Source organism: Mustelus asterias, chromosome 1 (genome assembly GCF_964213995.1).
Source record: "Mustelus asterias chromosome 1, sMusAst1.hap1.1, whole genome shotgun sequence".
NCBI lineage: Eukaryota > Metazoa > Chordata > Chondrichthyes > Carcharhiniformes > Triakidae > Mustelus > Mustelus asterias.
Genome location: NC_135801.1, coordinates 38,509,680 through 38,649,693, shown reverse-complemented (window position 1 = coordinate 38,649,693; position 140,014 = coordinate 38,509,680). Strand labels below are relative to the sequence as shown.

General features: G+C 43.9%; 3 protein-coding genes across 4 annotated transcripts; 1 reads left to right on the top strand and 2 right to left on the bottom strand.

Annotated features, from left to right (window-relative positions):
• Window positions 1-10,725: 10,725 nt before the first annotated feature.
• Window positions 10,726-22,856, top strand: LOC144489723 (immunoglobulin J chain-like). The gene is made up of 4 exons (XM_078207872.1): window positions 10,726-10,864; window positions 14,451-14,577; window positions 16,057-16,137; window positions 22,474-22,856. The coding sequence occupies exons 1-4, from the start codon at window positions 10,798-10,800 to the stop codon at window positions 22,706-22,708; spliced, it is 510 nt and encodes a 169-aa protein (XP_078063998.1). The 5' UTR covers window positions 10,726-10,797; the 3' UTR covers window positions 22,709-22,856.
• A 9,124-nt stretch (window positions 22,857-31,980) lies between these two features.
• Window positions 31,981-106,080, bottom strand: LOC144492905 (annexin A5-like). 2 transcript variants are annotated; one of them, XR_013497653.1, is made up of 14 exons: window positions 105,942-106,080; window positions 105,653-105,679; window positions 98,055-98,139; window positions 95,892-95,986; window positions 87,727-87,840; window positions 70,665-70,755; window positions 63,915-63,994; window positions 55,960-56,016; window positions 50,206-50,299; window positions 48,372-48,467; window positions 47,436-47,494; window positions 36,454-36,576; window positions 32,382-33,263; window positions 31,981-32,226 (listed from the first exon to the last, which is right to left on the bottom strand). XR_013497653.1 is itself a non-coding variant. In XM_078211513.1 (13 exons), the coding sequence occupies exons 2-13, from the start codon at window positions 105,668-105,670 to the stop codon at window positions 33,201-33,203; spliced, it is 975 nt and encodes a 324-aa protein (XP_078067639.1). In that variant the 5' UTR covers window positions 105,671-105,679; window positions 105,942-106,080; the 3' UTR covers window positions 31,981-33,200. The 2 variants fall into 2 exon arrangements, 1 of the variants encoding a protein (XP_078067639.1); XM_078211513.1 differs by having other exon boundaries at window positions 31,981-33,263.
• A 27,676-nt stretch (window positions 106,081-133,756) lies between these two features.
• On the bottom strand, window positions 133,757-134,083 carry LOC144506186 (small integral membrane protein 43-like). Its single transcript, XM_078232072.1, has one exon. It carries the CDS (start codon window positions 134,081-134,083, stop codon window positions 133,757-133,759), a length of 327 nt encoding a protein of 108 aa, XP_078088198.1.
• Window positions 134,084-140,014: the final 5,931 nt, after the last annotated feature.

Here is a 140,014-nt window from a genome sequence, read left to right as displayed (position 1 = left end):
CATGCTAGCTGGGCATGTCCCAAGGATTTGTTGCGAGGGTGGTACAATGGCACAGTGGCTAGCATTGCCACCTCACAGCATCAGGAACCCAAGTGGCCTCGGGTCACTGTCTGTGTGGAGCTTGCATGTTCTCCTTATGTCTGTGTGGGTTTCCTCCAGGTGCTCCGGTTTCCTCCCACAATCTGAAAGATGTGCTGGTTAGGTGCATCGGCCACTGGGACACTCACCCTATATTTAAATTAGTTTGTAATACATCTCAATTTCACACAAGTTAACATTTTTCTCCCTCAGTGTACCCAACAGGTGCCGGAGTGACTAGGGGATTTTCACTGTAACTAATGTAAGCCTACTTGTGACACTAATAAATAAACTTGAAAACTTTTAAACTTTATTTTTCTCCAGGGTTGCACATTGCGATATTCTGGAGATTGACCTTCAGTTCCTGGAGACTCCTGGCCAATCCTGGAGGGTTGGCAACCCTAAGCACAGCGCCCTCAGATTGCCCTGGTGAGCAATTGGAGTGAAGAGGGATTGGCTGTCCATGATAAAAAAGAGATGGTTAGGGCCAGGAAATTGGAAACTGTTAAAGTGACAGAAGCCATCACTTGAATTAAGGGCGTAGAGAAAGGGGGAAGAAATAAAGTGGAGATAGGAATAAATCAGTTCAGTGGGGCAGGAACCAGGCTGAAACAATGATGCTGTGTGAATCTTGGGAAGGAGGTGGAAGTGGGATTGGAAAATAATGAGGTTGCAAGTCAGGGAAGGAAGATCACCAGAGGAGAAAGGATTAGTGACAGATCTGGAGATGATGACTTGATGTTCAATGGGGTCATGGTCCAGGTGGAGGTAGGAAGAAGTATTGGAGAGTTTGCATTTGAATCCTGAAAGAATCGAGGTCCGTCCACCAGACAACAGCAGCTTTGATGACAATGTTAGGTTGTGCCTGAAAGAAGTGCATCAAGTTCAGAGGGAGATAGTTCTTTAGTTCTTATGTTCCTAATTTCTTGCTGTACCTACATGCTAACTTTGTGTTCCTTGCACAAATATACCTAAAGACCATCTGAACATCATCAATTACAAATTCCAAACCATTTAAAAATAGAATGGCCGCAATTTTACCAGCCCGCCTGCCACAGAAATCAGAGCGAACAAAGAGGGAACCATGGAAAGGTCCCTTGACCTCAGGCGGGATTTTATGGTTTTGGGACGAGCAAGACCGTGAAATCCCATCCAATATGTCTTTCTGTTCTTACTCATCATTGGTTTCTCTTCATTATCAAAGATGGCCATTTTTTGTGCGCGTAGAATCATCCACTTTGCATTTTAACATGGCTGTGGCACCCACTGGAGATCTGCATTCCACAGAACCATAGACTCATACAGTCATAGAATAGTTACAACATAGAGGAAGGCCATTTGGCCCATTGTGTCTATACTAGCCCTCTGAAGGAGCAATTGCCCTGATGCTACTCCTTGGCCTTTTCCCAATCGCCCTGCAAATTTTCCTTTTCAGATAAGTATTCAAATCCCTTTGGAAAGTCTCAATTGAATCTGCCTCCACCACAATCTATTAGTGCATTCCGGATATTAGCCTCTCGCTGTGTGAAAAGGTATTTCCTCATGTTGCCATCAATTCTTTGGCAATTATCTTCAAGTTGCGCCCTCTGCTTCTCAATTCTTCTACCAATGGGAGCAGTCCAGGTTAATATTAAATTGTGTTTTGACGAGTGGGACTGGTGCCCCCTGACTCCTGCCCCTGTCATTATCCAGTGTTTAAAAGGACAATGATCCAATGAATGGCCTCAGGGCAGATTGACAGTCCGTAAAATCACTGGATTGTCATTCCTCCACCCAATCAGAGATGGAGGGCAAGGTGTCCAGTGGCCAGAAAGCCACGGCCACTAACTTAAAAGGGCACCTGGCATTGGACAGTGTGAGGTGCACTTGTGATTTTCTGGTGTTGGAAGAAAGCAGGAATATTTTTGAATTTTGGAAGATTGACAAGCACCGGGAAGGGAGTTTGGGGAGTGGGAGTGAAGAAGGTGCCGAACCTGCCCACATTTTGATGATGACCCCCTCCGAGCCCTCTTCCAGCCAGTGACCACCAGCGTGAGGTTCTCATGCCAGACAATGGGAAGCGACGACTTCCCACGATGACCCGGGCTGCCTAGACGGAGGTATCTGCAGAGCGTTAATGTGGTGCCTCAAAGCTGGAGGCAATGCTGGAAGAGGCTAAGTGACCTTCTGAGACCCAGCAGGATGAGTAAGTCTGTACTCTGTCTACCAGTGTACATGGAAGGTATAGGGAAGTCTCTATAAGGGTTGTGCCTAGATACTGAGCCAACCCCGGGGATCTCGCAGGAAGATAGGGAGTCCAAGCGATCCTCATGGTGGAGGCCGAGTGGCAGCTGAATGCTCTCTGGAAATGCCACTCTGGGCACTTCTGATGGCAGCAGCCTCTCTTCTGCCCTCCATCATTGGCACAATTCACCTTAGTTGCTGCAGCAACAGAAGGTCCTCCTGCCACTCGACAAGAGACTCCTAATGTGGCAGCACCCTCAAGGCCTCAGCTGCACAGTAATTCTGGGCAAAGAGACAAGCAGATCAGCAGCCTCTCTGCGTTGGAAGGGAGCACTGCGCCACAACACTGAAAATAATCAAGCAAACCCACACGTCATCACAAACTGGGTCAAATGGGTGCATCCTGTTCATGAATCTTGCAGAGGGGCCACTGGCTACTTGTTTATAAACCATTTATTTATTAACCTATATACAGAGTTTGAGTTTATCTAAAATTGATTTATGAAATGACAGGAGGAATGTTTCATGTATTTTCAGTATTGAACATCGGTCAAGATGCAACAATGCCTGAAGTATCAAGACCGAAAATGTTCCCTCTGAAAGAGATCACTGTATAGGTTGGATAACGTTGAGACACAGGGTGTACACGTATCTCAGAGACAACGAATGCCTGACCTACTGAAACCTCTGCCTTATTAAGGCCTCCTGTGTGTCATGGCCATCCATGTGCTCCCGTACAGGGCTTCCACCTCATCCCCCCTTTGACCTCTTCATGAGAGGAATGCCCACCATCCTGCGGTTCCTCTTCCTCCAGGGCATCTCCACTTTGAATGGGAGGTTGTGGAGCGCACAGCACACAATGACTGTCAGTAACACTGGATGGAGCACAGTGCAATGTTCCTCCTGATCTATCCAGGCATCGGCACCTCATCTTTAGCCCAATTATCTCCATCATGGCCCTTGTGGTGCCATGGCTGTCATTCTAGCTGAATTCTAGCTGTTCTAAGGACCCTCACTGGCTTCATGGGCCATCGCCTCAAAGTGTAACTTTTGTCATCTAGAATCTAACCATCCAGGCAGCGGATCCATTAAACACATCTGGCACTTGCTGCCTGGGTATCCAGTACAAACCTGCGATGGTGGTCACATACCAAAGGGACATTTAAGGAGTGATAGTTCTTCCTGTTTCTAAATGTACAGAGCTAGGCTGCTGGAGCCTTTATGCTGATGTAAGTGCAGTCTACTGCTCCCTGAGCCCTTTAGAAAAAGCAGCAATCTCTGTAAAAATCTGACTTGTTCAAATTGATGTGACAGTCCATGGAAAATGCTAAATACTGACCTGCCCTTCAGAACATTGCATCAGTAAAGATCTTAATGCAGTGGTTCAGCAGGCTGTGAGGTGCCACAGAGGTCTCCACAGGCTGCCTGGAAGGACCCAGTAGCAAAGAAATTCAATGCCAAAGCGACCTTGACAGCTACTGGCATTGGGTGACCACCCACACACCTAGAAATTAACTCCCATGCCAGCAACTCCCAGAGAGAGGTCACTGTAACTCCAGAGAGCCTGTCTCATAGAAACCTAAACAGAGAAAATAGGAGCAGGAGGAGGCCATTTGGCCCTTCGAGCTTGCTCCGCCATTCAGTATGATCATGGCTGATCATCCAACTCAATAGGCTGATCCCGCCTTCCCCGCCATGTCCTTTGAACCTCTTCACCTCAAGAGCAATATCTAACTGCTTCTTGAAAACATACAATGTTTTGGTCTCATCTACTTTCTGTGGTAGAGAATTCCACAGGCTGACCACTCTCTGGTGAAGAAATTTCTCCTCATCTCAGTCCTTAAAGATTTACCTTGTATCCTCAGACTGTGACCCCTGGTTCTAGACTCTCCCAGCATCAGGAACATCCTTCCTGCATCTACCCTGTCTGGTCCTGTTAGAATTTTATAGGTTTCTACGAGATTGCCCCTCATTCTTCTGAACTCCAGCAAATACATTCCTAACTGACTCCATCTCTCCTCATACATCAGTCCTGCCATCCCAGCAATCAGTCTGGTAAACCTTTGCTGCACTCCCTCTGGAGCAGGAACATCCTTCTTCAGATAAGGAGACCAAAATTGCAGACAATCTTCCAGGTGTAGTCTCAACAAGGCCCTATATAATTGCAACGAGACATCCCTACTCCTGTACTCGAATCCTCTCACTGCGAAGGCCAACGTACCAGTTGCCTTTTTTTAAACTGCCTGCTGCACCTGCATGCTTACTTTCAGTAAGTGGGTGTAGGAGGACATTCCCCTGTCAATTTATAGCCAATTTATAGTCTCCTCCAGCAATGTGTCTCAGATATTTGAAGGTAACTCATTCTCTGCCTATAAACTCAGTTGGGTGAATTACTCTGTGCTTCCGTGGTTGCCTTCATCAGCTCCTCACTCCGACATGCTTCTGTCACCCTCATGTATCTCCAGTGCATCCTGCCCCTGTTCCACTGGCCTTTTCCCTGGCCAACTCCTCCTCCTCTCTGCAAGATGTATCTCTCACTGAGACCACTCTCCTCATCTTTTTATAACTAAACGGGCTGGGGTGCAGATGTGGCGCTGTGAAGCAGCCGTGCTAACCACTGTGTTGCCCTGTTCCTGATGGTGTGACAAGTCAAGACAACTGGAAATGTGGTTAGCTGCAGTGGATAATCATCAGCACTTTCTTCACCGGTACCAATGAATCTTACAGCTGTCCACACAGCTGTGCTGCAATGCTTTCAGTACCAATGAGGGAATACCATTTTATCTGCTACATCTGTCAAGGCAGCTATTTTGTGCACTTGACAAAGGGTGGTTGGGGGTAAGCGTTCTCTCTCACATGTGGGCATCAGATGCCTGCTACCCTCACCTGAATTGCCCTGCAATCCAACACAGTTACTGGGATGTGGCCACTGCCTTTCAGAAGCAGCAACATGGAGCGCCAGGTGAAAGCTGGGTGTCAAGGATCATTGTGACCAAAAAGTGGATCACTTCACATTTCCCCACATTATGCTCCATCTGCTACTTTGTTACCCATTCACTCCACCTGTCTTTATTTCTTTTCAGCCTCTGTGTTGACCTAGTCATTAATATAGATTGTGACTAGCTGAGGCCCACTGTTGATCTTTGCGGCACTCCACTCTTTACAGCCCACCAACTTGAAAATGCCCGTTGACTGTCTGCTACCTGGTGTTAACCAATCCTCCATCCGTGCTAATACATTACCCCAGAACTGCCCGAGCTCTTATCTTGCGACTTTTGTCTGCCAACTTATCAAATGCCTTTTGGAAACTATCCTACACTTCTACCTCCCCTTTATCTATCCAACTAGTTACATCCTCAAAAAACTCGAATGAGTCGTCAAATATGATCTACCTTCAAGAAAAGGTACGATGGCACAGTGGTTAGCACTGCTGCCTCACAGCGCCAGGGACCTGGGTTCAATTCCGGCCTTGGGTCACGGTCTGTGTGGAGTTTGCACGTTCTCCCCGTGTCTGCATGGGTTTCATCTGGGTGCTCTGGTTTCCTCCCACAGTCCAAAGATGCGCGGGTTAGGTTGATAGGCCATGCTAAATTGACCCTAGTTGTCAGGGGATTAGCAGGGTGAATATGTGGGGTTACGGGAATAGGGCCTGGATGGGATTGTGGTCGATGCAGACTTGATGGGCCGAATGGCCTCCTTCTGCACTGTAGAAATTCAATGGTTCTTAAACCATTTTGCCACTGTCTGATCATGCTATAATTTTCTAAGTGCATTGTTAAGACTTCCTTAACAATAGGTTCTAGCATTTTCCCAATGACTGATGTCAGGCTAACTGGCCTACAGTTCCCTGTTTCTTTCTCCCTTCTTTCTCAAATGGCAGTGTTACATTTGCCTATCTCCAATCTGCTGGGACCTTTCTAGGGAATCTGGGAAATTTGGTAAATCGTAACTAGTGCATCCGTCATTTCCGCGGCTATCTCTTTTCCAATATTGAGTCTTTAAAATCTCAAGTTCTCAGTTCTTTGGGAGCTGTATTAATTTTTTTGAAACTATATTTGCTAATTTTCCAAATTGAAAAGTACAAGTTCTGCATCAACCCTACCCTAACTCACAATTTCACTTCTCACCTCTACCTCTAACATCGTTAGGATAAGTAGGATCAGAGAAAGCCATTCGGCCTCCACCATTCACATTGATCATGGCTGATCATCCAACTGATCCTACCTCCCCGCCATATCTAACTGTATACAGTATGTTCTCAAGCAATAAATAAACAATTTCCTTCTGACAAAGGGTCATCTAGACTCGAAATGTTGGCCCCTTCTCTTCCTGCAGATGCTGCCAGACCTGCTGAGATTTTCCAGTATTTTCTGTTTCTGAAGCAATTTCTTTTCACTGATTTACACCAAGCTTATTTTTAATAAATTTGTAGCCATCAAGATTTTTTGCTCATTGCAATGGTCCAGAAAAAGACTTTGAGGACATATTAAAGAGAAGTATCCAGACAAACTTGGACTAATAAGAGGGATTTAATAGAGGAATTTAACACCTGGAAAACCTATTGAACTTATCTGAGGAGATAATTGACTGAATAACCATATTGCCTGCAGGTTACTCTGGATGTTAGGGGAGTTTCCATCAAGAGATACCTTACTCTGGTGTTTCCATCTATTTATACTAGCTCCTGCCCTCACAGTGGGCTTGTCAATGGAATGATTGCACTAGTTCAGCAACTGAAAGGCAATTCAATGCAATGAGCAGTTTTTAAAACAGTGACTTTCTCACTGTTTGTGCAGAGGAATTGACTTATCCTAACAATTATCCACATTAATAATGCAATTCACACCAGAAGTGCATGAATAAAGGGCTACCTACATGGAATGAAAGGACATCTTCCACAAAAATCACTGGTGCAGAAGTCTGGTGGGAGAGGGCAGCCAGATAGATCACAGAATGATTATAGTCCAATAGGGGGCCATTTGGCCCGCTGTGTCCATTTCCGTTCTCTGCAAGAGCAACTCACCTAGTCCCATTCCCCAACCTGTTTCCCAGACCACTTCAAATTTCTGTTCAGGTAATTGTTAATTCTCTTTTGAAATTAAACTGTCTCCACCAGACTCTCGGGCAGTGCTTTCCAGATCTTAACCACTCGCTGCCTAAAAACATTTTTCCTCATGTTACCATTTCTTCTTTTGCCAATCACCTTGAATCGATGTCGCCTGGTTGTCAATGCTTCCGTCAATGGGGATGTTTTCTCCCTGTCTCCTCTGTCCTGACCCCTCATGATTTTGAACACCTCTATGAAATCTCCTCTTTGTCACATCTCCATGGAGAACAGCTCCTACATTTCCAATCAACCTGCATAACTGAAGTCCTCCTCCCTATGAATGATATCTGCCTCCTCTCTACTGCTTTCACACACCTAAGTTAAATGTTTATCTTTAACAAAAGCCACCACAAGTATTTTTTTGTAACTGTCATATCTGCAGAAGGAGTTTGAGACATGGACCCAAATCAGAAGAAAATGGCAGATTTGAATCAAACTGCCAAGGCACACATTCTTTCAGAACAGACCATTGTTTCCACCTCCAGTAAACTGAACAAAGAACAAAGAACATTACGGCACAGGAACAGGCCCTTCGGCCCTCCAAGCCTGCACTGACCATGCTGCCCGAATTAACTAAAACCCCCTACCCTTCCAGGGACCATATCCCTCTATTCCCATCCTATTCATGTACTTGTCAAGACACCCCTTAAAAGTCACTATCGTATTCGCTTCCACTACCTCCCCCGGCAACGAGTTCCAGGCACCCACTACTCTCTGTGTATAGAATCTGCCTCGTACATCTACTTTGATAGATGAATGCCACGCAGACTTAGTGGCACCCAGTTCAGTTGGAGGCTGGAGGCATAATGTGACAAGGACTGCACTTGACAGTTGAAGGTTCAGAACCATATTCTGCAACCGCCAAAATGGAAAGTAGTCACCTCACTGAATCTTCCTCCCCCTGCCCGATGCTAGTATTGGACACAGGCCACAGAATCTTCCAGATGGGTATGAAGAAGGGAATGAAAGAAGCAACCTGGAGCTCCAGCTCTCTCTGCTTTTTGCACCTTCTTCAACAGCATCTCCAGAGAGCAACTTCGACTGGCAGCCAAGCAGCACAGCATCTCCAGCTCCTTGTACCACATGGCGAGCATCATTAGACTGACCAGACCCAGAAGACCACCCCATGAGATGATCTGAAGTCCAGAACCAGCCCTAGATGAGAGGGGAAGTCCAAATCAATGACTGCAGATCCTGAAACATCAGCCAACGCTCAAAGACTGAGGAACATTCTGTCCCAGCATTGTTGAACGGGTATTACTAGTCTTTTTGGACAAACAGTTCAAATATAGTGATAGGGGCCTGTGGATAGGGTGTAGCGATTTGAGACCGTTTATTTAGATATTTAAGACTGTTCACTGAAGACTCCTGTGAAAAAATTGATAGAGTTTAATTAAAGTACAATAGTAGATTCTGATAAATATTGTTTTTCTTTGATAAAGTGTTCAATACAATTGTGTTGGACCTTCACCTATCTCACCGTGTAAGGCACCCAAGTTAAAAAGGATTACTGCAAACAGGTCAATTTAGTCAGGGTACATCTACCTTTCATTTTACAGCACTAGCCAGTGACACCCGCATCAGGTAAAAGAATTAATAAAACACTGATCTTGCCTTTCTTAGACCTCAATATTGAACTCCTTTTGCCATATTTTTATGCACTTAATTTATCAACATCTGTTTGCAACTTTCTGCTTCTATATGAACTATTAACTATGCTGCATAATTTAGTGACCTTGGCAAACTTTGATATACGAGTCTCTATTCTTTCAACTAAGTCTTTTACAAATAAATTAAAACTAAGACTCTGGGACAGATCTTTGGGGATAGCGTTGGCCACATTCTGACTTAGCATCTTTAATGAACTTTGAATAGTCCAAAGTACCACGCAGCTAATTATGTTCTTTTTGAAGTGTAGTCACTGTTGTAATGTAGGAAACACAGCAGCCATTATACGCACAGTAAGGTCCCACAAATAACATTGTGATATATAATCCAGTGGTTCCCAAAGGGTGCGGCGCGCCACACTGGTGCAGCGAGAGAGGATGGCAAGTGTGGCGGGAAGATTCAAGGACAATCAAAGAAACATTTAAACATGGATAGATATTTTTCCAAAGTGAGAGCAAGAGTCTGCACCGACCAAGCATTGTGGTCGGTGCAGACTCGATGGGCCGAATGGCCTCCTTCTGCACTGTAGAGTTTCTATGATTTTTCTAAGAGCATCAAGTGATGCTGAGGACGATGTCCCATGATCATATTATTAAGTAGTTGTGTTCTATGTTATGAATCAAGCACTGCTAGGAGTTGTTTTTGAATGTATTTCTTATCAATACAAAATTCGGTGTGGCACGAGCAAATTTTTATTCCGTAAGTGCGGCCTAGAGAAAAAAGTTTGGGAACCACTGATATAATCGGTCTCTCGGTTGAGCAATAAATATTGGCCAGGGCAGAGAGAAACCCTACGGCTTTTCTTCAACATAATGATGGATATTTTACATGTACATGAAAGTGCAGACAGGGCCTCAGTTTAACATCTTTCTGAAGGATGGCACCTCCCACAATGCAGCACACCTTTAGTACTGCATTCGAACCGCAGTTGGATTATTTGCTCAAGTCTCTCAATTGAGTTTTGAACCCAGGATTTTCAGACACAGAGATAGGAGTACTACCCATTGAGCCTTGGCTGATATCCTATTGATAGGCTAACCATCAGCTCTGACGAAGAATCATCTAGACTTAAAACATTGGCACTATTCTCTCTCCACAGATTCTGTCAAACCTGCTGAGATTTTCCAGCATTTTTCTGTTTTTGTAACCATTATCGTCTCTGACCCCTAACCTTTAGTTCCCTACCTATATCAATGAGTTGCCTCCACTTCCATGCATTCTCATTTTTGTTAGCAATCCTTTATGCACAGCCTTAATGAATGCCTTCTCAAAGTCCATGGAGTTTCTCTTATCTACCACATTAGTCAGCTCCTCAAAAAGTTCAACAAGAAGTTCGACAAATTTCATTAGGCAAGCTTACCCTTTACAAATCGTCCTGATTATTAAACTTTCAGGGAACCTTGTTTAAATCTCACTCAAATGAGTGCTGTGCACAGTCCTGTTCTCCATATTATACAATAGTCATGGAGAGTGAAGGTACAAAATAGACTTCTAAGGACGATTTCTGTTTTTTTTTAAATGCCCACAATCAAAGACAGGATAACTGGCATCTTCTTTCTACACTGCAGCGACTTCTTAAAATGGAACAGAAACTAACCTGGAGTTATTAAAAGAAACAAACCCATAAGACAGGCAAAACAGTTTGCTGTTTCATTTTGTTTAGGCTACAGTTGTGGCCAAGTGAACAGCTGCCCCACTAAAGGAAGATCGCTGAAGTAGACATGATGAAGATTAAACATATGCTAGGTCCACTAGCAACAGTTCTCCTTTTCACAGCTCTTGTAGCAGGTAATGTTTTAATTATTATGTTTTGCATTATGGCATATGATGAGTAAATACTTCCTATTTTGTTAGCCCAGAGATATAGGAAGACTAGTGTATTGTCCATGATAATTAGATACAGCATTGGTGAACTGAAGTGAGGATAGTGGTATAAGCACTGAAGCTCGTTGCCATAGATTGAATTTTCAATGTTCATTTCTGATAGTTGTTAACTTATCCGTCAGTCCATCCTGCCACATCTGAACAAGCATGTCAAAACATTTTTAGTTTCTTACAGCAAGTTTGCTACAGATTAAGCAAAATGCAAAATGGACCACTTGTTCAAGGACTGTTCTTTTAATGAGCTGAGCTGTTTTAATGATGTTGGTTGAGAGAAAAAAGGTAATCGGAACACTGGAAGAACTCCCCTGCTCGCATTTGATCATTTTCATGAGAATCTTTATGTCTGCTCGTGAGGGCAGATAATGCTTTGGCTCAATGTCATGTTCTGCAGAAAGTGACAGTACCAGTCCCTTTCGACAATCTTATAAGTCACACCAAAAGGCATGTTTTAAAAAATGATACCTGTACATGAGAAACAAAAGTCAGCATGTGGGTGCAACAAGCAATTAGGAAAACAAATGGTACGTTGGCCTTTATTGAAAGGTGATTGAAGTACAAGAATAATGAACTCTTGCTACAATTGTATAGGACTTTGATGAGATCACCTGGGGTACTGTGCACATTTTTTGGTCTCCTTATCTCAGGAAGGATATACTTGGAGGCAGTACAGTGAAGGTTCACTGGATTGGCTCCTGGGATGAGAGGCTTTCTAATGATGAGAGACTGAGTAAACTGAGCCTATTTTCTCTTGGGTTTAGAAGAATGAGAAGGGATCGTGTTGAAGCATACAGGTTTCTGAGGAAGCTTGATTGAGAGGTTGTTTCCCTTGGCTGGGTAATATAGTAAGACGTTTAACAACACCAGGTTAAAGTCCAACAGGTTTATTTGGTAGCAAAAGCCACACAAGCTTTCGGAGCTCCAAGTCCCTTCTTCAGGTCAGTGGGAATTCCCACTCACCTGAAGAAGGGGCTTGGAGCTCCGAAAGCTTGTGTGGCTTTTGCTACCAAATAAACCTGTTGGACTTTAACCTGGTGTTGTTAAACTTCTTACTGTGTTTACCCCAGTCCAACGCCGGCATCTCCACATCATGGGTAATATAGAACAGGGGCACATCCCAGGAAAATGAGTCAATCATTGAGGTCTGAGACGAGGAGAAATGTTTTCACACAGAGGTTTGTGAATCTTAGGAATTCTCTACTCTAAACGGCTGTAAATGCTTCATTATTGTTTATGTTCAAGGCTGGGATAAATGGATTTTTGAACTCTCGGGAATTCTAGTGATATTGTGCTGAGTAAGGCAAAAGCTCAGTTTTATCATGTTAAGCGGCAGAGCAGTCTTGAGGGGCTATATAGGCTACTCAGCCTCTCTTTTTATGGTTATACATTTTTATTAATGCGGCAGCATAATTGAAATATAATTTTTTTTACAATCCGGACAAGGGTTTTAATACTAAGTAAACAGTGTCAGTTGTGAGCCAAGTGCTCATTCTGGACACAGATGCTCAATGAAACATTTTAGTCATAAAATAGAAAACTATTTAGTCATAAAATAGAAAACTATTAGGCTATTCAAATTCAAGATCTGTAACTTGGCACAATTAAAATTATTACAATAAAATGAAAGATTAATACAAACATGGCTAACTCAAGACAATTTTTAAAGAAATAAAGGCTTTCAACAAAACGTCAAAGCTTATCAAAAGTTAAGAAATGATAGCAAAATAATGAAAAAAGAGTTTCAAAGTACAGGAATATAAAAAACAAACCTTTTAGCAAATTGTACAAAACTAAAATATAAAATTGTCAAACCACATACAAAACTATTTAAAAGAAAGCTAAATTCTGCTTCTCAACTTGAAAAACATGCATTTCAATAAGTCCAAAAGATAAGAAAGTATAAGAAAGAGTAACGCTCGACTCGAAACATTAACACTCTTTCTCTCTCCACAGATGTTGCCAGACCTGCTGAGTATTTCCAGCACTTTCAGTTTTTATTTCAGATTCCCAGCATCTGCACAGTATTTTGCTTTAATAAGAAAGTATGCGTTGTTTTATGAAAATAGATGCAAGTCGTGTTGTTCTTTTTTGTTAAGAAAAATTTTACATTGTTTTTTAATTGCTGTGCTCACTGAGGAATAGCTTCCCATTACCAAGTCCCTCGACCAGGCACTGAGTGCCTTTGAACAAGGGACCCCTCTTGGAGTTGGGAGGAAACTCCACGCAGGTTGGTTTTTCATGCTCTCCATATGGTGAGCCCCCCACCCACCACAGTATGAATACCAGTGGTGGTGGGATGCGGCCTGTAAGTCAGCATTAATAGACTTAAAGACCTCCATTGACAGCTAGGTCGTCCATGGGACTTGCCACTATGGATTTAATCAGGATGGAAGTAGGAAGGTAGTGTAGTCTCCCTCTACCATCCTCCTGCCTGATTACACACCCCACACATCACCAAACCCAACACTGGGGCAGGCATTAAATGTTGCCCTATATCAAAGGTAAAGTCATAGTATGGGAGGTTGCATGCATATAATAGTGATAAAATAATTGACTGGCAGGATGTAAGAAATGGTGTTGCCCAAGGATCTGAACTGGATCATAGGTTTTTTTCCACATGTAATCAATGACTTAGATGAAGAAATAGAAGTTACGAAACAGGTTTACCGATGACGCAATGTTAGAAAACACCATAAGTTACGGAGATGGAAGCAGGAAGTCTGAATGAGACGTTGATGGATTAAATGATAGAGAAAAACTAATGCAGCCCAATGTGGGGAAGCATGATAACACCCACTTTAAATCCGAGGAAGACAAATCAAAGCATTTTCTGGATGACATTTGTATTTCCTCATTCCAGGCAATTAATTTACTCTTTCTTCATTCTGAAGCCTCAGAATGCTTCCTATAATGTAGAGCCCAATACCGTACAGTAATCTAACTGAATTCCTATTAAGCTGTTAGCCTCCTTCTGATTAATATCGCTGCAGTTTCCACTGTTGTGAAGGATACAATAAATTGAATAATTAATCGGTTAGTTACAAGTTTATAATTTCACTCTACAATCTAGAATCTCCCTTGGTATGTTACTTTTTTTCCAGACATACGATAATGATGCTCTGAAACCACAGCAATGTCTGTGAAAGCAAAGTTCCTATTAACAGATGCTGTCAAACCCTCGACATTCAGGAGTGGCTCTTATCGCCACTTAGAATACTGGTCAGCAGCTTTTTCTTTAGTTTGTGACCTGACGATGTGATTCCCAGTCCGTCAATGTACTCCTGTTAAATAGCACTGGTCCTTTGCCATTCACTTTGACAACAAGAGGTTCAGTGTGTGCATTTGATAAGCAAGAGCTCAACATTCATACCAGACCATTACTCATACCACTGACTGAAATTACATCTGGGCTTCAATACAGGAAGTATTAGTTCCTCTTTTTCATGATACTGCATCAGATTTAGAGAGCTGGTAACTATGTCTATCTTTACAGTTGACCCCAACAGCCACCTTCTAGTTTCATCAAAATGTAAGCTGTTAGAAGTGAAATCCCGAATGGTTGTAACTGAATACCCGACCGGTGCAAGAGTGGAACATGTTGCAAGAGATATAAAAATTATGTAAGTTGATTTCTGATCATATTCACCGTACAGTAAAATTAAATTAAATGGAGAGGCAGATTACTAGAAACTGATTAGAGACAGTTTTGCACTGTGAACACAAGAAAATATGTGGAAAAGGCATCATGTGGAAATGTCATCTTTCAGACTGAAAGCCAGGTATAACATAGCTCTCCTGTCAGAAACATAGGGATTTGGACACAACCATCCCACCACCACTGTCCAACAAAACAATTTCATTCCCATGAAGAGCACGGAGGCTGGAGAATCTGTCAAATACACTCCTCCATTTCTACATATAAAACTATCAGAATTCTGAGGAATTCTATTACCAGTTTAAAAGGTTTCAGTGGTAGGAAAAGCAATGTGCACAATTTTGATGCTAATTATTCTTGTAGGATTTCTCCTAAAGAAATGACAAACTGTTGCTGCAATGAACCAAAAAGCCAGCGACCCGGGTTCGATTCCAGCCTTGGGTGACTGACTTGTCTGTTTGCACATTCTCCCTGCGTCTGCATGGGTTTCCTTTGGGTGCTCTGGTTCCCTCCCACAGTCCAAAAATGTGCAGGTTAGGTGGATTGGTCATGCTACATTTCCCCTGAGTGTCCAAAGATGTGTAGGTTAGTTGGATTAGCCATGGTAAATGTGCGGGATTACGGGATAGGGCAAGGATAGGCCTGGGTAAGATGCTTTTTTGGAGAGTTTGTGCAGATTCGATGGGCTGAATGGCCTGTTTCTGCACTGTAGAGGTTCTATGATCCTATGAAGAAAAATGGAAAACAGTAGCACCACCAACTAGATTACTGCAGTTGGTTGAACTCCCCTTCACTGGATGAACCTGTCCAGGTTGTTGGGCATGGAGCTACATGAGCAGTTAATGGGAGATGTAGCGACTGGAAGGAAAATCAGACCATGGAAAACAAGCTCATACCAATTGATCACAAGATGAGGAAGACCTTTCATCACATCTCAGTTTTATCCATTCCAAAAAGCCCTACCCCATTGTGCACAGAATCAATTCTTAATTAATTCAAGAGTTCTTTCCCCCAGTATTCTATTCATAGTACAGCTTTACAATATTTCTTCCAATAAGTCATTGAATTACTCAATCGGTTTCAATTACGCAATGAGTTCTTCAGTTGATGTGAAACTACCTTTCACGATCACGTCAGAAAGAAAAACTCAAGTGGACGTAGGTTCAGTTTGAGTCATGTTACACACATTGCCTAATTGTGAAGTTTAAGGTTACTTAAAAGGAGCAATATAACCAACCTTTTATTCTATGGATTATCCAGCTTGTCCTCAGTTTCAGCATTGCTATTCAGCTTTATCATAAAGAACTTTAAATGCTTGATTTTATTTAACAGCATGATAAAATTCCATCCACAATGAAACTTTCCACACACAAAATGATCTAGAAGCATATATTGAGGGTCTCTGATAATCTCGGGATGACTATTAATTGCTCTTTCATTGCAGAGTTCCCCTGAGAACCAGAGAGAACATTTCAGATCCAACCTCCCCGATTCGGACCAAGTTTGTCTACAGGATTTCAGATTTGTATGATCACTATTATTTTTATGACTTTTGCAATGTATAATTGTAAAATCTGAATTGGAATGATGATTGCAATGTATTCTGTGTGTGGTGTATAAACCAGCAGTTCAGTTATCCAGTATTAGTTCCTTGTAAAAATGTTGCCTCTTTCAAATGGATCAGATTATTCAGAAGCAACAGTATGATAGTTTTAATTGAAGATCACCACTTGTCACATCCTGCCAACCAGAAAAAGACCCATCTATGCCTGTTCTTTGCTTCCTGTTAGCTAGCCAATTTTCTATCTATGTCGATATGTTACCCCCTATAATATGAGCTTTTATTTTCTGCAGTAATCTTTGATGTGGCACTTTATCAAATGCCTTCTGGAAACCTAATCACAGTGCATCCACTGGTTCCCCTTTATCCACGGCACGGGCAAGATTCACCGGTAGGAGGTGGCACTTTGTTTGCTAGCAATGGGATTCTCTGGTCCCACCGCTGTCAATGGGAATTCCCATTTACATCATCCCATTCTGGCGGGAAACCCACGGGTGGGGATGCACTACTGGCGGAACAGGAGAATCCCACCGGCATGAACGGCCAGAGAATTCCGGCCCACATGTTACTTTGTCAAAGAGTTCCAATAAATTAGTTAAGAATGATTTCCCTTTCACAAAACCATGTTGACTCTGCCTGAGTGCTTGAATTTTTCCAAGTGTCCTGCTATAATATCTTTAATAACGGCTTCTAACATTTTCCCTATGACAGATTTTAGATTGTAATTTCCTGTTTTCTGTCTCTCTCCCTTCTGAATAATGGAATTACATTTGCTATCTTCCAATCTAATGGGACCTTCCCAAATCTCCAACAATTTACTCAGTACCACTTCTCTGGCGACTGTAATTTTCTTAAGTTCCTCCCTCCTTTCATTTCCTGGTTTATAGCTGCTTTTGAGGTGTTATATGTAGCATACATTTGAGGACAGCGAATGTGGGCTCAAGATCCTGCCCACAGGCCATCAGACACTGTATCACAGTTGGGTCCAGAAGTATGGAATCATAGAATCATAGAAACCCTACAGTGTAGAAGGAGGCCATTCGGCCCATCGAGTCTGCACCGACCACAATCCCACCCAGGCCCTACCCCCACATATTTACCTGCTAATCCCTCTAACCTACGCATTTTAGGATTCTAAGGGGCAATTTTTAACCTGGTCAATCAACCTAACCCGCACATCTTTGGACTGTGGGAGGAAACCGGAGCACCCGGAGGAAACCCACGCAGACACGAGGAGAATGTGCAAACTCCACACAGACAGTGACCCGAGCCGGGAATCGAACCCGGGACCCTGGAGCTGTGAAGCAGCAGTGCTAACCACTGCGCTACCGTACCTCCAGGTTCTGTACAAAGCTCTGGTGTCTCATCTGCCTCTATCTATGCTGTTCTTGAATCCTTTCCCAGCCCAGAGGCACACCAGACAGATGAAGTGCCAACTTATGTTTGTTTCTGCAGTTAGTTTCTGCTGGAACAGATTTCTAACCTGTCATCAGAAGCTACAGCTTGCAAGTCTGTAGTAAGCAATGCTGAACAGGAGACACTCCCCCTCTTATTGTCTGCTTTAGTAACTTTGGAAAGGTTTGCAGGTTGATAATCAATCTGATTGGCCACAGAAGGTACATTCATAATGTGGCCATCGAGACCCAGAGGAGGATTTGAACCCAGAGCTTCTGTCTCAGAGGCTGGGATACTACCCACTGCACCACATGACATCCTTCTGCCTCTGTGCTATGCTTTAACTTATGCACACAGTAGAATGTGAGCTGGTGGCTGCAAGTATGCAGTTGAGTGACAATGTGCTTTCAGCATCTTGTCTTCTCGCGGTTCCTCCACTGTCTGATTAGGTTGCACTTTTTGAGATTGATAGAAAGGCAGAAAGTTAAGGTTATGGTGTGAGGAAAGCAAGAGATACATTCTTCCACCATCTGCAACTTGTAAACCCGAGGAGATTGTGGGATGAGGAGTTGGTGGGATCTGGGAAGGAGGATTAGCTCTGAGGATACTCTCATCTTCAATGGTTTCCATTCCGTCGTTGGCCACAGCCTCAGCAATGAACCAGCCTGTACTATCTCCTCCATGGGAGTAAGGGTTTGTTTCCACCCAGTTAGCTCCTGATGCCTCCAGCTCTGTGCCATCTTGTCTTGCGAGAGAGAGAGAGAAAAGTGTGTCAGTGAGTGTGGTGCAGTGTGTTTGGTTGATGTTTCTGCCATGGTTGAATGACTGTGAGGTGTGTGTGTGAGGCTTGCAGCAATGTAGTGTATAAGGGCAGAGTGGAGAAAATGAATGTGAGGTGTGAGAGTGCAGTGATAAAGATTATTGATAGGTTAGTATTGGGGGTATACTGAATCGAACAGTGTCTGAGGCCAGTGGTGCAGTTGGCAGGATAAGTCATTTGAAGACACATTCATTGGCTTGATCAATGTGAAGTGATCAAATCTTTTGCAGCGCTGATTCCAGATCCTTGGGCATGATTCCTGGCATTGATCTCCATGCCAGGCTACTCCCACTTCTTTCTGAGTTGTCTAGAGGGCATCCTGTGGATTCAGGACAACTTCCTTCCTTTTCATCACATCCATCTAAAGTGTAGTGTGCAGTGTGCAAAATCCCTGGAGCCCATGCTTCTCCTATGTTGTGCCATTCTTCAATGTTTTCTGCATGTCTGGTTACACCTACCCCAGCCAAAATGCATCTGCCTCAGTTACTAATCCAGCTTCCAGACAAGGAAATTCTTTCATTCTTGTGCTAAGAAAATACTTTATAATTTTGATTGCTTTCATTTCATCTTCCCATCTTCCATTAAATTGTACAGGGCAGTAGTGAGACCTCATTTGGAGCACTGTGTACAGTATTGGTGACCTCATCTACGGAAAGATGTGAATGCATTGGAAGCAGTTCAGGGAAGGTTTACCAGACTAATTCCTGGAATGGGTGGATTGTCCTCTGAGGAAAGGTTAGAGAGGCTCGGCTTGTCTCCACTGGAGTTTATAAGAATAAGAGGCAACTTCAAACATATAAGATCTTGAGGAGTCTTGATAAGGTGGATGTTTCCTCCTATAAGAGAATCCAGAACTAGAGGCACTGTTTAAAAGTAAGCAGTCACCTATTTAATAAAGAGATGAGGCTAAACATTTTCACTGAGGGTCGTGAGTCTTTGGAACTCTCTTCCTGAAAAGAGATGAAGCAGAGGCTTTGAATATTTTTAAGGCTGAGGTAAACAAGCAGGTGATAGGTTCTTGAGGGTAGGTGGAGTGCAGATTTGAGGTCACTATCAGATCAGCCATGATCTTATTAAATGGTGGAGCAGGCTCGAGGGGCTGAATGGCCTACTACTGTTCTTTGTTCCTTTGTTCTGTCATTGCACACCACAGTGATCAGCCTGGTGGTCATCGGATCACCCTTAGCCATCCTCTGGATTGTCAAATGCACTAGGCTACCACGGAATGAAGGAATCATAAACTGCACCAGGCCTCATCACCTCCTATCCCCAATAAGTGTAAGAATCGCATGGACTTTTTCAGTAAGATTGAGACTATCCAATCAGCTGTCTTTGAAACATCCCTCCCTCCCTTCCACTGGCCCATCACGCTAAACATCCTCTAAAGGTCCTCCCTACCAATGACTTGAACTCACATCTTTCTCAAGTTTCTATCCAATCTCCACTCATGCCCTCTCCAGGCTCATCTTGCCCATTAGATTTATCTCCTGTTCCTACACTCACTGAAATTTGTCTCTTGGTCTCCGTATTAGCTGATATTATTAACTGTTTCCAGGTACTCTGCCTCCCTCCTTGATAATTGCCATCATCACCACGCTCACCAAAAAAACCAACCCCTTTACTCCTCCGCCATTCAAACTACCTCCCTGTCTCCAACCTCTCTTTCCTCCCCAAAGTCCCTGAGCATGTCTCAAATCCCTTCCCGTCTTTCCTGAAAGCCCATGTTGAATCACTGCAAACAGGTTTCCACCCATCACATTAATGGTTCTAACTAAAGCCACAAATGACACCCTATGAGACTGTGATACTGACAAATATAGATTCATAATTCATAAACGTTACAGCGCAGAAGCAGGCCATTTGACTCATTCGCCGGAACTCCACCTCGCCCGCCACAGAATTCCCTCTGAAAGCTTCTTTCCCCTCTACCAATCTTTCCTGCTTTAAGGTGCGCCTCATGGGTTAAGCTTTTGGCCATCTGCCCTACTTGCCTTAAATGGCTGGTGTCAAATTTTGCTTTATAATGTTTGTGTGAAGCATAAACATTGAAAATTGGAGCAAGAGGAGGCTATTTGGCCCTTCAAGCCCACTCCACCATTCATTATGATCATGGCTGATCATTCAACTCAATAGCCTTATCCAGCCTTCCCCCCCATATCCTTTGATCCACTTCACACCTTGGGGCATTTTAGTATTTTAAAGCCACCGTACAAATATAAGTTGTTTTTATTGTTGATAAGTGTCTCTTTGCTTTTGGTATCGGCTACTCTCCCTTTCTCTGTTATTCTTTCCCTCTCTCTATTTATGCTCTCTGATTGCTCATAGTCCTTTCTCTGTTATTCCATTTGTCATTTCCAGCTGCGTCACTTTTCCCTCTGTGATCTCTTCCAATCCAGTAGCAATCCCAATCCCATTGCAATCCCTTTTATCGGCTATCTCAGCTAATCATTGATCAACTGAAGGGTAACAATGAAAGATTGGGGGGAGGGGGAACCACAATGGCTGGGATTCTCTGGTCCTGCTGCAGTAAGAAGTTTAACAACGCCAGGTTAAAGTCCAACAGGTTTATTTGGTAGCAAAAGCCACACAAGCTTTCGGAGCTCCAAGCCCCTTCTTCAGGTGAGTGTCTCAAATCCTGCTGCTGTAAACAGAGATTTGGCTGAGCGCCAAATTCTCCGTCCTCGCTTGTAGCGGTGCTGGGGCGTGAATGGCCGGAGAATTCTGGCCATTGGGTGGAATTTTCCCACAATTTGTCGGAGCGTCAGACTTTGACTGAAACCAGGCATGCTTCTCTCCAGAAACACAGCTGAGTGTTCACACCAGACATCATGGCACTCTGTGCAGAGAAACTCTGGGGGCGTGGTTTACCCTGTCGCTCTGGTGGGATGGGGGGGCTGATAGATCCAAGGATTTGGAGCGTCAACTGTAAAGGGCATTTAAAATAAGTTTGCCCAAATCCCACCCCACCCCACCCCACCTCACCCGCCCTCCTCCTCCACCTGGACAAAGAGCACCACACCCACAAGCTTTGGGACGACTTCCTCCCAACCACAGAAGTATCTGGGAGCACTCTCCCCCCCCCCCCCCCACGTCATTGGGGATCTCCCCTCTCCCCCCCCACCACATATAAAAGGGAACCCCCCCACCACATATAAAAGGGAACCCCCCCCTCCAAAAGCGGAAGGTTAGCCCCCCCACCCTCCCCACCATTGCCCACATGGCACTGCCAGGGTGCTGGGGGCAATGCCCAGACTTGACCCTCAACCCTCGGGATTTCCAGGCACCTCTAAACCCCTGGCGTGGTCAGCACAACTGATTTACGCTTTTGAAAATCAGTAGTAATTTGCACTGGCGTGACGTCAGACTGCTGGGGAAGGGGGGAGGTTCCAGCATGGGCAGGAACTACAACAGAAAGCTGTTTAAGTATATTTAAATTTATTCAAACTAATGAAAATGAGATTCATGCCAATGGGGAGGGGGTGGGGGGTGGGGACGGTGGGGGGGGGGGGGGGGGGGGGGGGGGGGAGAGAAAGATCTCAAACTGAGACTCCACTGGCACAAATCCTGTTTTGACCCTCTCACAAGATTTAGTGGCCATAATGCACCCATGGCGAACGGAGCCACTAGATCTCACCCAATAACTTTGTCATTCAGAATTTGACTAGGGTCAAAAGTGCTACGAGTAGGATTTTCAGCCAGGCTTTACCCAGCGGTGACCTATATTGTTTTTTAGTTGAAGAACTCCACTTCTTGGGAAAATATTGGTAGATTCTCTGGAACCACCTTCCTGCCAGCAATGTGATTGACTGTCAGTAGGACATAAATATTAATCACCCACTTCCTACCTTGTACCATTAGTTTGACTGTATTGTATATTATCCTATTGAATTCACCACAAATGGGTATTGGTTACATGTAAAAGAGTTTCTAGTCATTTTGAACATGCTAAATGAATTAGGAAATTAATTCTAAAGAGATTTAACTGCATGTGATGTAAATTTGTTTTCTGAATATCTAATGACTTTCAGGAATCAGGGCTATGTATTCAATGACAATTATATCTTTGATAATATATCTTGTTGCAGCTGTAAGAATTGCAGCCCAAAGGCATCTTCACAAGTACCTCAGTGCAACCCCAAACCTCCACCTGTGGATGAATGTTACGCCCACGACAACAAAACGTGCCTGGACTATCAAAACCGTTCACGATCGCTTGTTCTTCAACATCTATCCCATGTACATGGTCAAGTGGACCTAAAACCTACACTGGCACCTGTTAAAACAACAAAAGATTTGTCATCAATATCAGATGCTCCGTAGATTATTCTAAAGATCATACAAATAATTGCCCCTGTTTCTTTACGGCTTTTAAGCTTCACCTGTTAGCCACACTGGCCTTTTACCTTCTTCGATCAGAGAATAAAATGCTTCAAATCTTGTTTCATAATAAACTCTGCTCTCCATATTATGCATCACTTGTAAACGTGTCATGTTTTATGAGAATCAAAATTGAGACAATTAAGGTTTTATTTATTAGCGTCACAAGTAGGCTTACATTAACACTGCAATTAAGTTACCGTGAAAATCCCCTAGTCACCACACTCCGGTGCCTGTTCGGGTACACTGAGGGAGAATTTAGCATGGCCAATGCACTAACCAGCATGTCTTTTGGACTGTGGGAGGAAGCTGGAGCATCCGGAGAAATCCAACGCAGACACGGGGAAAACATGCAGACTCCACACAGACAGTGACCCAAGCTGGGAATTGAACCTGGGTCCCTGGTGCTGTGAGGCAGCAGTGCTAACCACTGTGCCACCGAGAAAAATATTGCCTGGAAAATCTCACCCAACACATCTTTCCTAAGGGATGGTGCTCAGAACTGCCTACAGCAATCTCGATGTGGTTTGTGACTTTGTTGACCTCTACTCTCCCTTGTATCTCAGTCGTCTAGATACAAAGACCGGCAATCCATTAGCTTTTCTGATTTTTTTTCCATGTTCAGGATATTTTAATGATTTTCGTCATCATCGCCAGTCCCTCGAAATGAGGCTGATGTCTGTCAGGCTCGTGTTCTCTCAGGCCACTCAGCAGACCAATCCTGGATCTACACTCCTTTAGTCAGGGAGGATAAGAGTTAGCCTAAGAAAATGGGTATGCATCCGTCACTCACCTGATGGTTTACTGACGTTAGCTCTCGGTCCAACAATGCCTTTATTTTAAAAGACTCATCCTCATTTTCAAAACTCTCAAGACTTTTCCAGTCCCTATGCATGTTGACAAGATCCAATATTACCTTTGTCATGACCCTTGAATGTTGCTGTGTTCTTTGAATGTTTCCCTGCGACAGGGCACATTGTATTATAAGGTTTAGGGTAGCCATGGACAAAGAACAATCTAGAGCAGGGACAATTAATTGGGCAGCACGGTGGTACAGTGGTTAACACTGCTGCCTCACAGTGCCAGGGATCCGGGTTCAATTCCCGGCTTGGGTCACTGTCTGTGTGGAGTTTGCACATTCTCCTCGTGTCTGCATGGGCTTCCTCCGGGTGCTTCGGTTTCCTCCCACAGTCCAAAGATGTGCAGATTAGGCTGATCAGCCGTGTTAAATTGCCCTTTAGTGTCCTGGGGGGATTAACACAGTAAATACATGGGGTTACAGGGATAGGGCCTGGGAGGAATTGTCATCAGTGCAGCGTCGATGAGCTGAATGGGCTCCTTCTGCACTATAGGGATTCTATAAAAATAAAGTTAACTTTGATGGGATGAGAATGCAAGTGGGGGTTCAGTGATGGTACTGCCATTGAAAGTCAAGGGGCGATGGTTAGATCCTCTCTTGATGGAGATGGTCATTTTCTGCCACTTGTGTGGCATGAATGTTCCTTGCCACTTGTCAGCCCAAGCACGGGTATTGTCCAGGTCTTGCTGCATTTGGACATGGGCTGATTGAATATGAGGAGTCACAAATGGTGCTGAACATTGTACAGTAATCTGTGAACATCCACATTCTGACATTATGATGGAAGGCTGGTCATTGATGAAGCAGCTGAAGATGGCTGGGCTGCGAACACTCCCCTGAGGAACTCCTGCAGTGATGTCCTGGAGCTGAGATGATTGACCTCCAATCAACACACCATCTTCCTTGTGCCAGGTATGACTTCAACCAGTGGAGGGATTTCCCCTGATTCCCATTGATTCCAGTTTTCCTTGGGCTCCTTGATGTCATACTTGCTCAAATGCTACCTTTAAGTCAAGGGCTGTCACTCTCACCTCACCTCTAGAATTCAGCTCTTTTGTTCATGTTTGAACCAAAGCTGCAGTGAGGTCAGGAGCTGAGTGACCCTAGTTGAACCCAAATTGAACATCCGTGAGCAGGTTATTGCTGAATGAGTGCTGCTTGATCGCACTGTTGATGACACCTTCCATCATTTTACTGATGATCAAGAGTAGACTGATGGGGCAGTAATTGGCCGGGTTGGATTTGTCCTGTTTCTTATGTACAGGACATCTTGGCAATTTTCCACATTGTCAGGTAGATGCCAGTGTTGTAGCTGTACTGGAACAGCTTGGTTAGGGAAGCAGCAAGTTTTGGGGCACATGTCTTCAGTACTATAGCCAGAATGTTGTCAGGGCCTACAGCCTTTGCAGTACCCAGTGCCTTCAACTGTTTCTTGATATCATGTGGAGTGAAATGAATTGGCTGAAGACTGGCATCTATGATGCTGGGGACCTCATGAGATGGATCATCGATTTGTCGCTTCTGGCTGAAGTTTCTGCGAATGCTTCAGCTTTGTCTTTTGCATAGATATGCTGGGTTCTTCCATCATTGAGGATAGGGATGTTTGTGGAGCTTCCTCCTCCAGTGAGTTGGTTAATTGTCCACAACCATTCACGACTGGATGTGGCAGGACTGCAGAGCTTAGATCTGATCCGTTGGTTCTGGGATTGCTCAGCTCTATCACTTGCTGCTTTTAATCCTGTGCTGTAGCTTCACCAGGCTAACACCTCGTTTTTAGGTGTACCTGGTGTTGCTCCTGGCAGGCCCTCCAGCACTCTCCATTGGATCAGCGTTAATTACTGGATTGACACTGCTGATAGAGTGGAGGATATGCTGGGCCATCAGGTTACAGATTGTAGTTGGGTACAATTCTGCTGCTGCTGATGGCCCACAGCATCTTACGGATGCCTAGTCTTGAGCTGCTAGGTCTGTTCGAAGTCTATCCCATTTCGCATGGTGGGAATACCACACAACACGAGGGAGGGTATCCTCAATGTGAAGGTGGGACTTCATCTCCACAAGGACTGTACGGTGGTCACTCTTATTGATACCATCATGAACAGATGCATCTGCGGCAGGCAGGTTAGTGAGAATGAAGTCAAGTACACTTTCCCCTCTATTGGCTCCCTTACTACCTGCCATAGTCCCAGTCCAGCAGTTATGGCCTTTAGGACCCGGCCAGCTGGGTCTCTGGTGGTACTACAGAGTCAGTGTTTGTGATGGACATTGAAGTCCCCCAGCCAGAATACATTCTCTGCCCTTGCCACCCTCAGTGCTTCCTCCAAGTGGTGTTCAACATGGAGGAATACTGATTCATCAGCAGGTTTCCTTGCCCATGTTTGACCTGATGCCCATAAGACTTCATGGGGTCCTGAGTCGATGTTCAGGACTCCTAGGGAAACTCCCTCCTGACTGTATACCACTGTACCGCCGCCACCTCTGCTGGGTCTATCCTGCTGGTGGCACAGGCAGGAATGGTGATGGTGGTGTGTGGGACATTGTCTGTAAGGTATTATTCCGTGAGTACGACTATATCAGGCTGTTGCTTGGCTGTTCTGTGAGACACCTCTCCCAATTTTTGCACAAGCCCTCAGAAAGGAGGACTTTGCAGGGTCAACAGTGCTGAGTTTGCCATTGTCGTCCCTAGGTCGATGCCAAATGGTCCATCCAGTTTCATTCCTTTTTGTTCCATTTGTAACGGTTGGACACAACTGAATAACTTGCTAGGTCATTTAAGAGTCAACCACATTACTGTGGGTCTGGAGTCATGGTCATTGTTAAACTTTTAATTCCAGATATCTTATTGAGTTTTTAAATTCCACCATGTGCCATGGCACCCAGAACATTACTCTGGGTTTCTGGATTATCAGCCAAGCGGCAATATCACTGTGCCACATTGGTGGAAAAGATGTGGCTGAACAAAAGGCCACCTTTAATGAAAAAATATTGCAGGCAATGTCAAGGTATACTCCTTTGCAGGGGAAAGGTAGGACAAATAAATGCAAAGTGCCCTGGATGATGAGAGAGGTACAGATGAAGATAAAAAAGGAAGAACTGCATGAGTGACAGGTGTAGGTAGAAATTACAATGGAGAATCAGGCTGAATATAGAAGGAGCAGAGGGGAAAGTGAAAAAACTAATAAGAAAAGCAGGGAGAGAGCATGAATAATAAAGGGTGGTGAAAGAAAGAATAGGGCTGATTAAGAATAAAAAGGGACTTGCAAGTGGAAACAGGATTATTAAACAAATACTTTAAAATAGATCAGGTACCAGGATTGGATGAGATGTATCCAAGGGTACGGAGGGAAGTGAGAATGGAAATTGCAGAATCACTCGTGATAATCCTCTATCTAGTCTTCCTTAGACAGGGCTGGTTCCAGAGGACAAGAGAATTGCAAATGTTGCACTCTTGTTCAAACAGGGTGCAAAGATAAAGCTGGCAACTATAGACCAGTCAGTTTGACTTCAGTGATAGGGAAATTTCTAGAAACTATGGCCACAATTTAGCAGGCCCGTCAGCCAGGAGCGTAGATCCCGTAATGGCTGCCAAATCTCGCGAGGGGCCAAAAACAGGATTTGTGCCGACAAGATTTCAGAACACGATCTCCCCGGGCCTCCTTCCGATAACGTGATCAGGTCAACGGCCAGGATGGGAACAAACCTAATTAGCATGAATTTGAATGTATTATGTACTTAGCGAGCTTAACATTGCATCCTCTGCTGCCACTCTCTAGCTGTGACATTGCGCAAGCGCAGATCACTACTGCTCCTTAAAAACGGGAACAGGCACCATGACCGATGGAGGGAGGAGGTGAACATCACTGTCTCCACTGAGAACTCTCAGATCTAGACTATGTTTAACCAGAAACCAGTGCAGCTCAGCCAACATTTCAGGCTGAGAGGGACACCCCCCCCCGCCCCCCCCCCCCCCCCCCCGACTGGGAATGGACCCACCCTGACTGGGAATGGACCCAGCCTTCCCTGCTACACCCCACCCATACTATCATTTTACACATTTCCAGCCACCTCTTGCAGCTGAAAAACTGCAATTTGAAAAATACAGAAAAGATATAACTCAAAAGCAAGATTTATTTTGACAGATTTATCCATTGGGATGGAGGGAAAAATCTAGCAGGGAAAGGTAAAATTTCTCTATAAACAAAGCCATCGCCTCACCCCAGTGAGCTTTGCAGCCTTGCTGAAGGAGCACTCACACAACCCAAGTCTGAGAACCATTTTCCAACCATTTCCCAATAGCTCCATCTAGTGCTGAGTTTGATAAACTCCTCCCTCTAATAGAGCATGCTTGAGAAAGACTGTACAGCACCCACCACTTTTACTGGACCTGCTTAAGTCACACAGCATCATATATCAGACAAATAAAACACTAATCATTTCTTATTACCATGGACATAATTTACAAAGGCTTTCTTAAACAGAATGGCTTTTTCACACAGTGTAAAGACTTTGTCAGGAACACAAAGGGTATTTATTAACAAGGAAAAACTGTAGAGATTGACAGCTTCAACGACTGCTCTAGTACATGTCTTCAGACTGTCTTCTGCCCAGATAGGACTCCACCCCGGGGTGATTACCCACTTAGTCCCAATTGGTCCCTCAGGCCAAGTGATCCTCTTCTGCTATTCTGCCCTTAAAGGGACAGTCACCACACTCAGGTTAGCAGCTGTTGGTCCTCACTAAAGTGCAATTATCTCTCTTCAAACACTATGGTGCTTGTACTGTCACATCTACCTGCTTCAATTTGATCCATTTCCCAAATCTAAAGCATTGCAAGAGAAAACAATTTAACTCTTTATAATTAGGTTGGATAAAGGTCCTGGCACACAAGCCCGGGCTATGGAATTCAGAATGATCTTAATGAAATCAATGTTCTGTAACTCTCTCATGGGGGAAAACTCAGGGATTGATGTGGATCTCATTCAAGCTTTGTCAGTTTCACAATCAACTCTATTTCACCACCCCCTTTTAGCCCGTTCGATGTCTCTGATTGGTCAGACTGTTTGTCCAATATGCAATGCGAAGGGGAGATGATGGCATGGTGGTGTTGTCACTGGATTAGTAATCTAGGGGACTCGGGTTTGAATCCCACCACAGCAAATGATAAAATTTGAATTCAATAAAAATCTCAAAATAAATGTCTAATGATGACCATGAAACCATTGTCGATTGTCATAAAAAGCCCATCTGGTTCACTTTAGGGAAGGAAATCTGCCGTACAACTCACATGTGGTTGACTTTTAAATACCCTCTGAAATGGCCTAGGAAGCCAACTCAGTTCAAGGGCAATTAGGGATGGGCAATAAATGCTGGCCCAGCCAATGATGCCCACATCGCATGAATGAATAAAAAAATTAGATTTAAAAATTTAGTTCAGTAGGGTAAAGACTGAAACATGCCAATTTTTAAACTTATTCAACCAACCCAACCATCAGAGGAAACAGTTTCTTCCTACTTGTTCTATCCTTTTCAATACATTTCATCATTCTCAAAATCTCTGATAAACCTTCAACTATTCCAATGAACTTTTGGCCAGCCTCCCATCTTCTATCATCATTAAACTTGAGCTTATCCAAAACTCTCCAAGTTACATTCAATCCCTGCTTCCCAGTCTTCCTCTCATCCCCAACTCCTGTTCCCTCTGTGTGGCGAAGAAGCAAATCCATGTTTCCCAACAAGAAACCATGGATGAACAGGAATATCCGCTCCTTGGTGAAGTCCAGGTCTCAGGCGACCCTGACCTATACAAGAAATCCAGGTATGATCTACGAAGACCCATCAAAGATGCCAAAAGACAGTGCCGGACCAAGCCAGAATCCCTGGCTGGCCACACACAACCCCACCGACAATGGCAAGGTCTGCAAGAAATAACAGGCTACAAGATGAAAGCAAGGAAAATCGCTGGCTCCAATGCTCACCTGCCCGATGAGCTCAACACATTCCAAGCTCACTTGAGCAAGAGGTGAGTGAGAGCACACCCTCCACCCTGGAAGCCTCGGCCAAACCCGTATCCAAGGTCACCATCGTGGATGTCAAAACAGTCTTCTCAAAAGTCAACCCACAGAAAGCGAGTGGCCTGAATGGAGTACCTGGACCAGCACTCAGATCCTGCGTGGACCAGCTGGCAGGGGTATTCGCAGACATCTTTACATCTCTCTTTACACCAATCTGAGGTCCCTATCTGCTTCAAGACAACGACCATCATCCATGTACCAAAGAAACACCAAGCAGCGTGCCTTAGTGACTATCGCCCGGTGGCTCTGACATCCATCATTATGAAGTCCTTCAAAAGGTTAGTCATGGCACAAGTCAATTCCAGCCTCCCAGATTCATAGAATCCCTACAGTGCAGAAGGAGGCCATTCGGTCCATTGAGTCTGTACCGACCACAATCCCACCCAGGCCCCATCCCCACAACCCCATGCATTTACCCTGCTAATCCCTCTGACACTAGGGTCAATTTAGCATGGCCAATCCACCTAGCCCACACATCTTTGGACTGTGGGAGGAAACCAGAGCACCCAGAGGAAACCCACGGAGACATGGGGAGAATGTGCAAACTCCACACAGACAGTGATCCAAGGCCGGAATTGAACCTGGGACCCTGGCACTGTGAGGCAGCAGTGCTAACCACTGTGCCGCCCCAGATTGCTTGGATCCACTACAGTTCACCTACTGCCGTAACAGGTCCACAGCAGGCGCCATCTCCCTGGCCCTACACTCAACCCTGGAACACCTGGATAACAAAGACTCCTATTTATTGACTACAGCTCAGCTTTCAACACCATTATTCCTATGAAACACATCTCCAAACTCTGTGGCCTGGGGCTCGCCTCCTTCCTCTGTGACTGCATCCTGAACTTCCTAACTCACAGACCACAATCAGTAAGGATGGGCGTGGGTTTCCTGCGGGTGCCTCCCAACTCCAAAGATATGCAGGTTAGGTGGATTGTCTATGCTAAATTGCCCCTTAGTGTCCCAAGATGTGTATGTTAGATGGGATTAGCCTTGGTAAATGTGTGGGATTACAGGGATAGGGTGGGGAAGAGGACGTGGGTAAAATACTCTGTCAGAGTCAGTGCAGACTTGCAGTCATAGAGACTTGATGGGCCAAATAGCCTCTTCTGTACTGTAGGGATTCTATGATTCTACGTTCCACAATCTTCCAGTTTGATGTTTTATGACTATGTTACTATCAATTCCAAGACCTGATTTTATACTGAATAGACTTTCCAGTAATCTAAGCAATTTGAAGTTGTGAGGCCAATATCAAGATTTCTCCAAACTTACTTACACTCCCCGTGTTTTAGGATTTCTTTAAAATTTTGGGCCAGCATTTATGGCCCATCTGTAATTGCCCTCCATTTCAAAGAGCGTTTAAGAGTCAACCATGCAAGGTTGGCAGATTTTCTTCTCCAAAGGACATGAATGAACAAGATGAGCTTTTAAACAACAATTATTAGACTACAAATTCAAATTTCACCATCTGGGATTTGAACCCAGGTACCCAGAATTTGCCCTGGTGTCTGGATTACTAGTCCAGTGACAATACCATTACATCACTGCCTCTCCCTAGGAAAGGGTTAAATGTGGAATGACACTAAAACCGAGAACACAAATTCTCCAGCAAGAATACAAGCAGCTGAATCAATCCAGATTATCAAGTGCTCTCCCATAGTCACATCCTGAGCAAAGCATAACCTAAGTCGGAAAAACTTCAACTTGAAAGCAACTATAAAGACAGTGTCTGAATCCTTGTAAAGTAAATCCACCCATGCCTTTGGTGTTCAATAAACTGCTGATCCAACTCCAGTGTTAGAAAGACTCGAGCATGTTTTAAAAATATCCTAATATTAATTTAATGTACAATTTAAAGTTAATCCTGATTTAGTGCAGTTAAAGGAAGACAACTGTTTTACATTAATCTCAAGACAATAATTGTTGATTCTCATTCTCTCACATGTTCACATTCAATGCACCTTATTAATTGTTTGCAGGATGAAAAAAATGTATCTGAGACATATTGAAAGACACATGGAAGCAAAAAGGATACACACATTTTTCACAGATTTATTTGTAGACTATACATGACGCATCACAAGCAGTTACTGCCACAGAAAATACTTGGTGGACGTTGCCATAAATTGATGGGTAATCATTTACTCTGTTATTTTACATTAACATACAGCAATTCAGACATTTTGAGAAAGGCTTTGAGTCTTTGGGAGCTGTTTTTCGTTGTTACACAAAACTGAGATTTAACAGCAAACACCAGAGAGGCTCAAGGTAATCCGTTTGTGTCAGAATGGAAGCTGAGGAAGAAGCAGTGCTCTAAAAGCTCATGATTCCAAATAAACCTGTTGGACTTTAACCTGGTGTTGCGAGACTTCTTACTGTGCCCACCCCAGTCTACTACAGAATGGAAGCTGGCATATTATTGGTATTATTTTTATGTCAGCTAAAGAACTAAGAGATCTTTGTGGCAAGAACTCATGTTACTTCAAAGTGGATGGGATAGTGCATGGTCTAAAGCAAGGGTCTCCAAACTACGGCCCGCAGCGGGTCACATCCGGCCCGCAGCAACTTGAAATATTCAATCATTTATAAAACGAATCTTTTTCTTTGCCCACGAAAATGTGTAAAATATATGATGTGGCCCTCGTACTGAAAAGTTTGGAGACCGCTGGTCTAAAGGGTAAACAGCTTTCAAATGTAACTTGTAGAGAAACTGTAACGCCAACAATTTGCTCTCATGCTCCCAGATATGGCTAAGATTGGTCTTGTTACTGACGATTTTACAGAGACAGAGCAACTTCCCACAGTCTTCTAAATATCCATCTATGTAGTGATCTCAATCTCCTAATAGAAATATTCTCAAATATCTTGGTACTCAAGGTAAGGGCAGCAAAGCAACAGAAGTCATAACAAAGGGCAATCAGGACTAAGAAAATCATTTCTGAGAACATTTTTAATACTGATTTTAGTTAGTCTCCTTCATTTGATGGATCAGTAAAATTCTTGGCTCCCTCAGGAGTAAGACAAAGACAAATGTTTGGCTTTAGTTATCTCATATTGGTCCAATTTTTCATCTCAGAATATTTTCACAAGTTTATAATTATCCAATAAATTTTCAGACAGACTGTTATGACAATTAAAAAAAGCTTTAAAGCTGGCAGCTGCATTAACTGGATTATGGAAAAAACAAGCTTGTTTAAGTTGCAAAGCTATTAAACTCAACAGAATGGATGCCATTGAGACGAGAGGGGAATTGTTAACTTCTGTGGCAGCCTTCCGTCACATAAGACGATGCTTGTACTGTGGTGGTCAATTGTTAATGACATATATCACAAACAGAGAATGAGGACTTATCACAGTCCTCCTTTAAAAGTGTTAAAAAAAATAATCCTTTCACATGCTTTAGTTCATTAAAAAATCTGCGTTACAATGATATCTGGTTTAAGTAATCATACAGATCAAAGCTTCAGAGCTGTATGTAAAATGGATTTCTTCACAAGGAGCATTATTTATCTTCACCACCGCACATGCTGAGCAGGGCATTTCTGTAATCACCCGAAGTATCACTCTGCAGAAGAAAAGGAATTTGTTAATACAACCCCGCAGCGTAAACATATGCTTATCTCTGTGATATTAAGCTGAATCGTTCAGAAAACATTAGACTTACATCCAGTCCTGATGGAGGATAAACTCTCCCCTTGACAATACCAGAGATCTTGTTATTTATAGCACTTACTCGTAATAGTTTGTAAATAGGAATGAGAGCATTAATGGCTTGATGACAAGCTTAAATAAAGCAAGCTAACAGAGAACTGTACAGGATAAATTTCCACTCAGACCACATGGAAGTTTTCCATACAAACCTTTTGTCAGAAAGATCCATCTCAAGACCTCAAAGCAGTTTCTTCTATAACATTTTAAATGGAAAAATGTGACAGACATCACAAATAGCAAAACGGGTGATCCGTCAATGCAACCCTAAATGCCTTTAATCTTTTGGAGCTGCAATGCAGGCAGATAATCTTCTCGGAGGCTTTGGGAAATGCACAGAAACTCAGGAAAGTGAATGAGTGTCTGGAGAAAGATATTGGCACCTAGGTTAGTTGCAAAATGCCCACTGTAACATAAAAGTGGACTTGGGGTATTCTCAAAGTCTATGCCAATTACCCTATTTAAGAAATTATTCTACATATTTAATGCAGAATACTTTCTAGCAGCACTTGCCTTTATTCAAATTCTGTTGCCTTCTGGCACTTTTCAGTTTAATGTTTAAATATTCCTCCTAAAGTTCACCATCTCCTCTCCCCTACGGCTTTGTATATTTTTTATAATTTCTATTTTAGTTGTCCAGTTCATCATTCTGAGCCTTGTTCGACTAAACTTCACAAACAGTATTCAACATAGAAACCATAGAAACCCTACAGTGCAGAAGGAGGCCATTCGGCCCATCGAGTCTGCACCGACCACAATCCCACCCAGGCCCTACCCCCACATATTTACCCGCTAATCCCTCTAACCTACGCATCTCAGAACTCTAAGGGGCAATTTTTAACCTGGCCAATCAACCTAACCCGCACATCTTTGGACTGTGGGAGGAAACCGGAGCACCCGGAGGAAACCCAACGCAGACACGAGGAGAATGTGCAAACTCCACACAGACAGTGACCCGAGCCGGGAATCGAACCCGGGACCCTGGAGCTGTGAAGCAGCAGTGCTAACCACTGTGCTACCGTGCCGCCCTGACATTATAGTTTAAACTCGTTCCATTTCTCAACTAAGATGACAGTAGAACAGGTCAATCACTCTCTCTTAATTCCCCTCATTCCTTTGTAGTTTGCATTTTCAAAGTCACGGTTTGGCCTTATGACTTTGCTGTGGCAATTGTCTGATTATCTGAAATTGAATCATGTGATTCATAGCATTTAAAGGTTGCGATACTACTTAAAATATGAATGCTGTCCTGATTCTGTGCAAGGATATGGTCACGGTAAGTGTTATCCCTAGTGACGTCTGTAACACTGGGTCAGAGAAAGCAATCTTCTACCACATTGACTAACGCCGAGGCCGTTTTCATTTAAATACACCCACGTTATATGAAGTTGATTGAAGTTCTTATCACACTATTGTCCCTCCACATTCTTCACACATTATTTTTATCCTGTTCCAGCAATTTTGCCCTCCATTTTTACCGCCATCAATGTATGAGGGTCAATTGAAGCCTGACTGTTTCATTATTGTGCTCAAGACATCAGGAAACAAGAACAAACTTAAAATTATTTAGCACCTTCCACATTCTTAGGATGTCCTAAGGTACTTCATAGCCAACTATATGCTTTTAAGGAATAGCCACTGTAATTATGTAGCTGTTTTCATTTCAAATTTATCCTGTGTGGTAAACCACTGTTAGCTTATTGCCTGTGTGTGTGTGTGTGTGTGTGACATGCCTGGGCATGCCCCTGCCAGCCCGGCCTGGGACTCCTCCCCCCCGGTCCAGATATAAAGGTGACTGCTCTCCACCCCCCTGCCTCAGTCTCTGGACCAGTTCATCAGCATGGGTGTGCTCCAAGTCTTTTGCTAATAAAAGCCTATTTGTTCTAGCATACAAACTAGTCTTTGCTTGATTGATAGTGCATCATCCTGTACATGAAACACTCGTCTCCTCCTGACCTGCCATTTGTCTCTTTCTTGAATATCACAAACATCCTAAAACCTCCGATATTGAATCCACTCCTATCTTCTGGGATCAACCATAATTCAGGATTCTTTAAATTACAATTTTACAGACATCAATTACATCTCCACTCAAGTATCTTTCGAATACAGTGCATCTTCCACATGCATGTGTACATACACTAAATCGCGGTTTGCAGCGCCAAAACTTCACTCATCCACAAATTAAATTGTTATATTAAACTCTCACTTTTCCCACATCTTTTTCATGTAGAAAGTACTTACTGTGCATACACCCATCTCTGCACACGCTGAAATTCACCTCATTCTGCACCTTCTCCTTTCTTTCTCCCCTATGTACTTTATGAATGATATGCTTTGTCTGTATAGCTTGCAAGGAATAATACTTTTCACTGTATACCAGTACCTGTTGTTAGACGTCTTACTGTGTTTACCAATACAGAGTCATGAATGAAGCCCAGTCCATCATGCAAACCAGCCTCCCATCCATTGACTCTGTCTACACTTCCCGCTGCCTCGGCAAAGCAGCCAGCATAATTAGGATCCCACACACCCCAGACATACTCTCTTCCACCTTCTTCCTTCTGGAAAAAGATACAAAAGTCTGAGGTCATGTACCAAACGACTCAAGAACAGCTTCTTCCCTGCTGCGATCAGACTTTTGAATGGACCTATCTTGCATTAAGTTGATCTTTCTCTACACCCTATCTATGACTGTAACATTACATTCTGCACGCTCTCCTTTCCTTCCCTATGTACAGTATGCTTTGTCTGTATAGCACGCAAGAAACAATACTTTTCACTGTATGTTAATACATGTGACAATAATAAATCAAATCAAGTTCATTGTTTGTAATTTCACCCTTCGCTATTTCGCAGGAATGAAACTCCCGCTAACAACACGAGTTGGCTTTAATATTCCAATGAGGATACCTTTTTGCATTATTTATTTTTAAGCTGGCATTTAACTACTGATCTATCCTTCATATCAGCAGCTGCAAGTTCTGAGACATAGATCACTGACCAGTTTTCCTCTTTATCACAAATCTTCCATCTCATTGTCATACCTTGATCATACTGGCAAGAGATTTTCCGTAGTTGGCATGGAACTTCTCACGGATATCAAGCAAATCGACTTCACTCCTTGAAATCATAACCCTGATAAGCGTGTCATCATCTGTACCAGCTCCCTAGTTTCAAAAGAGAAAAAAGTGTGAAACAACATTATTGTTAACAGACTCCAATCCACTCATCATATCTGACAATATGATTATGCTGTTGCTGCATGTTTTCATGCAGTACTCTAAATAAAGAATGTCTTTTCTATCACAATCAAAGTAGATGTAGATTTACATACTGCTTGGACATCAATAAATGATGAACAAGTTTCAGCTTGACCAAGTGATTTCTTTAAATATTGGATAGTAAAGAAATATACAGAACCAGAACTCACAAGTATAAACCAGTTTGAATAATTTTCCTTGCCATCTTAAGAAATGCACAATCACTGATGAATTACTATTTATTCTGCTGGAATGTGCCTGCCAACTGTAATGACAAGTAACTTAACAAAAACAAAGACAAACGACATCGCAAATGAGTTTCCCCATCAGCAAGTTCACAATATGATGCGTGCTTGGTAAATAGCTGCTAGGAGTTTCATTCCATTCTAATGCTTTTGTTTATATTAACTTGAGTAATATTGGGACAAATCTTGCTGGGGAAAATAATTGCACATTAACAACACATGCCTTGGTAATGCATAAATCAGCCAACAGGGAGTAAGAGAGATGAATCATCACGAGTCATACATCTCAGAACATGTTAGTTGATTGAAGCCACTCCATTGTTTGCTTCCCAAAAATGGCATCTTGCTCTCTGCCTCCCTGTTACTTTTTGGAGCTTACTGAACTTGCACATTAATTGCCCATTACACTTGGTTCAAAGTTAGGGCTGGTGATTAAATCTTCGAGTACTCTCTTAACATGACAATTGGCAATGTAATACCAATCAACATCTCTGGCCCAGAAAGGGAACTATTTAAGTTATGGACTCTCATTCACAAATGCAGCAAATCCTCCTTTGAGGGCGTTTCAAAATCTCAAATTGTTTCCTTACAGTTCCTTTGACTTTCCTCCCCTCTCTATTTCTTCTCCCGAGCCTGATTTTACTAATTTGTTCATTATAATTCACCGTACTCCATTTTTCTTATTTCTTCACAATCTTTAAATCTCACTGGGTTAGGAAAATAGATTATTGGTCCTGCCACCCAGTAAGGACTAGAGATGCCTCTTTGCCCTTCCCACATCATCATCAGCATTTTCGGCATGTTATGGCACAAAAATGTTGTGAGCTGAAAGGTGCAGGATAAACGTAACTAACGGCTATAAACCTCATGCAGTTAACTTTTACACAGCATTGCAAAGTTCTTTACACATGACTGGATTTGGAGACAGAAAAATCAAACTGCTCTAATTCTTCAAAATGTCATCTTAGCTGCATAAGTTTCAGCAGCAGAGCTATTTTGTCAACTTCATGACAAACTCAGAAACAAAGAGAACAAAATGCAACATTTCCAATCGTCAAAACTGCGTCACAAAAAAAGAGAAATGTTGACCTATTTCTTCCCTTTAGACTCTAGTCCTTTCCTCTCTACAACCTTTGTTCAAACCCCCTGGTACAGGCATAGACAGTGAACCAACTTCCAAAACCATCACATGAACACTGCTAACAACTCCCGATTCAAGACACACTGACCAAAGACCTCTGATGAAAGGGAGTCAACCTGGAACATTAATGATGGGGGGGTAGAATAGAATTCTTAGTATGAGGCCCTTCATTTTATTTTTACTATAATAAGTAGACTAGGTTAAGGTAATTATAAAGTGCCTTATATATAGTGAGAATTTACAATGTGCCTGGAACAAAATATACAAAGGTATTATAAACTGCAAATATATTATAAACTGTATAACCACAAATTAACCAAGTATTATAAGCTTAAACTATATTTTCAATATATATGTACTGTGCACCTTGGCCAACTTTGTTCTGAATGCAGCATGATGGGAAACACAATGTAGACAGACCAAGTTCTTTTAATACAATGGAGCACAGAAAGGCAGCTTCTGTTATCTGTTTTTGGATGTGCGAAAGGCAAGTTTAATAGGCCTGCTATTTAAGGGAGTAAATTCATTCATGGGTAGCGAGGCTGGAGCAGTCTCTCAAGCTGATAAAGGAGGCCCCGGTTCCAGTGAAAGAGTGACTCCTTTCACCAATTAAACTTCACAGGTGTTAGTTTGGCCTTGGTTACTAGTAATGATGTGGGTTAGGTTTCCTAGGTAAAGGGGGAGGAACCTACATGGGCAATAAGCTAATAAACACCTATTTCTATTGACAGGTGGAATGTTATTGGCTAAGGTAATAATGTGTAATATTGTGATTGGGCTCTCCAGTCTGATTGATGAGACTGGGTGGGATATTGAAATGTTCAGAATAATATAATAATTTTACCTTGCAATATTAGCTCAGGAAGGACAGTCAACCCTCACTGTCTCTCTCCTGATGCATGCATCAGCAAATACATTCCTCTTCATTCTTTAACTATATACTGTCTTTCACAGTCTATGTTTTGGTTGAGTGAGGTTCAACAAATACAGAGCACCCCACGGGAAACCTCAGAAAATTCCTCTTACAATTTGGTGCTGTGACAGCAGGGTACTCACCGGTGACCAGCGGCGAGACGTGTTCCCAAGTGGTGTGTGAGTATATTCTTTAAATACCACCCAGCAGTTAGGGGGCTACGCATCTAGCAGCCGGAAGCTGTAACTTGAGTACCTCGGACTGGGGAAGAGGTGCGAAAGGTGTATGTAAAGAGCCCATGCTTAACGTAGAGAGGCCAAGACGGACTCTTGGATCTCCTATGGAGAGGAGCGAAAAGCCATGTGGGTAGAAGGGGCGTTTGCGGAAAAGCTATGCTTAAACATAGCAGGGCCGAGGGCAGACTCTCCGACACTCATGCAGCAGAGTGAAGAGCCACGTTGTTAGAGAAGCGTCAAGAGGCTAGACCGTGTGTACAGACGGTGGCTCGCTCAGGCACAAGGAACTCTCAGGGAGGGGTTCCAGAGGTAGAGAAGGGACAAGGCCATGTGAGAGAATCAGCGGGGAGAGGTCCCAGGAGTAAAGGCCTCCTGTGAGAGAGAGACAGACAGGTTAAATTGGTTGGTCTAAAGCATCATAGACCAAAGAGAGAAGTAAATTGCATTTGGAATACTGCGTCCAGTTCTGGTCGCCACACTACCAGAAGGACGTGGAGGCTTTGGAGAGAGTACAGAGGAGGTTTACCAGGATGTTGCCTGGTATGGAGGGGCTTGGTTATGAGGAGAGATTGGGGAAACTGGGGTTGTTCTCCTTGGAAAGACGGAGGATGAGGGGAGACTTAATAGAGGTGTATAAAATTATGAAAGGCATAGATAGGGTGAACGGTGGGAAGCTTTTCCCCGGGTCGGTGGTGACGTTCACGAGGGGTCATAGGTTCAAGGTGAAGGGGGGGAGGTTTAACACAGATATCAGAAGGACATATTTCACACAGAGGGTCGTGGGGGCCTGGAATGTGTTGCCGGGCAAGGTGGTGGAGGCGGACACACTGGGAACGTTTAAGACTTATCTAGACAGCTATATGAACGGAGTGGGAATGGAGGGATACAAAAGAGTGGTCTAGTTTGGACCAGGGAGCGGCGCGGGCTAATTGTTCCTTGTTTCTCGTGGAAGTGGAAATGACTAGGGTTGGGAAGCATTTTCCGATCAGGGCCATTGTGATCTCCTGGACTCGTTTCGATCGCCTCAGGGGGTCGGAGAGGAATTTCCCAGATTTTTTTTCCCCATATTGGCCCTGGGGTTTTTCACTCTGGGTTTTCGCCTCTCCCTGGAGATCACATGGTCTGGAATGGGGGGGTGGGGGTGAGTTAATAGGTTGTAATGAACAAAGCATCGTAGCTGTGGGGGACAGCTCGGTGGATAGGATATTGGTATGTAGATAGGCTGGAAAATTGGGCGGGGATCCTGGATTCAGGATTCAATCCTGGACCGGGGAGCGGCGCGGGCTTGGAGGGCCGAAGGGCCTGTTCCTGTGCTGTATTGTTCTTTGTTTGTTCTTTGTTTGTTAAAGTGTTAAAAGCAGGCAAGGACTCTCTGTGTATGGCAGAGAGAGAGGATGTAATCGTGCGATCCATGGTCATTTTCAAGAATAGGAATCCGACAGAGATTTGAGCTCTGCCATGTTGGGAAAGGAAAATCAATTTCAAGATGGCGTTACGTTACGCCTGAAAAGTTGCAAGGAGAGTTAACCATTTAGGCACACAGTTGATTTGATTTTGTATTTGCTTGTGTTGGTTACGGAGGCAAAGTTATAGAAATAATTCATCATGCAAATTTTGCGCTAAACTGGAGAGATTATAAGTGTAAAAGTTTTAATTTAGTAGGGCTATTTAAAAATGATAAAAATAAATTTAATTTTGGATTAATTTGGATCAGGCTTGTTGTTACTTTTTAAAATGTATTCTTGATAGAACTGACGATGAAAAGATAAATGGAAAGAATTATTCCAGAGTGTTTGAAGTGATGTCAATCTGAGCGAATTTACTCTGCCCCAGCTGAAACAAGCAGAGAATTAACCCATTCTGTCCCAGACAGGATGGATCTTTGCGTTAAAGACTTGCAGAAGTTTTAAGGCATAAAATCAAAAATCTAACTGAAAGGGGAGTTGCTTAAGGTAGAATGGGAGTGTGTGTTTTATGATAGGAATTAATATACTGCCATAGTGCATTCTAGTTAAAATGTGACATGGATATGCAGTAAATCAACCACAAAACTGGAGTAGTTTTGAACACAAAGCACACCCTGTTGTAAATTTTGAATATGGGAAGGTTGAAACTATATTAGATGCCAGACGGGCTAAAAGGGAGAGGCCGCCTATAACACCAAATTGACAGAATAATATAATTAGAGATGAGGGAAATAATTCAGTGGAATAAATGAGAAAGGAAAATGAACAGGGTGATAAAAGATATGTTATAGAGGAACTGATAGCAAACAGAATCAAAAGTGGGATTCGTTGGATACAAGACAGACATTTAAGGGGATTCTAGGAAGTAGAATGTAGTTTTAGGCGATAGCTATAGATAAAGGAACAAAGTTTTCTTAAAAGAAAGAAAAGATAAGATAGGCACTAATGGGCAGTTTAAAGTCCGCAACACTGTTTTCTGAGTTTGGGATAATTCTGACATAAGAAAATGTGTTGTAAGCAAGTTACCTTAATAAAATGATGTTATTTAAGATAAGAACAATCAAAATAATTTATGGCCTGGGGTCAAATTGAAAGGTTTGGTTTCTGTTTCAAAGATTTATGAGGTTATAGTATTCTGAAAAAAAGATAGTTTCCAGAGGACCGGGGGGAGGGGATTTGTGTACAAAGGCTTTTCACCCGAAAAGGGATAAAACAAGTATTGAATAATTTTTAACAATTGTAGGAATTTTGTGGAAGATTAAGCCCAATAATCTAATGTCTTACAGGGCTTGATAAAGAAAGGACTAGTCAAGTGGGGCGGCACGGTAGCACAGTGGTTAGCGCTACTGCTTCACAGCTCCAGGGACCTGGGTTCGATTCCTGGCTTGGGTCACTGTCTGTGTGGAGTTTGCACATTCTCCTCGTGTCTGCGTGGGTTTCCTCCGGGTGCTCCGGTTTCCTCCCACAGTCCAAAGATGTGCAGGTTAGGTTGATTGGCCATGCTAAAATTGCCCCTTCGAGTCCTGAGATGTCTAGGTTAGAGGGATTAGTGGGTGGGATATGGGGATAGGGCCTGGGTGGGATTGTGGTCGGTGCAGACTCGATGGGCCGAAGGGCCTCTTTCTGCACTGTAGGGTATCTATCTAAAAGAGAGAGTGGGAGATGCAGGAGTACAGGCTTTTTCAGATTTGGAGCAGGCTTTGGTGACAGCCCCAGCTTTGGTCACCAAACCATTACATGATGGAGTATAGGCAGCTGTAGTTGCTCAGCAGCATAGGGACAGATTGAGACTTATGGGGTGTTTCTCCACTCAGTTACTCTGTTGCCAGAGGGATGCATTGGTGTGTGAGAGCACTAGCTTGTGCCTCGTGGGCGGTCAATGTTTCGGAGCCCCTCACCTTGATGGGAAAAATAATCCTCCATAGCCCACATACTCAGGAATTTCCTCCAGGCAGCCAGGGTTCCTTTAGAAGCAGCAGTAATAAAAGTTCAAGCTCACAGGAAAATTGAGAATAAAGTCCAGCAAGGAAATCATTTTGCTGACCAGGCAGCAAAGGCCTTAGTAAAACAGGATTGGGAGTGGATTCAGCTGTAGGGTTAGCAGCTGTAGCAGTTGAAGACAGTACAGATATTGTGTAAAACAAGTGCAGGAACAAGCAGAAGAGGAAAAGGAGCAATAGAAAAAAGATGGAGGGCGGAAAGGTCATGATGGAATATGGAGGAGAGAAGGGAAAATAATAGTTCCTAAAGTAATACAGCATTCGCTGCTGAAGATTTATCGCGAACTAGCACACACAAGCAGAGACAGAATGCTTGATTTATTGAAGAAATGTTAGTATTGGCAGAGGTGGCTAGAGTGCACCCTAGTGGTGCCAGGACGTCCCTACAAGATTAACATGGGAAGTCAACCCAGACCCAAAAGACTCTGGAAGAATTTATAAATGGATTTTACAAGGCTGTTATCACGGATACAGGGAAAACGTACTGTTTAGTAATATTAAACCAGTTTACTCGAAGGGTTGAAGCATTCCCATGTAAAGATGCCACAGCTACAACGGTAGCTGTGATATTAGCAAATGAGATTATTCCCAGGTGGGGAATGCCTCTTCAGCTGGATTCTGATCAGGGAACTCATTTCACGGAGAGTTTTGAAAGAGGTCTGTCGTATGTTGGGAATAAAGCAGAGGTTTCACATACCATATCACCCTCAGAGTTGAGGGATGGTGGGGAGGATGAACCGAACACGGAGGGATCTAATAGATCGTCTACATTTTCTCAAAAAGCAGGTGTTCACGCAACAGCAGCACTGAGATTGGACTAAATTGGCGGAGAGAGTACTCCTAAGTTGCCTTTACCGAGAAATAAGGTAATGGTGAAACCCATGACAGACAAAAAAGGGCTAGGAACTCGCTGGGAAGGGCCTTTTGATGTGGTGGTTACAGGGCAGACATGTGCCCTAATTGATGAGAAGTGCAGCCCACGTTGGAGACACTGGACTCAGTTAAAGCCGTACCCTGGTGGTAAGCCCCAAGACAGTGAACCTGACCCAGCGACTGAATGATTTAATTTAATAGTAGAAGTAGAAAGAATCTGATTAGACCAAATTTATTCTAATTGCTAAATTTAAGGTCACGAGGCCATCTGGATTCTATTACAGATTAGGTGCACAGAAGATCTCTGATCTGCCACAGCTACAATCAAGATCGACCGGACATCTCCCAATGCAGAAGCAAGTCAAGTCGCGAGCGCGTACAATGTGCGGCGCGGTGATTGTGCAAGTTTTGTAAACAAGCTGTATTATTAGCTGACATCAATCAACAATTGTGTTTGATTGTAAGACAGAAGTTGTAGAGATTGCTATAATTAATGCACGTGATTATATCTTTTTAGTGTTGAATGTATAGATTTTGACTCAGGTGGGACCAGCAACGGAGGTCCCCTCGGGAGGTACGTGTTAATACTTACTTATAATATGGCACACACACATGTCAGATTGACCAGTCAGATGAAGTGTTGGGTATGTTCGCACATCCTCATATATGCAGAAGGGGGAATACCATTAAAGCCAATGCCCTTAACATGGTCAGAGCCCAGAATTCCAAGTATCCTGGACACCCATTACCAGGATTCATCAGTAGAGAGGTAAGGAAAGAATTTCATAACAGTGAGTCTTGTGCAGGGAAGTTAGGTCATATAAACACATATACACCTATCTATAACCTAGAGAAACCAGCTCCTAGTTTAGTTTTAAAATAGCCAACACCAAAACCAAAAGAGATATATTGTGCTAGAAACGTGGAAGGCCAAGGGGAAAACTGAGTGAATGTGACCACATGGTAAATCGAACCACACGGCTATGCCTGAGCCCACCTAGTAATGACCAATCTTGCAATATTTCTTATTGCTATGGAGGAGGCAACACTTACCAACTCTCAATGGAACATATAGGATTTGTGGGGATAGGGCATATCCTTGGCTCCCTGTCGGATGGAAGGTGTCGTGTTATCTTGGATATGTAATCCCATACATATATCACACTCCTAAACTCCCTCCCCTGCCAAGACGTTGACGAGCTATTACAGAAATGGAACGGTTCTTTGGCATATTGTTTCCCCAATATGGAGTAACTAAAGCGATGCCGGTAATTTTGGTTCTATGCTTCATTTTGGAACAAGTCACCAATGATACAGCAACTGCCCTTGCTAAGGTTAATGATGAGCTGGTAGCCATGCGCACTGTGGTACTTCAACACAGATTGGCATTGGATCAGAGTGTTGCACGTACATACCAGATAGTTCAGAAAACATAATTAATCTGGTTAATCATATCAGGAGAGAGGTGGGGAAACTCAAAGACCCTGAACCGTTTACCTCAGGTAGTAGGCTGGCTGGGGTCCATGGGAACATCAATCCTACAAGGGATTGCAATATTCTTCATGATGATCTTGGCATTGATGATGCTTGTTAATGTAATTAAATGTGCTTGTGCAAGGTTGCCCAAGTCCACAGAAGGGATGGTAACAGTGACGACAGTTAAGTTGAGCAAGCAAGGATACAAAGAGACCAGTCATCCTTCAGGACACAGGAACAAGTATTGGGACACTTCTATTTAGTGGCCTTATCTTGGGCTATAGCCAAGGGCCAAAAGCAGGGACTGATGGGGGGGGTAGTATAGAATTCTTAGTATAAGGCCCTTCATTTTACTTTTATTATGATAAGTAGGCTAAGTTAAGGTAATTATAAAGTGCCTTATATATAGTGAGAATTCACAATGTACCTGAAACAAAATATACAAAGGTATTATGAACTGCAAATGTATTATAAACTGTATAACCACAAATTAACCAAGTATTATAAGCTTAAACTATATTTTCAATATATATGTATTGTGCACCTTGGCCAACTTTGTTCTGAATGCAGCATGATGGGAAACACAGTGGTAGACAGACCAAGTTCTTTTAATACAATGGAGCACAGAAAGGCAGCTTCTGTTATCTGTTTTTGGATGTGCGAAAGTCAAGTTTAATAGGCCTGCTATTTAAGGGAGTAAATTCATTCATGGGCAGCGAGGCTGGAGCAGTCTCTCAAGCTGATAAAGGAGGCCCCGGTTCCAGTGAAAGAGCGACTCCTTTCACCAATTAAACTTCGCCGGTGTTAGTTATGACCTTGGTTACTAGTAATGATGTGGGTTAGGTTTCCTGGGTAAAGGGGGAGGAACCTACATGGGCAATAAGCTAATAATCTCCTATTCCTGTTGACAGATGGAATGTTATTAGCTAAGGTAATAATGTGTAATATTGTGATTGGGCTCTCCAGTCTGATTGATGAGACTGGGTGGGATATTGAAATGTTCAGAATATAATAATTTTACCTTGCAATATTAGCTCAGAGGACAGTCAACCCTCATTGACTGTGTTTCTCTCCTGACGCATGCATCAGCAAATACATTCCTCTCCGTTCTTTAACTATATACTGTCTTTTGCAGTCTATGTATTGATTGAGTGAGGTTCAACAAATACAGAGCACCCCACGGGAAAACTCAGAAAATTTCTCTTACAATTAACCCTGTTTTTTCCCCCTCTATGCAGATGCTGAAGGACCGGCTGAACATTTTCTGTTTTTATTGAAGACTCCTTAGACTTGCTGCCTTCTAGAAACTTTCCACTTTGCATCGATTCAGATTAGAAAGCAGCACCACAGTGGAGGAGTAAAAAAAAAGCAAGAAATTCAGGGCAAGCTAGAACACATCATGACAGTAAATTTCTAACATTGCATCAATAGGAAAGATATTTCTAAGATGCAAGTTCTCAATTTATTCCTTATAAATACATACTTCTTTCAGACTGACTCCCAATGGCCACTTCTCTTTGAACTGTTCCAATAAAAGGTCACGACCTTTACCTCTCTCCACAGATGCTACCTGACTTGCTGAACATTCCCAGCATTTTCAGGGAGAAAGGACTGTTTTGTTTGTCAGCTCCGAGCTTGGAAAAACAGCCGACAAATTCTGCTAAATAGGACTCGGAGAAGGAATTTGATGGGGCAGCATACAAACATGCTGGTGAGTGTGCTTACCTAGGTCCTGGGGTCACTGGGGCCACTCCACCGGGTAGTGTCCCATCAGTGTCAAGGAGCACAACTTCAACCCCAAGTTGGCAGAGTGAAAGGCATAAAGTTTTCCTCCTCCTCAGCCTCTGCCCATTCTCTCAACGGGTAGAACATTCCCCGAAGAAACCAGGAACTCACCACAGCACCTTCAAAAACAACTCAAGTAGGTTGAGGCACTTGGCAATAGCGAAGGTTCTTAAAAGTGACCTTAAGTACAATTTAGGTGCCGGACCCTTTAAGGAACAGCCCACTTGCACCCCTGTATTCTGCAGAGTGATGCAGGCTGTCATTGCCAGAGCATCATGTAGGTGTCCAGGCATCACATCCACTGGCTGGGCTGTGCATTATCAGGATAGTGTTGCTTCACAACCTTTCAGCACACGAGTGACACTGTGAACAGTGTGTGCCAGAAGTGACTGGGGGCACTGCACACCTCAAAAAGAAGCACCAGGCCTCCCAACGCAGGGCTGAATTTCACATCCGCGGCCTTGTGTATCACAATTTTTTTTAAAATCACTATTCTTAGTGATTAGGACCCTGCACTTAGTTCAAGAATGAGAGTGTTAAAGGTTAGTCATTTTATCTTTACTGTTCTACCAAAAATTATTAATTTCAGCTTCTTTGAATAAGTGAAATTAACCAAATAGTTCCAACGTACCTGAATGGCATTATAAAGAGTTTCTGCAAAATACTCGGGAACACTTCTTATACACTTCACTGAAATAGAACATAAACATCATTGAACTGTCCGTATCACCTCCGGCTGTTTGTGTTTACACAAGGATTCAGCAAGCCATTTGTTCCAATCAATGTAATGGAATAATTAGAGATAATTTGCAAGTCCACAGATACACAGAATCCCTATAGTGCAGAAGGGAGCCATTCGGCCCATCGAGTCTGTACCTACTCTCCGAAAGAGCTTCTTACCCAGGTCCAGCCCCACCATCCCCTGGTCCCATCCCCCCTAACCCCACACATTTACTATAGCTAATCCACCTAACCTGCACATCCTTGAACACCAAGGGGCAATTTAGCATTGACCAATCCACCTAACCAGCACCCGGAGGAAACCCACACAGACACGAAGAGAACGTGTAGACTCCACACAGTCACCCAAGGCCAGAATTGAACCCAGGTCCCTGGCACTGTGAGGCAGCAGGGCTAACCACTGTGCCACAGTCAATAAGCCTCAAGGTGAAGTGACGAGCACTGATGCAATTAAGGGAAAGTTCAATAAACAAATGAGGGAGATGGAAGGATAAATAATGTTTTAGGAAAAGGATGCTGGGAGGAGATCCATGTGGACCATAAATGCTAGCATGTTGCTGTTGGGCTGAATGGCCTATTTCTGTACTGTACTTGGGGTGTGGAATGGACTGCCTGCAGTGATAGTGGAGTCAGACACTTTAGGAACATTTAAGCGGTTATTGGATAGGCACATGGAGCACGCCAGGTTGATAGGGAGTGGGATAGCTTGATCTTGGTTTCAGATAAAGCTCGGCACAACATCGTGGGCCGAAGGGCCTGTTCTGTGCTGTACTGTTCTATGTTCTATGCAAGATTATGTAACAGAACATTGGTTCTTGTTTCTTACCAACAGCTAGTAATGCAGTCCTCAGACTCCCAGATGTCTCTGAAGAAATGCTTTCTTCAATCTGATAGCCTGAGATTTTCATGTACTCAGGAAAAACTGAAAAAGAACACATATTATAAGGATGAAATCATTCCCAAAGATTATTCAATGTCGTCTTATTTACAGAAATGTGTACCGGGTTTTACAACTTGAAATTTGAAGCAAATATTTTTATACAACAGACATTCCTGAGCACCTCAGAATACCAGAAATTCTTTAATATATATGGATTGTTATTTCTCACCAAGTAAAGCCACTTTTTGTTTTCACTCTTTTCTTCTCAGAAAATGTGTGGAGTATTGGACAGATTTTAACCACCGATTGGCTGGATAACATATGTTCTCTCCATGACCAGTTCAAGTGCTGGAGCATGGTTTATTTCCCCCAATGTGGAGTCGCCCACCCCACTACCTGAAGAGGTACAAGTGCAGAGAGGAGAACTACTGTTGAATCCAGCACATCTACCTTGCTAAATCCCTGCAATAGGACACCCCACATATTCTTCCTCCATCCACCTCCTCTTTGCCCGACTCCTCCAAAAGATCTAGATCAACCACAACCCTTACCCCGGTCCACTTCCCCACACCAGGCCTGCAGTTCTTTTTTCCCCCCCAGTGTTTTCAGCCCAACAGTCTCAATCAGGTTGACTATCAGGCAGGGAACCTGTCTGTCATGCTACCCCCATGTGTACAGTTAAAACTCCACACCGTTACAGAGAAACCCCAACTTCCGGGTTTGCTACTACTAGCAGCAAACCCGGAAGTTGGGGTTTCTCTGTAATGGCCCCCCCATCCTACCTGCCAGCACATTAAGAAGTTAAAACTCTACCCCCCCCCCACACCGGTGGCGCAGTAGTTAGCACTGCAGCCTCACGGCGCCAGGGACCCGTGTTCAAATCCAGTCTCGGGTGACTGTGTGGAGTTTGCACGTTCTCTCTGTGTCTCCATAGGTTTCCTCTGGGTGCTCCAGTTTCCTCCCACAGTCCAAAGATATGCAGGTTAAGTGGATTGGCCATTTTAAATTGTCCCTTAATGTCCCAAAATTTGTAGGTTAGGGGCATTAGAGGGGTAAATACGTAAGGTTACTGGTATAGGGGCTGGGTAAGATGCTCTGTCAAATAGTCAGTGCAGACACAATGGGCCGAATGGCCTCCTTCTGCACTGTAGGGACTCTATGATTCTATCGGGTCGGCTGAAGAGTTCTGAAGTGATAATGCTGCGCAACGCTCTCCTCATCTCCCACACACACGAGCTTCAAACAAAATGAGATTTCAGCCAACTTTCAGCTCGGTCTTACAAATGAAGACAAATACTGCTCTGAATAATATTATTATTAAGGGTGCTGTGCCAGGGCTGTTGCTTCGATATTTGCCCACATACAAATGCTTTGCTTCAGAAGTTATAAATATTTTGGGACGCTCAACTATAAATGCAAACTTGATCTTATTTAATACCTCCCCAATAAAACGTGAATGGGATTTTTCACTCAATTAAAAAGAAATGCATCGCAAGTAGACCAAGTGATTAGATGCTAAATTTACCCCATCCTAATTATGATCAAATGTAGGATACTCATAAGTCAGGATAAGGAAAAGGAGCAAGGAGAGAGAATGCACAGGAATAATATTCTCACCTAACCTTCAGTCACATCATGCACCAATGTGTTAAATTACTTGCAATTTCCCCAAGTATTCTGTTCAAGGGTCGTAATTTAATATATTACATGATGAATATTATTCCATTTAAAATGGTCAGTACTTGTTCCCAGGAATTAAAGCGAAGCCAGGAAAGCTCACCTTGCCGAAGGTAAGGCGCACTTTTAGTCCCAATGATGGTGAGGAATGCAGATTCGTCAGTGCCACACTTCAGTTCTCCAGCTTGGAACAGCTCCTAGTATAAAGTTGATAGGCAGTTAAAATCTTACAGAACAAGACAATGTAATCCCACAGCCCAATTCTTCCAGTAAATTAATTAGTCCTCATCCTATGCAACTGTCTTTTGAAAGTTAGAACATAGAACATCGCAGCGCAGTACAGGCCCTTCAGCCCTCAATGTTGCGCCGACCAGTGAAACCAATCTAAAGCCCCTCCAATCTACACTATCCCAATGGAATCTGCTTCTACCACCCTTTCAGGGATCATTTTCCCAATCTGAACCTACACGGAGAAATTCTGTTTCATTTCTCTTTAGCTCTTTCACCAGTTAGTGTACATTTGCTGTACTGACCGACTTACCAGTACTTCCCTACTTCTTGTTCCACCAAAACCTTGCAGTATTTTCAATACTTCCATTGGTTTCTCTTTAATCTGCTATTTTGACAAGAACCCCCAGTTTCTCCAAATAAATTAATCCTCTCATTGCCAGGATCATCCTGGTTAATCCCCTCTTCTGTATTCTCTCCAGAGTCATTAGAAGTATAACATCATTGCGAGAAAGGAAGCAGTAATTCAGCCCATCAAGTACATGTACAGCAATCCACTCAGTCCCATTCCCCTTCTCTATCCCTGTAGCCCTGCAAGTTTATTTCCTTCCAGAGTCTATCTAACATCCTTTTTGAAACCACTGACCGTCTCCACTTGCCCCATCCTCAGGCTGAGTTAGAGGTTATTAGCATTCACTGTGCAAAACGGTTCTTCCTCATGTCCCACTGCGTCCCTCACCTAAAACTTTAAATCAGTGAACCCTGATCCTTGTACCAATGGGAACAGTTTTTTTCTCTGCCTCATCTAAACCTGTCATAAACCTGCGCACCTCTATCAATCTGCCCTCAATCTCCTTTGCTCCAAAGGAGAACAACCCCAGCTGCCCCAACCTCAAGAGTGCAGCTAAAATCTCTCAACCCAGGAGTTATTCTGGTAAATCTCCTTTGCACCCTCTCAAGGGCATTCACATCCTGAAGTGTAGTGACCAGAACTGGATGCAGTACTCTAGTTGTGACCAAACAAAAGCTTTATAAAGGTTCAGCAATAACTTCCTTGTTTTTGTATTCAACACTGAAGCCCAGGATCCCATAAGGTTTGCTAACTGCTCTCTCTATATGAACAGCCACCCTCGAGTATGGGTGGAGCGCAAGGAACAGTAGGAGACAAAGAGAATAGGGGAGAAATCAAAAAAATGATTAGGTTAGGGAGGCAAAGAGGAACTATGACATTATGTTGAGAAACAAAACAATAAAATATTTTACACGTACATCCACAGACAAAAAAGACAGTGATAGGAATAGGATTAGTAAAGGATAAACAGGATAATACCACATACAACTATAGAGAGATGGTAGAAAGCAGAAAGAATTATTTCATTTTGGGAGACATGATATTTAACGACGAAAAGAGCATTGAGATAAACGCACTTAAATTAAAGGAGGATGTGTTGAATAAATGAAATGAATTCAAAAAGAGGATGTAACCCCTGATTATGTACGTATGTTGAAAGAATCTAGGGAAGAGGCAGCAGAGGCACCACTGCTCACATTCAATAATTTGTTAGAAGAAGGTGCAGTGCCAGAAGGCTGGTGGGGAGTGAATGCAATTTCTGTATTTAAGGAGGGGCACAAAACATGTCCAAGGAATTATAGGTCAATCAGCTGAATGTCATTGTTAGGAATAAAATATGGAATCCTTACTAAAGAAGAGAGTAAAAGAACATTTGAAAATCAGAAATATAAAGTTTATTTATTAGTGTCACAAGTAGGCTTACATTAACACTGCAATGAAGTTACTGTGAAAATCCCCTAGTTGCCACACTCCAGCGCCTGGTCGAGTACAATGAGGGAGAATTTAGCATGTCCAATGCACCTAATCAGCACATCTTTCTGACTGTGGGAGGAAACTGGAGCACCCGGGAGGAATCCCACGCAGACACGGGGAGAATGTGCAGATTCCGCATAGACAGTGACCCAAACCGGGAATTGAACATGGGTCCTTGGCACTGTGAGGCAGCGATGCTAACCACTGTGCCACCATGCCACCAGCATGTCAGCCTAGCTGACAAGTTAGCATGAATTTCAAAGGAAAAATCTTTGGACAATCTTCGTGAATTTCTGAGGAGGTGACAGCAGAAATTGTAATGCAGAAGGTGCACCTGGATTTTCAAAAGACCTGCAATGAGGTGCTCCACAACAGACTAATGAATGGGTTCAGATGGTCATTATGAAAAGTGCCATAATGTGGAGCCAGGAGAGCAGTGACAGAAGTGGTTACCTGGCTCCAAGACTGAAAAGGTGAGCAAGTGTATTTATTCAGAGCAACAGTAGGTAGAAAACGATGTTCCACAAAGATCAGTACTGGGACCGCTGCTCTTCACAGATCAGTACTGGGACCGCTGCCCTTCATAGATCAGTACTGAGACCGCTGCTCTTCACAGATCAGTACTGGGACCGCTGCCCTTCACAGATCAGTACTGGGACCGCTGCCCTTCACAGATCAGTACTGGGACCGCTGCCCTTCACAGATCAGTACGGGGACCGCTGCTCTTCATAGATCAGTACTGAGACCGCTGCCCTTCACAGATCAGTACTGGGACCGCTGCCCTTCATAGATCAGTACTGAGACCGCTGCTCTTCACAGATCAGTACTGGGACCGCTGCCCTTCACAGATCAGTACTGGGACCGCTGCCCTTCACAGATCAGTACTGGGACCGCTGCTCTTCATAGATCAGTACTGAGACCGCTGCCCTTCACAGATCAGTACTGGGACCGCTGCCCTTCATAGATCAGTACTGAGACCGCTGCTCTTCACAGATCAGTACTGGGACCGCTGCTCTTCACAGATCAGTACTGAGACCGCTGCCCTTCACAGATCAGTACTGGGACCGCTGCCCTTCACAGATCAGTACTGGGACCGCTGCCCTTCATAGATCAGTACTGGGACCGCTGCCCTTCATAGATCAGTACTGGGACCGCTGCCCTTCATAGATCAGTACTGGGACCGCTGCCCTTCATAGATCAGTACTGGGACCGCTGCCCTTCATAGATCAGTACTGGGACCGCTGCCCTTCATAGATCAGTACTGAGACCGCTGCCCTTCACAGATCAGTACTGGGACCGCTGCCCTTCACAGATCAGTACTGGGACCGCTGCCCTTCATAGATCAGTACTGGGACCGCTGCCCTTCATAGATCAGTACTGGGACCGCTGCCCTTCATAGATCAGTACTGGGACCGCTGCCCTTCATAGATCAGTACTGGGACCGCTGCCCTTCATAGATCAGTACTGGGACCGCTGCCCTTCATAGATCAGTACTGAGACCGCTGCTCTTCACAGATCAGTACTGGGACCGCTGCCCTTCATAGATCAGTACTGGGACCGCTGCCCTTCATAGATCAGTACTGGGACCGCTGCCCTTCATAGATCAGTACTGAGACCGCTGCTCTTCACAGATCAGTACTGGGACCGCTGCTCTTCACAGATCAGTACTGGGACCGCTGCCCTTCATAGATCAGTACTGAGACCGCTGCCCTTCACAGATCAGTACTGGGACCGCTGCCCTTCACAGATCAGTACTGGGACCGCTGCCCTTCACAGATCAGTACTGGGACCGCTGCCCTTCATAGATCAGTACTGGGACCGCTGCCCTTCATAGATCAGTACTGGGACCGCTGCCCTTCATAGATCAGTACTGGGACCGCTGCCCTTCATAGATCAGTACTGGGACCGCTGCTCTTCACAGATCAGTACTGGGACCGCTGCTCTTCACAGATCAGTACTGGGACCGCTGCCCTTCATAGATCAGTACTGGGACCGCTGCCCTTCATAGATCAGTACTGGGACCGCTGCCCTTCATAGATCAGTACTGGGACCGCTGCCCTTCATAGATCAGTACTGGGACCGCTGCCCTTCACAGATCAGTACTGGGACCACTGCCCTTCACAGATCAGTACTGGGACCACTGCCCTTCATAGATCAGTACTGGGACCGCTGCCCTTCACAGATCAATACTGGGACCACTGCCCTTCACAACTTACAATAATGATTTGGACTTTGGAATCAAAAGCATAATTTTTAAATTTCCAGATGGCACCACCTTGGGGGGATAGTCAATACTAAGGAGACTTGCAACAAATTACAGGAAGACATTAATAAACGTGCAGAATGGGCAAACCAGCACTGTGGGTGTACCTACACCACAGGGACTGCAACATTTCAAGGAGGCAGCTCACCACCACCTTCTGAAGGGCAACTATGGATGGGCAATAAACGCTGGCCTAGCCAGCAACATCCACATCCTGTAAGTGAATTTAAAAAATACACCAGATCCAGATCCATCAATGCCTCCTTCCTCATTGGAAGGAGGACATATTGGGCAAAATGTTCTCCCGAATACATTTCAGAAATCCCACCCCTCTTCTTACCCTTTACTCTAACATTATCCCAATCGCTATTTGAGCAATTAGTCTCCCTGTATCAGCACTCCGTAATTCTTTTCTATCTCTGTAATTTCCCCAAGGATTTGTTCTTCTAACTCATCATTTGGTGGCGTATATTATACCCCATTAATGTGACCATATCCTTTATACTTCTCAACTCTACCCAAATCGATTCTATCTTCATACTCTCAAGGACTTTCCATCAGTAGTAACTGGGTTGCTGTTTCCTACTACTGACACCAGTGCATTGTTACTTGTGCAAATCCAAATATCCTCCACATTGGGACACCCACAGAAGAACCCAAATACAAAAGGTAACCCATCAAAATGTCACAATGCCTCACTCTCACGGTCCACGTATTTCTGAAAATTGGCTCAATAGCTAAATTTAAAGTTCATTTATCTCTGTCACAAGTAGGCTTACATTAACACTGCAATGAAGTTACTGTGAAAATCCCCTAGTCGCCACACTCCGGCGGCTGTTCGAGTACACCGAGGGAGAATTTAGCATGGCCAATGCACCTAACCAGCACGCCTTTCAGACTGTGGGAGGAAACTGGAGCACCCGGAAGAAACCCACGCAGTAAACAGGGAAAACTTGCAGCCTCAAGCCTCAGTTCGATTTCCAGCTTGGGTCAATATCTTTTCCCAAAAGTGGGGGAGTCTAAAACTAGAGGGCATAGGTTTAAGGGGAGAGATACAAAAGTGTCCAGAGGGGCAATTTTTTCATAGAGGGTGACAAGTGTCTGGAACAAGCTGCCAGAGGTAGCAGTAGAGGCGGGTACAATTTTGTCTTTTAAAAAGCATTTAGACAGTTACATGGATAAGATGGATATAGAGGGATATGGGCCAAATCCCTGGAAATCGAACCGGGGTCCCCGAGGCTGTGAGGCAGCAGTGCTAATCACTGAGCCACCATAGCTGCTATCTTCATTTAAAGCAAAGGAAAGATGCAAGTTGAAAGGTTGATAAAGGTTTGCAAGAAGACTCGGTTGACTACAAACATGCAATTCAAATGCATTACCTTGTCAGCATTCTATTTGTAAATGGTTTTAATAGTTACTCTCCAGCACAGATCAATCACCAAATGAAGTAACTACAGAAGCATAACAGCCTCAAAACCAGTTACAAATGTGCAAGATTAAGGAGCATTACTTAGAGAAAATGTTGAAATGCTTTGACCGACCTGTGCATCTTTTTTAACTGCAGCTTCATCACAGGCTGTGCTCTCATCTCTATTGGCCTAAGCAAAGGAGAAAGAAATGTTAATTTTATTCATTTTCATTTATTTATTTTCATAGGTGATGAACAAGTGTGAAATGCTTCCCTATAACTCACTGATTATTTCATTACTACTTATGCTAACTGGAAGACATTGGCCCAAAAATTGCTGCAATAGCACAGCCCATGGTGTGTGCTGTGAGGTGTATTTTTAACCTCACCCTTTAGATTGCATTGTATTCGCACGACTAATGGGTGAAAATGTAAACTGACAATCACACAGAGATGTTGAGCTCAATTCTGGGGTCTCATTAACATTGGCTAGGATCTAAATATCCAAGGATATGTGTCCTATCGGAAGGACAGGCAGATGGGCAAAGGGGGCAGGGTTGCATTGCTAGTAAGGAATGAAATTAAATCGATAGCAAGAAACGATATAGGATCAGAAGGCATAGAATCTCTGTCGGCAGATTTGAGGAATCGCAAAGATTAAAATACCCCGGTGGGAGTTATGTACAGACTCCCTAGCAATAGTCAGGATGTGGGGCAGAAAATAAATCAGGAGATAGAAAAGGCAATATTACAATTATTTGGGGGGACTTCAATAGGCAAGTGGACTGGGGAAATCAGGTAGGTAGTGGATCCCAAGAAAAGGAATTTGTGGAATTTCTGAGAGATGGTTTTTTGGAGCAGCTTGTGACAGAGCCGACTAGGAAACAGGCAACTCTGGATTTGGTGATGTGTAATCATGAGTCATAGAGGTTTACAGCATGGAAACAGACCCTTCGGCCCAACTTGTCCATGCCATCCTTTTTTTTTTAAATCCCTAAGCTAACCCCAATTGCCCGCATTTGGCCCATATCCCTCTATATCCACCTTATCCATGTAACTATCTAAATGCTTTTTAAAAGACAAAATTGTACCTGCCTCTACTACCACCTCTGGCAGCTTGTTCCAGACACTTGCCACCCTCTATGAAAAAATTGCCCCTCTGGACACTTTTGTATCTCTCCCCTTAAACCTATGCCCTCTAGTTTTAGACTCCCCCACTTTTGGGAAAAGATATTGACTATCTACCTTGTCTATGCCCCTCATTATTTTATAGACCTCTATAAGATCACCCCTCAGCCTCCTACGCTCCAGAGAAAAAAGTCTCAGTCTATCCAGCCTCTCCTTATAATCCAAACCATCAAGTCCCAGTAGCATCCTAGTAAATCTTTTCTGCACTCTTTCTAGTTTAATAATATCCTTTCTATAATAGGGTGACCAGAACTGCACACAGTATTCCAAGTGTGGCCTTACCAATGTCTTGTACAACTTCAACAAGATGTCCCAACTCCTGTATTCAATGTTCTGATCGATGAAACCAGGCATGCCGAATGCCTTCCTCACCACTCTGTCCACCTGTGCCTCCACTTTCAAGGGGCTGTGAACATGTACCCCGGATCGCTTTGTTCTGTAATTCTCCCCAACGCCCTACCATTAACTGAGTCCTGCCCTGGTTCAATCTACCAAAATCTACCAATCTACCTTGCATTTGTCTAAATTAAACTCTATCTGCCATTCGTCAGCCCACTGGCCCAATTGATCAAGATGCTGTTGCAATCCAAGATAACTTTCTTCACTGTCCACTATGCCACCAATCTTGGTGTCATCTGCAAACTTACTAACCATGCCTCCTATATTCTCGTCCAAATCATTAATATAAATAACAAACAACAGGGGATCCTGAGGCACACCGCTGGTCACAGGCCTCTAGTTTGAAAAACAACCCTCTACAACCACCCTCTGGCTTCTGTCAAGAAGCCAATTTTGTATCAATTTAGATACCTCACCCTGGATCCCGTGAGATTTAACCTTATGTAACAATCTACCATGCGGTACCTTGTCAAAGGCCTTGTTAAAGTCCATGTAGACAACATCAACTGCACTGCCCTCATCTACCTTCTTGATTACCCCTTCAAAAATGAGGCAGACCTGATTAGGGAACTTAAGGTGAAGGAATCCTTAGGGAGCAGTGACCACAAGATGATAGAATTTACCCTGCAGTTTGAGAGGGGGAAGCTGGAATCAGATATAACGTTATTACAATTAAATAAAGGTAACTACAAAGATATGGGGGAGGAGCTGGCCAGAGTTGATTGGAAAGGGAGCCTAGCAGGGAAGACAGTGGAACAGCAATGGCAGGAGTTTTGGAGGGTTATCCGGAAGGCACAACAGAAATTCATCCCAAGGAGGAGGAAACAGGCTAAGGGGAGGACGAGGCATCCACGGTTGACGAGGGAAGTCAAGGACAGCATAAAAGCAAAAGAAAAAGCATATAAAGCGGCAAGGATTAGTGGGAAGCCAGAGGATTGGGAAGCCTTTAAAAGCAAGCAGAGGACAACTAAAAAAGCAATAAGGGGGGAGGTGGTGAAATAAGTTAGCTAATAATACAAAAGAAGCTAGGATTAGCTTTTTTTCAATACATAAAAAGGTAAGAGAGGCAAAAATAGCCATTGGACCACAGGAAAATGAGGCTGGAGAAGTAATAATGGGAAACAAAGCAATGGCAGAGGAATGGAATAGTTACTTTACGTCAATCTTCATGGTGGAAGACACCAGTGAGATGCCAGAGCTCCTGGAGAATCAGGAGGCACAGCTGCGTGTAGTGGCCATCACTAAGGAGGAGGATCTGGGGAAACTGAAAGGTCTGAAGGTGAATAAATCACCTGGACCGGATGGACTACACCCCAGGGTTCTAAAAGAGATAGCTGAGGAAATTGTGGAGGCATTGGTGGTGATCTTTCAGGAATCACTGGAGACAGGGAGGGTCCCAGAGCTTTGGAAAGTAGCTAATGTAACACCGCTGTTTAAAAAGGGAGGGAGGCAGCAGACGGGAAGTTATAGGCCGGTTAGCCTGACTTCGGTCATTGGCAAGATTTTAAGAGTCCCTTATTAAAAATGAGATCGCAGAGTACTTGGAAGTGCATGATAAAGTAGGATTGAGTCAGCACGGCTTTGTCAAGGAGAGGTCATGTCTGACAAATCTGTTAGAGTTCTTTGAGGAAGTAACAAGGAAGTGAGAAAAAGGAGAACCAGTGGATGTGATTTATTTAGATTTCCAGAAGGCCTTTGACAAGGTGCCGCATAGGAAACTGTTAAATAAGTTAAGAGGCCATGGTGTTAAGGGCATGGATAGAGGATTGGCTGACTGGCAGGAGGTAGAGAGTGGAGATAAAGGGGTTTTTCTCAGGATGGCAGCCGGTGACTAGTGGTGTGCCTCAGGGGTCAGTGCTGGGACCACAACTTTTCACAATATACATTAACGATTTGGAAAAAGGAACTAAAGGCACTGTTGCTAAGCTTGCAGATGACACAAAGATATGTAGAGGGACAGGTAGTATTGAGGAAGCAGGAGGGCTGCAGGAGGACTTGGACAGGCTAGGAGAGTGGACAAAGAAGTGGCAGATGGAATGTGGAAAAGTGTGAGGTTATGCACTTTGGAAGGCAGAATGGAGGCATAGACTATTTTCTAAATGGGGAAATAATTAGGAAATTAGAAACACAAAGGGACTTGGGAGTCATTGTTCAAGATTCTCTTAAGGTTAATGTGCAGGTTCAATCGGCAGTTAGGAAGGCAAATGCAATGTTAGCATTCATGTCGAAGAGCAGGGATGTACTTCTGAGGCTGTATAAGGCTCTGGTCAGACGCTATTTGGAATATTGTGAGCAGTTTTGGGCCCCATATCTAAGGAAGGACGTGCTGGCCTTGGAAAGGGTCCAGAGGAGGTTCACAAGAATGATCCCTGGAATGAAGAGCTTGTCGTATGAGGAACAGTTGAGTCCTCTGGGTCTGTACTCGTTGGAGTTTAGAAGGATAACGGGGTATCTTATTGAAATTTACAGGATACTGCGAGGCCTGGATAGACTGGACGTAGAGGGGACGTTTCCACTAGTAGGAAAAACTAGAACCAGAGGGCACAACCTCAGACTAAAGGGACGATCCTTTAAAACAGAGATGAGGAGGAATTTCTTCAGCCAAAGAGTGGTGAAAATGACAGAGTGTCTGCCTTAAAGATTATGCATCAGTTTATTTTCCAAATAAATCTTTAGAATTTGCTCTTTGAGTGTTGAAACAGCTTTATTGGTTGTATGGAAATTGTTGTCTACTATTGCTAACCTGACTCTGGGTCAGCTCAAAAGTAATGGTGAGGTTTTTTTAAAAAAAATTGCTAGACCAATTCATTATCACCAGTGAGATTCCCCAGATGCCCTTTCTGGCCTCCAAGGTTGAACATCATTAATAGTCCCTAACAGTATGAATTACCAGCTCTGAATGGTAGCAGTGAAATTAAATGTCAGCTGTTGTGCAAATCCAGCCATTTCTCAACATGCAATTTATTTGCTGACTTTGAGGCTGCCATGGCTCCCTCTATTGGTGATGTGGAGATGCCGGCGTTGGACTGGGGTAAACACAGTAAGAAGTTTAACTACACCAGGTTAAAGTCCAACAGGTTTATTTGGTAGCAAAAGCCACACACGCTTTCGGAGCTCTAAGCCCCTTCTTCAGGTGAGTGGGAATTCTGTTCACAAACAGAGCATATAAAGACACAGACTCAATTTACATGAATAATGGTTGGAATGCGAATACTTACAACTAATCAAGTCTTTAAGAAACAAAACAATGTGAGTGGAGAGAGCATCAAGGCAGGCTAAAAAGATGTGTATTGTCTCCAGAAAGAGCTCCGAAAGCTTGTGTGGCTTTTGCTACCAAATAAACCTGTTGGACTTTAACCTGGTGTTGTTAAACTTCTTACTCCCTCTATTGGTGAGCAGGGGTCTAGCAGAATCCTGCACAATAAGGTTCATAATTGCAGAGTCAGGGCAAGAGACTCCATTGGCTGGAAGAGGTCCACATTAGTCAGAACCCATGATTGGGAGCAGGAGCACTCTCCCACTGCTGCACAAGGAATCCTTGCACCTCCCCACTCTACAGAGCTGGGAATTCCCACAGATTCCAGGCTGCAACTTCCTGCCACAAAATTCCCACTCATCCACCAGCCAGGTAGCCAGATTTGGCCAGTTCCAGATGGGACTAAGAACATTTATGTAGATGAGGACCGGGCCTCCACATTCCTGAGGTGCGGCATCCTTTGGGGATTACGTGTACTATTCCTGTCCCCTTTCAAAATCAGGGCCATCATAACTGTGAAAACATTTAGAACATTATTACTGTGGCGTTTTACATTCTGAAGCATCATGGTGATCAAATCTGGTTTTATTTAAAAATAATCCACACAGATCGCACACCATAAAACAGCACTGTATATATGTGAAGAAACGCATTCATAACAAGAAAGGTTATGCTCACCTATTATCCCTCTCCTTTGTGACCTACCTTGGCTTCCAGTCCCGCAACACATCGAATTTAAAATTCTCAAGCTTGTATTCAAATCTCGCCACCTCCCTGTAACTTCCTTTAGTCTTACAATCACATGCCTAATATAGGTTTTTCCAACACTGGCCTCTTGTGCAGCCTCCTCCATTCACCCTATTGTTGGAGACTTTGACCTAAACTGCACACTATCCTGGAATATCCTCACCAAACTCTGCACCACATTCTCCATCAATATTATTCTTAAAACCCACCTCTTTGGCTTAGCTTTTGGCCAGCCGGTTTAATATTGCTGTGCCCATTTATCCATTACATGCAGACACGACACGAACAACACTTGTTGATCCGTGCATTACAAAGACAGTGCTGCGTTGTCAAAGCCTCTGGCTTTCTAATGAGAAATAAAACCGAGATCCACGTATGCCCTCCCAGTTTGACGCAAAATAAGCCTGTGTTTTGGTCAACATTTATACCTCAACTTTTGGCATTCTTTACCCCAGAACGCTGTGAGTGCTAAGTCATTGAGTATATTCAAGACCAAGATAGATAGTGTCCAAAAATTTAGGGGATAAAGGGGTCAGAGGGGAATGTTAGGCTGAGATTAGAGATCAGCCATGATTTCACGGAATGGAAGAATAGAATCAAGGAGGTTCAATGACCCGATCCTGTTCCTCTTCCTTACATTCGTAATTCTTAAAAAGATCAGCTGGATCTTTTGCATCGACCAGAGGAACAGATGTTGCTCAAAAGATGGCATTTCCAGTACCGCAGCATTTCCTCAGTAATGCACTGAAATATCAGACCAGGCAATGCGTTCAAGTCTCTGGAGTGAGGTTTGAACCACAATCTTCGAACCCACTGGAGAGAATGTTACCACGGAGTCAAGACATACTCCAGAAAAAGCAATTCATTCCTCCCCTTGCCTCCCTCCCTCAGTAGCCACCAGGCTGTTGAAACCTGGTGCAATTTTGTTCATCAGATTTCTGTCTGCCAGAATACTGAAACAGCCCTCACAGTCACAAGTAGAATCCTATCTGACTGACCAATGTAAAACTATCCCTCCTCAAATACATCCCTCCCATTGTCCAGCTGGCTCTCTGTCACCTGGCTCCATTTATATCCATCCGGCCATCAGCAAAGAATCTCCTGCAATGGATTATTTTCCAACTGCAGTATGATTCAGAATTCTTAACCACATGTTGGCCCTTGACAAGTGTCCAAAATCACATCCTCAAGTTCCAAATATACAGCAAGGACAGCTCTACATCAACCCAGCCCTCTCGCCCCCTTTACTCTCTCTGATCAGTCACATAGCTTGTCTAACATCCATTACTGAATGAGGAGGAACTTCCTCTAATTAAGTATTGAGAAGGCTACACTTACTGTTTTCAATCCCTACACAAAGGCTGTTCCTAACCATAAACACCTTTCCTCTCAGCACAGTGTCTAGCATTGCTGCCTCACAGTACCAGGGATCCGGGTTCAATTCCAGCCCCACTGTCTCTGTGGAGTTTGCATGTTCTCCCTGTGTCTGCATGGGTTTCCTCCGGGTGCTCCGCTTTCCTCCCACAATCCAAAGATGTGCAGACTGGGTGGATGGCCATGCTAAATTGCCCCTTAGTGTCAGGGGAATTAGCAGGGTAAATACGTGGGGTTACGGGGATAGGCCTGGGTGGGATTGTTGTCGGTGCAGTCTCGATGGGCTGAATGGCCTTGTTTTGCACCGTAGGGATTCTATGATTTTATTCAATGATTCTCTCTGGCCCTGTGAGAATGACGTCTGTGTTCACCTTACTGTGTTTACCCCAGTCCAACGCCGGCATCTCCACACCTGTGAGAATGAACCAGATTGTTCCCAATTTTGATGGCCCCCAGTGTATTCTCTCTATCACTGAGATAGTCAACCTCCACGATAATGACCGTTTCCAACCCTGCCTCAGCTCATCTCCTGCTGAAACCCTTATCCAGGCCATTGATACTTTTAGACTACTACAAAGCTATCCACATTGAACCCTCTGTAAACTTAAGCTCAACTAAAACACTGCTACCCATTTCCGAACCCGCTCCAAGTTCTAGTTATCCATCACTTATGTGGGTGCCAACCCACACTGATTTTAATTTCATAACTCTCACCCTGGTTTTCAAATCACTTCATGTTTTTGTCCCCCTCTATTTCTGTAATCTCCTCCAACCCAACAATCCTCCCATCACACCATTCACAGGCATGGCTTCAGTTGCCTAGACTCTGCTCTTTGTAACTCCCTCCCCAAATTAGCTCATCTCTCAACCTTTTAGTAGATGCTCCATAGACCAACTTCTTTGAGTTAAGCTGCCTGTCGCCCATTTCGATACTTGCTATTGATTTTGTTTGATAAGCATCTTGGGACGCTTTACTACATGAAGAATGCTATTGAATATTAAATTGCTATTGTCTGCAGGTTAAAACAATGAGGAAATTACTTCTATACTCATACCTCTAAACACTTAACAACTAGCATGGTGGTTTAGCACTTTGTGCTTTGGTATGGAAACTAAATTTTTACCTGGAGAAGAATCACCAAAATCCTTTGGAAATGGCCAGAAGTGTCACTCACAACATTTTCTTCCAGATCTTTGCCATATTCTGAAAGGTATCAAATGAGCTAGTTAGTTGATGGTTGCACAGTTCTATTCGTGACTCTTCAGATAATGAAGCTCTCTCTGTGCTGGCATTCAGCAAGCCCTAAAGAACATTCAGACCTGATAAATGACAAGTCATATTCATACCACACAAATCCTGGCAGTGACCACCTCTAATGAGCGTCAATTTAACCATCTTACCTTGACATTCAATGGCATTGCCAAAGTCCCTACCATCAACACCCTGGGGTCACCACTATCTAGAAAGTTGGGGCAGTACGGTGGCACAGTGGTTAGCACTGTTGCCAGGGACCCAGGTTCAATTCCAGCCTTGGGTCACTGTCCGTGCAGAGTCTGCACATTCTCCGTGTCTGCGTCAAATTCCTCTGCATGCACCGGTTTCCTCGCACAGTCCAAAGATATGCAGGTCAGGTGAATTGTCTATGTTAAATTGGCCCTTAGTGTCAGAAAGATTAGCAGGGTAAACACGTGGGGTTACAGGGATAGGATGTGGGTGGGATTGTTATCGGTGCAGCTTTGATGGGCCGAATGGCCTCCTTCTGCACTTTAGGGATTCTGTGATTATACGAACTGGAACAGCCACATGCTGCAGCTACGAGAACAGTTCAGACACTGGGAATTCTGCAGTGTGATTCACTTCCTGAATTTCCAAAGCGTCTCCACCATGTCTCGTTTATGAAAGCTGGGGATGACTATGGCCGCATCTTTCTGGGGGTCAGGCAAAGAATTGGTTGCCATCAGGGCTGCCGTCTCTTTAAAGGATGACCATGCATCCCAAGTAGCTGCCAGTCAGAGGACCCGCATCTCAGAGTTCTCAGCAGCGCCATCAAGAGAGATGGCCAATGCTAGGACTGCACCTAGCAAAGGAGGACAGGATGGAAGGAGGATATCCAGTGGCCAATCAGCAAGGGCTGGGCGAGGGAGGTAGTTGGGGTGTGGGGGGAACTTTGGTGAAGGCCAGGATGGGGGAATGCCACAGGTGCACCCTTTGCCACTGGGGCCAGTGAGGCAAACCCCAGCAAAGGAGTTGAGGCTAAAGGTAGGGAGGCATCCATTGCTGTCTGGGTGGATGGGGAGGGGAGGTGAATAGTGCCTCTGGGCCATAGAGTGCCAATTAGGAGGGCCCACACAAGCCTGCAGGGAGGCTGCCAGGATTCACCCAGTGGTCTCTCCACATGGCAAAAGGGCATAAGCCCCTCTGGCAAAGTGCAGTGGAATGATGCCCTTAATGGGTTGGATCAATTGGCCTCTGGATCAGGAAGGGCCATCTTCCACTTTCCCCGCCACTAGCATGTGTAAGGAATAATCATTAAGACAACATATATTGGAAGGAATAATTATTAGGACAAGTAGGAGATAATAATTAACATAGAAGAGATAATCACTACCTAAGAAGCTCTCATATATCATCACATATCTTATTAAGCATACACTTGTACCCTTTTAAGTGCACAATACCTTACCAGGCCAGTACACATGGATACTCACATGAATGAACATAAAGGCTAAAAGAAGTCAAGCAAACACACAGAAGCTGAAAGTAATTTCCTAAATAAACTTAAGTCAGACAAACGCACATCTTTAAAAAAAAGACTTGGCATAGCAGGATGCCCCACAATGGTTGAACAAACAACAACCTTGGCTGATTAGACAATAAACTTCAGATAAGAAGGTAAGATGTAACCACAATGATATCATAGCACATTCATTAGTGACCAATCAGAAAGAAGGCAGATAATGTAGGTCTAGTAAACCATGGCGGCTAACGAAAAGTGGCCTTGGGGTCTGCAAAAATAGCCTTGACTGTAAGATAAGAATGATGAGGTATGAAGCTAAAATGTGTATAAAAATGACTGTCAGCGCGCTGGTTCTTTGGATTCATCTGGAAATCCCGTCTTTCATAGAATCATAGAAACCCTACAGTGCAGAAGGAGGCCATTCGGCCCATCGAGTCTGCACCGACCACAATCCCACCCAGGCCCTACCCCTACATTGTTGACTTGTATTAGAAAATAAAGCCTTGCTGCCTGGAAGATCATGACTCAGACTCTCTATTCTGATTGACGAACTCTTCTTGCCGTCCACGGGGAACCACGGCACATGGTGGCAGGAAAACGATGAACACTCCATTCCTTGCCTTTCCCTGTCGCCCAGCCCAATCCTACAGGGCTGGTAAAATCCAGCATTAACGTTAACTCTGTTTTTCGCTCCACAGATGCTGCCAGATTTCCAGCATTCTCTGTTTTTATTTCAGCACTTTGATTGCAATCAAATATAAATGTTCCTCTGATAGCCAGAAGGACAGTCGATCACTGGCTGTCCTGTCCCTTAGACAATGAATGGAAGTCAGGCACCTCCTCAGAGTGCTGCAGCTAAGGCCAGGAAAGGAGGGTGGGGGAGCTGGAAGCTGATGCTGTCAGTTTATGATGAGGAGTTTCTTATAAAAGCAATACAGTCAATATGCAGAAATCCTCAGTCATGTTGCCACTGGTACAGAGAATCGGGTGGGGTTGGGTCTGTAATGTTTATAACTGCAGCTCTCACACTCCCAAGACTAGGCTGCAAACATTTGTGGGATTAACTAGTTAGGTCATTAAGTTGCCACAGAACTATCAGTTTGTGAGCCCTGCTGTTTAATCATGAAATGACACAGCTAGAACTTTTCACAGTTCCTCTGCAGTGTTTGGAAGTTGTGTATACAAGCAGCTCCCAAAAAGGCAGCTAATAGCAACCTGCTTAGGTCCCAGTGAATCCTGTTTCTGATGAAGCTGTATAAGCATCTAGAACGGGCCGAATAAAAAGCACTTTTGGGGCTGAATTTAATCTAGACGAGGAGGGCAGGCCTGCTGGAGAACCACCAAGAGTCACCCCCCTCTGAGGAAGGACTGCTGTATTACAGCAAGTCGGGTACTTCAGTGGTGGGCATTCCCCAGGGCAGCCGAAACCCCGGTCCCCAAGAGCTGTCAGTCAATCAGAAGCCAGCAGCAGTGCATTGCCATCAGGAGAGCAGTGGTAGCTGCTGGTAATGCACCTCCCTCCTCCCCAGAGGCCCAGGATCAATCAGGGATCCAGACCAAAGGCAAGGGGGGAGGGGGGGCGGGGCGGGGGGGACCCGTCCATGCACCTTAAAATCCCCAACATAATTGGGACAGAGGTAAAGCAGCGGCAGGACCCCCACTTGGCACCTTCACCATTTTAATGCACCTCTCACCTGCTTCGGGGTGGCATTAAAGCCCACTCAGTGTGCTGTATCTGGCATTGCAATAGCAGGAAATGTTTTGGTGATGTCACTGTGGTCGTTGTGTGTGGTTTGACTTATTTCTGGAGATTTGATCATGTGACATTTGATCTCAGCGATGCGAAGTCCCATGACATTTAATCAAACAGCATTTTCCCAACTGCAATTGCCAGCTGAATGTCTCAGACATACCAAGCCCCAAGTAACAGGTTCCCTTTTTATTTCACTGAAATAAAAAACTTATAAATCAAGAAACACAAAATAGAAAGATTTGAGGATAAACAGCATTTCAATGAAAGCTGCAATGTTTCTACTTCATCAACTCCAATGAGAAACACCAAATCCATTTCACTGACTTGTCTCTACAGCTCATTGCTAATGACATTTGTCATAATGATATTTTACAAATAGTTATAATAAATCAATGAACAACACAAAGTCTGATCTAATCCAATGCACCAATGACACACACCCGCAGTGAAGGGGTGGGGCAGGGTGAGGCTTAGACTGTGGGGAGAAGCACTAAATCTGCCCAATTCCTGTACACCAACATACGCAAGAAGTCTCACAACACCAGATTAAAGTCCAACAGGTTTATTTGGTAGCACAAGCTTTCGGATGTCGCTCCTTCTTTAGGAGACTCACCTGAAGAAGGAGCGACACTCCGAAAGCTTGTGCTACCAAATAAACTTGTTGGACTTTAACCTGGTGTTGTGAGACTTCTTACTGTGCTTACCCCAGTCCAACTACACATCATGACCAACATACATCACAGACCAATGTGAACTCTCTCTCCCTCTCATGTGTTCCTCTCCATTTCTATGGCGCCTATATCATAAAACATCTCAAGGCATTTTATAAACATTATAAAAGGAAGTTTTGACACTCGCCACATAAAGAGATATTAAGCCAGATGGTCAAAGGAAGTAGATTCTAGGGAGTGTTAGAAATGAAAAGAGAAATAGAGAGGCTGAGAAGTTTAGCAAGGGAATTCCAGAGCTTAAGGCAATGGCTGTTAACCATGGACTGACTAAAATTGTGACTGCTCAAGAGAATTGGAGGATCACGGAGATCTGAGTGTAGGCTGCAAAGCTGCAACTCAGCAGAGAAAAGGCAAAGGGCAAAGGTCATGGAGAGATTCGAAGACAATGGCAAGAATTTAAAAATTGAGGCACTGCTCAAGTGCGAGCCACTGTAGGTCAGTGAGCCCCGAGAAAGTGGGCGAGTAGCACTTGGTGCAAGTTAGGACAAGTTTGTAATGACCTCAGGGTTGTGCGGGGGGTAGAATGAGAGCGGCCAGCCAGGAATGCATTGGAATAGTCAAGTCTCGGAACAACATAGACATGAATGATGATTTCAGCTGAGGCAAGTGGAACTGGTCAATGTTACTGAGGTGGAAGCAGGGATTCCTGGTGATTGTGCGTACATATGGTCGGAAGCTCATCCCGGGATCAAACATAACACCAAGGTTGCAAAATGTCTGGTTTAGCCTCAGAGTTGCCAGGGAAAGGGATGGAGTTGGTAGGTTGGGAACGGAACCTGTGACAGGGACCGAAAAGAATCACTTCATCCTTCCCAATATTTCGAGGAAATTTCCACTCATCCAGTATCAGATGTCAGTCAAAATTTACAGACATCAGTGGTGAGGTAGAGCTGAATATTGTCAGCATACATGTACAAATGAACACTGTACTTTTGTACCAAGGGGCAGCCAGGAGGGAGGGGGCTAAGGTTAGATCCTTGGGGAACACCAGAGGTAACTGTGCAGGAACAGACTGCAACAGGTGGACAAGCAAATATAGCAGGGAAGTGTCAACTAAGCACATCTTGAGAGCCCAGAGCAGAAACCTAACTGGCAGGTCAGGACATGTGGTGGTTGATCACTTTACTGACTGTGTATAAGAGAAGGGCTTTCGGAGCATGCAAAAACCTACAACCCAGGAACCACCGTTATAGGAGGAGGATCCTGAGCTCAGGGAAGAAGATATCCGTATTGAGTGACTAAAGCCTGGCCAGCTCCCTCAGCAGTGCGGGTAATACCTAGATCTCAGCTGTGAATCTGAGTCATCACTATACTCTAGTCTCAGAAATTGTGATTAAGCTAGCTCTTCTGAATAATGTAGAGTTGCACTAAATGTAGATTTTTTTTTTGTGTGTCCACCTCAGCAGGGTCTTGTTCAACAAGGCAATTCTCTGGCTGTGTTTGGATAAGAAAGAATGGAGTCAGGCAAGTGTAGTCCAGCCAGCTGGATGATGGAAGTGAAGCAGTGTGGCACAATTCCATGGTCAAATTGTCAAAGGGTTAAGAGAGGTCAAATAGGAGAGGAGGCACAGTCTGTCTTTGTCATAGTCAACCGGGATTTAATTTAGGAGTGTTGTTTTCGTACTATGTAAACCTCCCAGTTTGCGTACTTACCCTTTCACTTCTCCAGCTTTCTCTCCTTCCCAGTTTGTGTTCATCTCCCTTTCAGTTTCTCTCCAAATTTCTCCATCAAGGCGTGCAGTTTCTAGTTAATTTCATTGACCCGATGCTCTTAGCCCCTCCCAAAATGCAATGAAGCCGTACCTTCCAAACACCAGAGAGAGCAGCAGGGCTCAGACAACTCTGTATGGCTGCGAGTCACAACAGCCACCCCTAGCCAGCACGCGCGCCCCAGCCAGCGCGCACGCTCTAGTCAACATGCGCGCCGCACATACAAAAACTGTTTCTCCAAAGTGGTGAGCGACAATGCTCAGGAGAGTAGCTATCGATTTTGGTACACCGAGTTCAGGGTGGTTGGGAAACCTGGAAGCCAAGGACAACTCCCAGAAATTGCAGAAACCCATTCCTTTATATTAGATCATAGAAACCATATAGTACAGGTGGTGGCCATTCGGCCCATCAAGCCCATCCAGGCCCTATCACCATAACCCCATATATTTAGCCCACTAATCCCACTGACACTAATGGGACTTTAGCATGGCCAACCCATCTAACTTGCACATCCTTGGAGTGTGGCTGGAAACCGGAGCAGACACGGGGAAAACATGCAGACTCCTCTCAGACAGCCACCTGAAACCGGTGTTGAACCCGGGTCCCTGGCACTGTGAGGCAACAATGCTGAACTTTGTGCCACCGTGCTGCCCTTACAGGGGTGACCTCTGCAACGATGTAACAATTAGATCACGACCTAGGAATCCAAATGTGTTAATTTTGTTCTACAGATCATAGCCAATGGCTGAGAAAATGGGATGCAAGCCAGTGAACACAAAACTGTCTCAACAAGCAAAAAGTAACCACAACACAAATCACGGTACCTGCAATTTCCAGAGACATAGGCCATTAACCCCAGGGTGTACATGATCGCCAATCAAATGGCACCTCATCTATTTAACCAACCACTGCTGTCAAATAGCTCGTGTATTCCAGCCATACCTTGCTTATAAGCCGGAGTAATTGCTCTCAGTTCCTGGTTGGTTCTTGAAGCAAGAATTTCTATCAAGCACTTTTCATCTGTTCCAGCACCCTGCGGAAGATACAAAATAAATCTGAGACACAAGCCTGATTATTCAAACACAGGAATGAACAGCACAAGCAGATTGCACAGGGGATTCCAAGTGAACTCCAGACTGTTGTGGCAACTTTATGTCAGACACATTGGAAGGATGTGATGGCACTAGAGGGAGTACAGAGGAGATTCACCAGGACGTTGCCTGGGATGGAGCATTTGAGCTTTAAGGAGAGACTGGATAGGCTTGGACTGTTTTCTTTAATGTGGAGATGCCGGCGTTGGACTGGGGTAAACACAGTAAGAAGTCTCAGAACACCAGGTTAAAGTCCAATAGGTTTATTTGGTAGCACAAGCCACTAGTTTTCGGAGCGCTGCTCCTTCATCAGGTAAGTGGGAGTTCTGTTCACAAACATACAAAGACACAAATTCAATTTACAAAATAATAGTTGGAATGCGAGTCTTTACAGCTAATCAAGTCTTAAAGGTACAGACAATGTGAGTGGAGAGAGGGTTAAGCACAGGTTTAAGAGATGTGTATTGTCTCCAGCCAAGACAGTTAGTGAGATTTTGCAAGTCCAGGCAAGTCGTGGGGGTTACAGATAGTGAGACATGAACCCAAGATCCCGGTTGAGGCCATTCTCATGTGTGCGAAACTTGGCTATCAGTCTCTGCTCAGCGACTCTGCGTTGTCGTGAAGGCCGCCTTGGAGAACTCTTACCCGAAGATCAGAGGCCGAATGCCCGTGACCGCTGAAGTGCTCCCCAACAGGAAGAGAACAGTCTTGCCTGGTGATTGTTGAGTGGTACCGGATATGCTGCAGGAAAGGATGTCCCGAGGCATGGTACATTGGGGAGACCATACAGACGCTACGACAACGGATGAATGAACACCGCTCGACAATCACCAGGCAAGAGTGTTCTCTTACTGTTGGGGAACACTTCAGCGGTCACGGGCATTCGGCCTCTGTTCTTCGGGTAAGCGTTTTCCAAGGTGGCCTTCGCGATACATGACAACGCAGAGTCACTGAGCAGAAACTGATAGCCAAGTTCTACACACGAGGACAGCCTCAACCGGGATCTTGGGTTCATGTCACACTATCTGTAACCCCCACGAGTTGCCTGGGCTTGCAAAATCTCACTAACTGTCCTGGCTGGAGACAATACACATCTCTTTAACCTGTGCTTAACCCTCTCTCCACTCACATTGTCTGTACCTTTAAGACTCGCATTCCAACCATTATTTTGTAAATTCAGTTTGTGTCTTTATATGCCCTGTTTGTGAACAGAACTCCCATTTACCTGATGAATGAGCAACGCTCCGAAAGCTAGTGGCTTGTACTATCAAATAAACCTATTGGACTCTAACCTGGTGTTGTGAGACTTCTTATTGTTTTCTTTAGAGCAGAGAAGGAAAGAAAACAAACGGAGGGACATGATTGAGGTATATAAGATTATGAGGGGTATGGACAGGATGAGTAGGGAGCAGCTGTTCCCCTTGGTTGAGGGGCCAATCACAAGGGGGCATAGTTTTAGGGGTAGAAGATTCAGAGGGGATCTGAGCAAAGAAAATTCACTCAGGTGGGCGGTGGGAATCTGGATGCACTGCCTGGAAGGTAGTGGAGGCCAGAAACCTGACAACCCTTAAAAAGTATTTGGATGAGTACTTGAAATATCACCATAAAAAGATATGGGATAAGTGCAGGAAAATGGGATTAGCGCACCTTTAGTGGTAGTTACTGTCGGTGGAGACTCGATGGGCCTTTTCTGCGCTGTATGACTCTAACAAAAATTCAATTTTTCACCAAGATTATTCAGGAGCACTTGCGTATAATCCTTCAACCACAGAACTACATATCACTGTGTATAGTGTCACCTCAGTATGCTTCAACCCACATGCACAGCAGTAACTGACTTTTCAAAGCTACACAGAGACTTTCTCCACCAAGCTGACATTTCCATATCAGATCAGTTCGAAGCTGGTAAGCAGCAGATTTTCAAATCAAAATATGAAATGAGATTTGCTTTACATCCTTTTATATTATACATTTCACAGGAAACTCATTCCGTTTCTGTAACAGTGATAAAGAAAATGACTTGCTTGAGATTCTCAGTTTCGGAAGGATTAAATGTTAAAAAGATGAATATTTTAAATTCAAACCAAGATCCAAGTTCATGGTTAACAGCTCAAGTCAAGGGCTTGTCATTCTTCCTAATCCAGATTCGACAGAGGATTCACAGTGTTATTCAAAAAGAATGTTGATCAAAGAAAGGGGAAGAAATAAGAGCACTTATTTACACATCCAACTTTGTAGCAATTTGAAGATTTGTATTTATATAACACTTCCAATAACCACCAGACATCTCAAAATGCTTTATAACCAATGAAGCACATTTGGAGGGTACTCACTTTGTAACATAGATATACTTGGATATGTTTGGGTCTTTTAATATGGTTAACATACATGTGGAGATGAACGTATCCTTCTGAAATCTCATTCTATGTTTGCACAACTTTCTGAACCTGCAAATTAAAACTTTGTGGCCTGCAGACTTGTAAAAGTTTACTGCACAGAATTAGGTAATTTAGTCCATCACATCTGGATTTTTCCTGCAGCAATCGGAAACTAATTGCACCATTCCAATATTCCCCAGCTCATCATCATCTACATCAAATATTTAATTTTCCCTTCAAAGGTGCAATGTTCTCTGTTCAAGCAGAGAATGGGGTCCCTTTGGTGAAGTGCTCCATACTGCCACGAAGGCATTTCTTTTGATTTGATTTATTGTCACATGTATTAGTATACAGTGAAAAGTATTGTTTCTTGTGTGGTATACAGACAAAGCATACCGTTCATTGAGATGGAAAGGAGAGTGCAGAATGTAGTGTCTCACAGTCATAGCTAGGGTGTAGAGAAAGATCAACTTAGTGCGAGGTAGGTCTATTCAAAAATCTGATGGCAGCAGGGAAAAAGCTGTTCTTGAGTCGGTCAGTTGACTTCAGACTTTTGTAACTTTTTCCCGACAGAAGAAGGTGGAAGAGAGAATGTCCGGGGTGCGTGGGGTTCTTAATTATGCTGGCTGCTATGCCGAGGCAGCGCGAAGTGTAGACAGAGTCAATGGCTGGGAGGCTGGTTTGCGTGATGGGATTGGGCTACATTCACGACCTTTTGTAGTTTCTTGCAGTTTTGGGTAGAGCAGGAGCCATACCAAGCTGTGATACAACCAGAAAGAATGCTTTCTTTCTATGGTGCGTCTGTAAAAGTTGGTGAGAGTAGTAACTCACTCAAATTAAAAATAACAATTCCATTTCTACAAAGTCTCATCAAATTTCCTTCGTGTTCCGAGAAAGTTGGTGGGCTTTCGTAACGATAGTGTCGGCATGGGAGGACCAGGACAGGTTGTTGGTGATCTGGACACCTAAAAACTTGAAGCTCTCAACCCTTTCTATTTTGCCCCTTTGATGTAGACATGGACATGTTCTCCTTTACGCTTCCTGAAGTCGATGACCATCTCCTTCGTTTTGTTGACATTGAGGGAGAGATTATTGTTGCCGCACCAGTTCACCAGATTCTCTATCTCATTCCTGTACTCTGTCTCGTCATTGTTTGAGATCTGACCCACTACGGCGGTGTCGTCAGCAAACTTGAAAATCGAATTGGAGGGGAATTTGGCCACACAGTCATAGGTGTATAAGGAGTATAGTAGGGGGCTAAAGAACACAGCCTTGTGGGGCACCGGTGTTGAGGATGATCGTGGAGGAGGTGTTGTTGCCTATCCTGATTGTGGTCTGTGAGTTGGGAAGTTCAGGATCCAGTCGCAGAGGGAGGTGCCGAGGCCCAGGCTACAGAGTTTGGGAGTGAGTTTCATGGGAATAATGGTGTTGAAGGCTGAGCTGTAATCAATAAATAGGAGTCTGACATGGGTGTCCTTGTTATCTAGGTGATCCAGGGTTGAGTGCAGGGCCAGGGAGGTGCTGTCTGTTGTGGACCGGTTGCAGTGGTTGGCAAACTGTAGTGGATCCAGGTAGTCCGGGAGGCTGGAATTGATTCGTGCCATGACTAACCTTTTGAAGCACTTCAATAATGATGGATGTCAGAGTCACCGGCTGATGATGGCCGTCTTCTTAAAGCAGATAGGGACCTCAGATTGTTGAAAAGAGAGGTTGAAGATGTCTGCGAATACCCCCGCAAGCTGATCCACGCAGGATACCACATCAGGGCCAGTCGCTTTCCGTGGGTTGACCTTCGAGAAATCTGCTCTGACATCTGCAATGGTGACCTCAGATACAGGTTCATTCAGGGCTTCCAGGATGGAGGGCAAGCTCTCGCTGACCTCTTGCTCAAAACGGGTGTAGAATGCATTGAGCTCATCAGGGAGGGGTGCATTGGAGCCGGCGATTTTACAGGCCAACCTTCTCCCACCTTTCCTCCTCACGGAGCAATTTAAGTTGAACAGTTCCTCACCTCAGTGGAACCGGTTTGCTATACAGAGTTTCGGTGAATAAGAATGCACTCCACCAAATGTAAAGCATAGTCTATAAAACAGCTAAATAAGTTATATGGAAATTATAAAACAGAAACTGAACTTGCAGCCCATATTGGAGTTTATCCTCCAGATGAACATTAGGCTGAATCCACAGTATTCATTCCATTCCCCATGTCTATTTCCCTTTCTTTAAATCTCTCCTTTGTTTAAATGTTGCCATGGTCTCTGCTGCAATCACTAACTCCAGGCATGTATTCCCCAGCTTCAACCCTCTATATAAAAACTGTTTCTCCAATTCTCCTAGTTTTACATCTACACCCCTATGTCCAGATCTCTCAATAACTGGAAACAGTCTCTCTCCATCTATTCAGTTCCACTGCTTCATAAATTTAATACAACTCTCATCAAATCACATTTTAATCCCCTCAATTCTAACAGAAACTGCTTCTATGTTCATGTATTCCTTCACATTTACAGATTCCCATACCTAGGATAACTAGGCAATGATATTCAGATAGGATTTCACACCCTGTCACCTTTACAGTTTACCTTTACAGCTGAGACTTTACAGATAACCACTCCATCTGACGAAGGGGCAGCGCTCCGAAAGCTTGTGGTATTTGCTACCAAATAAACCTGTTGGACTTTAACCTGGTGTTGTGAGACTTCTTACCCCACCTTTACAGTTGGCAGGGAACACGTCCTCACCAATTCCAGCTGCCCAACAGCCATTTAACATCAGCTGGGTTTTAATTGGCTGAGATTTCTACCCCCCATTGGGGTAACTGCCGGCCAGTTGGATACTCGGCAATTTTGTAGTCCCAGCACTGCCAGGTTCGAGCGGCAGCCACAGCTGAGACTACAGACAATCCCTGAAAGAGCAGCTAATGGAATCTGGGCTAAGTACGGGGTATTGGCCAGGCTCTGCTGGCAGGACCCAGTGAGGCAGGGTAGGTTGAGGGGGTTTCATGGGAGGGCCAATTTTGAAAGGCTGAGGTGGAAGAGAGGGTTAAAGGGGAGAATGAACTTAGTGGGAGGGCCTCCAATTGTCACAGGGAATCCCTGAGGGAGTATTTACCTCTCCCCTCCTTTTCCAAAACCATCCTGCGCAGCTAAAGCTGCCGGGCTACTAACTTGTCATGGGTAATATAGTGCCGAGGCAGGATGAGGTACCTAAGTGGCCATTAATTGGTGGGTAGGCAATAGGTAGGCCACGCACTAGTTTTTACAAACCCCCTGTCTACAAACTCACCAGTGTGACGGGCTTTAGTCTATTCCTGCTCCCATCCTGCGTGTTCATACCTGACAGCATACCAGTTGAACCTGCACTGCAACTTCTGTTCTTTAATATCCTTTCTGCAGCATAGAATCACCATTTGGTTTAGTAAGTCTGTGCCGGCTCTTCTGAAGAACAATCCACTTAGTTCCACTCCCAGAATACACGAACCAGGGGACTTTTCCGCTTTTAAGAACCACCAGCCTCTCCAGCAGCTCTTCTATCGATTTTTACATTACATTAGCAAAGCAAAGGTAAGCAAAGTTGCTGGGATAAAGTCCTCTTCCTGGATGAACACCTGATGAAGGAGCAGCGCTCTGAAAGCTCGTGATTCCAAAAGTAACCCGTTGAACTTTAACCTGGTGTTGAGAGACTTCTTACTGTGCCCATCCTAGTCAACGCCGGCATCTCCACATCATGGATACCAATGCAAAGTCAGAGTATCCTAGCCATGTCTCTTGCCTACACCAATAAATCTCCATTTTAATCCATAAATCAACACCAGCATTCCTCTGGCAATCCTTTTACTGTTAATAAGCCTAAAGATGACATTTGGATTCCTTTTTCTATTAGTCACTAATCTATTCTCACTTCCCTTTTGTTCTCTGTATTTTCTACATTCAACCAGATTCTTCCTCGTATTATCAAGCTGACAAATATCATTCACTTTTTTTCTGTTTCATTCTACTCCACAACTCCATTGTCACCGAGGGAGCTTTGCCTTTAGCCAGTGTACTTGGACTGTAAACGAACCACCTCATGTTTAAAAGTCACCCACTGTTCCAATATATTTCTGCCTGCCAGTTTTTGATTCTAATTTCCTGGATCCCTCCGTACCACAGAGTTTTGAAAACACTATTTAAATAATTTGCTACTTTTTTTATTCTTCCTGCCAAATGGACAAGTTCACATTTTCCCATATTATACTCCATCTGCCAATTATTTGCCCACTCGCATAACCCATCTAAATTCTTTTGGACACCTTTTATTTCTCCTCCCCACTTTCTTTCCTACCTATTTTTGTGTCATCAGCAAATTTAGCAACCATAAATTCAGTTCCTTCATCCAAGTCATTGGTATAGATTGTAGTCGAGGACCCAGCACTGATCCTTGTGGCAGCCCACTAGTTACAGCCCTCCAACTCAAAACTGACCCATTTATTCCTACTCTCTTTCCTGTTAGCTAACCAATCCTCAATCCATCATAACATGTTACTCCCTACACCATGAGCTCTTATTGTGTGCGGTAATCTTTGACGGGGCACCTTATCAAACACCTTTTGTAAATTCAAGTACACCACATCTGCCAGTGATAAATTCTTCATTCTGCATAAATATCAGTGCAAAGTCAGAATATCTTATTGTAGGCAGGAGACAAGGCCAACAGATCTCCATTTTAATCCTTAAATCAACTAAAGCGCTCCTCTGGCAATCTTTCTACTGTTAATAAGCCTTAAAATGACATTTGGATTCCTTTTTCTACCTTTATCCACCTTACTCATTATGTCCTTAAAAGATTCTTAATAAATTAGTCAAATATGATTTCCCTTTTACAAAACCATGTTAAATAAGTTCCTTCTGCCGTGGGTGCAAAAGAACCCCACTGATTCTATTAGAAAAACTGCAGAAGAGGTCTCCAGTAAACACACCATTTCATCATTGTCACTACTGCTTGTGAGGCCTTGCTGTCATGCCTCCTACATTACAACAACTTCAAAAATGTCATCGGTTGTGAAGTACTTTGGGAAGTCCTGTGGTTGCAAAAGTCACTATATAAAAGGCAAGAATTGACAAGGATGGGCAATATGTGCCGGCCTAGCCTGTGACACCCATATCTCATGAATGTATTTTTAAAAAGTAATCAAGACACTGATCTAGTTGACCATATATTGGCTGAAAATGGCTGTTGGTCTTTTGTTATTGGCATTCTGCATTAAAGGATGTGAACTTTCCAATAAATAACTAATGTAGTAAATAAGGGACTGTCTGCAAATGTCACTTGTATGGTAATGGGCTCAAATTGACTGGATGTAAATAATGATGTCCCACATATGTTACTGGGGCTTTTCATTTCAGTGTTTCTGAATGACTTGCATGTAAAGGAATAGAGACAGGCATGGTAGGTGTGTAGGTGGAGGTAAAAGGGTGCAAAGCGGCATTGATAGATTAGGCGAGTGGGCAAAGCTTGTGGCAGATGGAGTTCCACGTGAGAAAGAGTGAGATTATCCACTTTGGACTTAGAGAGCATAGATCCAAGTATTTTCTAATGGTAGGAACTGTGGACTAACAGTGAGATTTGGGGGTTCAAGCACAGAAATCACCAAAAGCAGGTGGACGGGTACAAAGGTTAATAAAGTGTATTTATCTCATAAGGGCTGAAATACAAAGGAGTATAATGCTCTGGGTTAGAATCCATCTGGAGTACTGCATTCCATTTTGGGAACTTCACCTCAGCATGGCCATGGAATAGCACAATTTCACCAAAACTATATCCGAGGCAAAAGGGTTGAGTTATTTGGATACGTTACATAGCCAATGCTTGTATTCCATTTAATATAGAAGTTTGAGGTGCTTGAATTCAGGGGTTAAGATGAATAAAGAAGTTGATAAGATATTTAAGAACAAAACTATTTCCTTCAATGGTGAGTCTAGAGCAAGGTAGCAAAACATTAAAATTAGAGCTCGGCCATTGCACATCTACACACCAAGAATAGTGGAAATCTCTCTCTCAAAACGCTGCTGAGGCAAGGTCAACTGAAACTTTCAAACTCAGATCGACGACTTGTGTCAGGTAAGGGCATCGAGGGGAGTAAATAGAGTTAAGATAAAAATCAACAGACTTTATTGGCTAAATGGCCTAATCCTGTTGCCCTGATATAAAGCACAAACCAAGAAACTATTCTTGCAGCTACAAACATCCACAGTCCTGCAGAGTAGCTGCTAAAATGAAGGGGGTAAATTACCTGTTAATAGTGACTGGCCCTCTGGTGCTGTGGCCACCCTACCAGGCAGCTTTCCTATCCACAGGTTAGAATTCTCACAGCTATCTTTTGGATGAGGCATTAAACAGGCATTATGACCTGCTAATCCTGTTGTTCCTATACCAACAGTTCTCGCTCTACCCAAGTTTCTCCTTAAAATCTCTTCAAATAAAGTTTTATTCAACCGTTCGAATATCTCCTTTTTGGCTTGGTTCCAGTTTCTATTTGACAGCATTCCTGTGACACATTATTGGGATTTTTATAATAAGAGTGCTGGATAAATGTTGTTGTGAAATAGTTTTCTGATGAATGTCTTTCTTGCATTATGTCCCTTACACCAGAATCCTCCGACCTCGCCCGTGGCTGGGATTCTGCGGTGTCACTGCAGTGAATGGAGTTTAGGCTGGGCATTAAATTCATCACTCTCGCTGGTAGCGGTGGTGAGGTAAACAAGATTGGAGAATCCTGCCCACAATTCTAGCTCTGACTAAAGGAGTGAGTGATTAACAGTTACAACTTTGGTGATTCAGCTCCAACGTTCTGGGCTCAGTTACTTCTTTCCTGGCACATGGACTGCATTGATGTGAAAGCTGAACTAAAGCAACAATAGGAATTCTGTTAATTCTCCTCAAAACACTGCAGGCAAATTTCCAGGCAACTGCTTGATGACTAAAAGATTAATGGAAATTGGTACATGTACAGCAGGGGTTTCATTAAGTCTGTAATGGGATATCTTTCCTCTTAATCTACACAAAACATTTATGTTCACATCATATTAATAAACTAAGTCTTTAGGGCTACATTATCTCTTGTTGCAACACCAAGTGAAAACATCTCAGTAATAAGTTTAGTCCAGCTACAACTCCGATCAGTCTGAGAAGACATGCTGCTCAATTAGTCCACTATCTTCCTCATTTCTGCTATAACCACATCACACAGACAGTTCTGTTGCTAAAGTAAACTGGATAGAGATTCAATAAATTATTGAATACTGTCCTAACAAGGTCAAAGTTCTCTCAATGACTCAACTTGCTGAAGCAGTGGAAGGAGTGTATTACAGAACAGGACAGTTCCAGGTTCAATCCCCAATCCGTCCCGAGTTAACTGACCTCAGTATACTGCTAAAATTGACCTTTGCTCCCCTAGGTTAATCGGGAGAGGAAAAAAAAATCAGCTGAAATTCCCAACTGACCATTGCTGGACCGGGGGGATGTTTTAATTAATTTATTTATTTATGTATGTCACAAGTAGGCTTACATTAACACTGCAACAAAGTTACTGCGCAAATCCCCCACTCGCCACACTCCGGCGCCTGTTTGGGTACACTGAGGGAAGATTTAATGCGGCCAATGCACCCAATCAGCACGTATTTCAGATTGTGGGAGAAACCTGGTGCACCCGGAGGAAACCCACGCAGACACGGGGAGAATGTGTAGACTCTACACAGACAGTGACCCAAGCTGGGAATCGAACCCGGGTCCCTGGCGCTGTGAGGCAGCAATGCTAACCACTGTGGCACCACAGTTGGGCATTACTGACATTTCCTGGGAGCAATTAGACCAGAGACCTTGGGTGAAAAGTTGAGCTCTGCAGCACCCATTGCTTGTTGGTTGAATGTGCCCATATTTCTACAGGCATCACACAGACTTCCTATTTTGAGGGTGTTGGCACAGGCGTAACTAACATCTGTTGGACAGCAGGCAGATCTTGGCAATGCTGCTTTGAATCCAGCAATGGCATTTTGAGGCTCCACCCAGCAGCCGATGCCCTCACTCAGTGGGTGGCTAGCAGGCAACCAGGGCTAACCACTGATTATATAGCTCCAATTCACAACCCACGTACACACACAGCATGCATATAGTGAGAGCCTTGTTCACAAGAAACGTGAGAGCAGACCACTGGCATGTTAAAATAACGATTCCACTATGTGGACTCCTCTCGAGGAGTCCTGCAATACTCAACAGAGCAGATGTGAAGATCTCTGGCGGTCTGGTGCCTGATGTCTGCTGCACAACATCATCATCTGGAGGAGACAGTCCTTGCCATTGACTCTCAGGCAGAAGGTTTTGGGGGAGGGAGGGGCAGTGATGTTGGAGGTGTAAAGGGAAAAGAGGAATAAGGAGGAGAAGTGCCAACTTCTGCCAGGCTGTCGATAAATCAATTCAAGTGCAATCTGAGAAACCAGAGCCCCCATTTCCCCAGCAGACCCGTGCACACCATTCCGCTGTCACTGAGCAATACATCGTCCTCTTGGCCACAATTAAAAGATAAAAGATAAATAAACACTGCAAACAAAATTAATGAAGAAAATAATGTCTTATTCTATAGACAAAATGCTTCTTAGTGCTCATCTTCCATGTCTTTGCCTGTCGTACTGCTCCTATACATGCTACCTGAGTGATTGGCACGGCATGGCTGGAGGAAGGTTACTGACTCTCTGGTTAGCTCAGTTGGCTGGACGGCTGGCTCGTGATGCAGAGCAACACCAACAACGTGGGTTCAATTCCTATTCCAGCTGAGGTTATCCTTGAAGGTTCCACCTTCTAAATCTTGCCCCTCTCCTGAGGTGTGATGATCCTCAGGCTAAATCATCACCAGCCAGCCCTCTCCCTCGGAGGGGAAAGCAGCTTATGGTCATTTGGGACATTGTGACCCTTATTGACTCTCAATGAAGCAGACTAGAGATGACCTTGGTGGAGAAGGAGCTTTGGAGTTGGTGGTCATCAGCATCAGTCTGGCCTGGCCAAAAGGCATTACCGAGGGCACTGGCGGAGCAGGTAGGATTGGAGCATGAAAGCGGTCATCCCAGGAGAGGACAGCTGTTCTGTGCTCCCTGGCAACAGTCTCGCTGCACTGGGGCAGCACCTCAGCAATCCTGAGAGTCTGTGAGGGAATAGATTGCTGGACTGCTGCGAACTCTGCAAGCCCCTTTGAACACTGATAGGCGCAGGCATGATGGCTGCAGTCTGAGCCTGCATTGTGCAAATTAAGCTGGCTTAGCGCAGATTCTTCTTCCAGTACAGCACGTCAGAGATTTGGTGAAAACTACAGCGCTATAATGGAAACTGGGATATCATGATTGGGTCCATAAGTGTACTCAGCACGGTCCCCCGCCACAATGCAGAGCTGCTTTATATAATGTGATGAAGGTTTTAGGCTCCCGATACACAGCCGGTGAACAACTGGGTTAGTGCTGGCTGCTTGCAGTACTCATGCTAATGTGCAGAGCAGAAGTGGCATGCTGCCTGTGTTTAAGCTACAGGTTAATCATGCATCGCCATCAGGTTAATCCTGCATCACCATTCCCATATCTGCTATTGGGGGCTATCCAATTTAGTTCCCACTGTCTCAGCGCACATTCAAGGAATGCCCATCTGGATGAGTCAGTTCAGGGCACCTTTTAGACTATATCCCAACAAGGATATTTCAGGGACAGGGAACAGATTTGGGGGGGGAAAAAAGGGGAAAAAAGTCAGCCTGGAATATAAAACTGGCATTTCAACAAAAACTTTAATTATGAAATGAAGCGCTGAAATTGAACAGACTTTAGAAGTCTCTTGACATCTGGTATAATCACAAAACGACAACTCAGGGATTTGGTAGCCTATTTTAACCTCAATTATCTACAGTTGGATGAAATGTTCGTTGTGGAATGCTGGCGGTTAACCAATTGCTTACTCATTTTCAGTTTTCAAATTAAGCCATCTTCCTGACTAACCTCCCGCATGGGAGGTTAGTCAGGGAGATTCAGTCGCTAGGTATACATGGAGAGGTAGTAAATTGGATTAGACATTGGCTCAATGGAAGAACACAGCAAGAGTTTTAACAACACCAGGTTAAAGTCCAACAGGTTTATTTGGTAGCAAATGCCATTAGCTTTCGGAGCGCTGCTCCTTCGTCAGATGGAGTGGAAATCTGCTCTCACACAGGGCACAGAGACACAAAATCAAGTTACAGAACACTGATTAGAATGCGAATCTCTACAGCCAACCAGGTCTTAAAGATACAGACAATGTGAGTGGAGGGAGCATTAAGCACAGGTTAAAGAAATGTGTATTGTCTCCAGACAGGACAGCCAGCAAGTCCAGGAGGCAAGCTGTGGGGGTTACTGATAGTGTGACGTAAACCCAACATCCCGGTTTAGGCCGTCCTCATGTGTGCGGAACTTGGCTATCAGTTTCTGCTCAGCGACTCTGCGCTGTCGTGAAGGCCGCCTTGCAGAATGCTTACCCGAAGATGAGAGCCTCTGGTGGGGGGAGGAGGAGGGTGGTGGGTCAGATCGTTCTCTGGTGGGTGGGGCAGGGGCAGTGTGGGTCCGCTGCCACTCTGCAGGTGATCGGTGGGGGGGGGGGGGGGGGGGGGGAGGGGGCAGGGGGCCGCAATCGGTCTGGATAGCGGGGAGGTGGGAGGTATAAGAGGGACAGTGATGTTGGGCTCTGGACACTAATGGGCATTTTAATCCACCTAACCTTTGTGTTTACCCCAGTCCAACGCCGGCATCTCCACATCAATGGAAGAAGCCAGAGAGTGGTAGTGGAGGATTGCTTCTCTGAGTGGAGGCCTGTGACTAGTGGTGTGCCACAGAGATCAGTGCTGGGTCCATTGTTGTTTGTCATCTATATCAATGATCTGAATGATAATGTGGTAAATTGGATCAGCAAGTTTGCTGATGATACAAAGATTGGAGGTGTAGTGGACAGTGAGGAAGGTTTTCAAAGCTTGCAGAGGGATTTGGACCAGCTAGAAAAATGGGCTAAAAAATGGCAGATGGAGTTCAATGCAGACAAGTGTGAGGTATTGCACTTTGGAAGGACAAACCAAGGTAGAGCATACAAGGTAAATGATAGGACACTGAAGAGTGCAGTAGAACAGAGGGATTTGGGAATACAGATACCTAATTCCCTAAAAGTGGCGTCACAGGTAGATAGGGTCGTAAAGAGTGCTTTTGGTACATTGGCCTTTATAAATCAAAGTATTGAGTATAGAAGTTGGAATGTTATGGTGAGGTTGTATAAGACATTGGTGAGGCCGAATTTAGAGTATTGTGTGCAGTTTTGGTCACCTATTTACAGGAAGGATATTAATAAGGTTGAAAGAGTGCAGAGAAGGTTTACAAGGATGTTGCCAGGACTTGAGAAACTGAGTTACAGAGAAAGGTTGAATAGGTTAGAACTTTATTCCCTGGAGCGTAGAAGAATGAGGGGAGATTTGATAGAGGTGTATACAATTATGATGGGTATAGATAGAGTGAATGCAAGCAGGCTTTTTCCACTGAGGCTAGGGAAGAAAATAACTAGAGGACATGGGTTCAGGGTGAAGGGGGAAAAGTTTAAAGGGAATATTAGGGGGGGCTTCTTCACACAGAGAGTGGTGGGAGTTTGGAATGAGCTGCCAGATGAGGTGGTGAATGCGGGCTCACTCTTAACATTTAAGAAAAACTTGGACAGTTACATGGATGAGAGGGGTGTGGGGGGATATGGTCCAGGTGCAGGTCAGTGGAACTAGGCACAAAAATGGTTCGGCACAGCCAAGAAGGGCCAAAAGGTCTGTTTCTGTGCTGTAATGTTCTATGGTTCTAATATGTTTCACAGGTGGAGAGACAGCAACTCTACTGAATTGCTAAATAACGGGTTTAGCAGAAGATATAATTAGCAAAAGAAAGAGGCGAGCAAGTGGAGTCAGGGGCATAAGGAGAAGAGGAAGATTATCTTTGCTGATGGCAAAATGGGGAACAAGGGATAAAGACTGAGAATTCACACTGGAACCACCAAAAAGGAGGAATGATTTTTGAACTGAGGTCTATGAAACAATGAGATGCTTCATCACATGGTTCCAGAAATAGACACAAGATACAATTTAAAAAGGGATGGTGTTAATTATTTGAAAAAGGGGAATGTAGAAAAATCTGTGGTTACAGCAGAGTGTGCCAGCACCAACACAGGCAAGTGGGTTGAATGGCCTCTCCCACACTTGAATTTCAATTACCCTGTGAATATTCTCCTTTATTAAATCAGAGCCAGGGAATATTGTAGAAATGTTTATGTGGAATGGACTATCCTGTGAGAAGTGCCCCACACACCAAGCTCACTGCCCTTTGTGCCACCTCTCAGCTTGGATCAGGTCAGTCTGTGCCACTTGGTTTTAACATGTGAAGCTCAAGTATAGATCAGCTCTGCTTGTGGTCCCCCATTCAAGGTTTCAAGAGAACTGAGAACTCTCCCCTCCATCTTGACTCTTTTTTTATTTGTTTCCTGGGTTTATCCCAATGCAAACATCCCCTCCCTCCCCGCAGGACCATCCGTCACATGTTCTTCAGTTCTGCCTTCACTCCAAACTGACTTTTGATCTCCAATAACACATTCCGTAATATTACATTTATGCCACTATTAGCACCTTCTATGGTCGTTAACACTTCCTTTGTCTTGTCTCCATGACATTTTTGTCAATTGCTCCTCAATTCTGACCTATCCCTGTCCCACCATCGCCACATACATCTCCAACTATATAATCCATTACCTTTCTACCCCTCTTCAGTTCTGAAGAGTCATATGCACTCAAAACATTAACTCATTTCTCTCCACAGATGCTGCCAGACCTGCTGAGTTTAACCAACATTTTGTTTTTAGATTTCCAGTATCCGCAGTATTTTGCTTTGACGTGTAGAAAATTCAGCCTATTAAAAAGGTGATTGTCCAGCCTGACAGCCCTTGGCGCAATGCAGCGGGTTCTGGGTGTGTAGGTTCAGGGTAAATGTCAATGGATTCCAGGATATTACTAGTTATAAGTAAAATAATTGGGCGTTACATTGTTCCACCTATTCAACGATGTGGAGATGCTGGCATTGGACTGGGGTAAACACAGTAAGAGTTTTAACAACACCAGGTTAAAGTCCAACAGGTTTATTTGGTAGCAAATGCCAAATAAACCTGTTGGACTTTAACCTGGTGTTGTTAAAACTCTTACCACCTACTCAACTGCAGGGGACTCAACTTTTATAAGGTTTGCATTGTAAACATTTGCAGATATTAAATGCTTGGAACATCTGGCTGGATTTTACATGGTGCCACAGCCTCTGTCCCAATTAAAAAGTCAAAAGGGATTGTATATAAAACACTCAGGGCAGTAAATTAACAACATCGGGAGCTGACAACTCAGAAATCCCAGCAGCAGCAGCTGGGAACAGTGGTCATTGCTGGGAAGATAGGCAGTCCCTAAAGCTGAGAAGCCCAGATACGTCCGGTGTCGGGGTTTCAGTGAGTAAGAGGTGGGGTGAGACTGGGTTCAAGAAGCTGGAGGAAGAATAAAGGGAGACGGATGTCCTCAGGCCCAGGGGACCTGCAAAGGTACTTTTTCCACCTCCTCTTTAGACATCGCCCCTCACAGCTAAAGCTGCCGGGCTTTCCGCATGGAATCACGTTACTGCAGGCGAAACACTGACAGGGGAGGGATGAGGTCCTTAATTCACCAGTAATTGGCAACATAAGCACCTCAATGAGCCCAATGGCAGGGGCATCCCAATGTCTCCTCTTCTACCCTGCCCCCACAAAATCTGAGACAGATTTGGAGTGGATGGGTAGGCAGCAGGAATGCCACCCACTGGATTTTACATGCAATCTTCAGAGCTGCTGGCCGGGGAATCATAAAATCCTGCCCATCATGTGGTCAAGTCTCCATCTAGAGTTGGTAACTCTATCTTCAAGTGCCCAAATGTTCACAGGAAGGAGGGGTGTGCCAGCGTGCAGAACTCCATCAAGACCAGGGATGTGGAAGTATTGCTGAACCTAATGGCAGAAGACCATTTTAATTTTTTTCTTTTCTTGCTGCTGCAGCCCTGGATCTTTCGGGACCATCCCCAGCATTTGAGACCATGGGGCAGGCTGCAAATTGAAGGTTGCAGGGTGAGAGGAACAGGGTGGGGGAATCACTGAGTATGGGAAGGAGGAGAGAAAGATGCCATCATCTGCAAAGTGATGGCCAAAACACTCCTGCTTCTCCTGGTCCACAAGGAGTGCTCCAAAAAGCACAAACGTGGGAGTGAATTCAAGACTTGATTAACCTGACCAGCAGCAGTGTTCCAAAATTAATAACTGGGATCTTATAGCAATAAGGTCTATTGGAGCCTTAAACAATGTTAAAAAACTGGATTGATGAAGTTGTGTATTTTTGGCATCTAACTGATCTTCCATGTAAAACAAGATCTTCAAGGCATCACAGTAAAAAGCAGAAGAATCCACCGAACAATTTACCTTAAGTGCGTTGTGCAATTCAGAGACATCATATTGTAGAGGAGTCTTCATCAGCCCAACAATCAGCTTCTCAAACTTGCCACTCAGTTCAGACTTCAGATCCTCAACAAGATCCTGTTGTATATAAATAAGATTACTGTTAGACAGTGCATTCTTTCAACAAGTCTCTGCCAAGATTCAACAGTGAATACAGTTGACACATGTTTGCACTTAGTGAGAGTCAGAGTAGGAATTTGAATTTTATTTGAGAATGGACATTAATAAAAATATCTGATGCAAGAGTGAGTAAGCAGCTCGGGACTAAAATGGATCGTAATATCAAAGCAGGATATTTAACGACCATAAAACCTTTGTTCAAACCCGATCCTTCTTCTCTGATCACTCTTTAAAACACAGAATAAAGAAACACCAGAAACCCTGTGGCTAAAACTCCCAATTACCTCTGCTTTTGAAAGAATAATGGCAATTCCTGCTTTTTAAAATCTTGCTTGGAATATAAGACAGCAGCCTGAATAGTCCAACTGATTAAAGATGTCATTACTTGAGAAAATCTTATAGGAATTTAAAAGTGGAACCAAGGGCAGAAAAAGACAACAGGCTTTTAAAGGTCAGGGCATGGAATAGAATGGAAGCAAAGATGAGTTTGAATTAGGTCACATTATTGCATACTGTTCCAATTAACCATTAGTAAAGATATAATGAAGGATTTACTAGAAGATTACCGGAACTGAAAGGTTTTGAATAGAGGTTTAAGAAAATGATGGCTATTTGTTAAATTATAAATTGAAGTGTGAAATTCAACAGTGAAAAGATTGTACCATTAGTTAAAAAGAGAAGAACTTGCTGACACTTCTTTTTTTGACCTTGGGATAACAAAGTGCTTTTCAGACAATTTTTTAAAGCGGTGTAGTCACAAGTGTAACGCAAGGAAATTGCAACCAGTTAATAGCAATAAAGATAATGACTTGAGAATCTAGTTGAAGGATAAACATTGGCTATGGCACCAGGGGAACTCTCACTTCCTCCAATGAAGCCAGCATGGTGGCACAGTGGTTAGCACTGCTGTCTCAGCTGCAGAGATCTGGGTGCAATTCCTGGCTTGGGTCACTGTCTGTGTGTAGTTTGCACGTTCTCCCTGTGTCTGTGTGGGTTTCCTGTGTTGGGGCGGCACGGTAGCACAGTAGTTAGCACTGCTGCTTCACAGCTCCAGGGTCCCGGGTTCGATTCCCGGCTCGGGTCACTGTCTGTGTGGAGTTTGCACATTCTCCTCGTGTCTGCGTGGGTTTCCTCCAGGTGCTCCGGTTTCCTCCCACAGTCCAAAGATGTGCGGGTTGGGTTGATTGGCCAGGTTAAAAATTGCCCCTTAGAGTCCTGATGCGTAGGTTACAGGGATTAGCGGGTAAATATGTGGGGGTAGGGCCTGGGTGGGATTGTGGTCGGTGCAGACTCGATGGGCCGAATGGCCTCCTTCTGCACTGTAGGGTTTCTATAAAAAAAAAAAATCCTCCCACAGTCCAAAGATGTGCAGGTCAGGTGCATTGGCCATGCTAAATTGTCCCTTAGTGTCCCGGGATGCATAGGTTAGAGGAATTAGCAGGGTAAATATGTGGGGTTACGGGGATAGGGCCTGGGTGGGATTGTTGTCGGTGCAGACTCGATGGGCCGAATAGCATCCTTCTGCACTGTAGGGTATCTATGGTTTCTAAGCCAATGCATATGTTAATTTGAAGGACAGGCAGGGCCTTAGTTTAGCCACTTATCAGAAGGCAGCAGCTTAGACGGTCCAGCACACCCTCACAACTGCACTAAAGTGTCAGTCCCTGTTAAGTGCTCAAGTTTCTGGAATTGGCAAATCAGTAAAAAAGGAACAATGAAATCTAGAGGCAATTCAAGGTTTTTATGTCACACAGTAAGTTACTACATTATAGATGTTGCCACAAGTGGTTACTAAGGCAGAGGCAACACATCTTATTTTTACATTTTTAACCTCCCTCACCAGGAGAAATTCACTCATGCTGTGCAAGATTTTCTACCCATTGAAAATGATGGTCAAAAAATCAGGCAAAGTGGCACCCAAATTTCTCTGAAACTCTCCTCAGAGTAAAAACATTTCATTGTACTGCCCTCTCGGTCAGGGTGGTGTAAACAAAGTTAGATCAACAATGGCTGCATCTCAGTGTGACACACAAGAGATTGGGGTGAAATTCTTTTTTAGATTTTGTTTGAGGAATGAAGAGCCGAAGAATATTGGGACACACTTCTTGAAACTTCTGAAGTTAATTTTGAGGAAGTTTGAGTCATTTGAAAGATTGCTCCATTTATTCACATTGTATTCAGGTACACAGTGAGTCAGCGTGAAAGAAACTCTGATCACTGTGGATATGATACGAATTTAGAAAATCAGTCTTAGAGACACATTCAAAGGAGGCCTGTAAGGAACAAGAAAGTCAAGGCTAAGATTTTCAGGAAAGGCAGTAAACTGTCGTGGAAAGAAGCCCAAGAGGAGGCCCGGGTTATGGAAATGACAGGAATAGACGGGTGCAGATTGAAGGGAATTCTTTTCCTGAGCAGGCAAGGGAGGATCCACTGGCTTTTAGCGAGATCCAGGCCACAGCAGCCCCATTCAGAGTCTCAGAGTCAGAAAATAAGAGCTACCATTGCCATGGTAGCCATCAACCCTTTAAACATACCCAATTTGAGGAAATTTGAGTCATTTTGCTCAAATTGTGCAAGATTGTTCCATTTGTGCACGTCTTATTCCAGTTCACAATGAATCAGCGTGGTACATAATTGAAAAATATTAGGGGACAATGGAGGAGTTTTTAACAAAGAGGATTGATACAATTATAGTGGGAGGTTACACATTTGGTTGAAAGTGAATATAATAGGAGCAAGAATAAAGTAAATAATGAAGGAGCCAGATGCTTTTAACATGGTGTCTAACCAATGTTGCAGGAGTCAGGAAAAAAAGGAGAATGGCACTAAGGCACAATGCTCATTTGGAGAGCCGGTGACGACACATTGAGCCAAATGGCTTCCTTCTGCGTCTTAATAATTCTGTGATTCCCTGTCAAGGTGATATATTCAAGTGGGAAGGCTGTCTTAATCGCAGTACTAAGAAGTAGAGGAAACAGTAATGCTCCAGGTTGTGGTAAAGCTCCAGGTCGCAGGCAAGCACCAGGTTGAGATTGTGGTAGATCTAAAGCTAGTTCAGGACGCTGGGAAACTGTGAACGCACACACAATAGGTTTGGAAACAGAAGTTCATGTTATCGAACAAGATCGAGAGTTGTACTTGGCCACAGAGCAGATGGATGATGAAAGTAATAGGGCTGAAGATAGCATTCCAGTGCCCGCTGAAGCAGAAAGAACAAACTCTCCCAGGTGGAAAGAAGTTGGAACTGGGCCAAGTTATTTACAGTCAGGGTCAGTAAGGATGTGTCTGACATTGAGAGAGTGCCAACACATCACAAAGTGGTCTTTGAAGGAGGACCAATGATAAAATTAGCCATCACCCAGCCAAAGTCAAGGTAAAGGACATTGTAAAGCTGACCTTTTGCAAGGCTCAGCACAGTTAGAAACAGCAAGTAAAGAGCTGGATAGATTAGAAAGAACAGGAATGATTAAGGTGGGGAAGAGCAGAGAATGTGCTGAAACTGGTCATTTTAAAGAACAGACAGATCTGTTCACGTATGTGGAAATAAACAAACAGTAAATAAGGTGATCAAGGATGATATCTCCCCACTCCCTAGCAGTGAAGACTTGTTTTCTAATTTAGCCAATGGAATCAAGATGGATCTGTCAAATGCACAGTTCCATTAGAATGAACTGACAAGAGATAAGGAACCACTCACCAAAGGGTTGTATCAGTGTAACATATTATTTAGGGTGTCAACTGTGCCTGTACAATTCTACAGCATCACGGATCAGATGCTAAGTGAGATGAAAGTTAGCTCTGCGCACAAGCAGTGGGAGAGAGCACATCCTGAGTGAGACACAGCCAGAGTGTGTGTGTGTGTTTTGGGAATTTTGAGCACAGTGGGTATTCGGTGCTGAGGGGAAAGAGGTGCTTTTTTGGTCTGCTGACTTTATAATCTTCAGAGAGTGGTTTTGCCCAGCTGCTGGAGTAGAGGCTACAAGGGAGAGTGCTGACTGGCGAGTTGTGGATAAGGGGAGGTAAATATTTACTACTCATATTGCTTATAGTTTGTAAGGTCTTTTTGTGGTTTACCATTTGTAAGGGCTATATTCTGTAGTAATAAGGACCAGGGGATAAAGCACCCTAGAGTTATTGATATTAAGCATCTTCCAAAAGGTTTAATATTAAAAAGTCAGAAGAGCTCAAAGCCATGATGTGCTCCTCCTGCTCAATGGTGGGAAACCAGGATCATTTCCAGTGCCCGGGGTCAGCATGTGTGCAGGAAATGTCTTCAGTTGCAGCTGCTGGAAGCCTGGGTTTTGCAGCTGGAGCGATGGCCAGGGACACCGTGGAGCATCCATGCAGCGGAGAGTGGTGTGGATAGCACGTATAGAGAGGTGTTCTCACCGCAGGCTCAGACTCCACAGGCAGGGAGGGCATGGCTAACCACCAGGCAGGACAAAAGGACTAGGCAGGCAGTGTAGAAATCTCCTTTGGCTATTCCACGGTAAAACAGATATACTGCTTTGGATACTGCGGAGGGGAATGGCCTCTGAGGGAAAAACAGCAAGAGCCAAATTTGTTGCACCATGATTAGTTCTGGGGAAAAGTAAAAAGTGTGGGAATGCAATAGTTATAGGGGATTCAGTTGCAAGGGGAATAGAAAAGCATTTCTGTGGCACAAACGAGACTCCGGGATGGTATGTTACCTCCCTGGTGCTCGGGTCAAGGGTGTCTCAGAGAAGATTCTGAAAGGAGAGAATGAACAGTCAGTGGTCATGATACAAACTGGACGGATTACATCTGGGCAGGGAAGTAATGATGTCCTAGATAGAACGTTTGCTCGAGTGGTAAAGGAGGGTTTAAACTACAATGGCAGGGGGATGGGAATCTATGCAAAGAATCAGAAGAGGGAAAATCAAGAACAAGAACAAAAGACAATAAGTGGACAGAAGAAAAGTGACGGGCAGTGAAATCAAGGACCAGTTTCAAACAGAGCTTAGACTCCACAGACAGGGAGGGAACGGGTGACCACCAGACAGGGCAAGAGGACTAGGCAGATAGTGTAGGAATCTCCTCTGGCTATTCCACTGCAAAATAGATATACCGCTTTGAATACTGTTGAGGGGAATGGCCCCTAGGGGGAAATTAGAGACACATGCAATAAAGGGATGTCTGTAATTATGGGTGACTTTAATCTGCAAATAGATTGGCAAATCAAATTAGTCACGATATCGTAGAGGAGGAATTCCTGGAGTGTGTATGGGATGGTTTTCTGGACCAATACGTTGAGTAACCAACTAGAGAACAGGCCACCTTGGACTGGATTTTGTGTAATGAGAAAAGAATAATTGGCAATCTAGTTGCGAGAGATGCCTTGTGGATGAGTGACCGTTATATAATAGAATTCATCATCGAGACAAAGAGTGATGTAGTTGACTCTGAGACTAGGATCCTGAATCTTATTAAAGGAAATTACGATGATGGCAACCACAGTCGGCTATGATTGATTGGGGAACGTTACATAAAGGATGATGGTGGATAAGAATGGCAAACATTCGAGGAGTGCGTGGGTGAACTGCAACAATTGTTTATTCCTGTCTGGCACAAAAGTAAAATGAGAAAGGTAGCCAAACCATGGCTTACAAGGGAAATTAGAGATAGTATTAGAACCAAGGAAGAGGCAGACAAATCGGTCAAGACAAACAACAGAGCCGAGGATTGGAAGAAGTCGAATTCAGCAAAGGAAAATCAAGGGATTGATTAAGAGCAAAGTACAGTATGGAGAATAAACTTACAGAGAACATAAAAACTGACTATAAAAGTTTCTTTAGGTATGCAAGGAGAAAAAGATTGGTAAAGACAAATGTAGGTTCCTTACAGTAAGAAACAGGGGGATTTATAATGGGGAACAAAGAAATGGCTGACCAACCAAATATATACTTTGGTCCTGTCTTCACAAAGGAGGACACAAATAACACACCAGAAATGTTGGGCAACATGGAGTTTAGTGAGAGAGAGAGAGGAACTGAAAGAAATCAGTATTACTATGGAAATGGTGTTGGGGAAATTAATGGGATAGAAAGCTGATAAACCCCCAGGGCCTGATATTCAACATCCCAGAGTACTTAAGGAAGTAGCCCAAGAAATAGTGGATGCATTGGTGCTCATCTTCCAAGATTCTATAGACTTTGGAACAGTTCCTACAGTTTGGAGGGTAGTTAATGTAATCCCACTATTCAAAAAGAGAGTTAGAGAGAAAACAGGTAATTATAGACAAGTCAGCCTGACGTCAGTAGTGGGGAAAATTCTAGAGTCCATTATCAAGATTTAATAGCAGAGCTTTTAGAAAACAGTGGTAGAATCGGACAGAGTCAACATGGACTTACGAAAAGGAAATCATCCTTGATAAATCTAGTGGAATTCTTTAACAATGTAACTAGTAGGGCTGATGAGGGGGAAATCAGTGGATGTGGTTTATTTGGACTTTAAGAAGGTTTTTGACAAAGTCCTACTGAAGAGATCAGCATGTAAAATTAAAGCGCATGAGATTGGGGGTAGTTTATGGAGATGGATAGAAAACTGGTTGGCAGACAGGAAATAAAGAGTAGAAATAAATGGGTCTTTTTGTGAATGGCAGGCAGTGACAAGTGGGGTACTGCAGGGATCAATGCTGGGACCCCAGCTATTCACAAGATTAATGATTTAGATGAGGGAACTAAATGTAATATCTCCAAATTTGGAGATGACACAAGATGTGTGTAGATCAGGGGTCTCCAAACTACGGCCCGCAGGCCACATCCGGCTGGAAGTTTGGAGACCGCTGGTGTAGATCATTTGTTTGAAAGAGGAAAGCTGACAAAGGGACAGCATACAAATTCCCTATAGTCCAAATTCCTCCTACAATACAAAGTGGAAGTCAGAAAGAAAGTGAAAGTCACAAAGGTATTCTGGAAATGGTCCATACATGAACCATTCTAATGTACAAGTTGCCCCCCCCTCCCCCAATTAGGGAGAGAATGTAGTATACTGCAAGAATTGAGCATTTTGTTATACTGCCCTCTCTGTTGAGGAGGTATAAATAGTGTTAGTTCAACAACGACTGCTGTGGATCCACACATTGAGTTTCTCTCAGTATAATCCATATTGTTTGTCAGTGGGAGATTGGTGATTTGAGGAGTGGGAAGGTAGGTTTGCCAGTTAATTCCCAGGAGGGAGGCCAATCACATCTTGGGGTCAGATGGAGGTGGGGAACAGCGGATAGCACTCCTGTTCCTGGTCTAGTAGCAGTGCTGGAAAAGCAATTAAGTGCCGGCTTTGAGTACAACAACCTCTGCCTTGCTTCCCCCGAGTCCTGAATCACAGCCCACAGCAATAAACATTAAAATCTGAGGCACACCGTCACATTAGTATTCTAAATTATTGACTCACCTTTTCAAGAACAGATTACTCGCCTGTCACCCAAGCCCCACTCCACCATATATGCGCATACCTCCTATCTGACTGGAACAGGCGGGGAGTGGGGGGGGGGGGGTTATGAGAAACCTGCTCTCAAGAAATGGGTGAGTAACTTAATCATTTCCCTGTCCCTCTTCCATCCATCCTGGGGGATTAAAATTGTCTCATTATTCTAGTGATCAAGTGGCCCATCAATGGAACAGGCTCCGGAGGACGACAGTGGAAGCAGACTGTGTTGATCCAAATGAAAATTAGACAGCTTTGTGACAGAAATTATGATTAATTTAATACATGACATATCACACTTGGAAGGATCAGGTGACTTTGGACCTATATTTCATAAAGATTTCTCCACTGGGGTTTTTCCTTGCCTCATGTCTCTGTCGATTGTAAATGAACTGATAAAGAGATTGAATCATAATCTCCATTATTATATCCTGTGGCTACCATGATTGTAGAAGGAGAACTAGACGGTTCTTTTTTTTTTGTCTAATTATTTATGTTTCCACTAACTCCATTAAAAGCGGTTTGAACAGCATAAAGAAGCAGGCACATTAATGTTTTCCTACCCTGCCAAACAGAGTTTTGTATTGAAGGCAGATTTTCATACGCTGGGCGCTGCTCCTGGTCGTTAGGATGTGAAGGATGGCACTTTCATCAGTACCTACAGGACAAGAGAAAATCTAAAACTTAATGCAGACAGAACCATGTCAATTTATTGCTCATATCCTATAGTTCTGATGGACAACCTGTACTTGAAACATGAAGCCTTCCTTTTTAGATACTGTCCAAGGAGGGCAAGTATACCTTCCATTTCCGTGACATTGTATCATTATGACTTTGGACAAGGCTGGAGGGACTTGAACATGGAATTTTGGGAAATGTGAGCACAGATTTAGAGGCAACAACATATTCGTGGACTGGGGGAGGGGGAAGATTGAATCTGGGGCAGTATACTACATGCACAGAGCAGTTTTCAAAGAGTCATGGACAGTATCCATAAAGAGAAACTAAAACTTTACAGTTTTGTGGTGACAGGATTTGTTATTAATCCAAGTCATTAAACCAAAATAACCAGCTCTCCAATTTCACTCCTAGCTCGGATTGTAAGATCATTGTTCTGGTTTCATCAAAAGAAACATTTATTTGTGTTTATCCTATCAAATTCATTTATAATTTGAAATATCAATGATTAGATCATCTCTCAATCTATTAAATTTAAGGGGCTACATGCCATATTTTTGCAACTCAACAATTAACTCATTAAGTCCAGGGATCATTGTGGTGAATCTGCTCTGTATCCTACGGCAAACATATCTTTCCCAGGATATAAAGCCCAAAAATACAGTGCTACTTGGTTTTAATTGTTACATTTGAAAACATTTTCCCTTCATTAGTCATTCAAGAAAGGAGGAGGAGTTAATACTTTGCAAACAGTAGTACAAATTTGAAACACCTGCACCAGATCCTCAATAACAGAATGCCAAAAATCTACGAAGCAGGTTGAGGTTTTTTTTAAATTAACTTTATGGGACTTAGAGTCATAGAGGTTTACAGCATGGAAACAGGCCTTTTGGCCCAACTTGTCCATGCCGCCCTTTTGTTTTAAACTCCTAAGCTAGTCCCAATTGCCCACATTTGGCCCATGTAACTGTCTAAATGCTTTTAAAAGACAAAATTGTACCCGCTTGTTCCAGACTCTCATCATCCTGTGTGAAGAAATTGCCTCTCTGGACACTTTCATATCTCTCCCCTCTCGCCTTAAACCTATGCCCTCTAGTTTTAGACTCCCCTACCTTTAGAAAAAGATATTGACTATCTAGCTGATCTATGCCCCTCATTATTTTATAGACCTCTATAAAATCACCCCTCAGCCTCCTACGCTCCAGAGAAAAAAGTCCCAGTCTATCCAGCCTCTCTTTATAACTCAAACTATCAAGTCCCGGTAGCATCCTAGTAAATCTCTTCTGCACTCTTTCTAGTTTAATAATATCCTTTCTATAATAGGGTGACCAGAACTGTACACAGTATTCCAAGTGTGGCCTTACCAATGTCTTGTACAACTTCAACAAGACATCCCAACTCCTGTATTCAATGTTCTGACCAATGAAACCATTGGTCATGTACCAACCGACTGAAGAACAGCTTCTTCCCTGCTGCCACCAGACTTTTGAATGGACCTACCTTATATTAGGGTGATCTTTCTCTACACCCTGTGACTGCAACACTATATTCTGCACCCTCTTCTCTACTTTCCTTCTCCACTATGTACTCTATGAACGGTATGTTTTGTTTGTATAGTGTGCAAGAAACAATGCTTTTCACTATATCCCATACATGTGACAATAATAAATCAAATCAAACCACCAAGAGCAGTAGCAGGAAGAGAACAACATAGTTTGAAGTCTTTCTCAGACTGAAGTACAGGACCACAAAGCAAAACGATCATAGTTCCTCTGCCAAGTTATCTTGAACTCTAAGATGCCCAATATCCAGCAACCTGGGTTCTGCTGGATATTGTCAATCACATCAGGTAGACTGCAATCTCCTAATTGCAAGGCAGCTACATACTGGCTAATGGAGACTGATGGATAGTCAGAAACTCTCAAATGTTGTCTTTACACACATCATACAGCAAAATTCTTAACACAAGAATGATTCAAGAAACATATAGAAGAAACGTTATTTAGTTGAAGTATTTCTAACGTTGGTGTTAACACAAGAATACTTACCCAGTCCTTTCATTGCTTTTCGAAGCAACTCTGCATCATGATTTGCATCAAAGTTTGGGAAGTCCTTAATAGTTCCTCTTGGAGCCTAGACAACAAGTACAATTGAAAAGCTATTACTATTTTTTAAATATAGACAGCTAAAATTTACAAACATTTGTAATCCTAAAGTCCACAAAGAGAGCATTTTTTTTCCTCTTTACCTCTTAATGGCAAGCTTTGATGCTACTGTAAAAAATACACATTCCAGATGATAGGGTTGCAGCTTCATTGCCCACAGTACTGACTAAGCTGTGCTCTAGGGATTAATGCTCAATTAATACCTTGGCAATATTGGACAAAGCCAGAACTTCAGCCAACTAAAATACACTATCAATCTGTAATTTATTCACTCAATTCTATGCAGCCAAAATTTACAGAAATTTTTCTAAGCACAGGGAAAGTTATTTTAACTTTGCTGTCGCGAATTAACTTTGCACGGTTCCATTTTACTGTTCAACACCACACCCCGCACCACCCCCCCTCCCCCACCATCATATCAAATTCAATGCCAACTCAGACATTATACACATTTTGTCCTCATGTGCAACCTCAGTACTTCTGAGCAGCCTCAACAAAAGTATCAACGTTGAACCTTTGTACATGTCACTGATTTAATGCAAACAGAATAATACCCCAGAAATCTAACATTTAGGATACAGAAGCAGTTTTGGACTTATTTTACAAGATCAAGAGTAGTTTGAGATTCATTGAAATTAGAACTGCGAGATCAGGGCCAGTATCATCGCTATCGGGGATCAGGAATGAACTGGAACTCCTGACATGCACACTTGCATAGATTTATACCAGGACTCACGGAAAGCAGAAATGTACTGCTCCGAAACCTACAGGGATGATCCTGCTGATCCCACTGTCAAATCTTGGACCAAATGCCCAGAAGGTGCACCAAAAGGTACATCTGTTTGATTCAACCAGTCCATTATAGGTGCTGAATCTACACAGGAAGAAGTTTAAAACAAGCTGATTTCAAGGCAGCAGCAGCAGGAGTGAACTTTTTAAGGTGAGTTCAGACAATTTAATTTGAGTTTTATTGTCTGTAACTTTTAAGCATGGCATATTAGACCTGTTAAATATACAAGACTTTTTAAAAACAAAATAGAAGTAACAGCCATTTGTCTTATCAAGGTTAATGTAACTCCTTTAAGATTGTGTTTGTCATTTATCAGGTGACTTCAAAATGACAGACTATCGTTCATACAGGTTAAATCTGAGAGGTGGAAACACGTCTTTTCTAACTTGCGGTCTTTCTGGGTTCTCTCATGCAAAAGTAAGAGCAAGACGCAGGCAGCAAGAATGAGGAGTCACACACCATTCCCACAGGCTGTTCAGAAGAATCAATTAGCCATTTTGAGGGAACACTTAGAGAAAAGATATCAGTCGATATGTCACAGGAATTATGTACGAGGCAAATAGACTTCATTAAGGAGACCATCAATTGCCTCTGTGATATCTTACAAAACGACCTTATGTCAAGTTCCAGATACTGCAGCCCAGAGCAGATGGACACGTGACTGGTGTAGAGCGAGAGGGCTTTTGAGTCCTGTGACATTGGGACAGTTAAAACCTGCACAGGGCAGGTGGGTTGAGCCACAGAGCCAGAACCAACATTCTTGTGGGACGATTTGCTAATGCTATTGGGGGGAGAGTTTAAAGTAACTTGGCAGGGATGTGGGAACCAGAAGGAAATAATGAGGGAAATCAAGGTGAAGAGAGAATTGAGAGAGAGAGTTTGCACTATAAATTGGATGAGAGTAAGAAGGAATTTGGTAAAGTCTAAATGAGGTTTACTGTCAGTAAATGTGAATACACAGAATCTGGTAAATAGGATCAACAGGCTGAAGGCCCAGTATGTGGAAATATGATGTGGCAATAACAAAGACCTGGCTCAAAAGAAGAGGACTATATGATAAACACTCCTAGACAAAGGCTGTTCAGAAAAGAAAAAGAGGTGGGGAAGCAGTATTGGTCAAGGAGAGCATTATCCTGCTGGAGAGAAAGGATATCTTCAAAGGGTCAAGGGCAGAATCTATGTAGTGAAAGCTAAGAACCATTGCACTACAGGATATATTCTGTAAGGAGGCATTGCTGCATCTGGTTCTGGGAAATCAGATGGATCATTAGCAGAACATTTAGGGGAGAGTAATCGGAGTATCATAAGGTTTAGATTGCTATGGAAAAAGACAAGGAGCAATCCGGAGTAAAAATAATTAATTGGGGGAAGGTCAACGTCAATGGGGCAAGAACAGATCTGATGCTGATAAACTGAGGTCAAAGATTTGCAGGCAAAACTATAACTAAAACTGCCTTTATAGAGTTAGTTTATAGGGCGGCAAGGTGACACAATGGTTAGCACTGCTGCCTCACAGTGCCAGGGACCCGAGTTTGATTCCAGTCTCAGTTGACCGTGTGGAGTTTGCACATTCATCATGTCTGTGTGGGTTTCCTCCGGGTGCTCCGGTTTCCTCCCACAGTCCAAAGATGTGCAGGTTAGGTTGACTGACCGTGCCAAATTGCCCCTTAGTGTCAGGGGGACTGGTAAGGTGAATACGTGGAGTTATGGGAATAGGGCCTGGGTAGGATTGTTATCGGTGCAGGCTCGTTATCGGTGCAGGCTCAGTGGGCCAAATGGCCTCCTTCTGCACTGTTGGGATTCTATGATTCTAGGTACTGTCGAGCTATATTCCCACATGGGGGAAAGTTTGGACAAACAAATCTAGAGCTTCCTAGATGACGAGTGATAGAGAGCAAGATGAAGTAGAAAGAGAATGCATATGTCAGGTGGATAATACAACTGAGAATCAGGCAGAATATAGAAAAAAATTTTGGGGCAGGCGGGTGGTGCAGTGGAAAAAGAAACAAGAGAAGCAAAGAGAGAGGAGTAGTAGAAACTAGCAGCTAACATAAAAAGGAAATCAAAGGTCTTCTATTGGCAGATAAATAATAAGACAAATGGTAAAAAGGGAAGAGCTGATTAGGGATCTATACATAGAGGCAGGGGACATGGCTAAAATACTAAATGAGTATTTTGCATCTGTCTTTACGAAGGAAGAAGATACTGTCCAGGTCATAGTGAAAGAGGAAGTAGTTGAAACACTTAGACCTTTCCTGTGCTTAACGGCATATGAGGCAGATAAAGCACGTGTTTATGACTGCTTCCATGGCTAGTGTTTCCTGGAACAGGTTGTCAGTCTGATGCCTGAGGGACATTAAATATGGTTGACCAGGAGAATATCCCACTCTTGTCATCTGTCATAAGCATAATTGGGAGGATTTACAGGTTTGGTCACGTTATGAATGGATCTTTTGTGGCCATCAAGTCCTTGAGTACGAGGACTTGAACCCGGAGCTTCTGGCTCAGCAGCAGGGATGCTACCAACTGCAATACAAGAGGTCGTCGTGACACTTTATGGGCCAAATAAAATGATAGAGGAACATTAGATTGGCCTGCTATACTTAAAATTTGACAAGTCACCAAGGTCGAATGAGGATGCTGAGCAAAGGGTGGAAATTGCAGAGTCACTAGCTATAATCTACCAAACTTCTTTAGTTATAGGAGGGGTACTGGAGAATTACAAATATTACACCCTTACTCAAAAATACGTTGCAAGGATAAACCAAGGTCAATGAAACTTGGTTATGGGAAAGTTTTTAGGAATGATAATTCAGGACAAAATTATCACTTGAATTAATGAAGGAAAACTACTACGGACGTGTTAAGGGAAAATTGTGTCTAATTAAGTTGCTTGAGTTTGTTGATGAGGTAACAGAGAGGGTCGATGAGGATAATTCTATTGATGTGGTGTATACAGCCCTCCAAAAGACATTTGGTCAAGTGTCACATAGCATGTTAGAATCCATGGAATATAAGGGATAGTGGCAGCCTGAATACAAACTGACTGAGTGACAAGAATCAAGTTACTGATGAATGGTTGTTTTTTGTACTGGCCGAATGTTTATAGTGTGGCTCCACAGGGGTCAGTGTTACAGCCAGGGTACATCTCTGCATGGTTTTGATTCTCCTTACGGTGTGAGGTGGCACGGTGGTTACACCGCTACCTCCAGGTTCAATTCCAGCCTTGGGTGACTATGTGTGGAGTTTGCACGTCCTCCGCGTCCACATGAGTTTCCTCCGGGTGCTCCAGATTCCTCCCACAGTCCAAAGACGTGCAAGTTAGGTTCATTGGCCATGCTAAATTGCCCCTTAGGTGTCCCAAGATATGTAGGTTAGGGGGATTAGCAGGGTAAATGTTTGGGGTTACAGGGTTAGGGCCTGGGTATGATGCTCTGTCTGAGAGTTGGTGCAGACTCAATGGGCCAAATGGCCTCCTTCTGCACTATAGGGATTCTAAGATTCTAAAGCTCTCTTTTTTCCAAATTAAAAAACAGCCACTTCAGTCCAAGGAAGCAATCATGCATCTTTTTTAATAAAAAGAGGCTATGCAATTCAAAGCATTCAAATTCTGAAAAATCTAGAAAGCCAACACGACACTTGTAGGAAAAATGCACAAGCATGCTGACTGACTTCAATAAGAATATTGACTTGTCTTGTCTCATTCTCAGGAAGGTAGATGAAGGCAGTGCAGTTGATGTTGTCTATATGGACTTTAGTAAAGCCTTTGACAAGGTACTGCATGGTAGGTTAAATCTCACAGGATCCAAGGTGAGGTAGCCAAATGGTTACAAAATTGGCTTGATGACAGAAGACAGAGGGTGGTTGTAGAGGGTTGCTTTTCAAACTGTAGGCCTGTGACCAGCAGTGTGCCTCAGGTATCAGTGCTGGGTCCACTGTTATTTGTCATTTATTTTAATGATTTGGATGAGAATTTAGGAGGCATGGTTAGTAAGTTTGCAGATGACACCAAGATTGGTGGGATAGTGGACAGTGAAGAAGGTTATCTCGGATTGCAATGGGGATCTTGATCAATTGGACCAGTGGGCTGATGAATGGCAGATGGAGTTTAATTTAGATAAATGCATCACCTCACATTTTGGTAGATTGAATCAGGGCAGGACTTACTCAGTTAATGGTAGAGTGTTGGGGAGTGTTACAGAACAGAGAGATCTAAGGGTACAGGCTCATAGCTCCTTGAAAGTGGAGTCATAACAGAGTGGTGAAGAAATAATTCAGCGTGCTTCATTTCATTGGTCATAACATTGAATACAGGAGTTGGGACATCTTGTTGAAGTTGTACAAGACATTGGTAAGACCACATTTGGAATATTGTGTACAGTTCTGGTCACCCTATTATAGAAAGGATATTATTAAACTAGAAAGAGTACAGAAAAGATTTACTAGGATGCTACCAGGAGTTGATGGTTTGAGTTATAGCAGAGGCTGGATAGACTGGGACCTTTTTCCCTGGAGCAGAGGAGACTTGGGGGTGATCGTATAGATAAAATAATGAGGGGCATAGATCAGCTCAATAGTCAACATCTTTTCCCAAAGGTAGGGGAGTCTCAAACTAGATGGCATAGGTTTAAGGTGAGAGGGGAGAGATATGAAAAGGGTCCAGAGGGGCAACTTTTTCCACAGAGGGTGGTGAGTGTCTGGAACAAGCTGCCAGACGTAGTAGTGGAGGTGGGTACAATTTTGTCTTTTAAAATGGATTTAGACAGTTACGTGGGTAAGATGGATATAGAGGGATATGGGCCAAATGCAGTCAATTGGGACTAGCTAAGTAAGCCCTACACAGCACCAGTTCCTTCTTTCACTTCCAGATCTATACAGCGCCTGGTGATTTCAGTCAAGGATGGCAGTATAAGCAGTGCAACTGCTGGCAGTACTCAAAGCTAGAAAAATAACAAAAATAAGAGCAGGCCATTTGGCCCTTCGACCCTGCTCCACCATTCAGTATGATCATGGCTGATCATCCAACTCAATAGCATGATCCTGTCTTCCCCCCATATCCTCTTCACCCCAAGAGCTATATCCAACTCCTTCCTGAAAACACACAATGTTTTGGCCTCAAGACAGGCACAATTAAAATTGTGAACCCTTTCACAATATAATCGAAGCCTGAATAAATATTGAAGCAACGGAATTTCCCTACAGAATGGGTGGTAGATTTACTGCCTGCTTGGGAAAAGGCAATTTTGTTCTACTCACTGAACAGAATCTCTGCACGGCTGAAATCACATATGAACGCAAAGTCAAACTATTGGCTTAATGTGGAAGGACAAGAGGGGGCATCACACTAAAAATCCAATTATTTATATCAATTTCCAAGCAGCACTGGACACAGTAAAATAACAATCCACAGGCAGTGGATAACAGCTCAGTGATACTCACTTCAAAGCAAAATTCAACATGGTTTCATATAAATTTTAGAAATTCCATGAAAAATAACATAAGTTGCCAAGTTAGCAATGTTTGGGTGCACCATTGAAATCAAATGTAATAAAATTTGTTGTGCAAGTTTTGTATCCAAAGACCTAGTACCCTTTGCAAAGAAGCCAGCCTAACTAAAGGTTTTAATTTTAAACACACATGAAGCAAACAAAGATTAAACAAAAACATACTGTCCAAGTGTTTAGGGACCAATATTCGCCCGATTCACAACCCCAATAAAAGCAACAGTTAAATAAAGCAGCACTGTCGCTTTAACAAAAATAACACTTCACGATTCACTTTCACAAATCTCTGCTTTAACAAAATTACTTCAACAGCAGTGAGATTTGGTGCCAATCGCCAAAGCTGAGAGGTAAACTAGTTCACAGCTGCCACGCACATGAACTTTGGCCAGACTGCAGTCACAGCAGCATTGACACGTTGCTAAGTAATATCGAACACTAACCACACCGCCTTCAGCTGAATAAAAATGGCACCAAGCATCAGTAACCGTTCAATGAAATTGGTAATCTCAACAAAAAAAACACAAGTAAATTCATGTTAAGACTCTGATCTTCAAATGTCACCACCTCCACTCGTATCCAAGCCAAACATAATAAAGAGGTTCAATCCCAGGCAGCTCTGAGCTAGCATATCTCTGGAATTACAGTTGTGTTTTAATTAATTTTGGTATCATTGTTTTAGGAAAGGAGCATATAGAACTGGAATGCATAGACAGAATTAGATTACAGCAGGAACAGCCTTGGTATCCCCTTTGCCCATCAAATAGCCTGCTGTCACTCATTGACAAGGCTCACATGATGCCCATTTGGGTCAATTGGCAGAGATTACTGACACTGGAATGATATGGTAAATCCTCAATATACTATAGCATAAAAAAACCCATCAAGCAATCCCAGAAGGCTGCATCCTGTCTGGATTCAGATTTTCTCTGACTTTTTCAAATATTTGGAATCAGTTCAACGTTTCCACCCTTTTTCAGAAAGTGCAGCCATTTAGCCTGTACAGTAACAGTATTAACTTAAAATGTTGGTTTGACTCTCTCTCGTCTCACAAGACTGAGTGTATTCAGCCTGGTTTCGCTTAAACAGAGCATTTTCCTACATTAAAAGTACATTTAAAGTTATTTACAAAATATTAATTAGTATATGAACAACGGTTTGTATTTCCATTCAGTTTGTATTTGACCTACCTTCCCTTTCGATGCCATTCTTCCAGTCTAGTCAAAACAAATAAGAGAACATAAGTGGAGGCAACCACAAAAAGTTGTTTAGATAACTTTTACTAATATCACTTCAAAGTTTCTTTCTGGGTTACCTCTTATTTTGGTTTTAACTCTAAATATACAACCAAATTCTAATCTAAGCAAGGTTACATCTTGATTCTGTTAAACTGAGCCGAATACAAATCTACCCGTTGCTTTTTCCTCCCCCGGTTTGTTTTTTTTTAAAGTATTAAAAACAGTCACAATGAAGGAATACCTGGTAGCCGAGCTTTGCAAAAGACTTCTCCCCGTTCTGTAACTGCACAACTCAAAAGCAAAAACCACTAGAAACGTGAACTCAAATTTTCCAACTCGCCCAGTTGTACTCCACCCCACCCTGCCCTGCCTAAGGAAGTGGTGTAACGTGACACTGATTGCTGGGAACTGTAGTCCTACTACCCACTGAGAGATTTTATCATCTATCCTTTTATTCATCCAGACTAATCTATACTGGCTCAGAGGTCCAGTTCAATGGGTTACAAGGGGGCTTAGCTAGGCTACAGTAGGTCACAAAGATCAAGGAATGGTTCTACTTATCTACCAGAGTCTAACTGCTTTAGAAAGGCGAGGTTTTGTTACATTAGAGAGAGGTGAAGGTATTGTTTGTGGGAAGTATCCTTTCCAGGTTTCAACTTGTCTGCTTACTTTGTCTCTCGCAGGTGGCTAAGATTTCTCTCTGATCTTCCCAGCCGTCACCTTCCTGTAATTTGTGTTATGTAACCTTATTATTCAGGATCCAACAAATTGTGCAGTTTTGCTGCAAATCTTGAGTTGTCAGTTTGTATTTGTGGTGAAGCTTGGGACTCTCATGAGTCTGTATTTTACTTTAACGGACCTCTTTCTAGGTGCAAAAGAGCCCAGGTAATTTGATCAATCAGCTTTAATTCCCTGATATGAAAAGTAATCCAACTTCAGCAGTATGCTGCACTTTTATATACAAAATGTCAAATAAAGTCAACAAAATCACTTATCCTGCCATGCTAGATCTAGCAGAGACTGATAGCCAGGTTCCGCACACATGAGGACGGCCTCAACCGGGATATTGGGTTCATGTCACATTATCTGTAACCCCCACAACCTGCCTGGATGTGCAAAATCCCACTAGCTGTCCTGTCTGGAGACAATACACATCTCTTTAATCTGTACTTAATGCTCCCTCCACTCACATTGTCTGTATCTTTAAAACTTGATTAGCTGTAAAGACTCACATTCCAATCATTATTCATGTAAATTGAGTTTGTGTCTTTGTGCCCTGTTTGTGATCAGAACTCCCACCCACCTGACGAAGGGACAGCCTGTTCCGAAAGCTAGTGGCTTTTGCTACCAAATAAACCTGTTGGACTTTAACCTGGTGTTGTTAGACTTCTTACAAGTCACATGGGCAGAGGATTGGCCCTTTGCTCTAGATCTACTACAAGAGTTACAAGTACAAAATAATTATCTTTTCATCATTGTGGAATCTCACACCTAATTGCAAAGACATTATAACACAAAACCAGAGGATTTGCAGATCAAAACTTGTTATGCCTGCAGAGCTGTTAACACACCCATCTCACACTTGGAACTGTCCAGTCCCATTTCAAAAGGGGTCCATTGAGAGGACAATGGTCTTCTTTTGCATTTTGATAAGCTTGTCCTCTAGTGGAGTCAGAGGGTCAGCATACAATGAATTCCTCACACAAAAGTCTCAACGTGGATGTTAATTCTTCCAAAATTAATAGGTGGGGTGTCATCAGTCATAATTCCTTTACTATTGCAATTCACAGTCTTAAAACTTTTCATTTTTCTATCCCCCCCCCCCCCGCCCCACTAAATGCATGTTAAAAATAATTCAAAAACACCTTCTGCTTACAGTTGGTGAGAAGAAAGAAGTTCAATTTGTATTTCTCCCCTGTCCATAACAAAAGGAAAAATTTCTAAATCAAGACAGCTTTGAAAGATTATATACATATATTAGGAACAAGAGGGAAGCTAGAGAAAGAGTTGGTCCACTTAAGGACAAAGGAGGGAAATTATGTGTAGAACCAAAGGAAGTAGGTGAGATCCATAATGAGGACTTTGCATCGGTATTCACAAAGGAGAGGGACACATTGATGTCTGGGAGGGGTATGTAAACCCTTTAGAACAAGTCATCATTACGAGGAAGGAAGTGTTAGGTAAATTAGAAAGCATTAAGGTAGACAAATCCCCAGGGCCAAATGGCATCTATCATGGATTACTGAGGGAGACAAGAGATAAAATTGCTGGGCCTCTAACAGAAATCTTTGATTCTTCATTGGCCACTGGTGAGGTCCCAGAGGATTGGAGGATAGCCAATGTTGTCCTGTTATTTAAGAAGGGTAGCAAGGATAACCCGGGTAATTATAGGCCAGTGAGCTTGACATCAGTGATAGTGAAATTGTTGGAGAAGATTCTTAGGAATAGGATCTATACGGATTTGGAACTGGATGGTCTTGTGAGCAACAGACAGCATGGTTTTGTACGAGGGAGGTCTTGTCTCACTAATTTAATTGAATTTTTTGAAGAGGCGACAAAAATGATTAACGAGGGAAGGGCTGTGGGTGTTGTCTACATGGACTTTAGTGAAGCATTCGACAAGGTCCCTCATGGCAGGCTGGTACAAAAGATTAAATCTTACGGGATCCGGGTGAACTAGCTAGATGGATTCAAAACTGGCTTGGCCATAGAAGACAGAGTGTAGTGGTGGAAGGGTGTTTTTCTGAATGGAGTTCTGTAACTAGTGGTGTTCCTCAGAGATCAGTGCTGGGACCTCTGCTGTTTGTAATATATACAAATGACTTGGAAGAAAACGTAGCTAGTCTGATTAACAAGTTTGCAGATGATACTAAGATTAGCAGAGTTGCGGATAGTGATGAAGATTGTCGGAGAATGCAGCAGGATATAGATAGGCTGGAAAAATGGGTGGAGAAATGGCAGATGGAATTTAATCCGGACAAATGCGAGGTGATGCATTTTGGTAGATCCAATTCAGGTGGTAGCTATAAAATAAATGGCAGAACCATCAGGAGCATAGGCACACTGAGAGATCTGGATAATGATGCAGCTATATAAGACCCTCGTCAGACTCCACTTGGGGTACTGTGCTCAGTTCTGGTCACCTCACTATAGGAAGGATGTGGAAAAGATTGAAAGGGTGCAGAGGAGATTTACAAGGATGTTGCCTGGATTGAGTGGCATGCCTTATGAGGATAGGCTGAGGGAGCTCGGTCTTTTCTCCTTGGAGAGACGAAGGATGAGAGGAGACCTAAAAGAGGTGTATAAGATGTTGAGAGGCATAGATCGGGTGGACTCTCAGAGGCTTTTTCCCAGGGTGGAAATGTCTGCTACGAGAGGACACAGGTTTAAGGTGCTGGGGGGTAGGTACAGGGGAGATGTTAGGGATACGTTTTTCACACAGCGGGTGGTAGGCGAGTGGAATCGGCTGCCGTCAGTGGTGGTGGAGGCAAACTCAATAGGGTCTTTTAAGAGACTCCTGGATGAGTACATGGGACTTAATAGGATGGAGGGTTATAGGTAGGTCGAGAAGGTAGGGACGTGTTCGGCACAACTTGTGCTATAGTTTTTCTATGTTTCTATCTGGGAGTACAAGTCCACAGATCCTTAAAAGTGGCAGCACAAGTGGAAAAGGTGGTGAAGAAAGCATGTGGCATGCTTGCCTTCATTGGATGGACATCGAGTATAAAATTGACAAATTATGTTACAGTTATATAAAACGTTGGTTAGGCCACATTTGGAACATTGTGTCCAATTCTGGTCACCACACTACCAGAAGGACGTGGAGGCTTTGGAGAGAGTACAAAAAAGGTTTACCAGGTTGTTGCGTGGTATGGAGGGTATTAGCTATGAGGAGAGATTGAATAAACTGGGATTGTTCTCCCTTGAAAGCTGAAGGGTGACCTGATAGAAGTTTATAAAATTATGAGATATAGATAGGGTGAACAGTTGGAAGCTTTTTTCCCAGGGCATAAATAACAATTACAACGGGGTACAAGTTCAAGATAAGGGGGGAAATGTTCAGTGGAGATTTGCGGGGGAAGTTTTGTACACAGAGAGTGGTGAGGGCCTGGAATGCACTGCCAAGTGAGGTGGTTGAGGCTATTACATAAACCACATTTAAGACTTATCTTGATAGGCATGTGAACAAACGGGAGTAGAGGGATATAAGCGGTTGGCCTAGATAGGTAAACGTGATCGGCGCAGGCTTGGAGGGCCGAAGGGCCTGTTCCTGTGCTGTAATGTTCTTTGTTCTTTGATACACAATTCAGACTTCAAAAATAATGGAGCTAGGAAGATAGTCTTCGAACCTCTCAAACTCTCCCCATCACTCTGTTACCATGGTTGTATGGTCTATTTAAGCAGTTTAATCACTTTATTATTATAACCAATAAGCAAACAACATGTAGTAGACTCTCAATGTAAGGATGAATGACCATTTCATTCCTTCGGCTTCTCATACTTTTCCTTAGATCTGCAGCACAAAGATTCCCTATTTAGCAAAATTGGTGCTGACCCCATAAACAACAAAGTACATCAAGGCTCATGGGTATTATGAGCTCAAATTCCTCCAGGTAGCAAAGGTACAGAATGCACTCTGGTTGTGGGAGACTTCAATGGATACGGCAAAGGCTGGACAACATCCCAGCTGAAGTGAGGCAGACCTGTGATCCAGAACAAGCTGTGCCAGTAACTAAGCTGTTCCAGGCCAGCTGGAACAGCTGAGGCAGCACAGTGGCACGATGGTTAGCACTGCTGCCTCACAGTGCCAGGGACCCGGATTCGATTCCCGGCTTGGGTCACTGTCTGTGCAGAGTCTACACGTTTTCCCTGTGTCTGTGTGGGTTTCCTCTGGGTGCTCCAGTTTCCTCCCACAGTCTGAAAGACGTGCTGGTTTGGTGCATTTGACATGCTAAATTCTCCCTCAGTGTACCCAAACAGACGCCAGAGTGTGGCGACTAGGGGATTTTCACAGTACCTTCATTGGAGAGTTAATGTAAGCTTACTTGTGACACTAATAAATAAACTTTAAAAAGCTACAATACTGGCTCCCACCAAAGGAAAATGGAAAATAACCTAGGTGTGTCCTCCTGACAAAAAGCACGGTGTTACGGACAAGGGAGAGACGGTCAGATGGTTCCGCTTTGTTCCACCTCTCGACTGACTGAAGACAGATGTGTTTTTAAAGAGGTGATGTTTCAACCTCCTGAGAGCTGTGCCACAGGGTAGTGTCAAGGGGTGGGGCCTAATGGGGGTGGGGCCTAATGGGGCTGGGGCCTAATGGGGCAGGGCCTCTGTAAGGGCGATCTGTGTGTGTGTGTGGGAGGTCCCACTCTGCAGTCGGGATAGGTGTGGGGGGGTGGGAGGCCAGCGGGGCTGGCCGTCAGTGTGGAGAGGGGCAGTCTGCTGGGGGTGGGGGAGGGTCGGCACTGCGGGGGGGTGTTTGGGATGGGGGAGTCAAGGCTGCCCGGACATGTCCGGGAGACCAGCGATCGGGCCGTGGGGGGGTGAGAGGACCGGGTTAGCTGGGGTCACAGGGCTGGCCAGCAGTCGAGCTGGCCAGCAATTGGGAGGCCGGCAGACAGGGCCACTGCGCTGGCACCAATATCGGCCAGATCGGCGCATGCGCAATTGCCCACTCAGCGCTATATTGTGTCAGGGGATTAGCAGGGCAAATGAGGATTGTGGAAATAGGGCCTGGGTGGGATTGTGGTCGGTGCAGGCTCGATGGACCAAGTGGGCCCCTCACTGTACTGTAGGGATTCTATGATGACACTGCCAGCCTTCCGGGCAGGAATAGGCTCCGCCCACTGAATTTCAACAGGATTCACACAACCCTGCAATGCACAGAGTAAAGGAGATTCTTTTTTAAACTTCCTTTGTCCTTCGTCAGGTGGGAGTTCCCACCCACCTGACGAAGGGACAGCCTGTTCCGAAAGCTTGTGGCTTTTGCTACCAAATAAACCTGTTGGACTTTAACCTGGTGTTGTTAGACTTCTAACTGTGTTTACCCCAGTCCAACACAGGCATCTCCACATCATGAGTACCAACCTGTTCCAGGGGACAGTGCCAGGGGCGGACCTCAGTTGGAGCCTCATGGGGAGGGGGGTTCATTTATTTGTGGCGGTGGGGGGAGCAGATGTGGGAGCCAGGGGTGCTGTTAGGTTGGGAGTTTTGGCATAAGGTGATATTTGAGTGCAAGGGGGAAGGGTGCTTGCATTGACTGTTTGGGGGGTGGGGGGGAGGTACCAGCAGCGGGGGGGGGGGGGGGGGGGGGGGAATGGGGTTGGTGATTACCTGCTCTGATCTCTGAAAGAGGGGTGGCCCTGCGATCTACATGGTGGGGTGGGGGACAGGTTTTTTTTTTGGTCTGATTGGGCTGCCCTTTAAACATGGCACCGCGATCTCAGTGCAGCCAGGTGGCTCGGTCCACCTCCCCCCTACATGATGGCATGAAACCTGCCCACCTGTTTTTTTATGAGAGTGGCATAAGGGAAAAGCAGACAGAAACACTCCATTTTTCTCACTGGAACCAAAACTTTGCAAAATTCTGGTAAGGTCACCCCCATTTTGATTTAAAGATAACTACGTGAGCACATTAGCGAGTGAGTCAGAAGGGCGTGCACAAGGAGATGGACAGGAGATAAAGGGTGGCACATTGGCACAGTGGTTAGCACTGCTGCCTCACAGCACCAGGGACCCGGGTTCGATTCCCAGCTTGTGTCACTGTGTGTGGAGTTTGCATGTTCTCCGCATGTCTGCGTGGGTTTCCTCCAGATGCTCTGGTTTCCTTCCACAGTCCAAAGCTGTGCGGGTTAGGTGGATTGGCCATGATAAATTGTCCCTTAGTGTCAGGGGAACTAGCTGGGTAAATTCATGGGGTTATGGGGATCGGGCCTGGGTGGGATTCTGGTCGGTGCAGACTCGATGGGCCGATTGGCCTCCTTCTGCACTGTAAGATGCTATGATTCTAAGAGGCAGGAAGAGCTTATGGTGGAAGGTTGGGGGGTAAACTGTGATGATTGGAGTACAAAAACTATAATTGTCCTTATTCACTGAATCCACTTTTCATGAAATACAGTATTACATTGAAAAAAACTTGTATTTATATAACACCTTTCACAATGTCAAGATATACTACAGTGCCTTATAGCCAATGGAGTACTTCTGAAGTCTAATCGCTGTTGTAAGGTAGGAAAAGTAGCAACACATTTGCATACAGAAAGCTCTCAAAACAATGTTATAATGACCAGATGATCTTTTTCAAAGATTCTGAAGAGTCACATTGGACTTGAAATACTAACTCTGTTTCTCTCTCCACAGATGCTGCCTGACCCGCTGAGTTTTTCCAGCACTTCCTGTTTTTATTTCAGATCACCAGCATCTGCAGTATTTTGCTCTTTTTTTAAATGCCAGTGTTGATAAATATTGGCCAGAACAACAGGGATAACTGCCCTAATCCTTGTCAACATATTGCCATGGAAATTCATGCCCAGCTAAAGGAGCAGACGGGACTTGAGTTTAACATCTCCTCCAAAAGGCATTGCATTTCTGACAGCGCAGGACTCTATCGGCATTGCATTTAAACCTATAACATTTAGACTCAGAGGCAAGACATAACCGACATTCTTCATGACATGGAGTAACTTCCATCTCCGTCACTGTTTTGCTGTGCTGTTGCTAAAATATTAAAGCATCAAAAGACTGATTATCTATTTTGCACTTCTTTCAGTAATGAAGATCTTGCACCAAGACTGGAAATTGAAGCAACTTGATGAAATTGACTGCATGCTTCAGGTTTCAATGCTCTTAATTCAGTTATCAAAAAGATTCACTGAAGCGATTGTTCTTGATGCTTTATTTCTGAGGGAGAGGGAAAACAGGAAATAAAATGTATATTGTCATGTCACATGCTGATTTGATGATAAAGAGCTATTTACTAGATTGCCAGCAAGATGCATTCGGTAAAATTGTCTTTTGGTGCCTCTTCATTTGATTATTTTTTAACATTCCTAAAGATCTAAAAATCTAATTAAGTAGCATGGAGTTGTGTACATTTTTGAATAGAATTTTTTGTGTAATGCTCTTGATTGCATTATACACAACATCAGCCAAACATAGTTTATATGTTACAACTTGGAAAATTGTTAAATTGTAAAAGATATTTCAAATTGTATCCCTAAATGCCAAGTGTAACAAATTGCATTCTTCGCCATATAATTAAATATGGAATAGATATACTTAAAAAATGATTCCACAAAGAAAACGACGTCAGTACATTATAAAGGCTGCATTTACAGGTGAGGTAATTATAAAATAGTGTTATTTATAAATCATCATTAAATGTGTAATAAATCATACTTCGAAATAATAGCATATTACAGAGAGGATATTGCACCAAAGCTAATATTCAGTCGAGTGAAATATCCACAACTCGTTGGGCCCCCAAATGAGAATGAAATATTGTAATCTATTCCCATTGTTCATATCATTAGCATCTAAAATTTTTCCCTATAGTTATGTTCTTTATGTGGTAAATTAATGAGACCAAAAGCAAAATTGTTTCAATCCTTAAGTGTGTATATTCAAAAACAGGAGTTGTTTTTAATATGAACATAACACTAGCAATGTTTTAGTAACTTTGCTCATGGTGACTCATAGAATTTCTAAGAGTATGAATGTTATACAAAGGCGAGTTTAGTGATTGACAACACTGAGGGGACAATCTTACCGCTGGCTGATGAGTGGGGTGAACCGGTAAGATCATGCAAGAGTTGAGTAATCAGGTTCGCACCCGATTTCTCGCCTCTTGCGATCTTACCGGCACCAAATGGCGCGATCAGCCTTGCGCCCATTTCCGGCGTGAGGCAGAATAATGTATTTGAATAATATTCAATTTTTTTTAACATTGATTTAATGGGTCTAGGACACTATCGTCTGGGCTCACTTGCCTCTGTGGCCTCGCGGGGAGAGGTTCTCTCTGGCGAGAATCACAGCTGGTCCCCAGCAATGCGGGCCAGTTGTGATGATCTCGCCAGTAGACCCAGAAGCCATTGAGGCCCCCCCAGGAGGTTGGGGGCAAGAGGGGTGCCCCTTGGGCACTGCCAGCCTGGCACCACCAGCCTGGCACCCTAGCAGTGCCCACTGCGCACCAGGCAATGCCAAGGGGATGTGGCCAGAGGGAGCAGGGCCTACTGGGGGCAGAGCCAGACTGGGGGCAGCTGGTTGGTGGGTGGGGGGGTGGCAGCAGTGCGCACTCTGCATCAGGGATTGGTGGGGGGAGGAAGGGGAATGATCAGGGCTGGCCATGGGGGGTGGGGGGTCAGGTGTTCGAACACGGAGTGGTCGGGCTGGTGATTGCAGCAGGGGGGGAGTTGGGTGGCTGATCGCAGAGGGGTTGAGTGGCCGATTGTGCGGGAGGGGGGAAAGGAGGGAGGGATCGGTCTGGGCGGGCGGGGGCAGTCGCGACAGGCAGGGGGATCTGCTGCTAGAGATCAGCGCATGCGCAATGGTGCCCACTAGTGCTCTAAGCCAGTGTTCAAGCAACTTAAGCCCTGCCCCCTTCCCCCTACAGGTGAGAAACCTTTTCTGCTGTATTTTCATGCACTGAGTGTATAAGGTAGCAGATTTGAGCTCAACCAAAAATTGGGTCTGAAACTCTCCTGTTTTCATGCCCGTCCTGGACTTAGAACTATTTTAGTAAGATGCCCCCCCCCCCCCCCCAACTCCCCCAAGAGTAGCCCTGTGATGGGCTTTAGCAATATTTCGTAGTGGGCTTCCAGACAAAGAGTACAGTCCCACAGTTCCACAGACATTGGAGAAGAATGTTCGAGGAGTGTTGGGTAGAACTTTAAATGCAAAGGGGGTGCAGGTTAGAGTTGAAACCCCAAAATGTGGTCACGAACCTAACATGATTCCTCCCACATCCAGGTTTTCAGGCAAACGGGAAACCTCTGTGCAGCCATTGGGTAAATAAAGTAAGTAAATAAAAACTAAAAGGGGGAATTTAACCTGGCATTTGGCTTTAACAGCCATCACACCGGTTTTCTGAACTGTGTGTGGATCAGGGTCAGTGAGATGGTCGTGGGAATCATTGAACAAAGAAACTGTTATTTGATTTATTTGATTTATTATTGTCACATGTATTGGAATACAGTGAAAAGTATTGTTTCTTGTGCGCTATACAGACAACATGCACTACCATAGGGGTGAAGGAAAGGATAGGGTACAGAATATGGTGTTGCAATTGCAGGTAGGATGAAGAGAAAAAGCAGCTTAAAATATGATTGGATTGTTCACAAATCTGATGGTAGCAGGGAAGAAGCTGTTCTTCAGTTGGTTGGTGCATGTTCTCAGACTTCTTGTATCTTTTTCCTGATGAAATTTGGTGGAAAAGCGTATGTTCGGGGTGTGTGCAGTTCCTGATTATGCTGGCTGCTTTTCTGAGGCAGCAGGAAACGTAGACAGAGTCAATGGATGGGAGGCTGGTTTGAGTTATGGACTGGGCTGCGTTCAAGACACTTTGTAGTTTCTTGCGATCTTGGGCAAAGCAGGAGCCATACCAAGCTGTGATGCAACCGGAAAGGATGCTTTCTATGGTGCACCTGTAAAAGTTGGTGAGAGTTGTAGCGGACATTTGGGAAGTCTTTGAAGAATGAGTTTGCAAAGCTTGTGCTGCAAGATCTGTTTAGACAGCCGGAATTCACTGATCTGAGGGTCATTTCCAACTTTTTGGAAGCACTTTCTTACATCTAGAGTTAGCCTTACCTGCAGCAAGGGAGTAACTAACGCAGCAGTAGCATGGACCGCTGATGAGAACCAACAGAAAGCAGCAACACGAGCAGCAACAGAACCAGAAACCACAGCAAAGGTAACAGAGGCAGCACCAGCAGCTGCCCCCCCCCACCCCACCGCCCCCCCCCCCCCCCCCCACCCCCCACGCTCATATGGTATGGACGCAGACCTCCAGCTCAAAGAAGCCAATACCCTTGCCCCCCACCCCCGCCCCCCCGCCCCCCCCCCCCCCCAAGCATAGGGTAGACAGCTAGAACATCAGCTCAGAATCAAAGGGCAGATCTTCCCCTCCCGCCATAGGGTCCGTGGCGGGCTGAGAAAATGGGAATAATTCCTGCCATGGAGCAGGGGGCTTTTATGCACAATTGTGTGTTTCCCACCTCATTACTTATGCATGCGCACATTCTCCATCCAGTCTTGTGACGGGGCAGGAAGGAAGTCGGGAGCTCCGCCGTCATGTCCAGGCACCTTCCCTTCACCTACAGGAAGAAGGAAAGGATGAGAAGGTGCCCCTTCTTCTCAAAGAGTTAGGGAGGATCCCTCAGGGATGCAAAGGGAGGAGGAACATCAGGCATACACCCAGGGGCATCCAAGCAGGACACTTTCAGGTTGTGCAGGTGTTTTGAATCCCCTCTGCTTGTGATCCCATCAGCTTCAGCTGCTCAGGCTGAGAAGGCTGCATCTGAGCAAAGGGATCTGGAGATTGGCTGTGTTCAGTCTGGGGGCGGGGGAAGGTGGAGCGGTTGACCTTGGATGGTGGTCTCATGGCTGGATTGCCTCTTCTAGCCCTGGGAAAATTAGAAATCACTCTGAACATGGTGACCTCAAGCAGCTGTCTGTTCAAAATCTTCATTCTTGTCTGTGTACTGTGAAACCTTCGAAGTACCCTGGTCACTTATTTATCCATGCTCCTTGGACACCTGGAAGCCCCTGAGCAAGACACTCAAAGCAGGTTGGGGCCCTCCAGGCCCTGAGTCCCCAGAGGACATTCACCAAAGTCATCACAGACAAGAGGGCACAGTCATGGACAGGCTGCCTCCACCTCTGCTGCAGATGTTGGGACTGCACCTAGACATACTGATAGAGTTAGGAAAATTGAGAAGTTTTGAAATAACACTTGTGATAGAGTTGCACAATCATTGTACATTGTTTTGGCACTTTTAAATATATGTTTGTCTGCACTAACTGGAAGTGTCCTGGATTCTTTCATGCTGCTGGTTGTTTTAATGGTCATGTGCACTCCACCCCTTTCAGAGGGGAACCAAGGACCAGTCTCCATCCACCTAATACATGGCTGCACACGGAGACATTCTTCATTGACAAAGGTGATGGCCACCATGTACAAGAGGCCTCTCATTCACACTGTTCCGCTAACCTCCACTGTCCTCGAGACTCTATGGAGAGAACTTACCACAATGGAAAAACTAATCACGTGAGACCCTGTCAGACTGGTCCATTCACCCGGGAGCATGAAGGTTTTCAGTCACAACTTGGCTGCCACTTACCTGCTTGCCCCTTGGAGGTTTATCACTCCCTCCCTCCCTTCTTCCCTAATTCTGACTGGAACCAATAACAAATGGCTCTGATTGAATGGCAGCTCTACTCCTTGCTGGACCTTGTTGTAATGAAAACCCTCTGGGCCAGATCGTGTGGCCTTCAGCTGACAGTGAGGATTTGCAAAGCAAAACCCTCTCATACAGTCTCCACATGATTATTAGTGTTTCCCTTTGTTGTCCAGTTGTGCTGAACTTCAGCTTTACCCATCTGAATAAACCCTACCCCCACTTCAATGTTTTGTAATTGGACATCAAAGATGTTGCCTTGGTGTTAAGCTATCTGGGAATGATGCATGTCACGTATCAGGCTGTCTCCACCAACTTTTACCTTCCTGCTGTCACCCATCAACTTCCCCCCATTACCAGTGACCCCCTCCACCCTGCAATTTCGCCTTCACCCTGGCCATGGCCCAGTAACCAGGAACTTTGTTTCTTTTTCATTTCAGGCTGAATGCATCTCAAGTTCTTTGGAAACATTGCGTTTAGAAAAGAGGAAGTGAAACCTCCTGGCTCATGGATAATTGATCCAACCTGTCAATCAGAGGTAGAATATTTATAAACATTGCAGTTAGGAAGGAAGGTAGCATCTGCTATGTATTCAACCCTGAAGGAAAAGAAAAACATACAAAGCTCCTGGCTGGTGGGTAATTGATCCAACATGTCAATCAATGGCTAATTAAAGGTAAAGGAGCATGAAATTGAATGAACACAAAGTTTTTCAAGGCTTTCCAAGAAGGCTCAGAGACATAAAAAAGGCAGTGTTAAAATAATGGGGCTGAGTGAGCAGGTTTGGTGGAAAGAGGAGGTTCTTGAGGCCACCTGGATTGTATCAACAATGAATGGTTTGATCTGCTCTGGAGCTGTCAATCAGAGAAGTTCAAAGTGGTCCGGATACATCTGCTGCTCATTCAGGCTACAAAAAGAAACCCACCTAGAAATCTGACATCTCGTGTCAGTCTGAGGACTTCAAAGGGATCTTCTCACACCCGGGCTTTTGGGAGAGAGCAAGGCAATCCCTTCTGCAGAATGGAGCACTGCGGTGATTTTACAGGATTCCAGGTGTCCAAGGAGCATGGATAAGTGACCCGGTCACTTCAAAGGTTTCACAGTACACCGAAAAAAATGAAGATTTTGAACAGAAAGCTGCTTGAGATCGTCATGCTCAGAGTGATTTCCACTTTTCCCAGGGCTAGAAGAGGCAATCCAGCCACGAGATCCCCAATCCAAGGTCAATCCCTCCAGCCCCCATCCTGAACATAGCCAATTGTACCCTTTAGGTGACCCTCCCTCTGCAGCTTGGCAGCAGCAGAGGGGCACATGGGCACAACACTTATCTTTTTGCTTCTCTCAGAGTCCAAGGCACCAGGTCAGAGGGTCAGTCCCAGGGGGCAGTGGCAAGGGGCAGGGGCCTAAAGAGGGGCCTGAGGGGACCCCCATCTCAGATTGTCTCTGTGTGGGAGGGGGAGAGTGAGGCCTCTGGCTGGTGGGAGGTGGGAAGTTGGGAGGGGGTGAATCATTCTCATGTCTGTGTGATGTGTGGGGGGAGATGACCCATTCTTTTATTGGTGGTGGGGAGGATGTCACTCGATACTGAGGGGTTGGGGTGCACCCCTTGTCGCCAGGGGGGTGTTGCCATTTCTGTAGTGAGGGGGTATGTCTCTCAATGCTGAGATCAGGGTGCCATTTTTGATCTCTGTTTTGCACTGTGAATATTTTTAAATTCTAAAGATGGGTGAATCCCACTGGACAGGTGTTGCTAACGCCAGTGGGAAACACTCCAGTTTTCCGCGTGGCAGCAAGACTTTGGTTTTTCTCGGAGAATCATGGCCCTGGTTTTTGAAGCAAGCAATGAGGTGGATGAAGGGCTTGCCCTGTCCACCCTGCGCATTGGCTTTGTAATTCTGAGAAAGGATTCCATTTTAAATTCTATTTTCCGCAGATAGCGAACAACATTTAAGGCAGTATCTCTTCCATCCTGCCTGCAGATACCTGCACTCGGACTGCATTGCGCAGAGTCGGGCCATCTCTGAGAGTTTGTTGACCACTTCACTGGTGTCCAGGAGAATCTGGTGACCTGAATGAGTGAAGTTAGGCATGTTTCTCCTCTGGCTTGGTGTCATGGTCTGCTGCCCACTAACACAAATGGTGCCCAAGTAGTCACAATTCTGTCAAATAATATAAATATTGCTAAGACATGCAATGAAGTTATCAGAGTGGAATGCAGGAGCCCAGCTCCATCACTCTCTCGCCTATTTGTCTTCCAATTCTGCTGCTTTTACACTGGTTAATACCAACCAGTTGGAATGCAAATGAGCTGATGGAGGAAACTTGTATCCAATGGTTGGCAGAATAATTTTTTTTAAAAGGTTCAACAGCACTATAATAATGTTGTGGAAATTCCACACCAAAAGATTCAAGGGTGATGATGTAATGAAGGCTTTTATTTCAGCATTGAGGCCAATAAAATGTCATCATGGTCAGTAACAGAGTGAAGGTAAGGTGTGGGAATGTTGATGAACAGGAAATGGGAATTGCATTGACTTATACCACAGTGGGATAAGTCAATCACAAATTCCTGTGATCCCAAAAGGGAATGTGTTTCTTCCCACTTCTCTTCTTCCTTTTTTTTATTCCTCCTCCTCTACTTTCTCCTTATCTTCCTCCTCAGTTATTCACCATTTACCTGGTGGCAAAGGCCGCACCTCCACAATGGCGAGGTTATGGGGATTTAGCAGACAAAGATAAATCATGATAGCTGCTCTGCTGAATAGTGCCGGGCTCTCCAGTTAGGTTCTGGCAGCAGAAGCATTGCTTTAGCACCCCACTGGTCTTCTTGCACACATTCCACATGGCAGCACGGTTCTCATTTGGCCCACATGATCTTGGTCATGCACCATAAACATGAACCAGATGGTCAGCTCTTGTCCCGCCAATAGCCTGTTTCTCTTAGTGGCCCAAATGCAGATGGCACTGTGAGCTGCCACAGAATAAAGACATCTTGACTTGCTGCTCCTCAAACTTGGGTCAACTGATGCTGTGGACAAAGACACTCAAACTCCTGAATTATTGTACAACAACACTGGAGTCAGGGAAAGTCCCAGAGGATTGGAAAATCGCTGTTGTAACCCCACTGTTCAAGAAGGGAACAAGAAAAAAGATGGAAAATTATAGGCCAATTAGCCTAACCTCAGTTGTTGGCAAAATTCTAGAATCCATCGTTAAGGATGAGATTTCTAAATTCTTGGAAGTGCAGGGTCGGATTAAGACAAGTCAGCATGGATTTAGTAAGGGGAGGTCGTGCCTGACAAACCTGTTAGAGTTCTTTGAAGAGATAACAAATAGGTTAGACCAAGGAGAGCCAATGGATGTTATCTATCTTGACTTCCAAAAGGCCTTTGACAAGGTGCCTCACGGGAGACTGCTGAGTAAAATAAGGGCCCATGGTATTCGAGGCAAGGTACTAACATGGATTGACGATTGGCTGTCAGACAGAAGGCAGAGAGTTGGGATAAAAGGTTCTTTCTCAGAATGGCAACCGGTGACAAGTGGTGTCCCGCAGGGTTCAGTGTTGGGGCCACAGCTGTTCTCTTTATATATTAACGATCTAGATGACGGGACTGGGAGCATTCTGGCCAAGTTTGCCGATGATACAAAGATAGGTGGAGGGGCAGGTAGTATTGAGGAGGTGGGGAGGCTGCAGAAAGATTTAGACAGTTTAGGAGAGTGGTCCAAGAAGTGGCTGATGAAATTCAACGTGGGCAAGTGCGAGGTTGTACACTTTGGAAAAAAGAATAGAGGCATGGACTATTTTCTAAACGGTGACAAAATTCATAATGCTAAAGTGCAAAGGGACTTGGGAGTCCTAGTCCAGGATTCTCTAAAGGTAAACTTGCAGGTTGAGTCCGTAATTAAGAAAGCAAATGTAATGTTGTCATTTATCTCAAGAGGCTTGGAATACAAAAGCAGGGATGTACTTCTGAGGCTTTATAAAGCACTGGTTAGGCCCCATTTGGAGTACTGTGAGCAATTTTGGGCCCCACACCTCAGGAAGGACATACTGGCACTGGAGCGGGTCCAGCGGAGATTCACACGGATGATCCCAGGAATGGTAGGCCTGACATACGATGAACGTCTGAGGATCGTGGGATTATATTCATTGGAGTTTAGGAGGTTGAGGGGAGATCTGATAGAAACTTACAAGATAATGAACGGCTTAGATAGGATGGACGTAGGGAAGTTGTTTCCATTAACAGGGGAGACTAGGACGCGGGGGCACAGCCTTAGAATAAAAGGGAGTCACTTTAGAACAGAGATGAGGAGAAATTTCTTCAGCCAGAGAGTGGTGGGTCTGTGGAATTCATTGCCACAGAGGGCTGTGGAGGCCGAGACGTTGAGCGTCTTCAAGACAGAAATTGATAAATTCTTGATTTCTCGAGGAATTAAGGGCTATGGGGAGAGAGCGGGTAAATGGAGTTGAAATCAACCATGATTGAATGGTGGAGTGGACTCGATGGGCCGAATGGCCTTACTTCCGCTCCTATGTCTTATGGTCTTATGGTCTTAAATCTTGTTTATTATACTCTACCAAGTTAGTCTAAAGTATCAAACTCTACTGCACAAACATTTCTAGACATGGCACCAAAACTTCATTCCATCCAAAGTATTCAATCTCTGTCTTACTTTGTTATATACAAAGCATAAAATTCTGACTTACTTTGTTATACATAAAGTATTTAACCTCTAACCTACTTCATTACATACAAAGTATCCAAAAGGTATCGAAAGCATCACAAAAAATATCCAAATTTCATTTTACAAATACAGCTTGGACTTAGATACTACCCGTGGTGAGGTGAGGCAATCAATTGCCCTCCCGATGGGCTTTTTTCCAATGTCTCCAAGTCCTGGACTCGTGGTCTTCTTGCAATGGTTAGTCCTGCAGGTTTTCGCTCTCGAGGTTTCTTTGTCTTTCCTTCTTATACAGATCTTGCTGGCACTGATCATGCTTCCAGTCATGTGCTCAAAGGAAAAGCGCTATTCAATCACTTTCTTTTGGTCACAAATGCTCAGGGAGTCGTGTCTCTCTCAGGGGGTCATATTTCTCTCAGGAGCACAGCACAGGAGTCTGTGTCCAATCACTGTCTGTTCAAGACATAGCAACAGCCATTGTCCAATCAGCTCCTGTCCCTTATCTTCACTACAGACCCCTAGCCTGATATGGAGTTATCTCTTTTAACCATCATGCTTTGCTGATGTCTTTACAAATACCCATCAGGCTACACATTGCTGCCTGGATACCAGGCACTGACCAGCACAATGTGCTGAGTATGGTCACATACCAACTGGACATTGAAGGGAATGGAACTCTTTCCGTTTGGGGTAGATGCCTGAATTTACATGCAGCAGCCTCAGAGTGATGCATGTGGACTCAATAACTCCCTGCACCATAGGGTTGCATTTAAGCTTCATTTTCATATGAAGCAATTTTTAAAAGCGGTATCTCGGCCTTTTGGCTAAGATGCAAATGAGATCAAGCCTTGGGGGCGGAGACATCTGCCTACTCCAATCAGCTTGGCTCATGTAGATCAGGCCCAAGACAGGGTAGAGGATTGCATGCACTGTCTTGTCAGCCTGGATCGGAAATGTCTCAACTTTTTGAGACTCTGAATTGGACTTGATTTGATTGAATTGGAAAAGTATAAAACAAAAACTCCCTGCACCATAGGGCAAGCCGCTATCCTGGTGCTTAACCTATCTGCTTATCTCCAGCAACAGAAAATGAGATGTGTCCATCTCTCTTTTCACATGGAGACCTCTCTTACACAACAACGAATGGCAAACTGGAAGATATTGCAAATATCTATTTCCTGCTCATATATAACATAAAAATAGGAGCTGAAGAGGGCCATTTGGCTCTTCGAGCTTGCTCCACAGTTCAATGAGTTCATGGCTGATCTTCTACTTCAACTCTACCTTCCCAGACTATTCCCATCTCTCTTAATCCCCTTAGTGTCCAAAAATCTATGGACCTCTGGCTTATACTGAATGAACGAGCTTCAATAGCTCTGAGCCAGAGAATTCCAAAGATTCACAAACTTTTAAATGAAGAGATTTCTGAACTCATCTGTGCTATGAGGCTGCAGGTCTGTGTACAACAGGTGTAGGTGTCAGTGAGCATCTACTTAGTGAAGTGGAGACACATAATCCTTCATGGGGGCGGAGGTCAGCTCCCTGGTGTCCGTGGATGGTTTTGACTTCTGCTGAGAGCTCTTCTGCTCCTCCATTTCTTCCCTCTTTGATCCCTGTGTGCCATCTCTGCTCATTCTCCCTTTCATGCTGCAAGCCAAAGGAGATAGAAACTACACACTAGCACCCACATAGTGGGTCTGAGCAGAACCCTTGAAGTCAGAACCAATCCCTTTATTATGTGAAGTACCGCAGCCATTAACTTCAGCCACTTTAAATAGCAATACAAACCATTAAATATTTCTACTATCTCAGCAGCAGCCAGTGGTAGTTGCTGACATATCTTCATACCCTGACTGTTTTTTTTAACCCTTTGGGGAATGGTGGGGAAGTTGTGGAAGGATTCCTGAACTGATTATCAGCCCGTTGAACCATGTTGAAAACTCTTTCTGTGGCCAACAAGTCCTGGCGCTGGACTCGAACCGGGAGCTTCTGCTACCACTGTGCCATAATGGCTCCTTCCTCAGCAGCCAGCAGAATTCAATCAGCAGCGAACCTGGAAGTTGTTGATGATTCCTTTAATACCGCTGTTGGGTGGGTTGTCCTTCCTGCTGCTGAATGCATGTTTGGCTGTATGAGATCAAGAGAGGGCATTTGATTGGAACATTCAAGTTGAAGATGAAACCACTGGCGTCAAATCATCATTGCATGCTAACTGACATCACAATCTCCCGACTCTGCGTACTTCCACCACATCTTCCCGGCTCTCACACAAACCACCTACTCAAAATGGCTTCCAGCGTGGCCCTCTGAGATGTCCATCCGTGGCCCAGAAGCCACTTTGGCACTGCAATGGCAGCCATAGCACTGCAAACATGGGCACTCATTTTGTGACAACAGCATTTAGAGCTTTTTTTTTTATGGGTACCTTAGCTGTCTTCCACCATTCCATAAGATAAAGAATCACAATAAATTACAACTATTATTAATTCCTGATGCTTAAGAAATGATGCCTGGAAAGTTTGAAAGGTAAAAATGAAAGAAACACTGCTGCCAAAGACATGATCCAATTTTTAATAAAAGAAAGCCTAATTCCCCAGCCAACACATAAAGTGATTATTAAGAGCACAGTTCAGTTTAGAGAAGATCAGAAAATAATTTACAAGCCTTGTGTTTGCAGAATTGCAAAACTGCCAACACTCCACCTGCAATCAAATTCAGCTTTGTGTCATAATGCTTTCAGTTTTGGTCTCTGGGGATTTTGCCCTAACCCATTATTTTCCTTTAAAAAAGCGGGAAGAAAGCATCTTTTCAGGTTGATGTTGAAAATATCCAAGAGGATACCTGACGGCTGCTGAAATCCAGCTTTCCAATTATCTGAAACCCTGGTGAAGAGATTAGAGTTTGGAAAGTTCTGGACAGCTATCACACTCTGCATAAACAGAATGACAGATTGATAAAAGATCTGCTGCGTCCTAATGCAACACGAATAGGTCTCACAGAAAGGCAGTTCATTTCCCTTCCCTTGTGACTGATACCAAGCTTACAATAACATGCTGGCACATTGGCACAGTGGTTAGCACTGCTACCTCACAGCACCAGGGGCCCGGGTTCGATTCCGGCCTCAGGTGTCTGTCTGTGTGGAATTTGCACGTTCTCCCTGTGTCTGCATGAGTTTCCTCCCACACTCCAAAGATGGGTGGGTTAGGTGGATTCGCCATGCTAAACTGCCCCTTAGTGTCAGGGGGATTAACAGGGTAAGTATAGGAGAAGTTCTGGGTGGGATTGTTGTCGGTGCAGGCTGGATGGGCCAAATGGCCTCCTCCTACACTGTAAGGATTCTATGATTCTATGATTACAATAACATGTTGACCACTGTCATCGACTCTGAAATTGAAACACTAAGTTTGAATGAAATGAACTGAGCTCTGTCAACTGAATCAAACATTACTGGCATTGAAATTGCTGATTTGAAGATCTCCACATCAAAAGAAAGACAAGTAAAAGCACACAACAAACACACTGCCAGCGCAGAAATGATAAAAGGGCAAGTTGGACTTATATTTCACATATGTGATATTTATGTGTGACAATGATTTTACGATTATGTCAAAAAGCAAGGGCAATGCAAATAGTGATTAATTTTCTCTCATGAAGACTTGCTGCAACAACAATAATTTGCAATTATTTAGCCCATATATCACAGGAAAACATTCCAATGTAATTCACAGGGACGTTCTCAAACAAAATCTGACACTAACAACATATGCAGGTATTAGGACTGCGAAACAGAAGTTTGCAAAAAGAGGACGGTTTCAAGAATCATCTTAAACAAGGAGAGAGAGAGAGAGAAATGAGAGAGAGAGAAAGATAGGAAGAGAGATTCAGGGAGGGAATTCCAGGGCCAAGGGTCCAGACAGCTGAAGGCAAAGCCACCAATGATATTGTGATTAAAGTCGGGGACAGGGTGTTCAAGAGGCTAGAATTGGAGATGTGGAGATGCCGGCGTTGGACTGGGGTAAACACAGTAAGAAGTTTAACAACACCAGGTTAAAGTCCAACAGGTTTATTTGGTAGCAAAAGCCACACAAGCTTTCGAGGCTCTGAGCCCCTTCTTCAGGTGAGTGGGAATTCTGTTCACAAACAGAACTTATAAGACACAGACTCAATTTACATGAATAATGGTTGGAATGCGAATACTTACAACTAATCCAGTCTTTAAGAAACAAAACAATGGGAGTGGAGAGAGCATCAAGACAGGCTAAAAAGATGTGTATTGTCTCCAGACAAGACAGCCAGTGAAACTCTGCAGGTCCACGCAACTGTGGGAGTTACAAATAGTGTGACATAAATTCTGATTCTAGGATCGCATGATAAAGACTCAGGAGGAAAAAAGCAGAAATATTTATGTGAAATAGTGTGACATAAACCCATCATCTCACGTGAGAACACCATCCACCAGGTACACGGTACATACTCTTGCAACTCGGCCAACGTTGTCTACCTGATACGCTGCAAGAAAGGATGTCCCGAGGCATGGTACATTGGGGAAACTATGCAGACGCTGCGACAACGGATGAATGAACACCGCTCGACAATCACCAGGCAAGACTGTTCTCTTCCTGTTGGGGAGCACTTCAGCGGTCACGGGCATTCGGCCTCTGATATTCGGGTAAGCGTTCTCCAAGGCGGCCTTCGCGACACACGACAGCGCAGAGTCGCGGAGCAGAAACTGATAGCCAGGTTCCGCACACACAAGGACGGCCTCAACCGGGATATTGGGTTTATGTCACACTATTTCACATAAATATTTCTGCTTTTTTCCTCCTGAGTCTTTATCATGCGATCCTAGAATCAGAATTTATGTCACACTATTTGTAACTCCCACAGTTGCGTGGACCTGCAGAGTTTCACTGGCTGTCTTGTCTGGAGACAATACACATCTTTTTAGCCTGTCTTGATGCTCTCTCCACTCCCATTGTTTTGTTTCTTAAAGACTGGATTAGTTGTAAGTATTCGCATTCCAACCATTATTCATGTAAATTGAGTCTGTGTCTTATAAGTTCTGTTTGTGAACAGAATTCCCACTCACCTGAAGAAGGGGCTCAGAGCCTCGAAAGCTTGTGTGGCTTTTGCTACCAAATAAACCTGTTGGACTTTAACCTGGTGTTGTTAAACTTCTTACTAGAATTGGAGAAGCAGAGGTCTTGGAGGTGTTGTAGGGTTGGAAGAGGTTAGGGAAGGTGAGGCCATCTAGGGAGTTGAAAGTAAAGATAAGGATTTTAAAATGAGAAATTGTTAGACTGGGAGCCATCATAAGACAGCAAGCACAGGAGTGACGGGTAAATGGGGTTTGGTGTGAGGGAGGATATGGGCAGCATTCGTTTCAATGAGCTGAGGTTTATGATGGGAAGCAGATGATGAGAGCATGGAGTAGTGGAGTAGTCATATGTATGAACGAAGGTTCCAGTGACAAGCAATATTATGAAGATGGAAGTAGGTGGCCTCATTGATGGAGCAAATATAGGGACAAAACCTCACCTCAGGGACAGAGAGGCCTCCAAGATTGCGAAGGATCTGGATCAACTTGAGACAGTGGACAGAGATCACGGGATGGAGTATGGCACAATTGTTTTAAAAATTCTTTGATCCGATGTAGACACCAGCATTTGTTGCCCATCCCTAATTGCCCTTGAGAGCAGTAAAGTGTATATGTTGCTGTGGCTTTGGCTTATGTTGCTGCGCCATATGTTGCTGTGGCTATGACGTCGTATGAGGGCCAGACCAGGCAAGAATAGCAGGTTTCCTTCCCAAAAGGACAGAAGTGAACCAAATGAGTTTCATGGCAAGCAATGTTATTTTAGCCATGAATATCATAGAAATCATAGAAACCCTACAGTGCAGAAGGAGGCCATTTGGCCCATCGAGTCTGCACCGACCACAATCCCACCCAGGCTCTACCCCCACATATTTACCCGCTAATCCCTCTAACCTACGCATCTCAGGATTCTAAGGGGCAATTTTTAACCTGGCCAATCAACCTAACCCGCACATCTTTGGACTGTGGGAGGAAACCGGAGCACCCGGAGGAAACCCACGCAGACACGAGGAGAATGTGCAAACTCCACACAGACAGTGACCCGAGCCGAGAATCGAACCCGGGACCCTGGAGCTGTGAAGCAGCAGTGCTAACCACTGCGCTACCGTGCCGCCCTAAATTCGAATTCCAGGACGGCACAGGTGTCACAGTGGTTAGCACTGCTCCTCACAGTGCCAGGGACCCAGTTTCAATTCCAGCCTTGGGTCATTGCCTGTGTGGAGATTGCACTTTCTCCCTGTGCCTGCATGGGTTTCCTCCCAAATGTGCAGGTTAGGTGGATTGGCCACGCTAAATTGCCCCTTAGCATCCTAAGATGTGTAGTTTAGATGGATTAGCCATGGATAGGGCAGGGGAGAGGGCCTGAGTAAGATACCCTGTCAAAGAGTCGGTGCAGACTCCATGGGTTGAATGGTCTCTTCTTCACGATAGTAATTCTATGATTCAGATTTTTTAATTAATTGAACTTTTACCACTAACCGATTTGAACTCACAGAATTAGCTTTTGTTGCTGGATTCCTAGACCAGTGACATTACCACTATGCCACCATCTCTCCTTAATAACTAATAAATTGATACATTCATAGATCAGGTGGAATACTAACAAATCAAACAATTAATGAAGCAGCAGTGAACTAATAAATTCACAGGACAGAGGGAGCAAATCAATAAGGAAGTTATAAATGAATCAATAACTTCATGGAGCAGGAGGCAGGAGGAAATTAACATCCTTCATTATCATTGCTGTAGACCCAGTGGTCACGTCATGACATGATAATGTGTCTACTAAAGGGTCTTGTGACAAGAACACAGGAGTTCTCCCCGAAGCGCAGGTAAAGTACAAGTATGGAGTAACTGCTCAGCTGGTGAATAATGTATTGTTTGTTACAAGTCCTTGCGCCAATCTTTGAGAGCCCAACACTTCTACATGGTGTCAGGAGTTGACAGTATGGCACAAAGACTTGACCACATTGACCTGCCCATGTTTGATGAAAACATTGTGAACTGTTCTGCTGTGGTGCCGGATTATCTAACAAATCAAAAGGGTACAAGCTTATACCTTGCTAATCTTAGCAGGTCCCGAGGTCATCAAGCAGTTTGAATTGTTTTTGTTTCAAATAGAGGAGGGGAACGAGGACCCTGAAGTTTGAAACTAAAAAAGTTTGAAAACATTTCCCATCTGGTGAAGAATAGAATACTCGACAGGTGCTTGTTTAATTCAACAAACCAAAGAGTAGATGAATCAATACAACCCTATACAGCAAACTTGAAAATGTTAGCAAAGAAATGTGTATTTGGCACTCTTACTGATGAGTTAGTCAGGGGTCAAATCGTCTGTGGGGTTCACAGCAACCTACCCACAAGCAGCTGCTGCAAGAGAAAGATTTAACACTACAAACAGCCATTGCATACTGAAAAAAGTCTGAAAAAAACAGCAAAGATTTTAGGCAGGAAATAGAGGTTTTTGCCATTACTGTGGTGGCCAGCACCCTCAAAACAGAACAGCATGTTTGGCATATGGTAAATGCTGCAATAAGTGAGGCAATGGAATAATCTTGCAAAATTGCATTGCAGCTGGACAGTACTCCAAGATTAGGAGCATTAGCAACGTGAATGAACTGAAGCTCAGCCTGAGCAATCAACAACACTCTATTGTGAGAGTGTCCACACCATCACAGAAAAGGGTGAACCTTCAACACTCTCAGCATGATTTATAACAACACAAAACCGAAGGTAAAGATTAGGCAAAGTACAACAGGCTTGCACTGCCCAAGGGGCAACCTCCCTTGTCTCAACTTCCCAGGAGGCCTCAGTGGCCTCTGTTCCTACCAGCAGGATGAGGACGCCTGTTCCCCATTAGTGGGGAGCAATTGTAAACCCTGCTTTTGGCAATCACTCCCGATGGAAGAGGAGATGCTAGCGGACCCAGAGAATCCTGTCCCGGGCCCGATAGCCATATGGAAATGTCAATTTCAATGATATTCCCATAGGATAATCAGCTCTGCACCGATTTCCAGTGTGGAGCTGATTGTGCTAAAGGAAAAGAGCCTGGGAGACTCACGAAATGCCTCGTGCTGTTGTCTCCCGGCCTTAATCCCCGCCCCCTGCACAAAGTAAGGAAAATGCTTTTTCAAGCAGCCCTATATTTAGCATGGCTAAAACCCAGAAATATAAACCGAAATTTCCTTGGAACTGGCCTCATTTTTCTGATGGAAGCCATGATGGAAATTTCATTTGGTGAAGGAAGCCCAATCTCTGTGCAGTAAAGAGGTTTCCAGTGCACTTCCTCTGCTGAATTGGGAGAAATTCTGAGCCATTGCGTACAACCCAATGGCATCTCTTCCCTTGCTCTTAAGTTGCAGATTCAAACTGAGAGGGGACATTCAATGGACAACCAAACCTTGCAGCTGACCATTTTAAATCTCCAGTTTTCATGAAAAAATATATTCCCCAACTTACAAACTCTTAAAATAAATGAAAAATCCAACCATCAGGTCAAAATTCTAAAATAAAAGACTCAATGCTTTTAAGTATTCACCAGGCCAAAAGTCCATACTAATACAATTACAACATCTAGTATTGCATTATTATATAGAAATCCATGAATGGCAATCATAGTCAGCGTATTATTTGATGCATACAAGGGCAGAACTGTGTTTACATTTCCTGTAGGTTTCAATTCCTATGTTTTTGCAATTATAATCAGGCATGCTCAGTTTCCCAGTGTGTAAGATCCTCAGTGAACTGCTGAGAAGGATGGGCCATTCAGTCTGAACGAAGGAACATGACAAGCACTTGACATTTGTAATATGGAAGCATGGAATTGCGCAAGAAGATGTTGGGTGTACATCCCGTAGTCATGCAATATTTTGATTGGTGGGCGCGTGTGAGAGCTGGAAGTTATCCCAGGGAAGGTCTAATTGAATGAAATCTTACATGGCCTGCCTGTTTTTATGGTTGGCAGATGGGCTGAATGGCCAGGGATATTTTACATTTTAGCTGCTCCTTGATCCAGGGCAGTGTGAAATGTCGGGATTGAAATAAAATTTAAAAGTTGTCTGAAGATTGAACTTGTGCTGTGCACACACTCCTTGCAGCATTTCTCCACTGCAATTTTTTTTTTACGGGTCTGCAGTTCCATGAGACAGCTCCGCAGCGGTTGTTCCCATGAGGGGGCATATTAAAAGCACCAGCCAGGACCTTCTCTTTTCTCTGCACCCGCCCTCTTCCCATCTTTCCCACCTGTGCTGAGCCTTTCCAAGTGTGCGTTTCACGCCAGTTGCCCGTTAACTGGCCAGCCATTCATTCAGGGCTGATCGTAACCGGAAGCGAGTTTCACGCCCATTTCTGTGCCTGCCTAGTACGTATGCCCAATGGGCAAACAATTCAAGCCATGACTAGTGGTGTTCCGCAGGGCTCTGTATTGGGACCTCTGCTGTTTGTGATTTATATAAACGATCTGGAAGAAGGTGTAACTGGGGTGATCAGTAAGTTTGCGGACGACACAAAAATGGCTGGACTTGCAGATAGTGAGGAACATTGTCAGAGGCTACAGAAGGATATAGATAGGCTGGAAATTTGGGCAAAGAAATGGCAGATGGAGTTCAATCCAGATCAATGCGAAGTGATGCATTTTGGTAGAACTAACGTAGGGGGGAGCTATACGATAAATGGCAGAACCATAAAGGGTGTAGATACGCAGAGGGACCTGGGTGTGCAAGTCCACAGATCCTTGAAGGTGACGTCACAGGTGGAGAAGGTAGTGAAGAAGGCATATGGCATGCTTGCCTTTATAGGATGGGGCATAGAGTATAAAAGTTGGGGTCTGATGTTGCAGTTGTATAGAACGTTGGTTCGGCCGCATTTGGAATACTGCGCCACACTACCAGAAGGACGTGGAGGCTTTAGAGTGAGTGCAGAGGAGGTTTACCAGGATGTTCCCTGGTATAGAAGGGCTTAGTTATGAGGAGAGATTGGGTAAACTGGGGTTGTTCTCACTGGAAAGATGGAGGATGAGGGGAGACTTAATAGAGGTGTATAAAATTATGAAAGGCATAGATAGGTTGAACGGTGGGAAGCTTTTTCCCAGGTCGGTGGTGACGTTCACGAGGGGTCATAGGTTCAAGGTGAAGGGGGGGGGAGGTTTAACACGGATATCAGAAGGACGTATTTTACACAGAGGGTGGTGGGGGCCTGGAATGCGCTGCCGGGCAAGGTGGTGGAGGCGGGCACACTGGGAACGTTTAAGACTTATCTAGATAGCCACATGAACGGAGTGGGAATGGAGGGATACGAAAGAATGGTCTAGTTGGGACCAGGGAGCGGTGCGGGCTTGGAGGGCCGAAGGGACTGTTTCTGTGCTGTATTGTTCTTTGTTCTTTATGGAGACATTGGCTCGACTCCACAAAGCCTGCAGGAATTGGAGGGGTGATTACGTAAATAGAGCTGCCTACGTCAAGAGTACAGGGGGCAGATTCACTATCCCCACTCTTACCCCACACCAGCCACAACTGCCAGCGCCACAAATATGGTATAAAGTTTAGAACGCAATGGCATTGTAAACATTTCTTTCACTTCTTCAGTTTCTTTAAATTTAAGCAATGAAAATTAGATGCAGTCTCTCATCAGAAACAGAACATCCACAAATGCAGTTCTTTCACCACCTTCATCGTTTGCTGGTGATTTGCTGCCAGTTATAAATAAACTTACCTTCTGCAGTATTCACGTGGACATAACATTGTATTATAGCAAGAACCTGATCTGCAGCCTGCATAAAGCATTGATTCTGGCAAAACATATAGAAAATAATTTTGCTCATCATTCACAATACCTGTCACTGCTGGAAAACTTGTGGACAACGGTGGTAGAGAATGCAGCTTGCTCCTAGACAGCCTGCTCTCTGTGTGCGCTCCAGGGTTCTCTAACAGAACGACCAGGCTGCCATACAACAGCTGCCACTGAATTCTTCAGCTGTTTGATGACCATAAAAAGAAATAAAACCAGCAAGAGCAACAAGAAGAGGAAGAGAGCCAGGTATATTACCAAGTTGTATTCCCAATCCTCACTATCCTCCTTTGCTGGTGTGAATGTAGACTTCAAAGAGGCTGTGTTGAGTCTGCTATTAGAGGACCTGTAATCTGAAGTATAACCCTTCAATAGATAAATCATTTCTGTTGTTATCGATGCATTCACTTCTGCTCCATCACTCATTTTGACCTCAGGTTCGGTGAAGATTGGAATGTGAAATCCACATCCTTGAATTTCCACTGACTTCCCCCTTCATTATCTGACAGAGAGGTGAATTTTATTCAAACGTTAATAAGGTTTGTTTAGCTGTAACGCAGTTGGATTTGGTAACTGGTCTCAAATTGTTGTCAGCCAGAAGAAGGAGTCTTGTGTATCAGGTCCTGTATCCATTTCCTTCCCTTCATTTCTGTTTATTACTCTTCTGAGTGTATTTATTCATCAAGGACAGCCCCTACAACTGGATTGGCTGATGATCAGAAGTGATTACTTTCACACTGTCAGCAACCAAAATATAACAACTTGTGAAAGCTCGGATTCTTACCATATTTACAACAAACTAGGCAAAAGGAAGTAACTTACAATACTGTTATTTTGCAATTTAATCCTTAACAAACTATTAATGATAATTTACATACATTTGTGGCCTTTCTACAAAAGCTTTTGTCATTTTATGCAGAAGTGGTATTTAAGAAACTTGAGGCAATGATCATCCTGCTAACACTGTAATCTTTTATTTGCAAGTAAACGTGATAATCAACTCTTTGCACATTTCTGCACTGAAAGGTCCGTGAAGGCATCTTTTTTGCCCTCTGAGCACATAAGTATTAATGATTTTCCAGATTGTTTCACACATTTTGAAGATGCAAAAAGATGCAAACCTGTTAGGCAGGTTCCAACAGATGATAAAACTAACTTCCATTACAGAAATTAAAAAGACAGAACTGCGCAATTCAGATATATTAATCTCAAGTGCATTAATTCTTTGCAATTATTGAGTGTTAATTTAGTCTTGAAACCTTTTCATCATCTTATTTTGTCTTAAATTGACTTACGTAAGGTCAGATTCCAGGTCACCTATGAATATGTAGATCTATTGGACACTATTGGACCTCAAGGTGTCACGGATTAAATTCGTGAAATACAGATGTTTTGAAAACGTGCAATAAAAATGTGTGCAAAAAATGATGATTGTCAAACTAACACAGAAAATTGTGCATTAATCACAGAGATGGGACACGATGAGCTTTGTCCATTTTCAATGTCCTAAAGTTGTCAAAACTATAAACGGGGAATAAAACTCAACAGATTTACATTTGTCTAGAGAATGCTGCAGCAGGGCACCTCATAGGAAGCATCAGCAGTTTTTAAAATTCATTTGTGAGACATCGGTGTCGCTGGATGGCCAGCATTTATTGCCCATCCTCAGTTACCCTTGGAAGGCAGTTGAGAATCAACCACATTGCTGTGGCTCTGGAGTCACATGTAGGCCAGACCAGGTAAGGATGGCAGATTTCCTTCGCTAAAGGATGTTAATGAACCAGATGGTTTTTCCCGACAATCGACAATGGACATCAGTAGATTCTTAATTCCAAGGGTGGAATTTTACGAGATTGGTTCTAAGTGTCCAGCTAGCATGAAAACAGGAGAGTTCCTGCTTCGTTTTTTGGGTGAGTTTTCATGTCCAATCTTATGCACTTTAATCACTGAAAAAATGGTCTAGACCATTTCTAGCTGCTGCAGGCAGTGGGCAGGGCTTAATTCGCCAGCCAGCCTGCAGATGGAGCCGCTGTGCATGTGCAGACCTCTGATGGAGCCGCTGTGCATGTGCAGGCCCTGCCCCCATAGGCTCTGCCCCTGGCACCTACCACTGGGCATTTCCCAGGTGCCAGGTTGGCACTGCCAAGATGCCAGGCTGGCACTGCCCAAGGGGCACCCCCCTTGCCCTTGGCCTCCCCAGGGGCCTCAATGGCCTCTGGTTCCACCAGTGAGTCCAGCAGGATTGTTCCCCTTTCATGGGGAGCAGATATTTTCCTCACCAGAGAGAACATCTCCCGTTGAGGCCACAAAGGCAAGTGAGCCCGGATGATTGAGCGCCAGGCTCACTGAATACATGTTAATCCTCATTTAAATACATGGGAATAATTACTCAGCCTCTCGCCCATTTCCGGGACTAACCTCACTGGAAATCTGACTCTCGTAAAATCATAAGAGCTGAGAAATCAGGCGTGATCCATCAATGGGCAGAGCGAGCCCCGGTGAAATTCTGCCCCATCTTTTTTAATTGAATTCAAATTTCACCATCTGCCACGGCAGGATTCAAACACGGGTCCCCAGAACATTAGCTGAGTTTCGGGATTAATAGTCCAGCGATAATACCACGAGGCCACCGCTTCCCCCGCAAGTTGCATTTTATTTAGCCTTTTAATCCTGATTATTTCTGTGCTGCAGTTGACTGGTTGTAACCCCGCTGTGTGGTCAACAGGGCATCTGGGATCTTAGTGAACAATGGGAGCAATACCTCCTTAATCAATTCAATTTTAGGCTAAAGAAAGACACAGACTGAATGGCTGAGAAGCAAACAGGATGAACCAGAAGTACAATTAGAATTAACGAGGCAAAATATAAGATTGGATCAACAAAGAAGAAAAAGAGACCCGAAGGAAAAATAAAGTAATGCTAATTTTAAAATGTAAAATTTAATAAATTTCGAGGAACAATTTATTACCTGCAGGAGTAAGACTTTAGCATTTTATTGTACTGTTTCTGTTCTCCCACATTCTGTGATCCTGATGACGTGAATTACAAGCCTCAAATGCCTGCGCTGAGATTAATTTGCTTAATTCCACAATTCTCACAGTTTTATGATGCACAATGGGCAAACCTAAAGCAAATTGGTAATTTTTTGTTGGCGCGGCACAAATTATTCAAGTTTATAGTGAATCAGAATTTATGACATATCTCTCCTTCACTATGACATGCTGGGTTTTTTAATGCACTAATAATGGCAGGAACCATGAACTCGCCATTACTTTGTCAGCAACTTCTGGACTATTGTTACCAGCTCAAAATGTCCCACATTTACTGTGGCGATCACCCAGCCTTATAACGGTTTCAGAACAGGCACCCATATGTTTGGATCAATCGCCGGCTCCAACGCACCCCTCCCTGATGAGCTCAATGCATTCTACACCCGTTTTGAGCAAGAGGTCAGCGAGAGCATGCCCTCCACCCAGGAAGCCCTGGATGAACCTGTATCTGGGGTCACCATTGCAGATGTCAGACAGCTTTCTTGAAGGTCAGCCCATGGAAAACAACTGGCCCGGATGGGGTACTCTGACGTGCATTCAGATCCTGTGTGGATCAGCTAGTGAAGGTATTCACAGACATCTTCAACCTCTCCTTACAACAATCTGAGGTCCCTATCTGCTTCAGGAAGATGACCATCATCCCGGTACCTAAGAAAAACCAAGCAGCGTGCCTTAATGACAATCGGCCAGTGGCTCTGACATCCATCATTATGAAGTGCCTTGAAAGGTTAGCCATGGCACACATCAATTCCAGCCTCCCGGACTACCTGGATCCACTACAGTCTGCCTACCGCCGCAACAGGTCCACAGCAGATGCCATTTCCCTGGCCTTGCATTCAACCCTGGAACACCTAGATAACAAGGACACCTATGTCAGACTCCTATTTATTGACTATAGCTCAGCCTTCAACACTATTATTCCCCACAAAACTCATCCCCAAACTCCATGGCCTGGGCCTCGGCACCTCCCTCTGCGACTGGATCCTGAACTTCCTAACTCACAGACCACAATCAGTAAGGATAGGCAACAACACCTCTTCCACAATCATCCTCAACACCGGTGCCCCTCAAGGCTGTGTTCTCAGCCCCTTACTATACTCCTTTTACACCTAGGACAGTGCGGCCAAATTCCCCTCCAATTCGATTTTTAAGTTTGCTGACGACACCACCATAGTGGGTCGGATCTCAAACAAGGCGGCACGGTAGCACAGTGGTTAGCACTGCTGCTTCACAGCTCCAGGGTCCCGGGTTCGATTCCCGGCTCGGGTCACTGTCTGTGTGGAGTTTGCACATTCTCCTCGTGTTTGCGTGGGTTTCCTCCGGGTCCTCCGGTTTCCTCCCACAGTCCAAAGATGTGCGGGTTAGGTTGATTGGCCAGGTTAAAATTGCCCCTGAGATGTGTAGGTTAGAGGGATTAGCGGGTAAATATGTGGGGGTAGGGCCTGGGTGGGATTGTGGTCGGTGCAGACTCGATGGGCCGAATGGCCTCCTTCTGCACTGTAGGGTTTCTATTCTTCTATGAAATAGAGTACAGGAATGAGATAGAGAATCTGGTGAACTGGTGCGGCAACAATAATCTCTCCCTCAATGTCAACAAAACGAAGGAGATTGTCATCAACTTCAGGAAGCTTAAAGGAGAACATGCCCCTGTCTACATCAATGGGGATGAAATAGAAAGGGTTGAGAGCTTCAAGTTTTTAGATCACCACATCAAGTCCAGATCACCAACAACCTATCCTGGTCCCCCCATGCCGACACTATAGTTAAGAAAGCCCACCAAAGCCTCTACTTTCTCAGAAGACTAAGGAAATTTGGCATGTCAGCTACGACTCTCACCAACCTTTACAGATGTACCATAGAAAGCATTCTTTCTGGTTGTATCACAGCTTGATATGGCTCCTGCTCTGCCCAAGACTGCAAGAAACTACAAAAAGTCATGAATGTAGCCCAATCCATCACACAAACCAGCCTCCCATCTATTGACTCTGTCTACACTTCCCGCTGCCTCGGCAAAGCAGCCAGCATAATTAAGGACCCCACGCACCCCAGACATTCTCTCTTCCCACCTTCTTCCTTCAGGAAAAAGATACAAAAGTCTGAGGTCACATACAAATCGACTCAAGAACAGCTTCTTCCCGGCTGCTGTCAGACTTTGAATGGACTTACCTCACATTAAGTTGATCGTTCTTTACACCCTAGCTATGACTGTAATACTACATTCTGCTCTCTCTTGTTTCCTTCTCTATGAATGGTATGTTTTGTCTGTATAGCGCAAGAAACAATACTTTTCACTGTATGTTAAAACATGTGACAATAATAAATCAAATCAAATCAAAATAAACCCTAATATTATAGCGATAATGCTCATCTGTTGTCAGCAATGTTAAAGTATTAATGCTAACATGCAATTAAAAGTATGTTAAAAATATAAAAACTTTTTTTCTCCTCACACATCTTTCCATTTCACCTATTCCTCCTCATCAACTGTTAAACCTTTTGCCAGATTTAACCGAGTAAATCCGAGCGGGACTTCAAGAAAAATTGCCTTATGTATAGAAGCTGCTACCATATGCAGAGTTGAGGTGAATGGCATAAATACATCTAAAGGGCAGCAAGGTAAACAGATGAGATAGAAAGGAATCAAAGAGAAAGCTGTGAGGTAAATGAAGTAAGATGGGAGGAAGCTCGTAGAAATCATAGAATCCTACAGTGCAGAAGGAGGCCATTCGGCCCATCGAGTCTGCACCGAACACAATCCCACCCAGGCCCTACCCCCACATATTTACCCGCTAATCACTCTAACCTACGCATCTCAGGATTCTAAGGGGCAATTTTTAACCTGGCCAATCAACCTAACCCGCACATCTTTGGACTGTGGGAGGAAACCGGAGCACCCGGAGGAAACCCACGCAGACACGAGGAGAATGTGCAAACTCCACACAGACAGTGACCCGAGTTTGCACATTCTCGGTGTGGAGTTTAAATGCCAGCATGGAACACGAGGACTGAACACCTGTTTCTGTTCTATGCATTCTATGTAATCTATCCTTTATAACATCTTCTTCTCTTGGATAAGTCAACATTTTTTTATTTTATTTTTTCTTCTTTATCAAAATGTTCCCAATGGTGGGGGAGTCCAGAATTAGGGGCCATAGTTTGAGAATGAGGGGTAAACCTTTTAGGACTGAGATGAGGAGAAATATAATGGTTCGTGGGAAGCAAAACAGCAGCTTAGCATGTGGGGAGGAGGTTTCAGCTACACTGAAAATTAGGAAAAAAGTTAAAAGAAAGGAGAATTCAGGAGATG

Bases quoted from the DNA above. Each gene is read 5' to 3' on its own strand.
- LOC144489723 (XM_078207872.1), top strand. From the start codon at position 10,798: ATGATGAAGATTAAACATATGCTAGGTCCACTAGCAACAGTTCTCCTT. The intron at 14,578-16,056 runs GTAAGTTGATTT...CTTTCATTGCAG, and splicing joins GCAAGAGATATAAAAATTAT to AGTTCCCCTGAGAACCAGAG. The intron at 16,138-22,473 runs GTATGATCACTA...ATCTTGTTGCAG, and splicing joins GTCTACAGGATTTCAGATTT to CTGTAAGAATTGCAGCCCAA.
- LOC144506186 (XM_078232072.1), bottom strand. From the start codon at position 134,083: ATGAGTGATGGAGCAGAAGTGAATGCATCGATAACAACAGAAATGATT.
- LOC144492905 (XM_078211513.1), bottom strand. The intron at 50,300-55,959 runs GTCGGTCAAAGC...ACTTTATACTAG, and splicing joins CAGTTAAAAAAGATGCACAG to GAGCTGTTCCAAGCTGGAGA. The intron at 47,495-48,371 runs GTAAGAAACAAG...GTTCTATTTCAG, and splicing joins GACTGCATTACTAGCTGTTG to TGAAGTGTATAAGAAGTGTT.